The sequence below is a fragment of the Pantherophis guttatus genome, chromosome 11 (assembly GCF_059756535.1).
Source record: "Pantherophis guttatus breed Tessera chromosome 11, ASM5975653v1, whole genome shotgun sequence".
Lineage (NCBI taxonomy): Eukaryota > Metazoa > Chordata > Lepidosauria > Squamata > Colubridae > Pantherophis > Pantherophis guttatus.
This window is the reverse complement of record NC_142073.1, coordinates 11,192,445-11,294,004: the sequence shown is the minus strand read 5'-3', so window position 1 is coordinate 11,294,004 and position 101,560 is coordinate 11,192,445. Positions and strand designations below refer to the sequence as shown.

Here is a 101,560-nt window from a genome sequence, read left to right as displayed (position 1 = left end):
GCGTTTAGTCATGCCGGCCACATGACCACAGAGATGTCTTCGGACAGCGCTGGCTCTTTGGCTTTGAAACGGAGATGAGCACCGCCCCCTAGAGTCGCCCCCCTAGAACACATATGTGCGAGGGGAACCTTTATCTTTACCTATACATTGGGATCAAAGCACGTACACTACAATCAACCCATATCAATTATAAAAACATAACTGTAAAATGAATGGAAGGCGTGTGTAAAGGGGGAGAATCATATTTTCATAGGTGGAGGGTGATTACGGAGGTCAGAGAATGGGGAAAAGAATGATTTGATTGTTGATAACAGCCATTCGAAGGCCTTTTAGACAATTAGAAGAAGACAACAAGCAGATGAGGAAGTGGGAAGCAACATCTGGAATCTACGACTATCAGTCAACTGCCAGGACCATAAGCCATGACCCTGGAGAAGTAGTTTGGTGCCTGAAGCAGATCAATAAATGACTTGGTAGATCAACAATCATGGGGGGGAAAACTTGAATCACTTCCTTAGAATTGGATGGGGAGACTTGAGCCATTTGGGATTTATCAACTTATTGATGGACTAGATGACCTACAAGGTCCCTTCCAACTCTGTTAATCCGTAATTGACAGCATCAATTGTTCCAATTATTTCTACCAGGGGTTTCATGGAAAGATCTGACAGCTTTCCATCCAAAGCCAACCAGGACATTGGGACTCTGGAGATGCTGGCGGTGGGTAGGTGTGTGTGGGGGTAACAGTAGTTGGCAGATGACTATGGATCTTCCTGACTTTCCTGGACATTTTGCTTTCCCTTCACCCAATCCCAGAGAAGAAGAAAATGACATGAATTCTTCTTTAGATGATGGGATTATTCCTTGACTTCTTAAAGGAGTCTTGGTTTTCCTCTTCACCAAGAAGTTATCGGTGGACTCCAGAATCCTGGATAATTTTCATCCAGTATCTAACCACTTTTTGGGAGAAGGGGAGGGTTGGTAAGAAGACAGCATCCGAGGACCTTGGATGAAATGAAGTATAAGGATCCATTTCCATCGAGATTCTGATCCATATGTGGGATAGAAATAACACTGGTTGGGCTTTGGATAATCTCAGGTGAGGACGGGATGAAGGTCGCGCATCCATCTTTGCCCCTACTTGACTCTCTGCATAGAACTTTTAAACAGGTATATGTTTCTATGAATATATGTCTATAGTTTTGAGGAGCGTGGGTAGTTTTGTTTTCTTTACATTTATTCTAAGAAAGTTCTCTCTACAGGTATAATTTTTACAGTTCTGAATTGCTAAAGGCTTGCCTTGTTCTGTATCAATCTATATAGAGAGAATTAAGAGGCATCTTTAGCTGAACTCCATCTTGAGCAATGCCTTGGTCAATGGTGGTAAAGGGACATAGCACTGTCCATGTTGGGGACCTCTTATTGAACATTCTTGAAGTCTTGTTATAGTCCTTCTGACCTCCTTTTCTTTTTCTGGAAGCTGTTTTTAAATGTTGTTGAACTGTTTAGATTTTTAAAAAGTTGTTGGTTGTATTTGAGCAACATGTTTACTTGTCTTTCACTTATTCATGACTGCATAAACAGGTTTCCTGCATTTACATCATACCAGACAATAAACTAACTACACAGGTTGAGTTTCCAGAATATGGTTAGCTACTCACTGGTTCATGTGCCATGCACATCCAGTCCTTTTCTTTCAATGTTGTTGTAAACTGCATTGAGAAAATAATAGCCACAAATATCCAGGGATGGGGAAGCAACTTCATCTTCTGCTTGGTATAAACACAAAGATCAAACAGATACTATGTTCTTATTCTAGTCTACGGAAATGTTTGAGAATAGTAGTAGAGTAACTAAGTGAAACAATGTGCCAGGAGGGACTAAGCAAATGCAAAAAGATTACGGCATTGATTTCTGCAAACAAATATATATATATATATATTTGTTGTAGTAGAGAAGCCTGAGTTTTCTCCATTCTGGTTCATGCAGGAAAAAATAGTCCAAAATGCACAGTTTTGTAAATGCTTCCTTAGGACCCCTAATAACAAAATTTGGAGTAGTTTTATTCAGTAATCATTTGGCCGTGAAAGGAAGGAAGGAAGGAAGGAAGGAAGGAAGGAAGGAAGGAAGGAAGGAAGGAAGGAAGGAAAGAAAGAAAGAGGGAGGGAGGGAGGGAGGGAGGAAGGAAGGAAAGAAAGAAAGAAAGAAAGAAAGAAAGAAAGAAAGAAAGAGGGAGGGAGGGAGGGAGGGAGGGAGGGAGGAAGGAAGGAAGGAAGGAAGGAAGGAAGGAAGGAAGGAAGGAAGGAAGGAAGGAAGGAGGGAAGGAAGGTCTTGAAAACACACGAGCACCCAAACTATCTCTTAACTTAGATGAAAATCCAGGACTTTGGCAGAGCAGAAGTACAGCAGAGCACAGAAACAGTTTATAGGAGAAGACTATGTTAGTTTAGGGTGGCAAAACAAGCAAAAAATATATGCATGATGAAATAAATTGCAGTTCACAAAAACTTATGCCTTTTCATGTGTTTGTTAGTCAGAAAAGGTGCTACCAGCCTCCTGATTTTTTATTTTTTATTTTGCCAGAAACCGATGATTTCAGATTCTTCAAGAGAATACTTGAGAATACTGAAACGAACGCGTGGAAACCCTGGCTTTCTTTATTTTATCACAGACCCTGATCTCACGATTACGTCATCCAAAGGAAGTTGGAAGGGAAGAAATAGAATCCTGTGTAAGCAAAGAAAGCCACTTTTCCCCTCTGCCTTCCCCCCATTTCCCCTCGAAGCACCGAGGATGAATAAGCTGACTGTGAAGCCAGCAGGAAGCTGGTTCCCTCTTTTAGAACCAATGCAGATGTTTCCGTCCCCTTAGTATCACGATCCAGCGACAACAATGGAAGCTGCGCTCGAATGCACAGGTGGCCCAACTGGTTTAGAAAAGGGAAATCCCACATGGCAAGAAACAAGCAAGAAAAATGCAATCCCGGTGGAAGAATTTGTTCTTTGCAGATGAGTTGAAAAGTCCATCTCAAAAGGCTTTTTGCTTTTAACCGAGTAACAGAGTTGGAAGGGACCTTGTAGGTCATCTAGTCCAACCCCCCTCCCCCGCCCAAGCAGGAGACCCTACACCATTTCTGACAAATGGCAGTCCAGTCTCATGCAAAACTTTTGCCAGACCAATTCTTAAATACAGCTCATCTGCCTGGAACCCGCACTGCATATCAGACATTCGAACGAGTCCAAAGATATTTCACGAGAAGAGTCCTCCACTCCTCTGCTCACAACAGAATACCTTATGTCACCAGACTTGAAATTTTGGGCTTAGACAACTTAGAACTTTGCTGCCTTCGGTCTGACCTAAGCGTAGTACACAAAATGATCTGCTAAAACATCCTACCTATCAATGAATACTTCAGCTTCAACCGCAATAATACACGAGCACACAAATAGATACAAACTTAAGGTGAACTGCTCCAAACTTGATTGCAGAAAATACAACTTCAGCAACAGAGTGGTCAATGCCTGGAATGCACTACCTGACTCTGTGGTTTCTTCCCCAAACCCCCAAAACCTTAACCTTAGACTGTCTACTGTTGACCTCACCCCATTCCTAAGAGGTCGGTAAGGGGCGTGCATAATCGCACCAGTGTGCCTTCCGTCCCTGTCCTAATATCCCCGTTTATCCGGATCTATTTCCTGTATTCATAATCATGTTTATACTTATATCTGTTATCTAATACATGCTTGACAAATAAATAAAAAAAATAAAATAAAAGAAACTCCATCTGGAGAATTTCTTCACCGCAATTTCCCCACGGATGTAGTGTGTTTCCTTCTCTGGATTTAAGAAGAGAGTTTTGGGGCCACCGTGTGGCTATTCTGCAACATTAATTTAATCACAGTCTGTTTAAAAACCTTACCAAGGAGAGAATCGTGGTTGTCCAATGCCAGCCAACAGGTCCATACAATGAAGGATGCTGGGAACTGAAGTACAGCAAGGCGCTAAGATATTTGAAGGCAGAAGTGGTTCGAGCCAGAGTTTTAATTTACCATGGTTTACAAAACCAAACTCAATAGGGTTGTTTTGCATTCACAGCCTGAATGTGAAAGTTTTAACCCAGAAGTCCTCAAACTTGGCAGCTTTAAGGCTTTGGACTTCAACTCCCAGAATTCTCCAGCCAGCATAACATAGCTGGCTGGAGAATTCTGGGAGTTGAAGTCCACAAGTCTTAAAGCTGCCAAGTTTGAAGACCTCTGTTTTAACCAGAGGAAAAAAATTGCCTTTGGAAATTGTGGGTGTTCCCAACACCAGAGGCTTTTAAGAAGAAATAGAAACCCAGATGACACCAGAATAAATGAAAAAGGGGGATGGGGGGGGGGGGAAAGAAAGAAGATAATAAGACTAAATGTACAATTATGATGATAATACTGATAGATAGAATAAATCTGAAAAGAAATTGAAAGAAAGTATATACTATTAGAATACAGGAGTTGCTCGGATACCAAACAAGAAGAATATTATATAGCAAAGAAGATAGAAAGGAGAGGGAAGAAGAGGGTAGGAAGAGGAGAGGGAGGGAGAGGAATGGAAGAAAGGGAAAAGAAGAGGAAGGAAGGATAGGGGACAGGAGTAGGAGAGAAGGTGAGAAGGGGGAAAAGAAGAGAGGAGTGGGGCATAGGAAGGGGAAGTAGGATGAGGTAGGAGCAGAGGTGGGTTTCAGCAGGTTCTGACCAGTTCTGGAGAACCGGTAGTGGAAATTTTGAGTAGTTCGGAGAACCGGTAGTAAAAATTCTGACTGGCCCCACCCCCATCTATTCTCTGCCTCCCAAGTCCCAGCTGATCGGGAGGAAATGGAGATTTTACAGTATCCTTCCCCTGCCATGCCCACCAAGCCATGCCCACTAAGCCAAACCCACAGAACCGGTAGTAAGAACATTTGAAACCCACCACTGGGTAGGAGAGGAGGAAGGAGAAAGTAGGAGAGGGGAGGAGGGAGGGAAGGGAAAGAGGAGAAGAAGAAGAAGGTTTGTTGCGAAATCGGAACCTTTTAAAAAAAATTTAAAGCATTTTTTACTACCTCTTCGCCCAAACCGGTAGTAAAAAAAATGCTTTAAAAAGTAAAAAAAAAAAAAGTTTTTTTTTCAAAAAAGTTTTTTATTTGTATTTCTCATAAACACATTTACATGTACAGTCATTTCCATCATTTTTCATTCATCTTTTCTTTTAACTTTCATTTTTCATTTTTACTTTTTCAGGGCTGCTCTTTTACACTTTTCTTTTACTCTAACCTTTCTTCTTCTCCTCCTTCCTCTTTATCCTCCTCCTTCGTTCTTCCTCTCCTTCTCTTTCCTAACCCTAACTTATCAACCCTGGTGATTCACTTAACAGCTGTGGCAAGGAAGGTCGTAAAATAGGACAAAACTCACTTAACGAATGACTCACGGCGACAGAAACTTTGGGCTGAATTGTGGCCATAAGTTGAGGACGATCTGTATAAGTAACCCAGTACATACCTAAAGAGACCACAAGGAGGCAGATTTTCATACCAGAAAAATGACTTCTCCGCTTGATAACCAAAGTTGGAACTACGTCAAGAGCAGAGATAAATTGTCTCCTTTTTCGCTCTACATTTGCTGCTTTTACAGAAACAGCAACGATGGTCGTGTGGGAGGGCAGAGAAGCCCTACAAGGATGACAGGAAGCAGAAAGAGTGTGCTCCAATCCATCATCCTGAAACCAGGTTCCCTCCGCAAACGATTCCTACCCGTCCAATTATGATGGCGATGATGACGATTGTAACGGAGAAGTATTCATGGGTTTCGGAACTGCAAAGGGGGCCCTTGGAGCGCTGCTTCTGTAAAAGAGGGAAATCAAGGTAAGACGTTTTCTGACAAAAGGCAAGTGGAATTGAGAAAGGCTCTTCGTCTTTTTTTTAGTGAAGAGACAAGTTATGAGGTAAAATGAGTGTAAGTTGTACTTTAAGTAAGAGATGGGTGTGAAGTTACTAAAATTGTGTATAAATGTCATGCTGAAAAGGGAAGTTACTTTTTTATTTTTCCCTTTTATTCCTATGTTGTTGTTTTTTCTAGGCTGCAACATTTGTTTATGCACTAAAACAATAAATAGGACTCCCAAAGGGGCTTTTTTCAGGAGGCGATTGGACTTCCTTGTTTTTTCCTTAAAGACGTTTCGCTTCTCATCCAAGAAGCTTCTTCAGGCTCTGGGATCCTTCAGGGCTGAAGAAAGCTTCTTGAATGAGAAGCGAAACATCTTCAAAGGAAAAAAAAACCCAAGAAAGTCCAGTCGCCTTCTGGAAATAAAACTACCTTTGGGACAGCCATGACCTGGATGACTGAGAATCTCCACAGACCAATAAATAGGGATCTTGAATTTAAAATTCAGTTAAAATCAGACATGGCCCCCTTCTGCCATATTGGTTTTTATTCTTTCTATTTGTATTCTTTAATAAAATATATATATTTTTTAAAAAGTGTAATCTCTGCAGCCCTCCATAGAGGGACAGAAAGGAATGATTTCTTAAAAGCTACATCATCTTCTAGAGCAGTGTTTCTCAACCTTGACAGCTTGAAGATGGGTGGACTTCAACTCCCAGAATCCCCCAGCTAACAACTTAAAGATGGTTGGATTTCAACTTCCGGAATTCCTCAGCCAGCATTGGGGAATTCTGGGAGTTGAAGTCCACCCATCTTAAAGTTGCCAAGGTTGAGAAACACTGTTCTAGAGACTTTGACTTCCCAAATCTTCTAGCCAGCCTGGTTGACACTTAGAATTCTGGGAATTGAAATCCAAACATCTGGAGGGAGCGTAGGTTGGAGAAGGTTAATGCACAGGAACTGAAGAAAAAGACAGGTCTAATAGAACCAGGGGTGGGTTGCTGGGGGTTTGTAGGGGTTCGGGAGAACCTCTAGCTAAGATTCCGTGCAGTTTGGAGAACCCCCAAATCCCAATCCTGGCTCACCCTGCCCCTCTCAGGAGTCCCCATGTGGCCCGTTTTGGATGCAGGTAAGTGCAGGGCGTGAGTGGAGTCTCAGGGAGGGTGAAAAACAGGCCTACCGGAAGTTCGGGAAGGCCAGAAACGGGGCTGTTTCTGGCCTCTAGAGGGCCTCCGGAGCCTGAGGAGGCCGTTTTCGCCCTCCTGGAGGCTCAAAGAAAGCCTTCAGAGTCCGGGGAAGGCAAAAACGCCCCCTCCCCCATGATGCAGGATGCCAACTAGGCCACACCCACCATGGCCACGGCCACCCAGCATCCGGGAAGAGAACCCCTTGCTAAAATTTTTGAAACCCACCCCTGAATAGAACTTAACAGAATAACAGAGTTGGAAGGGACCTTGGAAGTCTTCTAGTTTAACCCCTGTACCCACCACATCTGGAAGCAAGTCTTCACTACATTTGACTAGAAGTCCTCAAAGCAAGCATGGGAAAAGACCCAGCACCAGAGGTGGGTTTCAGCAGGTTCTGACCATTTCCGGAGAACCGGTAGTGGAAATTTTGAGTAGTTCAGAGAACCAGCAAATATCACCTCTGGCTGGCTCCCCATCTATTCTCTGCCTCCCGAGTCCCAGCTGATTGGGAGGAAATGGGGATTTTGCAGTAACCTTCCCCTGGAGTGGGGTGGGAGTGGAGATTTTATAGTATCCTTCCCCTGGAGTGGGGTGGGAATGGAGATTTTTTAGTATCCTTCCCCTGCCATGCCACACTATGCCCACCAAGCCATGCCCACAGAACCAGTAGTAAAACTTTTGAATCCCACCATTGTCCAGCACCAACCCTATATAACCTGAGTCCGTTTGGAAGAAAGAGCCACGGGTTTAAATAACTTTCGTGCTACGTTTTTGCTGATTGAACAGGCTGAATCAATTATTGCTTGTCCAGATGCTGTAAAGACTTGCTAAACTCATGGAGGAAATCCAAAGCCTGGTTGCTCTCATAAAACCTCGCAGGGCAGCCCTGCTCTAGTATGTTTATTGACTTTGGATGACCTTTTCAAGGAACTTGGAGCCATAGATATAGCTTTCAAAAAATTAAATAGGAAGGAGGAACATTGGAACAAAGTCCGATGAAGAATAATGCCAACCAAAAGGCAATTCTGTAGCTTTCCAAAGCTGTTTCTTTTAAGAACACTCTTCGAAAATATCTTCCAGGCAAGAAGGCCATTTGGCTCCTTGTTTCCTCCAGAGCCAAATTTAGACAGAGGCTAAGCAAGCTACAGCCTAGGGCTGTGATGGTGAACCTATGGCATGCATACCACAGGTGGCACGCTTAGCCATATCAGTGGGTACGCGAGTCCTACCGGACATTGGCAAACGGGCTGTTTTCGGCTCCGGAGGGCCTCCAGGGGGGTGGGGAAGTCTGTTTTCGCCCTCCCCAAACTCCTAGAGAGGCTCTGGAGGCTGGGAACAGCAAAAAACGGGCTTTCCGGTTCCACCGGAAGTTGGCAAATGGACTGTTTCTGGCCGCGGGGGGTGGGGGTGGGGAAGGCCATTTTCGCCCTCCCTAGACTCCTAGAAAGGCTCTGGAGCTAGGTGAGAGAGAAAAACGGGCCTACCGGGCCATCACGTGCCAGGAGTGGGGGGAGCATGGGGGGTTCGCGTGTGCATGCGTGGGGGCAGGGCGCATAAAATTAAGGGTGAGGGCACATGTACTTGTGACCCCCCTCCCACCGCCCTGTGCGGTCACATAGGACTGGCCTCCTCCGGGTGCCATCGGCCAGACAATGCTGGCTGGTGGCCCCCAGGATGAGGGCATTCTCGGTGGCTGCACCAACCCTCTGGAATGAATTACCCACCAGGCTTTGGACGGCCCCCGACCTCCGCGCTTTCCGGGCCAAACTGAAGACATGGCTTTTTCAGCAAATTCCCTGATCTGTTATGAGATTTTAGTTATTGGGGTTTTTACATTTGGATGTTTTTAGTTTTATTTATTGTTATGTGTTTTTTATTCTGTGAGCCGCCCCGAGTCCTACGGGAGAAGGGCGGCATAGAAATCTAATAAATAAATAAATAAATAAATAAATAAATAAATAAATAAATAAATAAATAACAGAGGTTGGGTTTTTTTTTATAAAACTTAGATCATCTTCCCTGGCTGGCTCCCTTTGCAATGCTAACTCTAAGATGCTACAAGGAGCATAGGAAGATGTAGGTTTTCCATCCACAAAGCACCCAGAAAGTTGTACAAATCTACAACTACCAAGCTCACTTTGTCTTGCCCTCTTCTACGTGTCAATTTTCTTCCCCTTCACAGCTTCCTTTCACAACAGAGCAAGACATTCTTTGATGCAAATTCAGGATAGACCTGTTTCTCTGTATTGTATTTCCACTGTGGGATTATTGCCAAGGACAGAATGTAAGTTGACCCAAAAGCTAAATTCGCAAGCCTGGAAATCAGATGGAATTGGGCTGGTGTAGACTGGGAGCAAAACAACACCGAATGTTGCCACTGCACCCAAAACCCTTTGCTTTAGTCGTTAGACTGGACCTTGATCATGCTAGCACTTGTTTTCCTTGTTAACTCCTGACTGATTTTTCATTTTGTGTTAGACCTAGGACAGGTCCTCAACAATAAACACAATAGGCTGAATCTCCAAAGCAGTCTTCTCCCCAGCCCAAAAGTAAAGCTAAAATAATAATATTTCATTCCGGCCGGCTTACTGACAGGATGGACATGGCTACGTAATAACATTAACTTTATTTAGCCAACAAGGCAATTACCTCAGAATCAACATCCCGCGCTTGATAGCTCCTTTTTATATCGAGCTGTCAATGTAACAAGAAACAAGAAAGAAAGAGATACAAGCTCAGACTCAACCCCTCCAAGACCGAGTGGCTGTGGCTTCCGGCGTCCCGGTATAGTCAGCTGGTACCATCACTGACAATAGGGGATGAGATCTTGCTCCCCACAGAGAGGGCCCGCAACTTGGGTGTCCTCCTGGATTCACGGTTATCTTTAGAAGATCATTTGACGGCCGTGGCCAGGGGTGCCTTTTATCAGGTTTGCCTGATCCGCCAGTTGCGTCCCTTTCTGGATCGGGACACCTTGCGCACGGTCACTCATGCCCTAGTTACCTCCCGTATGGACTACTGTAATGCTTTCTACATGGGGCTCCCCTTGAAAAGCACCCGGAGGCTCCAGCTGGTCCAGAATGTAGCCGCACGGGTGATTATGGGCGCAGCTCGTTATGCCCATGTAACACCTCTCCTACGCGAGCTGCACTGGCTCCCGGTGGTCTTCCGGGTGCGATTCAAGGTGTTAGTTATCACCTTTAAAGCGCTCCATGGCTTAGGACCTGGGTACCTACGAGACCATCTTTTGCCACCAATAGCCTCCCACCGACCAGTTCGTTCTCACAGGGAGGGACTACTCAGGGTACCGTCAGTCAAATTATGTCGACTGGCGACTCCCAGGGGGAGGGCCTTCTCTGTGGGGGCTCCAACCCTTTGGAATGAACTGCCCCCAGAGATACAGAATATCCCTGATCTCCGTGCTTTCCGCCGTGCCCTCAAGACCCTGATGTTCCAACAGGCGGGGCTAAACATACAAACATGCGAATGATTTTTTAAATGTTATCTAATTCTGGGTTTTATTTAATTGACCAAACTAAGTAACAATTTTAATTAGCAATTTTATGATGTTTGTGTGTCTATATTTTTCTTGACTGTACACCGCCTTGAGTCCTACGGGAGAAAGGCGGTATAGAAATATAATAAATAAATAAATAAATAAATAAATAAATAAATAAATAAATAAATAAACAACCAACCAATTAGAACAACGGCATGAAAACAGCCAATCAGAAAACCCAGCAACTCCCTTGATATGCAACACTCCTTCCCGCCAAGCTTGAGCATGCACCGGCATTAAGTGCATGCGTAATCACTCAAATATGCCAGCCCCCGGTGAACCTTTCCGGATCGCCTGGGTTCCACCCCTTCCACCAGTTCGGCCGGTGATTTTGAGCGCTCCCTCTGGGTCTGAGTGCCCTCGTGTTGTCTACTATCCCCACCCCCGACTTCTCTGGGCCAGCTGCTACTGGCCGGTGAAGGTAAGCCCTCTGACTCTTCTCTTCTTGGGGAGGGTGCTCTGGTCGCATTCGGCTTCTCGGGGACCCCTGCGGCCGTGCTGCCGTGCCGGTTGCTTGGATCGTCCCTTCTGCTCTGGTAGTCTGATAGCTGTTTCCGTGCCCTTAACTGGTCCTTATGGCGCTTCCAAATTCTCCCCTGCTCTACCTCTATGTGGTAGGAACATGGCCCTGCTATCCCTACTACTGTTCCCGCCAACCACAATGGCAATCCTCCGTAATTCCTGGCATATACCAGGTCCCCTATGAGGAATGGGCGGTATCTCCTGTGGGAATCCAAATGCCCATATGCAGGGTGTAACCTATCTAAGGTCGTGCGGAGCTTGCGGCCCATTAACAGCTCGGTGGACTCCTATTCGTTAATTGGCAAGGTGTGGTATGTTGAGCTATTAGGAACTCCTCCACCCGGTCACCCCACGACCCCTGCCCTATTTTCTTTAGGGCCTCCTTCGCTAATCTCACTGCGCGTTCAGCATATCCGTTGCTAGACGGATGGAACGGCGGTATCAAACAGTGTCGTATCCTCTGGTGCGCCAGGAACCCTTCGAACTCGGCAGTTGTAAATTGGGGCCCGTTATCAGAAACAATCATATCTGGCAACCCATGTGTGATAAACATATGGCATAATGCCTTAATGATGGCATCTGCAGCGGTGGAGCGCAAGGGGACAACCTCCACCCACTTAGAGAATGCGTCTGCCACCACCAGGAATGACTGGCCCTGTAACGGGCCAGCAAGGTCTATACATAACCGAGACCAGGGGGGCCCCGGCTTCTCCCACTCCCCAGGCTGGTCTTTGGCTGGCATAGGTATGCCCCCTTGACACTGGGAGCATGTTGAGACCCATTCCATGATGTCTCGATCTAATAGCAGCCACCACATATAACATCGGCCCAACGCCTTCATACGCACCACCCCTGGGTGACCCCAATGTAATTGCTTCAACAATGAGTGTCTGAGGGGAGGCAGAATCACCACCCGGTGGCCCCACAGCAAGCACCCGGCCTGGGTGGACAGTTCGAGCCGCCTTGTAGTGTAGGGTTGAAACTCCGATGCAAACGGTCCCTGTAGCCATTCCCTGGCCATCCAATCGAGTGCCTGAGACAGGATACAGTCCTTCGCGGAGAGGTGGATAGTAGACAACACGAGGGCACTCAGACCCAGAGGGGGTATTCAAAATCACCGGCTGAACTGGTGGAAGGGGTAGAGCCCAGGCAATCCGGAAGGGTTCACCGGCGGCCAGCATATTTGAGTGATTACGCATGTGCTTGATGCCGGCGCATGCTCAAGCTTGGTGGGAAGGAGTGTTGCATATCAAGGGAGTTGCTGGGTTTTCTGATTGGCTGTTCTCATGCCGTTGTTCTAATTGTTTGTTACGTTGACAGCTCAATATAAAAAGGAGCTATCAAGCGCGGGATGTTGATTCTGAGGTAATTGCCTTGTTGGCTGAATAAAGTTAATGTTGTTACGTAGCCGTGTCCATCCTGTCAATAAGCCGTCCGGAATGAAATAGTGGCGACGAGGGTGGGATCTCCGCCGGTTTCTGTGACCGGCATACTTGCGCGATGTGGTGCCGGCGCCCACACCGGTGGCAAGTCGCTTCCTTGAAATGGCAAACGGCTCTCAGATGATGACCCCCGCAGCTCCGGCAATCCCCTTGCGCCTGTCTGGCCTGTTTCATGGGCCGTTGCGCTTCTTTGATCCGAACAACCGGTTCTCTGCCCTAATGATTTCTTCCAACAATCAGTTCACCAAACTGCTCAGAAAGTTAACAACCGGTTCTCCCGAAGTGGTGCGAACTGGCTGAACCCCACCACTGCCCGGACTCCAATCGCACAGAGCAATGGCAGAAAGAGCTGACCGGACACCGCAGAAGGAAACTGACTACTGATGTTCTTTTAATAGACTTTGTTTTATTTATGTAAATAAAAACAGGTTAGTTTAAACTCTTCGGAGACTTGTCTGTTTGGTAAATTTTGTAAAGAGATAAGGTTGCGGTCTACCAACCCTCCATAACAAGATGAGATCATGTAACATCTTGCAAGTTCACGGACAGGTTCGCCATTATCTTGAAGCAAAATCCTACAGTCTTGGGGTGAGATTCTGGAGTCCATAAAGTTCTTGAAGCGTGCTGAAAATCCCATGAGTATTTCAGCAGTTGCTGTTTTCACGTTCTTGTTTTAGCACCAAGGCATTGTTCAACAGAGCTCAAGAACCATATCTAATGAAAAACAAAAAAATACAGTAGTTATATTTAGGGTGGGGGAAAAAAAACTAGAAGAAGTTGCTGTTAGCTCTTATAGGATTCACAATGGAGCCCGAACAACAGACAACATGGTCCTTGTGAGATCTATCGTAACTGTTCATGGAGACATATCTAGGTTTTGCAAACCAAACCCTGCACACACACACACCCATCACACTCAATGCTTTTCACACCTTTTGATCTGGACTACTTCCCAGCTAGTTGGTTTGCAAGTAAAGACGTGGAAGAAAAGTCACTCACTTTTCTCAGCACAGAATTGCTTTCATAAGGTCACCAAATGATAGCAATAAAAGGAGACTTAGGGTTGATAGCAATAAAAGCAGCTTAGGGTTGAACTGTGCTCTTTGGAACAATCAAAATATTTTGATGAATGCCACAACTTTGCGCTGCACAAAGGCAGCTCCCTCCCTCACTGAACTAAGAGTAAGAATTTATAAAAGTTGTCAGCTAATTCATTTGTTAATGGTGGAGATCATCTTTAGTTAGAATGGAGTAGGAATAACAGGAATAGGAATAGAATAGAGTTGGAAGGGGTCTTGGAGCTCTTCTAGTCCAACCCCCTGCTTAGGCAGGAAACCCTGCACCGCTTCAGACAAATGGTTATCCAACATCTTCTTAAAAGCATTCACAACTTCTGGAGGCAAGTAGTTCCACTGATAAATCGTTCTAACGGTCAGGAAAGTTCTCCTTAGTTCTAGCTTTCTTCTCTCCTTGATTAGTTTCCACCCATTGCTTCTTGTCCTGCCCTCAGGTACTTTGGAGAATAGTTTGACTCCCTCTTCTTTGTGGCAGCCCCTGAGATATTAGAAGGCTGCTATCATGTCTCCCCTAGTCCTTCTTTTCATTAAACTAGACACACCCAGTTCCTGCAACCGTTCTTCATAAGTTTTAGCCTCCAGTCCCCTAATCCTCTTTGTTGCTCTTCTCTGCACTCTTTCTAGAGTCTCCACATCCTTTTTACATCGTGGTAACCAAAACTGGATGCGGTATTCCAAGTGGGGCCTTACCAAAGCATTATAAAGTGGTATTAACACTTCACGTGATTTTGCTTCTATCCCTCTGTTTATGCAGCTTAGACTCGTGTTGACTTGTTTGGCAGCTGCAGCACACAGCTGGCTCACTAGGACAACGGATGCATTAAGTAGCTTATTCGTTTGGTGTAATTGCAGTAATGCGGATGTTTTGATAAATCTCCTGGTAATGAATTGTGCTTTAAAAGTGGCCCGTGGGATTTTTACTTCTCTCTTAAAGGCGGAGGAGACAGGGACCCAAGGGGATTCGTTGCTAGGCAAAGAAAGAAATCTGTTTATTATGATCCAGCTCAGAATGGGTTTTTTTATTGTGTACATGCAGACAGATTTCCTGCTTTGGCAACTACAGGTAGTCCTCAATTTACAACCACTTGTTTAGTGACTGTTCAAAGTTACAACAGGAATGAAAAAAGTGACCGATGACCCTTTCCCACACTTAATGACCGTTGCAACATCCCCATGGTCACGTGATCAAAATTGGTAACTGGCATGTATTTCTGGCAGTTGCCGTGTTCCCAGGGTCATGTGATCCCTGTTTGCAACCTCCGGACAAGCAAAGTCCATGGGGAAGCCAGATTCGCTTAACAACCGGGTATCTCATTTAACAGCTGCAGTGATTCACGTATCCACGGTGGCAAGCAAAGTCATCCAACGGGGCAAAACTCAATGACTATCTTACTTAGCAAGAGGAATTTTGGGCTCTGTTGGGGTCGTAAGTTGAAGAATCCATTGTGGTCGTAAGTTGAGGAATCTATTGTGGTCGTAAGTTGAAGAATCCCTTGTGGTCGTAAGTTGAAGAATCCATTGTGATCGTAAGTTGAGGACTGCATTGAAAGAGTTCTACCTGTGATTGAAGAGAAGGTGGATAAACAATAAAAGTAGCTAGGGATGATGATGAAGAAGAAGATGAAGATGGTGATGATGATGATGATGATGATGATGATGATGATGATGATGATGATATGTTTAACTTGTAGACTGCTACTCAATGATTGTGGGCAGGTACCATTCTGTGACTGTTTCTCTAGCTTTAATTGGGGTTGGTAACACCTGAACCTAGGAGATTTGCACACAGAGCAAATATTGTGCCACTGAGTAAGTGCCTCTTTTGTTTCAGTCTTTTCCACCCTGAGTGTAGTGAGGCCTCACCCTTGTTATATACATATAGCACTTTACACCACAATACCGTTTGTTTACTTTTCATTTCATTTCTTCTTTTTTTTTTAATGATCCAAGTGTTGCGGTTGGTAACCACGGCTTATTCTTTAGCTAAGTTATTCACACCAAATAACTGTTGCTTGCATTTGTCTTTGCGTCACTTCCTCTTTGTCCCCAATTCTCTGTTTGTCTTTTTCTGGCAACTTTTACAAGGGCGTATGGAAAGTAGGGAGGTCTCAGATTCTACAGCTCAGTTAGAAAATCTGCAAGCCTGTAGGAGGAAGCCTGAAATGTCCAAAGGTCACCCAGATATTTATTAAATCCAGGCGTTGCACCATCGTATCAGTTATCTCTTCCTCTTCGTTGCACCGTGAGCATTATATAAGATCAGGTGTTTGAAAACACTTGGAACTGCGAGAGAGAGGCGAGTAAAGGTATAGATAGAGAAGGCAGCCACCACAGTTATTTATCTGGGGTTGTTCTAGATTATCCGGCTGGCAAGGAAATATGGAAAGGCTGAATCCACGCAGTGTCCTGGTGACAGGATCTAATCGGGGCATCGGTCTGGAGATGATCAAACAACTGGCTGAGAAAAGCAACCCACCACAATGGATCTTTGCAACCTGCCGGGATCCAGAGGGACCACGTACTCAGGTATGTCATAGGGTGAGGTCTGTTACGAAAGGGAAGTTGACTCACAGTCTTTAAAGATTGTTTAACATTGAAATCAGGGCCAACAACAGATAGGAAGCCAAATACTGGCATAACTCTTGGGAGTCACATTTTCACATGTGTGTTTTATTGCCTTGAATCAGAAGTATTGATCTAGCCAATTAGTTTTCCAAGATTAAGCTTACCTTTTGGATGCCCCGAGGGGTGCTGAGAAATTGGAAATGAATATCAGATATTAGATTTTATCTTTTGTATTGACAATGTAAGAAATGTGAAGGCTCTTTGATTCATAGGATTTGATCATGTTCTCTTAAAAACCTTGGGGATTAATTATTTAATAATTAATTGTTAGATTTAATAATATTAATAGTTTAATAGATAATATAACTCTGGGGGAAAACACAGTTGTCCAATATTGACTGTACCCCACTGGTTATGACCATGATAAAGTTTTGGTGATAGCTACTGAAGATGTAAATGTGATGATAAACTACAGTAAAAAGAAGGGGAGGGGATTTTTCATTTGATGACAAACTGCTCCATTGAAGACCCTGGGATACTAAGAAAATCATTCTTCCTTAATGAAAACAAAATCCACATATCAAAGAAAAGATTTAAGAGCTGTGTTCTCTGTTGATTTTTAAACTATTTTTATATGGTAGAAATAAGATGGATAAGAAATATCTATGGGGTGCAAACTCAGGATTTTACTAAAACGTTAAATGCTTGAGCTAGTGATATATTAATAGTATATGGATCTTTCTCTCTTAAAAACAATTAGGATTTTTCTCCCCACAATTATATATGCTTTTTAAAATGCATCTTCACTTTATTTTGCTTTTAATTTCTCTCCTGCTTCATCTTCCATCCGTCCCCCATCGCCAAACTATTTTTGGACCCGGGATTTACCTGTCTTTCAGAAGGCCACTATGGAGTAATGTCTTATTCAAGCTAGAAGAGAAAAGGGGGAAAAGTCTTCCCAAAAGACTAGTAAACCCAGTGCTCTAGGGCAGTGGTCACCAACTGGTGGTCCGTGGACCACGGGTGGTCCATGAGAAAATTTTGGTGGTCCGCAGAAAATGTATTTGCATTTTTTAAATTGCACTAAATACTATTTATCTTTTTTAAAAAATTCTTATTACTGGTCCGCGGGATTTAAAATTATGAATTTAGTGGTCCCTGAGATCCGAAAGGTTGGTGACCCCTGCTCTTGGACACCTTCAAAAGAGTGAACTTAGCACGTACTTCAGAAGTGTCAGTTGGGCATAATGTGGCAGTTTTCCCCTGTTGAAGCCAAGAATTTGATTTGTCCTGCAATCCAAAACAAAATGGGGATACACACACTGTATCATTAAGGGTACAGGAGGAACCAGACAAATCCTTGCTCAGGGCTGTGTCATCTTCATCATCCTTGTTAACGAGGTCCACGGGATTTAATGTTAGTGTTCTGGGAAAAACTGTTCTTCTGCCTAGTTGTTCTGGTGTGCAGTGCTCTATAGCATCGTTTTGAGGGTAGGAGTTGAAACAGTTTATGTCCAGGATGCGAGGAGTCTGTAGATATTTTCACAGCCCCCTTTTTGACTCGTGCAGTATACAGGTCCTCAATGGAAGGCAGGTTGGTAGCCATTGTTTTTGTCAGATGTAAATGCCTTATTCCCTAATGTGTAAATAATGTATATATGGGATATCAGGGGTTAACTTATTCTTTGTTTCTTAATGTATTCATAATTCACCACTCCCACTCTTGGCTCCACCCTTTGTATATATAAGGAGCCACCTTCGCCATTTTCCTTGCTTCTATCTGTGAATATTCAGTGAATATAGAATGCCTACTATAATTAAAGAGAAATATATTTGAACCTCTAACTCTCATTATTATTATTGAGTCTGATCCTAAAAATATTGCAACAAACTGGTAGCAGAGGATGGTTAATTGACTCAATAAATAACTAAAAATGTCTAAGAAAGATAGGCCCAACACCAGGGCCTACAGCAAAGAAATAGAAACTGAACAAGAAATAATCAACGAATCCACAAACGCGATTTCGAGAGAATCCGAAGAATACACCACTGAAGAAGAAGAACTAATAAATGAAAATGATGGCCAGGAGGAAATCGAAATAGAAAATAACGAACTCAGGTCAGAGATACTGAAGCTTTTAAAAAGCCAGAAGAATGATGAAAGCCTCATCGCGAACCTCCAAGAAATGCTGAAGAACAGCGGAGCAGCGAGAGAGAAAAACATCGCTAAAGAGAAACCCAAAGACCAAAAAACTGTGAGTGATATGACTACAGAGAAAGTCGTTATGAAAAAGAAAAGATGTGATCCCGCGCGAAATTTTGAATGGCAGCCATCTTGGTTTCAACAAGCCTCCAAAGTGAGCGAAGCAGAGCCAATCAAAATGCTCAGTTCAAAATTTCTGGCGCGAAAAACGTTATCAGACAACGAAAGTGAAAAGGAGGATTCAAACTCTTCGGAAGAGCCAGAATCAGAAAATGAAAACGACTTAACGAAATCCCAAGTAAAGTCAGCAATGAAGACGCTTTTTGCTGCGTTCGGGCCAAAATTAAAAATTTCCAAAGCGCCAACGAAGAAGCAAGCGAACAAGCCGATACTTCAAGACCTGCACGCTCCCATCCTGACTTCGAGAACGACGACGCCCGAGCCCAGAGAGCCATGTCGATTCCGCCCTACACCGCAGACCGAAGCAAGTGCCAACGCACCCAAAAGAAAGAGAAGAACAGTCACCGCCATCAGAACTCCTAAGACCGAGCCAGAGACCGACTCGTCTGAAGAGGAACGGAGCGAGCGAGCTGCAATGGAGAGAACCTTCCACGACGACGTCAAAGAAGAAATGAACAACGCGCATGTGCGAAACTACGTAGACGGTCCGGAAAGACTTGAACTGGCCAGAGAACCGCGCAGACTCGTTGCGAGCATTCCCATGCCGTTTTGCAATTTCCTACACTTGCGAGACCACGGACTGCCTCAGGTTGTAAGTAATGGACAAAATAATGTGGGTAACTTACCCAGTGACTTCCCAAAACTTAGGGTTGATGGCATTAATTTACAAGAATGGTATCAACAGCTCCAGGTTGTATTTATGAAAGAAAATTTACTATTTTTTATCACTAGTCCCCCAAGAAGACCTTGGACTTTAAAAATAGATTGTTTACACCATAAGGCATTTTTCTTAATAATATCTAGCGTGTCTCCTGCAATGTATCATAGCATCAAACCAAATCTAACTGTTTCAGAAATAATTCAATGCATGTTTAATTTGTTTCACAGCGATAGTGTAGCTACCACCACAAGAATGTCTAAGGACTTCTTTTCTTCCAGAGTAAAACCAGGGGTTTCCATAAGTGAGCATTTAATATCTTTAAACAAAATAAGAGCTGAGCTGCATTTGAGGGGGGAAGTGATTTCAGATCAAACAATGAAAAGTGTTATTATCAACTCACTTGATTCATCATGGGATAGTTTTATGTCACACTTAGACACCATCAATCTAGGATATTTGTCAATAGAAAGTCTGTCTAACAAATTGATAGCAGAAGACAATTCAAGAAAAAATCGTTATAGCAATCACACAGAACACAAACCTTTTAGGAAGGTAGCTTTCCAAGAAAAATATAATGAAACTTTTAAATGCCACAATTGTGGGTCCAGAGAACACAATAGAAGAGATTGCCCCAAAATTTCAAAGGAAAGACTTAGGTCAGAATATAGGAATAAATACAATTATAGACAGTCTTCCACAGATAGACATAAATATAGAAGCCCACCAAATTACAGAGAAAGTAGAGGGGGCAGAGAAAATTCAAAAGAGAGAAAATCTGGTTCACTGAATGGACTAAATAAACAAGATAGCACCAAAACGCAACCAAATGAGAACAATAATTGGCTTATTGATTCTGGAGCAACTAATCACACCACTAATAACAAAAATATATTGTCTTCATTTACAGAAGATAAGTTTGTAATAAAGGTAGCTAATCAAGAAAAAGTTCAAGTATTAGGCAGAGGGAATGTGACCTTGCCTGGTCTAGGAAAAATAGAGGGGGTATTGTTAATACCAGAAATACCTCACAACATACTAAGTCATAAAATTAAGCAGAGATTCTGACATCAATATAGTTTTCTCAAAGGGAAAAGCAACTTTAGAGAAGAATAAAACAAATGTAGGCACTGTGATGATTAAAGGAGGCCTACCCTATCTGATAACAAAAGAAAGATGGTTACATAACATTGATTCAAACATGGAAGATTGCATTGAGGCAGATGATGAAAATATTAGTAACAGTGACAATGATGAATGTAAAATATCTCATGATCACACAGATACACACAATGAGAAGAAACCAAAAATAGGTAAACCAATTCATGACGAGTGTGCTCATATCTTACATAGGAAGTTAGGACATGCAAGTTTTCCTGTAGTACAAAAAATGACTGAACACGCAGAAGGTGTCAAAATAAAAAATTGTGAAAATTATTTGGAATGCTCAGTATGTAAATCTACTAAATTAAAAACTAGTCCCAGGCCAAAAAAATCCACCAGATCAACTAACAAAATTTTTGACTTAGTACACATGGACTTAGTTGGTCCATTAACTCCATCAATCACTTATAGAAAACGTTACTTCCTAACAATAGTAGACGATTACAGTCGCTATGGTTTTGTTTACACATTAAAACACAAGGATGAAACCTTTCAAAAATTTAAGGAATTTTACAAACGCATAGAAACACAACATAATATCAGAATAAAACAAATTATGACAGATAGGGGATGTGAATTCATGTCTAAGGAATTCTCCCAATGGTTAAAGGATAGAGGAATGCTACATTACACGTCTAGTCCATTTTCTGCGTTCCAAAACGGGATTGCAGAGAGAAAAAATTCCACATTACAAACCATGATTAGATGCACATTAGAGGATGCTGGTTTAGGCAAACAATTTTGGTCAGAAGCCCTACATTATTCAAATTACACTCAAAATAGAACCTGGTCCAGTATTGTGAATAAGACACCATATGAGGTGATGTATAACAGGAAACCAAAATTAGCACACATGCACATATTTGGGGTCACTGCAGACGTACACATACCCAAACAATTGAGGAGAAAGGGAGAAAACGTATCCAGAAGATTAAGATTTATGGGATATGAAACTGGCACCAAAGGGTACAGATTCATTGATAATAATAATAAATTTATAGTTTCCAGAACAGCTGTGTTCCATGAACAGGCCAACTGGTCTAAATTACATCTTAATGAAATATTTCCGAATAAATGCAAGGATACCAAATCTCGTGAAGAAGGGACGATAGGAAATCAAAATATTAACAAAAGTAAAAGCAAAACCAAAACATGGACAAATAGTCAACACAAAATAAAGACAGACACATTAACAAAAAAGGAAGCAAGATATTTGCATGACTACCATAGCAAACCAGAAAGAGCTATTAGGAACAACAGAAATCAAATACCAAATAAATACAAAGATTACATAATGCATATGGATGGTGAACAAATAACACCTAATACATATGAGGAAGTATTAAAACTACCTCGTGAAGAAAAAGAAAAATGGGAACTAGCTATGAAAAAAGAGATGGAGAGTTTGCAAGGATTAAATGTATTCACACCTGCGATTGCACCCAAAGATAAAACAATTATTGGTACCAGGTGGATTTATAAAATTAAGAATCTAGAAGGAGGCAATACCTTATACAAAGCTAGATTGGTTGCACAAGGTTATGCACAAAAATATCCGGAGGACTATACTGACACATACTCCCCCACAGTAAGAACAGAGAGTGTTAAAACAGCTCTAGTAGTAGCATCCACACTCAATCTTGATGTATTTCAATATGACATACAGACTGCGTACCTACACGCAAAACTAGATAAGGAAATATACGTAAGAGCACCTCACAGTCAATACACTAATAAAAATGAAATTTGGCTATTGAACAAGAGTTTATACGGATTAAAGCAATCTGGCAAAAGATGGTACGATTGCTTGGTAAAAGTACTTAAAACCATGGATTTCAACGCTACCACTGCTGATAACTGTTTCTTTGTCAAAAAGAGTGATGATCACGTTGAGTTTGTATTGATTTATGTAGATGATATTTTATATATAGGAAAACACAGAGAGAGAAGAGAAATCTTTGTAAACAAGTTAAATGAACATTTCTCGTTGAAATCTCTAGGTAAAGTAAACAAATACCTTGGTGTACAAATTAACAAAACTAGAAGGGGTTTCAAACTTACTCAAAAAGATAAGATTATTGAACTTCTAAACAAATGCAATTTAAACAATGCCAAACCTTGTGACACTCCTATGCAAACTGATTTCCTTAGAAATAATGATGAATCTTCCCCTGAATTCAAGGATAATACATTTTATAGATCAGTCATAGGTTCACTTCTTTATATATCTAATTGGACCAGGCCAGATATTGCATTACCACTCAATTTATTATCAAGGCACGTTAGTAAACCAACAATGTATCACTGGGAAGCTGTCAAAAGAATTTTAAGATATCTGAAAAGTACATTAGACTTTTGTCTAGTATTAGAGCCTAGTGATAATAAAGAACCAAGACTTACATGTTACGCAGATGCGGATTGGGCTGGAGATGCATCATGCAGAAAAAGTACTTCTGGTTATATTTTTCTGTTAAATGACTGTCCAGTTTACTGGTACACTGGTAAACAAGAACTGGTAGCCACTTCAACCACAGAAGCGGAATATGTTTGTTTATCCAAAGCTGCAAATAACCTTGTATGGTTTAATGACTTAATTTCAGATGTTTGGAAAAAACCTGCTTTGCCTTTTGTTATGCATGAAGACAATAAAGCGGCCATTGAAATATCTAGATCCGATGCCATTGGACAAAGATCCAGGCATATAGATATAAAATTTAAGCATGTGAGACAATTGTCCCAAGATGGATTTATCAAAGCAGTGCATTGTGATACCTCTGAACAATTAGCTGACATATTGACGAAGCCTTTACCTTCTAAACAGCACAAATACTTAACTTCTAAATTGTATGTCTTATATTGTCCTGAATCTGAATGTAATTGATGTTGTATAGCGAACCGGCATTTAGAGGGGGATTTGTCAGATGTAAATGCCTTATTCCCTAATGTGTAAATAATGTATATATGGGATATCAGGGGTTAACTTATTCTTTGTTTCTTAATGTATTCATAATTCACCACTCCCACTCTTGGCTCCACCCTTTGTATATATAAGGAGCCACCTTCGCCATTTTCCTTGCTTCTATCTGTGAATATTCAGTGAATATAGAATGCCTACTATAATTAAAGAGAAATATATTTGAACCTCTAACTCTCATTATTATTATTGAGTCTGATCCTAAAAATATTGCAACAGTTTTTTCTGCAGTTCTAATTATCCTCTGAAGTCTGTGTCTGTCTTGTTGGGTTGCAGAACCAAACCAGACGGTTATAGAGTTGCAGATGACAGATATATATGATATATCTGTCATCAGATTTATCTATCTATATATATATAAATTGACATAATCTAGTGAGGAGATATCTGAATGCCGAGGTTAGTGGGTTGTGAGAATCAGCCCATCAGCTGGGGTCTTTCCTAAATCTCTAGTTTTTGTATCTTTCAGGATTTGAGGACTTTGGCCGCTCAGCACCAGGAAATTGTGATCATCCCACTGAGTAAGTAAGTGGTCCTGACCATATGCTAGGAAAGACTCTAGTACCCTATCACTATCCATGCAAACTTCCTTTCTACCAGGGGTGAAATCCAGCAGGTTCTGACAGGTTCTGGAGAACCGGTAGCAGAAATTTTGACTAGTTCAGAGAACCGGCAAATACCACCTCTGGCTGGCCCCAGAGTGGGGAAGGAATGGGGATTTTGCAGTATCCTTCCCCTGGAGAGGGGTGGGAATGGAGATTTTGCTGTATCCTCCCCGTGCCACGCCCACCAAGTCACACCATGCCCACCAAGCCACGCCCACAGAACTGGTAATAAAAAAAAATTTGGATTTCATCACTGGGCAAAACTCACTTAAGAAATGTCAGCAGCAGAAAGTTTCGGCTGTAAATCGAGGCCTACCTAGACCTTCTCCTTGTTCCTGTAGACATTACCGATCCATCCAGTATCAAGTCGGCTGTAACGATGGTCACGGAGAGGCTGAATGGAACTGGGTTGAATCTGCTCATCAACAACGCAGGAATTGCATCCCATGATTCCAAAGTCGAATCTCAAGCACCTGAAGCCATGGCCGAGGTCTACAAAACCAACGTCATTGGGCCCATGATGATTAGCCAGGTAGTGGAAGCACCTCTTCCTCTTCCTCTCCCTCTCTTCGGACCATTTCTTCACTACTGCCAATGTTCAGAAGCAGAACATCATTGATTGACAGGGCTTTCTGGGTGGAGGGGGGGGGAGGCAGAATAACAGCGTGCCTTTTCCATCCAAAGAAGGTACAGGACCAAATATTAAGAGGAAGAGATGCAGCTTTTGAGCGTGGGGAGTCGCCCCTATTGAAACTGTCAAATGAAAAAAAAAAGACTTTTGTGAGTAATTGCTGGATTCTGGTTTGTTTTTAGACCATAGACTTTGCAATGGGAAAGGACAGAGATTTCCCAGGGTGAATCCATAGCTCTGCAAGTATAGTAATAGCAATAGTACTGACTGTGATCATGATTTAGCATTTACAGCTTTTATGTACAGTGAGAGTTTATGTACCAGGGACAAATTCCTTGTATGTCCAATCACACTTGGCCAATCAAGAATTCTATTCTATTCTATTCTATTCTGTTCTGTTCTATTCTATTCTATTCTATTCTATTCTATTCTATTCTATTCTATTCTATTCTATTCTATTCTATTCTATTCTATTCTATTCTATTTGTTCTGCTCTGCTCTGCTCTGCTTTGCTCTGCTCTGCTTTATTCTACTCTACTCTACTCTACTCTACTCTACTCTACTCTACTCTACTCTATTCTACTCTATTCTATTCTATTCTATTCTATTCTATTCTATTCTATTCTATTCTTAGACGTATACACTGCTTCACAGTGCTTTGTAGCTCTCTCTAAGTGGTTTACAGAGTCAGCCTATTGCCCCCCAACAATCTGGGTCCTCATTTTACCGACCTCGGAAGGATGGAAGGCTGACTCCCCCTTGACATTGCAAAATGACAATCCCTAATGGTGATCGTGTCAGGCCTGGAAGCTATCTTTTTCACTGGATATTCAGGCCTACCACATTTACTACTGTGGGACACTGGGAGGGTGGATTGTAGGGAGCCAGAGTGATGATATATAGTCAAAATAACATTCCTTTCTCAGAGAGTCAAGGCCATCTTGCCCTGCACCTGGACAGCTGGAGGTGGGAGGCATCTCTAGTTGGGATGGTGCTTTGATTGGACCATGTGATGGACATTTGGGTGGTGGGCAGGGACTTGGACTTTCCTTTGGGTGGGGAAAACCTGGAAGCTTTCAGATTCGGCTTTTCCCAGATGTGCCAATATGACCTCTCTAATAAAATGGAACTTTGAGGAAACTCAAGCCTCGGAGTTTTCATTGGGGGTGTTACTTGGAACCCTGACATTAACCCGAATCTGAAAGCTGGGAATGGATAGTTAGCAACAATTTGGGGTCACTGCCTTCCAAGCCTATGAATAAGATGGTTGCCTTAAATTCTGCCTGTCTTTTCTAGGCATTCCTGCCTTTGCTGAGGAAGGCATCTCGAGACAGTCCCAAGAAAGGGATGAGCTGCAGCAAAGCCTCCATTGTCAATATGTCCAGTTATGCCGGTTCCATCACGGAAGTTTACCTGTGGAATTACGGACAAGTTGTTCCTTACCGTTGCAGCAAGGTAGTAAATATACATTGGACCAAAGCGTGGAGGGTAATTAAAATAACTCTGTACTGACCGCCGTTGAGACAGCAAGTCCAATGGTGGGTTGCTCCCGGTTCGGCCCGGTTCGGCCGAGCCGGTAGCGGTGACACTGTTACGTCACCAAACCGGTTCTCTTTCTTCAGGAGCTGGGCCCTCCCGCCTGCCCCCGACCTTATATTTCTTCTTTTTTCGCCCAGCTGAGAGGTGCCGCACCTCAGCTGGGCAAATTCGCAACGTGCTTGCGCAAAGAGGCGATCGCGTGCGAAGCGCATGCACAAAGAGAACCGGTAGTAAAGCCGGTTAGAAACCCGCCCCTGAGCAAGTCAGTTGTTCACTGAAGCCATTGCCAAGTAAAACCCTGACCGTGTCTGTGATTTTACTTCAGCTCTCCTCAGCTTTACAGACCACAAGAGTCATCAATGCAAGGACTGGTTATAAAATTACTTTTCATTCAGTGACATAACAGAACGGTCCCTACATGAGGATTACCGGTACTTTAGGATACTGATCCTGTTTTTAGAAAATGTTTACGGAGTAAATGATGCACTAGGGATTATTATGTTTTAATTTAATTTAATTTAATTTAATTTCGAATTTATATACCGCCCTTCTCCCTGAGGACTCAGGGCGGTGTACAGCCAAGATAAAAAAAAACATAGAATACAAATATTAAAACATTTAAAAATATATATAAAATTTGGCCCAAAAAATTAAAAATTAAAAATCGCAGACTGTTAATGCAATGCCTGCCACTTTCCTATCTCATGTTCCAGCGGTGGATTTCCAATATACTTACCACTGGTTTGCTGTGTGTGCGCAAGCTTGCTTCGTGCACTCGGCCTCCCCGCATGCCCCCCGCCTCGAAAACGTCCCTAAATAGGACAGCATAGTGGCGGCCGCAGTCTCTGCTACCGGTTTGCCTGCGATCTCCGCTACCAGTTCACTTGAACTGGTACAAACCGGCTGAATACCACCTCTGTCATGTTCCCTATATTTGTGAAATCTCTCCTCTTCCCTCCCCTCCCCTCTCCTCTCCCCTCCTTGTTTTTTTTCTTCCTTTCCTTTCCTTTCCTTTTCTTCCCTTCCCTTCCCTTCCCTTCCCCTGCCCTGCCCTGCCCTGCCCTGCCCTTTCCTTCCTTCCCTTCCCTTCCCCTTCTCTTCCCTTCCCTTTCCTTCCTTTCCTTTCCTTTCCTTCCCTTCCCTTCCCCTGCCCTGCCCTGCCCTGCCCTTTCCTTCCTTCCCTTCCCTTCCCCTTCTCTTCCCTTCCCTTCCCTTCCCTTCCCTTCCCTTCCCTTCCCTTCCCTTCCCTTCCTTTCCTTTCCTTCCCCTTCCCCTTCCCCTTCTCCTTACCTGGCCTTCCCTTCCCTGCCCTGCCCTGCCCTGCCCTGCCCTGCCCTTTTCTTCCTTCCCTTCCCTTTTTTCCTTCCCCTTCCCCTTACCTGGCCTCCCCTTCCCTTCCCTTCCCTTCCCTCCCCTTCCCTTCCCTTCCCTTCTCTTCCCTTCCCTTCCCCTGCCCTGCCCTGCCCTGCCCTAACCTCTATCCAAAAACAAACCCCAATCTGGCATGGAGTAAAATACAAAGATTTTTCTGGCATTCAAATGATAATATATATACATTTTCTCTTGCTCACGGAGCCTGCTTGATGCAATTCCCTTCTCCCGGCATGTCTCTGTTCTAGGCTGCTCTGAATATGCTGACACGGTGCCAATCGTTATCATTTAGGGACGATGAGATTCTGTGCGTCACATTGCATCCAGGATGGGTGCTCACAGACATGGGAGGCAATATGGTAGGTTTTCTTTTTTTCTTCTGGAAACACATTCATACCTTGGGAGGGGGATATTTGGGGCTTCTGACCAACCAAAACCCAGAGCATACAATATAAATTAGCCCAAATCCAAAACAGAATTATCGTAAACCTGTTTAATTCATTTGTAAGTTTTCATTTGGGTGAAACTGTATCTGGATCGCCTGAAAAATGTAGGAGAAGTGAAGGAAAGTTATAGTTTGCCTCCAGCAACGAACAATTTGGTGGTAATTTGCTTTGCGCATTGGACACTGTTTTTGTGGGGGACGGCTGCCGAAGACCAATTGCCCATAGATCTGAATTTAATTTCCCTTCATGCTTCATATCACACCCTAGTCTTCTGCAGGTGTTCAGAATGGCACAAAGCTGAACGTTTGAAGTTCTAGAGCAGGGGTCTTCAAACTTGGCAGCTTTAAGACTTGTGGACTTCAACTCCCAGAATTCTCCAGCCAGAATTCTGTGGGCACGCGAGCCGTCGCCCCAGCTCAGCTCTGCTGTGCATGTGCCTCCCGCCAGCCAGCTGGTCTTCAGGTCTCTGCTGCATATGCGCAGGGGGATGTGGGGCTGTGTGTGCATGCAGGGGGACACATGCGAGGGGCACACATGCATGCATTTGCAGCACGCTTTGGCCACTCGGTCCAGAAAAGGTTAGCCATCCCTGCACTAGAATATAAACTGACAGCAAATCCCATTCCTTCTAGCACTGATGATATTACCTAGTTAGGGTAATGAAACGCCTTCAGAGAGCACCAGGAAATGCTTGATTGTGGATAATGAGAAATGTTTTTAAAGATTGTTATCAAGGCCACCCGTCTCATTTTGTTTTTATTCCGTGTAAATATTATTCTCATTTCTCCAGGCTCAAATGACAGCGAGTTCAAGCGTAGCAGCCATCCTAAACCTTCTGGCTGATCTTTCTGAGAAGGAAACGGGCACTTTTCTGAATTGGGAAGGGAAAGTCCTTCCGTGGTGAACAACTTGTTTGAGGAACTGGGCGAACTTGGGCCAATGTGAATATTTATCTTGTGTTATTGGTTGATTAAATTGACTTTTGTCCCCAAATTGTTCCTCCTGGTTCCTCTTCTTTTTAGCCACGAGACTGTAAACATCTCATTTCTTTTAATAATTTCAACTGGAATGGCACAAGGCCATTGAGTCTTTCAGGAATCAATCCAGATTGCAAAAAAAAATAAGAAATAAAAAATAAAAAAAGGCACATTTCATTGGTGAAATAGGCCAGGATACTGAGGGGAAGAAGGTTTCTGAAGCAGATGTAGATACTCGGTTGCAGATACAACTGTTAATAACCAGGGGTGAAATTCAGCCGGATCTATCTGGATTGTGTGATCCGGTAGCGTCAGTGACGGGAGGCTCCACCCACCTGCCCAGACGTCATTACCAGTGGTGGGTTGCCCCTGGTTCAGGCCGGTTTGCAAGAACCGGTAGTAAAACCGGTGGAAGGCTCCACCCACCAACCCTGACAGGGGCTTCTGCGCATGCGGCCCCATTGTGAACCAGTAGTAAAGATAAGTAGAACCCACCCCTGGTCTGAATTTTGATCATGTGACCATGGAGATGATGCAGAGGCGAAAAATGGTCATAACCCGCTTTGTCAGTGCCATCGCAACTTTGAATGGTCGCTAATCAAATTGTTGTAAATCAAGGCCTACCTGTAATCCATTCTTTTCTATGAAATGTACTTGTGATTATTGTTCATCTTTTGGGCAGGGTAAAGACTTTAGAAGCTTCAGAAAGCATAAAGCATAATCTTAGTCCTGCAAAACCTCTTTTATTTATACAACTGTAAAATTGAAAAACTGTAAAAAATGAAAATTACTTTCATTTACAGTCCATAAGGCTTGATAAACAGTTTTTTAGGGGAAGGTTATCAATACTCATCCATCTCACGTGGAACGCTGCCAGAGAGCTAATTTCCAGACTCAGGGCAAGGCCAAACTTGGCACAGAGTCACAAACAGAACTTTCAAATCTTGAATCGGCCAGATGAACTAATTGCTTCCTGCAAAAGCTCATGTTCCGTTCACTCTTCTTTTATGTCTTATGGGAGGGGCCAATCATCTCCAAGCCTTACTTCCAAGTCGACCCTGTTTTCTTAATTGTTCTTGTCCTCTGGCAGCTCTGTGCATGCACACACTGGGAACAGGCTCCCGCTGTTCTTCTGCCTCACCGCTGTCAGACTCTGGAGGCTGCACATAACTATCAGTTGGCCTTGGCCCCCTCTCTGCCTCTGATGCAGAGCCCTCATCCGAGCTTTACCCAGCTCCCAGGACTGGCCCAAGTTCCCCCCCAACCTCCTCACTGTCCGACTCTGCGGGCCACAACACAGGTGCAGTGGTCTGAGTGTTCTTTGAAAGGAGTGGGGGAAGGCTTTATTTACAGTTGTGTAATGTGTTCTTTCACACAAATATTTCCTTTACAAATTCTAGCTTGGGCAAGAAAAGTTTCATGTTTCAAAAAGCCCTTTCAGTGAGAAGAGAAAATAAACAATCACTTATACATCCTGAATATACAAAACTGGCAGCTGTCCTAAGAAAGGGAAGATAACATAATGCCATGTGACTGAAGGATATTAATGGAAAGTGCATGGAGATTTGTTTAATCAAAAGGACACCAGCTAAGAAAAAAATGAAACACTTAGAAAAACAACATCTGGAAAATATACCAGAGAGATGACTGACTATCTTTTGTTTGAACCAGATGTCAGAGTACTAAATCTGGGCTAAATCATTTTGGGCAATAGCCTTAGAATGTGTTTCCTGTCTTTAATGTTAGTTATGAACCAATTATGGGTTTTTTTCTGCCCTGCTTGCGAGAAGTTGAAGTTACATGCCCTTGTCACCTCTCGTCTGGATTATTGTAACGCTCTCTACATGGGGCTCCCCTTGAGGTGCACTCGGAGGCTCCAACTGGCGCAGAGTGCGGCCGCGTGGGTGGTTATGGGAGCGACGTGGAGTTCCCATGTAACACATCTCCTGTGCGAGCTGCACTGGCTCCCAGTGGTCTTCTGAGTGCGCTTCAAGGTTCTGGTTATCACCTTTAAAGCGCTCCATGGCTTAGGACCTGGTTATCTACGGGACCGCCTGCTACCACCAATAGCCTCCCATCGGCCAGTACGCTCCCATAGAGAGGGGCTCCTCCAGGTGCTGTCAGCCAAACAATGTCGACTGGCGGCCCCTAGGGGGACAGCCTTCTCTGTGGGGGCTCCTACGATCTGGAACGAGCTCCCCCCGGAGATACGGAGGATCCCGGATCTGCGCACCTTCCGTCGCGCGCTTAAGACTTTTTTATTTCATCAAGCTGGCCTGGCCTAAATCTTCTCCCCTTTTTAAATGTAAATTTTAATTTGTTTTTAAATTGTGGGGTATTTTAAATTTGTTCAGCCAAATTATTTAATTCGTTTTTAACTTATTTTAAATTTTTGTATTTATGTGTTTTATCTTGTGGCTGTTCACTGCCCTGAGTCCTTCGGGAGAAGGGCGGTATAGAAATTTAATAAAATAAAAATAAATTACATAATAACACAAATAAAATATAAACTGTCACATTTTGGGTATTACTGCCGAAAAACCCTGAGATGGGTATACCCTACTCATTGTGTTTAGGCCGCTGGGCACATTTGGAAATTTATGAGCATGTTATAAATTAGGGCTGATCATATCTGGGCTGCAAAAATCTAGACAGCCACCAATTGGCAGCAAAGAGATTCCAAACAATTACCTCTGCTGCCATCTAGTGCTCATATAGCCCTTTATAGACCAGGTAGGATCAACTTACATAAGTCTCTTGCAAAATAAACGGTATAGATAGCTTTCTTCCTCACAAAATGTTTCGCCTTTTTGGCAAGATTAGTTCAAAACTGCTACTCACGTGAAGCAAGGAGCTTGGAGGAAGAGTCCATAAGCACATCCATGTTCAAAACTGCCAAGATCTAAGCTTACATGCCAAGTTCTTGTCATCTGAGTAGACTTACAGCAACTTCTCTAATCAGATTTATTAACGGAGGAACAAGAGATAAGGTTACATAAACCTCAGCAAGATATTACCTTTAAGAGCCAATTTAACTCTGAGTTTACAAGGCTGGAGCTTCCTTTATTCTTCTGGGTGCAGTCATTTGAGGAGATGATCACCTGTGGTGCCAAGAAAGCAGATAAACTACCTTGGCAGCTTGAGCTCTTAGTCTTGCTGGCTGGGGAATTCTGAGAGTTGAAGTCCACAAGTCTTAAAGTTGCCAAGGTTGGAGACCCCTGCTTTAGAAGATCTATACATACTGTCTCCTTATTCAATGTGACTCCCCCCACCCCACCAGAAGAAATAAGTTTATGGCAGTGGTGAAATCCACTGTATTTTATTATAATCAAAATGTATTTTTAATTCTGTGCACTTAGAGTTGACAATGTATAAATATTGTAAAGAAAGAAAGAACTGAATAGGTTTAATAATGAGAAGTCAAAGTCAATTGTGGGCAATCCAAAGTATTCCCTCCCCCCCCCAAAAAAAAACCTTCTGTCCTTAAGAAGTTGGAGTTTCAAGAGGTTGTGTTAGTTTAGCAACTAGTGGGAAGCAGCAATTCCCAGAACGAATCTTTGCCAAATAGATTGTATAACATATTGTGAAAGCATCTCATAATACATCCATTCTATTCCCCCCACTTCCTGTTTTACTTTTTGTAGTATTTTTGTGCCTTGATTATCTTTGCCCGATGGAAAGACAAAGTAAAAAAAAAAAAATCAAACAATGAATAACAACATTTTACACTTTGTGAAATATTGTAAAAATGTCCTGATCTACTTGGTTGTTTGATACCAAAGCTCAGTGCTAAATTCTTCTTCTAAATTCCAATGTGATACCATGTCACCAATTTCAGGGTGAAATCATGCTACCGAATGTTATTGTAAATGGTCCCTGGATGTCCTAATCAATCCACATCTGACTTTAGCTGTTCCACAAGGATCCAACAGAGAGATAGAAAAGACCAGCAATTAGGAGCAAGAATAATTAATCAGTGGAAAGTCTTCCTCTAGAACTTATGGGTGCTCCATCACTGGAGGTTTTAAGAAGAGATTGCACAGCCATTTGTCTGAAATAGTACTATAGGGTCTTTTGCTTGCATAAGGGGTTGGAGTAGAAGACCTCCAATGTCTGTTCTGTTATTCCTTCCTTCCTTCCTTCCTTCCTTCCTTCCTTCCTTCCTTCCTTCCTTCCTTCCTTCCTTCCTTCCTTCCTTCCTCTTCTTCCTTCCTCTTCCTTCCTTCCTTCCTCTCCCCCTTCCTCCCTTCTTGCCTTCAGAAGTTATGGCTGCTCCATCACTGGAGATTTTAAGAAGAGATTGCACAGCCATTTGTCTGAAATGGTATAGGTGTCAGGTTTCGATGTCATCTCAAATAAATTGCACTCCCAAACAATTAATCTTTGCTGAAATATTCCATTTATTGAGTACGACGGATCTGGTCCCAACTTTGTCGTAGCCGATACTAACCCTCTGACCCCCAAACCCTTCCCTTTCCGTTCCCCAATTCTCATCTCCTCATTGGCCATCTTCCAAGTCAGTCTCCCCAGCTTCCGACCTCATCCCACAGGAATGTCCCCCCCCATCCCATCACCTAGGGGATATTATCTACAGAGAAAATAAATAGGTGAAAAGTCAAGCCTCGTCTCCTCCTTTTTATGGCAGCATCAGAATGCTGACAGTAGGATCTTTTGCTTGCATAGGGGGTTGGACTAGATTCTAGAAGACCTCCAAGGTCCTTTCTAACTCTGTGATTCTATTATCCTGATCCTGATACTCCACAAAGTTAGCCGAGCAGCCAACAACTGATGATTTGAAGCAGTTGCATTGATTTTTCAGGTAAGGAGGCAGACAAACAGTCAGATCAATAGACACGCAACATTAAGAAACCAAACACCCTATTTATTGTGAATCAAGAAGCATTTTATTATTTCATTAAACCTGAACCCGAGAATGCAGCCTGTTATGGAGAAAGCAAGATCAATATTACTTTCATCAATGGTTTCATTCTGTGAGGTTTTCAAACAAGATCTGATTTGTTCTTTGTTTTTTTTAAAAAAAATAGATTTACCAACTTGTTTATAAGCTTCTTTTTCAAGACGGGAAGCAAAGGAAACATCCTTTAGATGAGTAAACAGTCACCACTGAAAATGCCAGAAATGTACCCCCTCACAATCTTAAGGCAGTAAAACATGACCTGAGCCTTTGGGTGATGGCCAATCATCTTTTTTCCCCCCACTGTTTTCCAAAGAACTGGACAAAGGAGCCAAGTAACTTACATAACCCAGAGTGGAAGGATTGGAGGCCAGCTAGGATTGGATGAGATTTAACTGGATTGAGCACAATACGGTTTGTTAGTCGGGTCTAAGCTGACAAGAGAGATGGAACAACTGAATCCACACAGCATTCTGGTGACCGGGGCCAATCGGGGACTTGGCTTGGAGTTAGTCAGGCAGCTGGTGGAGAAGAGCAACCCCCCAAAATGGATCTTTGCCACTTGCCGGGACCCAGTGGGACCCCGTGCTCAGGTGAGACCTGGGATGCTTTCAGTTTTAGTGGGAAGAATTAGGTTTTGTTTTTTTTTCCTTTAAGGGTAAGTCACTTGTCTCCTAGATGGTCGTGCTGGGAACATGATAGAATTAGGCATGATGGAGATAAAGAAATTATATCAATCAGAATAGAGCTGGAAGGACCTTGGAGGTCTTCTAGTCCAAGATCCTGACCTATACCATTTCAGGTAGTTGTTTGTTCAGTCTTTTCTTAAAAACCTCCAGTGATGAAGGCAAGCTGTTCCACCGGTTAATTGTTCTCACGGTTAGGAAGTTTCTCCTTAGTTCTAGGTTGCTTCTCTCTTTGATTAGTTTCCATCCATCGTTTCTTCTCTTGCCTTCTGCTGCTTTGGAAAATAAGTTGACCCTCTCTTCTTTGTGGCAGCTCCTCAGATAATGGAATGCTGTTATCATATCCCCCCTAGCAGGGGTGAAATCCAGAAGGTTCTGACAGGTTCTGGAGAACCGGTAGCGGACATTTTGAGCAGTTTGGAGAACTGGCAAATACCACCTTTGGCTGGCCCAAGAGTGGAGTGGGAATGGAGATTTTGCAATATCCTTCCCCCAAGAGTGGGAGGGAATGGGGATTTTGCGGTATCCTTCCCCTGGAGTGGGGTGGGAATGAAGATTTTGCAGTATCCTTCCCCTGCCACGCCCACCAAGCCAGACCCACCAAGCCACGCCCACAGAACCGGTAGTAAAAAAAATTGGATTTCACCACTGCCCCCTAGTCTTTCTTTTCTCTAGACTAGCCAAACCCAATTTCTGCAACTGTTCTTTATATGTTTTAGTCCCCAAGCCCTTAATCATCTTAGTTGCTCTTCTTTGCACTTTTTCCAAAGTCTCAGCATCTATTTTGAATCTCTCCCTCCCGCTCGATTAGCCAAAATGTTCCCAGGACTCTCCCCAAATTGTTGGAAGTGTGGGGAGATAGGTGCTTACTATCACGTATGGTGGACCTGCCCTAAGGTAATCGAATTTTGGAGATTTATACAGAGGTGGATATTAGAAATCACGGGATATAAATTACAATTGAAACCAGAATATTATCTATTAAATATTAGGCCAGATAAGATAGGCACGAATATATGGTGTCTGATTACATATATCACAACCACAGCAAGAATATGTTTTGCTGAACATTGGAAGGGGAAAGACCTACCGGCTGAAGATTTGATTTTGGGAAAAATTATCGAATATGCGGAAGCTGACAGGTTAACAAAAATTTTGAGAGATCAAAAGGATTCCGTATATTTTCAATGTTGGGACCAATGGTATATCTGGTTGAATAATAGAATAAAAAAAGGTTAGTGTAGTTTTTATTTTTTATTTGTATATCTTGACTGAAGTTAATATACTGTGTAAAGCTCCCATCGCGATCTGTGTTTAAAATAAAAGCCTTGATAGTACAGTGGTTTAGTGCACCCTGTTATTAACACAGCTGCCTGCAATTTCTGCTGGTTCAAATCTCTCCAAGGCTCAAGGTTGACTCAGCCTTCCATCCTTTCTAAGGTAGGTGAAATGAGGACCCAATTTGTGGGGGCAATAAGCTGACTTTGTATAAAATATACAAAAGAATGAAGGCTATTGCTTAACGCATTGTAAGCCGCCCTGAGTCTCCGGAGAAGGGCGGCATATAAATCAAATTAAAAAAAAAAAAAAGGGAAAGCGCCCTTCTAGCACCCGCCTCCCTGGCAAAGGTGAAGCTGAAGCAGGCAGGGGCCACGTGGGGCTCCTCCGATGGCCTCCCCACCCCTGCCCCGCTCGGGGGTGGCCCATACACAAGGTGTGAGTATAGGTTGAGTTTGGCATTTCACCTTCCTGCCTTTTGTGAACTTTTGGCTGCATGCAACGAAAGCAGCAGAAGCAGTAGAAGTCTTTCTTTCTCTCCCCTAAACTCCGCCAGAAATGAGTTTTTGTGAGACTCATCGTGCCGGCACTGCCTTTTGGAGCAGGACTCTGCAAGGGTTGTTGTGCTATTGCGTGCACGAATGGCAGCACCGCTGCAAGGTTCGACATACCAGCACAGTTGGTGTCCTGCCGCTCATGGCTGCACTGGTATATTGAAACTGGTGACTGGGGAAGGGAAGGGCTGCCAATGGTGGGTTGCCCCCAGTTTGGACTAGTACAAAAGAACTGGTAGTAAAACCAGCAGGAGGCTCCGCCCACTGACCTGGACGTCATCAGAAATGATCTGCATATGCACAGAAGAGCGCGTGCACACGCAAGCGAAGCACGTGCGTGCGTGCAGGATGCGACCTGGTGGCAAAGGTAAGTAGAACACATCCTTGAGGGCTGCCTCCTGTGCTGGCCACACCCACACCATTCATTAGGGCTTATTTTGGGGGTAGGGCATATATTAGTCCCACCCCAAAAAAATTGGCCTATTTTTTGAATAGGTTGTATTTTCGGGAAAACACGGTATTGATAGCCAAATCTGGCCCTAGGTTCTGCCTCAGTTTACCTGTCTAATAAGCAACGGAATCAGAAGATCATTTAAAAGCAATTTATTAGAGTACCCCGATAATGTGGAATCTCCCTATGAAAAAGGACAGCCTCATTCCTTTTTTCTAGTTTTTTATAGTTAGCACAATAAAGAAAATGCAGGAGGAAAATTGATTGGCTCATTTCTTCCAACATCAGAAAGGAAGCTTTTTCAAGCATTGGACAATCAGATTTTCAGGCTAAACCCAACCCACTCCTTAAGGTGTCCCAGCTTCTCATCTCCTTTTTCTGGAGGGATTTGATGGATTTCATTGCTTTTAGAGTGTTGAAAGAAATGTCCATCTGGGTTCAGTTCCAAGTGGGGAGAAAGACACAGGAAACATGGAGACTATTTGGAAAGATGGTTTAATGGTGGACAGGACCACATGGTTTGAGGTAACTGGATAGCTGACCATCTGGAGAGTGAGATATATTTATACCCTCTCTTGGGCTTTGAACTTGCCGCCTGTTCCTGTGAAAGAAATGTATTCTGATTGGTTGTCAGACTCACATGGGGCAATGCAGGGGTAACTTTGTAGGTTGTCTTGCATCCCAGACTTGGTTGAATGGGTGATGTAATCTTTCGAGGTGCCATGTGGTGAGATGGGTTGAGGGCTAATCCTATTATGTCCTGAGGGTGAAGGTCTTTTGTGTTGTAGATAAGCTGGCCCAGCCTTTTTTTTTTTTTAATTTGATTTATATGCCACCCTTCTTCGGAGACTCAGGGTGGCTTACAATGCGTTAAGCAATAGCCTTCATACTTTTGTATATTTATACAAAGTCAGCTTATTGCCCCCACAAACTGGGTCCTTAATTTACCTACTTTAGAAAGGATGGAAGGCTGAGTCAATCTTGAGCCTGGTGAGATTCGAACTTACAGTAATTGCAGACAGCTGGTGTTAATCACAATGCTATCAGTCTGCTGAGCCACCAGGCCCAGTGGTGGCCTGGTCCTGTAGATAGGATGGCCCAGTCTTTCTGGGGCTATTAACAAAGGTGGGGGCTGCTTTCCAAGAGCATATATCTCCTTTTCTCATCCAGGGAGGTATAATATTCTGCCTTTTTAGTATTTCCTAGAATATTTCATTCTTCTAGGAGAGCGGTGGGTGCTAACTTCCTACAAGAGCTTTTGCTCTGAGCAGAAAACAGATAAGATATCCTTGAAATAAAAACATTCCCACTGAACTGAGCCGAAGAGAAACAAACAACTGATTAGAAATGGGGGAGAAAAAAAGGAAGGAATGTGCTGTGTTTCAAGATTGGACAAAGTCCCAGGGGTGGGGGGCGTTTGTGAAAACCCTCTTTCCTGATTTCCTTCAAAAAAATTGTTTGCAAATGACGTAACTTGAGTGGAATGACTAGGAGTGAACGGAGAGTTGAGGCAATATTTAAGGGAGCGCCTAAAAGTCGTTTTTTGGTTAGCCTGGGCTGTCAAGAGAGATGGAACAACTGAATCCGCACAGCATTCTGGTGACCGGTTCCAATCGGGGACTTGGCTTGGAGCTGGTCAGGCAGCTGGTACAGAAGAGTAACCCCCCAAAATGGATCTTTGCCACTTGCCGGGACCCAGCTGGATCTGGTGCTCAGGTGAGGCCTGAAATGCCTTCAGCCCTGAGTCGGAAGAACACAGATTTTTTTTTCTTTAACGGAAATTTGCTTGTCTCCTAGGTGGTGACAGTGCAGGCAAGGTTGGAGATAAAGATATACCAGAGTTTGTTAAATGAAGACTGGTTATATTTAAAATGTTTTTAGGATGCTTCTCTTCGCAGAATTCGGGAGAGGAGATTAATGGAGAGACTAATTTCTCCAGTCAATTGATTGGAAGATACTTACCGTGTTTTCCCGAAAATAAGACCCTGTCTTATATTTTTTTGAACCCTGAAATAAGCGCTTGGCCTTATTTTCGGGGAGGTCTTATTGTTTTGGGGCGCATGGAGCAAGATGGGGCTCCTCTTGCCATCTTACCTGATTTCCAGCTCTGTGTTTAAATATTTTCAGGGAGGGCTTATTTTCAGGAGGAGGCTTATTTTAGCACATGTGCTCAAAAGCCCGATTGGGCTTATTATCAGGGGATGTCTTATTTTCGGGGAAACAGGGTACAAAGGCTGCATCTTTGCAAATTTTGAGAACCCGTGTCAGATTTCATCACCTTTTGTTTTAAATACTTATCCCATTTCAAATAAGCCATTTGCAAAATGTGCTGCTCCAGGTAAATGTGTGGATTTTTTTCCTCCCCTTTTAGGATCTGAAGAATTTGGCTGCTGAACACCCGCAAATTGTCATCATCGCATTGGGTATGTCTCCTGAAAATCCCTTTGGTTCTTTAGCTGAGAGGGAGAATGCTGAAATTCAGCAACACACTAGATCAGTGATGGCTAATCTTTTTGCCATTGCGTGCCAGGAGGGGGGTGGGAGAAGTTCACGCGCATGCATGCCCACACCCATAATGCCCAAACCCATAAGAGGCTCTGGAGGCTAGGGACCGCAAAAAAGTCACTTCCTGTCCCACCGGGAGTTGAGAAATGGGCCGTTTTAGGCCTCTGGAGGGGCTCTGAGTGGGTGGGGAAGGCTGTTTTTGCCTTCCCCAGATGCATAGAGAGGATCTGGAGCCAGGTGAGAAGGAAAAATGGGCCTTCCTCAGCCCCCCAGGCGCTCTGGAGGCAGGAAACAGCCTGTTTCCCTACTTCTGGTGGGCCCAGAAGGCCCGAAAATTAGCTGGCCAGCACACACATGCGTGCCAGAGCTGAGCTGGCGTGCCCACTGATATGGCTACCATAGGTTCGCCATCATGGCACTAGATCATGCCAAGAAAGCATTAATTCCCTCAGAGCAGATAAACATTGCCTTGCCTTACAATTGATACAGGTAGTCCTTGACATGTAACCGCAACTGTGCCCAACATTTCTGTTGTTAAGTGAGACAGTTGTTAAAGTGAGTTTTTGCCCCATTTTACTACCCTTCTTGCCACAGTTATTAAATGAGTCATCACGGTTAATAAGTTAGGTAACACGCTCATCAACTGAATCTGGCTTCCCCATTGATTTTACTTGTCAAAAACGTTGCAAAAGGAGATCCCATGACTTTGGGACACCGCAATGGTCGTAAGTATGAGTCAGTTGCCCAGCATCTGAATTTTGATCACGTGATCATGGGGGTGCTACAAAAGTCGTAACTGTAAAAGTGAAGTCAGTTTAAAAGTTTGCATAACCAATAAGGGTGATGATCCACCTAACTGCCCCAATCAGCCTTTGGCTTAGAGATGCTACTACGTGCAACATTTTATTAATTAATACAAGGTTGCAATTGTTGTGTTTTAGCCATTCAGTCTCATCTGAGTCACATAATTTTCTGATCAACATTTCTGTATCTCCTACTTAACGTAAGTTCCTCCTCATATCATCAGTGAAGGCACTGAACCTTCTTGGTTTCTGCTAATCTTTTCCATTGCGGTTTATAGCCTGCGTGTCATAAATTGGTGTGGTTATTTTACTGCAATAACTCACGCTTATTTGATAATGATTTGTTGGGTGAATTGCAATTTCATAGGCATATTATGACAGGTTAAGCTGTAAATCAAGAGTTACAAATATTACGTCAAACTATTTACTAAGTCTGCACTACTATTAATCTTGTCATCGTTCCTATCACCCATCTCCTCCCACCTGTGATTGTATGACTGTAACCTTGTTGCTGGTATCCTTACAATTTATACTGACTGTTTCCTAATATGATTTGATTGCTTATTTGTTCCCTGTGACTATCATTAAGTGCTGTACCTTATGATTCTTGATGAATGTGTCTTTTCTTTTATGCACACTGAGAGCGTATGCACCAAGACAAATTCCTTGTGTGTCCAGTCACACTTGGCCAATAAAGAATTCTATTCTATTCTATTCTATTCTATTCTATTCTATTCTATTCTATTCTATTCTATTCTATTCTACTCTACCCTACCCTACCCTACCCTACCCTACCCTACCCTACCCTACCCTACCCTACCCTACTCTATTCTATACCACCCAGAGTCACTGTGGAATTAATTGTTTCAGGCAAAAATCTAGAAATGGTGTTGGATCTCCTGCCAAACAATGAAACAAATATTTTGCTAGGTAGATATTCTGGGTAATTAATATCCAAGCATAAACTCGGCACATTCCAACATTGGATAAATATAACGAGCAAATAGGCGCTGTAACTTTCTAATCTTTTAAATGGCTTTCTAGAGTTATTTCATCTCATCAAAGCAATAAAAAAGTAATATGCATATGCCTGTGTTAATGAAGTGATGTAAGATTAAAAGTGAAGGAAGGAGACAAAGATGGAATCAGGCATAGTAGTAAAGGCTCCCGGTGATGAGGTAGGCAACTTTCTATATGACCTCCATGGTCTACATAAATCATTTATGGATGTATTCTTCAATACTAACTTAAACCAGATCAGCTGGCACACCAGAGTGATTTTCTCAGCAGAACATGGCTTAAATAAGCCATGGCTTCCTGGAAGGTTTCCTCTCGTCTACGTAAATTCCTTATTGGATTCCCATCAATGAGCATTTCAAAAATGATCAACCAACCACTTTTCTTGGCAGTAATGAGACTAATCATCCTTATCCTCTTTTAACAACCCCATAATCCCTTGCGGGATAGAGTCTGGGCAACTGAATGGAGCTCAATGTTTACTGGGCAGATGCCCTTCCTGTCACCAAAGCGTAGTTCTTTTTTTCAGCAGATATATTCTCAGTGTGCCCAGAGAGAGAAATATCTGCCTCTACCTAGGATCGAACTCACAGCCTCCTGATTGTGAGGCGAGAGCTCCACCTCTAGGCCACCATACCACTCAGTAATGAGACTAATTTCCCCTTTAAAAAAATTTTCAGGAAAATACCGTGGAATTCAGTAGGACCGAACCATTGTATGGTGTATAAAGCCTGATACGGGATCATGCACATTTATTTTTCCTCCTGTAGACACAAATGATCCATGCAGCGTGAAGGATGCTGCAGCTAAAGTCACAGAACATCTAAAGGGAGCTGGACTGAACCTGCTGGTTAACAATGCAGGGATTTTAAAACTGAGCACCATAGAGACAGAAACACCAGAAAACATGTCGGAGGTATACAAAACCAACGTCATTGGGCCCATGATCGTCAGTCAGGTAATATATTGTCCATTTATGGGGGGAAATTGGCTATTTGGATGGAAAGGTTATGCAGAACAGATATTAGGTAGTTTAGATTTTGTCCTCGACTAAAAAACTCTGTGTTGATGATAGATTTTTGTCCACTGACTTTGGGCCACTCCCTCCCTCTCAAACCCAAAAACCTACCTCACACAATTGTGAGATTAAAAAGCTAAACTAGGAGCCCCTAAACAGAGCATAAACACATGAAATTAAAAACAAAATTGCCTCATAGTTGCACAATCAAAAGATATTTGATAGACTACGGATATCATCATCATCTTTTAACCACCCCATAATCCCTTGTGGGATGGAGTCTGGGCAACTGAATGGAGCCAAATGTTTACTGGCCGGATGCCCTTCCTGTCACCAATGCGGAGTTTTGTTCAGCAGATATATTCCCAATGTGCCCAGAGAGAGAAATATCTATGGGATTGAATTTATAGCCTCCTGATTGTGAGGCGAGAGCTCCACCTCTAAGCCATCGCACCACTCTTGATAGTCTATGGATATAGTAAGAATGAAACGATTGGGTTAGTTGGAACCAGGGGTGAAATGCTACCGGTTTGCTATGGTTCGGGCGAACCAGTAGTGGTAAAAACTACTGGTTCGGGTGAACCAGTAGTAAAAAATGCTTTAAAAAGGTTTAAAAAAGGTTCCGACAATCACAGCTGTGCTGCGTGATTGTCGGAACCTTTTTTTTTTTACTTTTTAAAAGCAGCTTTACTACCTATTCGCCAGAACTAGTAGTAAAAAAAATGCTTTAAAAAATAATAATAAAAAGATTCTGACAATCACGTGGCCCAGCTGTGATCGTCGGAACCTTTTAAAAAAAATTTTAAAGCACTTTTTACTAACTATTCTCCCAAACTGGTAGTAAAAAAATGCTTTAAAAACATTTTTTTAAAAAAGTTGGCCACGCCCACCCAGTTACATGACACCCCCCCCCACCAAGCCATGCCCACAGAACCGATAGCAACAAATTTTACATTTCACTACTGGTTGGGACAGAGATGAAGGTGGGATGGATCTATTTGATCTCTTCTGACATTTCTTGGGGAGCAGCTGAAGGATTCTTCTGGAGCTTTGCATCATGAAATTTCGTTAGTTAGGAGATACGTTGGTGCCCTTCATTTGTCTGGGGTTTTTTTTTTTCCTCTTCCCTCCTCCAGGCGTTCCTTCCCTTGCTAAGGAAAGCATCCCAAAAAAGTCCCCAGAAAGGCATGAGCTGCAACAAAGCAGCCATCCTCAACGTAACTAGCGAGTGTGGCTCCATGACAAACCTCTTCGGCTGGAACCTGAATGAGGTGATCTCTTATCGTTGCAGCAAGGTAAGGGAAGGGCTTTTGTTACGATTAGTGTTAAGGATGACAATTGCAATTTCACCTTCAGACAAACAACACGGAGCCCACGGATTTCCGCTGCTGAGCGAGACAGTTGTTCGTTGAGCTTTGTCCCATTTTATGACCTTCCTTGCCAGAATTGTTAAGTGAATCATTGAAGCGGTTGAGTTAGTAACACGGCTTCCCCGTTGACTTTGCTTGTCAGAAGGTTGCATCAGATCACATGACCCTGGGATGCGGCAACCGTCATGAGAAAAAGCCGGTTGCCAAGCATTCAAAGTTTGACCGCGTGGCCACGAGGATGCTGCAACAGTTGTGTGAAAAACGGTCATAAGTCCCTTTTTTTAAAATAACTTTGAATGGTCACTAAACGAGTAATTGTAAGTCAAGGACTACCTACAGTTTCATTTCAAATGCCTCTCAGATCTATGGGAAAAATCTGTAAAAACCAATCCTTTGTATGCTGCTAATCTAGATTCATGATATACAAGCTATTTGTTGTGGCCTGTTGGCTGCCGGCCCCTCCAGCAGCCGAATCAGAGGAGGAGGAGGAGGAGGAGACATGGGGGTCAGGGTCAGTATCAAGGCAACCTGAGAGCTCCGAGGGAGAAGAGGAAATGGAGCTGGCAGAGACAGAGAGAGAGAGGCAGAGCCTGGGCCGTCCATCAGCCCTTAGATGGAGAGTCAACAGCCCCCATGTCTGGAGGTGGCTGATGAGGAAGTGGAGGAACAGCTGGGTCCAGCGCCTGATACCCGGATGTGCAGAAGGCAGAGAAGAGGAGAGCAGTGGAAATCTATGGGCCGGTCCTTAGGATGGAAAAGCTACCACTGCTAGCAAAGCCCCACCCTAGCTCTGGGGATAAAAGGCAGGGGGCAGAGATGAATAGATGTAGCAGACAACTATTCATCTTCGGGGCAGCTTGTTAGCCTGCGGTGAGACAGAAACTTTTGGCCAGGGCTGCCGGCACTCCTAATAAAGGAATCTTTGAGTTATTGGTCATTTTTCAGAACAAGAGATGTGTGCAAATGGTAGATCCCTCTGGAGAAATAAGTTCAATACGTGGCCCATGACTTTTAAAAAATTTGATTTGGCCACGCCCACCAAGCCACACTCACAGAACCAGTAATAAAAATATTTGGATTTCACAACTGGTAGTAGCCCAATTCTTTCTCTAGTTCTTTCCTTAGGGACTGAGGGTCCCATTCTTTTAAGCCAGGCTTAATGTTTGTTTAGCTTATACTTAGCCCTACATTTATCTCTCTACCCTGGAATGTGCAGCAGTTTGGAGCTTCCTAATAATTTCTCCTTTTGCAGAGATATTTCTTAGCCTCCTTAGTCCTTATCAGTCCAGAGAAGGGAGGGAGAAAGCAATTACTCATGGCTGACTGTAGTTGCCCACGACCTTTGGAAAGCTTATGACACTGAAGCAATGTCAATCTGAAGCCATCTTCTGTTGGACCCATTCCATCACAGCTTCGGAGTTTCATTGCCCGTGTCATCCAACATTTTAGGTTCAGTTTTGCCTGTTGCGTGCACAAGTGGCATCTCCTTCAGGTCTTCAACTCAGCTTCCTTTCTCTCTTCCATCAACACCTACACCCAGTGCCTTCAGTGCTTCTCTTTCACCACTCTGCATACAGGTGGAGTCTTTTCATGTCTGAAAGTCCCACGGGATATTTGATTTATTTAGTTAGTTAGTTTGTCAAACATGTACAAGACAACAGGTATAAGTATAAACATGGACATGAACACAGAAAATGAGTACAAACAAATGGGGACAGTAGTAGTGGTGGGTTGCCCCCAGTTCACACCAGTTCTATAGAACTGGTAGTAAAACTGGTGGGAGGCTCCGCCCACCGACCCCGACATCATCAAAATGCTTCTGCACATGCACAGAAGAGCATGTACATGAGCAAGGTGCGCGCGCAGGCAGCCCCATTGCAAACTGGTAGTAAAGGTAAGTAGAACCCACCCCTGGAAAGTAGGACAAGGACAGTAGGCATGCTGGTGCGCTTATGCACGCCCCCTTTACGGACCTCTTAGGAATGGGGTGAGGTCCACGGTAGACAGTTTAAGGTTGAAGCTGTGAGGGTTTGAGGATGTAACAATGGAGTCAGGTAGAGCATTCCAGGCATTGACGACTCTGTTGCTGAAGTTGTATTTTCTGCAATCGAGTTTGGAGCAGTTTACCTTGAGTTTGTATCTATTGTTTGCCCGTGTATTTTTGAGGTTGAAGCTGAAGTAGTCATTGACAGGTCGGATATTGTAGCAGACAATTTTGTGTACTATTCTTAGGTCAGACCATAGGTGGCATAGTTCCAGGTTGTCCAAGCCCAAAATTCTTCTCGTGAAATACCTCTGGACTCGCTCAATTGTATTAATGTCTGATATACAGTGTGGATTCCAGGCAGACGAGCTGTATTCGAGAATTGGTCTGGCAAAGGTTTTGTATGCCCTAGTTTGCAGTACAGTGTTACCGGAGAAGAAGCTTCACAAAATTAGGTAAACAATTCTTAATGCCTTTTTGGCAATGCTGTTACAGTGAGCTCTGTGGCTTAGATCGTTTGAGATGAGTATTCCTAGGTCCTTGACAGAGTCAGGATACGAAGCTATGAAGAAGGAAAACTCACATTAGCAACTCAGAGTTTTGCCTTCTGTCAGTGTACGGGGAAGTTGGGGTGGAGGGGAGACTGGATGCAATTCAACTACATGTTTTCAGCAAGAAACAAGAAATATCCAATTTGTTGTTTCCAAAGGGATGTCCTGAAAGAAAAGTTCATAGCCCACACAAAGAGCTTTCTATGACCCCACGTTCCAAAGCAGAAAATAAAAAGACATAAAACATTATTATGGTTTGCATGTTTAAGAATTGAGAAAATAATGTAACAAATAGAGCAATGAGTGCTTTAAACTTGGCATAAACATCAGGCACACTTACTATTTGTAAAGCACTGTAACAAACACATTAAAATGAGAGCACAGATTGCTGGGGCAATATGCATACACTGTACACAGGTCAGAGAGTGTTGTAAAGCACTAATGAGCAGTATATAAGTCTTAAGTGCTATTGCTATTAGTAGATGGTGGGAATGTTTTCTTAAGCTGTCAAGATAAAAGCAAAATATTGGAAATTTTCTGTAAATTGTCATAGCTTACAGGTGTGAAAATCCTTCCTTCCTTCCTTCCTTCCTTCCTTCCTCCCTCCCTCCCTCCCTCCCTCCCTCCCTCCCTCCCTCCTTTCCTCCCTCCCTTCTGCCAAGAAGGAGATGGTTGACTCAACTGTGATGGCAATAAGCAGACCTTTGGGGATACTGAAAATACTTTCAGGTGTACTACCGTGTTTCCCCGAAAATAAGACTGGGTCTTATATTAATTTTTGCTTCAAAAGACGCATTAAGTCTTATTTTCTGGTTAGGTCTTATTTTTGGGGAAATAGGGTACTAAATGCAGCCACCTGACTGACAATTTTAACTGGGGTTTATTTTGGGGGTAGGGCTTATATTACGAGCATCCTGAAAAATCAGGCTAGGGCTTATTTTCCAGTTGGATCTTATTTTCGGGGAAACGGTATCAAATATGATCTTAGGAGGAACCATAAGCTTTCCCTGCACAATACCTTTCACCAAACATGGCCAGAGAGAGAATGTGTACCTAGTAGGTTCACCTAAGGTCCTGGAACAGACATTCTGTTCCTTCTGTCAACCAATATGGAACCACTGCCAATAGGATTGAGGGAGGGGAAGAAGTGAGTCAGACCTGGGAGAAACGAGTGGGAGGAGGAGATGATAGCATATCTTTACCGATACATTAATGTTCTTATCTTCTGTAGGCCTTTGTGGGGTGTTCAACCTATTGCCCAAGCCAGACTTTCAGCTGCAGAAGCTACCTGTGAAAGGGGCTTGCAACCCCGAGAGCTCAGATGAACCCGCTTGTTTATTTTCTCTTCCTTTGTTTCCTTCTCAGTCTGCTCTGAACATGCTCACTCGATGCCAGTCCATGCACTTTGCCAAAGATGAGATTCTGTGCATTACATTGCACCCTGGGTGGGTGCAGACTGACATGGGAAACGAATTGGTAAGTGAACTGGAGGAAAAAAAAACTTCATACAACAATCAGAAAACAAGTGTGGGCAAGATTAATCGGATTAGGAGTGGAATCCTCTGAAGGTTTCTGAAATGTTTTGTTCCCACTGGATCATGCCATATGTGCTGTTTCTCCGGGGGATTGTTTGATAGATTTCTCAACTGGAAGCATTCCCAAGATTTCCTGAGGTGCTTTCAGGCCTGCTGGGGGTTTGCAGGGGTTCGGGAGAACCTCTAGCTAAGATTCTGTGCCATTCAGAGAACCCCCAAATCCCACTCCTGGCTGGCTCCGCCCACACCTCCTCTCCCAGGAGTCCCCTCGCCACACGGTCTGTTCCGGGTGCAGGTAAGTGCAGGGTGCGCGTGGAGGCTCAGAGAGGACGAAAAACGGGCCTACTGAAAGTTCGGGAAGTCCAGAAACAGGCTCATATTCGTCCTCCTGGAGGCTTGAGGAATGCCTCCAGAGCCCAGGGAGGGCAAAAAGCTCCTCCCCTGCTGTGGTGCAGGAGACCGACTAGGCCGCACCCACCATGGCCCAGCAACTAGGCAGAGAACCCCTTGCTAAAATTTTTGAACCCCACCCCTGGATACTTCAGACCATAAAGTAGTCTGTTTTATTGGAATACTGTGTGGGAAACACCTTGAACTCTTTGAAGTTTGGAAAATGTATTTACCGAAACCGCCAAACCACCCAAGTAACGTCATGACCTCAAAGGAAATGGTTCAGAATTATTCAGAATATTCCATCCCCAGATCAACAATTCTGCACAGCCCTAACAATCCCTATCCTTTCAGCGAACGCTGGAGTAATGCAAAGAGGTTAGCTGCATCCTGAAAACTAAATCTGCTTCTAATCTAGACAAAGATATGATTGCACAGTTGCCATAAAGAATTGACGGAAAAAGCATATGGCTTCCTTTTCCGGTTGCCATTCTCCTTAGGGTTTTTTTTCCCCTACTGCTTTTAAAATATTTTTTAAAATTTTAAAACAGCTGGAGAATGGGATCCAGATAGAATCTCATTCAGGACTGAGTTTCTGTTTTGATTGGCTGTTAAGCAGGGGTGAAATCCAGCAGGTTCTGACAGGTTCTGGAGAACCGGTAGCAGAAATTTTGAGCAGTTCGGAGAACCGGCAAATACCACCTCTGGCTGGCCCCAGAGTGGGGTGGGAATGGAGATTTTGCAATATCCTTCCCCCAGGAATGTGGAGGGAATGGGGATTTTGCAGTATCCTTCCCTTGCCACACCCACCAAGCCACGTCCACCAAGCCACGCCCACAGAACCGGTAGTAAAAAAAATTGGATTTCACCACTGGCTGTTAAGGAATTCACTGTCACTTGATGTTACCTAGGTTTTTAGATGTTCTTTTTTCCACTATGAACTTCTTTTATCTCTTGCCTGTTTTTTTTTTTTTTTCCTAGGGAATGCCCCCACTGACAATGGAACAGAGTTTGCGAGCTATTCTGAACACCCTTGGCCGTCTCTCTGAGAAAGATCATGGCACATTTATTAACTGGGAAGGGAATCTCATTCCCTGGTGAGACAACCAGGAATCTGAGCCACTGTATTGCAGAATAATGTTCTCATCAAAGGCAATGCAGCTTTATGTCTTTAATGCACCCTGTTTCCTGCTCTGGTGTTATGTGCTCCAATTCTCCCATTTTCTTTAGTTACTCTGTCTGGTGCCCATAAAACCTTGCTCACACAGGGTCTTTTCAGCCGTGTTTAATCCGATCTGATCTTCTAGGTGTCACTGCCGAAGACTGCAAAAGCGTCCACTTCTGTCTTGCAAGCTCAGGGGTCAGCAACCTGTGGCTCTGGAGCCGCATGTGGCTCTTTCACCTCTCTGCTGCAGCTCCCTGTCTGTCAAAATATGTGTCACAACCAACAATGTGTGACACTCACCGGCATGCAATTTATTGAGCTTTTCAACCCCTAGTAGGCCAACCATGGATAAATCCAAGAAAAGAAAAGTTTCAGAAGAAAACAGAACGTTTAATTCAACTACATATGCTAGTTTTGTGGCCGCTCAAGAAATAGTCAGGCACAGGAAAGGTTTTGTGGCTCCCGGTCTATGTGTATTTTAATTTGGTCTCTGACCGCAATAAAAGCTTACTTACTTACTTATCTTGTGGCTCCCGGTGTTTTCTTTTCTGTGGGAAATGGGTCCAAATGGCTCTTTGAGTGTTTAAGATTGCAGACCCCTGTACAAGCTGAAGATAATTCCCCCCACCCCCTGACCTCTGGAATCTAAACCACACTGATGGGAAATTCCTGACTTCATTGCAATTGGGAATAACGTTCTGGAAAGAGTAAACATTCCAGATTGAAGTCTTAGGGCAGAGAATTGGTTGGAGTGAGCTCTTGGGGCTACAACTTCAAGATAGGTTCAAATTTGACCCATCCGAAAGCCGTTTTTGCTGCCATGCCAGTCTGCTCTATTGAACGAAGAAGCAAAAGCTATGTTCAAAAAAGTATATATAAAAACACAGCCATTTTTGTATCAATTTTCAATGCAATACAATAAACCTTTAAAGCGATTAGTTTCTTAATTTTTTTTTTTTGAGAGAGAAATGTCATCTAATACTTTATTGACAAATGCATTTTCTTTCTGCAAAAAAACAAAACAAAACAAAAACACTTTAGCTTAGAGCAAAAGTGACCCAACATATATTTTGGGGTTTCTTGCAATGAATTAATTCCTACTTTCTATGCACTGAAGAAGAACATCTAGATAACAAATACGCTTTTAACTAACACGATGCTAATTACATACATAGGGGTATTTGTTATTCATTTACATTCATGCAGATTCTATGCCGTTGCACAGAGCAACCTTTTGCCCATTCATAAAGAAGAGTATCGGACAGAGATCACTGGCCACTGAGCTTTCAACTTCATAAACTCTTGATTACATAATTTTATACGCACAAGTATACTTGCTTACATAATACTCACAATTCTAGCATTGCCCTTCCAAAGATAAACACACAATTGGTTTGAGTTCTATGTTTCTATACCTGCTCTTAATGCATAGAAATGGCTGAACTGATCTTCTACCTTTTGAGTTTCTAGAAGAGGTGAAGCAAGAATTACTCTGGGTGGGCCTACAGGAACTTGACATACTGAAGAGAACATGTCCAGGCAATTTGGATGCAGAAGATCTTTTTAAAATATTGTTTTAATTTTCATTTAATCAACCTTTGTTTACATCCCTTTTTGGGGTTCTCTAAGACACTATGAAGAGGCAAAAGAAGAATGCTCCTTTAGGGTAATTGCCTGCCCATCAAATGATAATAATAGTTCAATCAACTTTGAGAACATTGAGTGTGTTGTCTACCAGGGCCATCTTCTAGAACAGGACTGAAGACATGACGTTATGGTGATTCTGGCAATTTCCAGGGCTTGGTTCACACAGTAAAATTGCTCTTCCAAAGTGTGCGTGGTAACCTCTAACAAATAGGAGATGTTTATACAACTCAGTGTAAGGGTATCAAAGTTGACACTATGGTCAAAAACCAAGTCATTATTTTGATGGAACTTGCAACATTCTTGCTGCTTGGAAATAATTTGGACACTTGTTAAATTCACTTAAAAGTGAGAGCCCAAGACAGAGCAGCAAAATTTTAATTCTTGATATCTAATCTGCTATATTATGTTGTATTTTATTGTAATCCAATACATTATTATGCTTACAAATGAGAAGTGAGACATAAACATTTCATGTAAGACAATAACTAACCAATATATCCAATGATTGGTAATGAAAACATTTTTCAATGCTTTCATTCTAGGACATAGCAATAGTACTTAGACTTATATACCACTTCATAATGCTTTTTAGCCCTCTCTAAGCGGTTTTACAGAGTCAGCCTCTTGCCCCCAAAAATCCGGGTCCTCATTTTACCCACCTCGGAAGGATGGAAGGCTGAGTCAACCTTGAGCCAGTGAGATTTGAACTGCCGAACTGCAGCTAGCAGTCAGCTGAAGTAGTCTGCGGTACTGCACCCTAACCACTGCACCACTGTGGCTCTTTTACATCTTTTATGTATCTTAATCATCCTTCTCCAGTGTAAAAATAATGCAAATGTGATAAATGACTAAATATGAAATAAAATATTTCAAACTACAAAACTTTTCAAAAGAGCAACTTGTTCATACTCGTTTCTTTCCTGAGGTCACAAGCAAGCCATAAATTCTTGGTTGTTTACTGCCAAACATCAATAGCAATTTTTCTCCTAAGAGTCAAAGCAAATTTTAGAGTTAATGGTTGATAGGTGTCCCATCCTTCATTAATTATCTTCCGGTTGCAACTCTTCCATCAGAATCCTGCAGAAAAAGGAGATGGAAAAATTGGACACTTGATGGAGTTAGCATGGAATTATTTGTTTGGTCTCAACTTCTGAACTTCTTTCTATTCCAAGCAATGAAAACAAGGAGGAGTAATATTAAGAAAGCTCTTTTGCCTTTTTTATCACTTGACAAGCCAGCCAGTCTTTTGAATAGGAGAGCAATCTTTCTTCACTGAAGTAGAAGTCGTATTTCACAAGCATGTCAAAAAGGAGGCCTTTCATATATATATATATATAAATATATAAATATATAAATATATAAATATATAAATATATAAATATATAAATATATAAATATATAAATATATATATATATAGATATAGATATAGATATAGATATAGATATAGATATAGATATAGATATAGATATAGATATAGATATAGATATATATACACATTCCAAATTACCTCTCTGTATCTGAGCATAGATGTTATTTTAATCCACAAAGCATTGAACATTCCGATTTTCAGCTTAAAACTATCTTGGGTTTGATGGGTTTAATTGCTTTAAGCGCTTTTTTTTTCAGGGCAGAAAACACAGAAGACATTCTTTAAATTAAAAACATGCCCACTGAACATAGCAAAAGAGAAACATCTGCACAGAATGAGGGGGGAAAAAAAACAAAGGAAAAAATCTACTGCAAGATTGGGCAAAACCCTGGTGGTATTTGCCAAATCCCTCCTTCCTGATTTTCTTCAGACATATTGTTTGCAAGTTAAATAACATGGGTGGGAGGACTGGCAATGAACTCGGTTGCGGCAATATTTAAGGAAGAGCACAAAGCAATTTCTTAGTTAGCTTGGGCTGGCAAGAGAGATGGAACAATTGAATCCGCACAGTGTTCTGGTGACCGGTTCGAACCGTGGACTTGGCTTAGAGCTGGTCAGGCAGCTGGCAAAGAAAAGCAACCCCCCAAAATGGATCTTTGCCACTTGCCGGGACCCGGCTGGACCCCGTGCTCAGGTGAGACCTGCAGCTTTATGTGCGAAGAACAAAGATTTTTTGTCTGTAATGGAAATTTGCTTATTAGCCAGGTTCTTCCTACGTAAACCAAGATTTTTATGCAGCCCTAGTTCAGTGAAATCACAATCCACTAGTTTCTAGGCTTTTTTCAGGCAGCCAGCAAGCACCCTGCTGCCCATTGGGAGACTAAGGAGACTAAGATAGATCTATTTCGGACTTATTAGTCCTCATCAGTTAGCCACACCCTCATCCCATGTATCCTCCCTGTCTCCCAATGGGCATCAGGGTGCTTGCTGGCTGCCTGAAAAAAGCCTAGAAACTAGTGGATTGTGATTTCACTGAACTAGGGCTGCATAAAAATCTTGGTTTACGTAGGAAGAACCTGGCTAAAGAGAAATAAACATAAAGGCCTACGAAAAGAAAAGAAAACGAAAATATATATAAAAGAGTTTGTTAAATGAAGACTCGTTATATTTAAAATGTTTTAACATTGCTTTTCTTTGCAGAAGGAGGGGGAGGTAAACAACGGGGAGCCTAATTTCTCCAATCAATTGATTGGAAGATACTTACAATGGTCGCATATTTATAAATCTTAAGAGCCCATGTGAAATTTCATCACGTTTTGTTTTTGTTATCCTCGTTCAAATAAGCCACTTGCAAAATGTGCTGCTCCAGGCTAAGGACCTATTGTTCAGGGCCAGCTTAGGAAGCTCCCGCTATCCCTGAGCTCCCTGTAAAGTTCTTTTCAGTTCTTCACTCGCTTCTGAGCCTTTGCGACACAATGGACGCTATTTACCAAAATTGCGTCTCATGAAGTGCCTCCCTGAGGTCTTGTATAGTATAGAATAGCCCCAGAGGTCTGCAACCTTAAACACTCAAAGAGCCATTTGGACCCGTTTCCCACAGAAAAGAAAACACCGGGAGCCACAAAACCTTTCCCGTTCCTGACTATTTCTTGAGCGGCCACAAAACTAGCATATATAGTTGAATGAAACATTCTGTTTTCTTCTGAAACTTTTCTTTTCTTGGATTTATCCATGGTTGGCCTACCGGAGGTTGAAAAGCTCAATAAATCGTGTGCCGGAGGGTGTCACACATTGGCGGTTTTGACGCATAATTTGAGTGACAGGGAGCCGCAGTAGAGGGGTGAAAGAGCCACATGCGGCTCCAGAGCTGCAGGTTGCTGACAGGCCAATAAATATAGCCTTTATTGTCATTGTACATCATGGTATACAATGAAATTGGTTTTAGCCCACTGGTGCAATCCATGACAAAAAATACAAACAACATAAATAGTATAAAGAATAATCCCTATGCAAGCAATTAAGTGGGGGGAGGAAAAGAAAGAAAAAGAAAAACTAGTCATACGTTTCCGCGTGTGCATGGAGTGATTGTGGTTGTGTTTAAGAGTCTGACAGCCCAAGATAGAAACTATTTTTAAACCTATTTGTTCGGCTGGCTATGCTTCGATGTCTTCTGCCCAATGGTAGAAATGTGAAGAGACTCTGACCAGGGTGTGAATCATCTCTGAGTATCTCCCTTAGTCTACTAAAGCAGCGAGACCTGGCGATGTCATCCAGTGGTGTTAGAGGGCAATGAATGGTTTCTTGTGCCGAATTGAATTGTAAATTCATGCTATATCATCAGGAGGGTTAGTTGCCCCCAACTTTCTGTTCAGCTCTTCCTCAATTGCCGTCAAATCTTCTCAGCATCAGAACGCCTTTGTTCCTGAAGTCTTCCTGGCTTCCAGCAAGCCAAGTGCTATCGTTCCAGGGGTTAAATGCTCCCGGTTCAGACCGGATCGCCTGATCCGGTAGTGATGGTGGCGGGTGGTTCGGAGAACCGGTAGCAAAAATCCCTGCGCCCTCCCACCATGCCCAGCTGAGCCACGCAATCATCAGAGGCTTTTGTTTGTTTGTTTTTAAAAGCATTTTTTCTACAACCTCTTCTGACGAAAAAATGCTTTTAAAAGTTAAAAAAAAAAGCCTCTAATGATCTCGCGGCTCAGCTGGGATCGTCAGAGGCTTTTCAAAGCATTTTTTTCTGCAACCTCTTGGCCGAAGAGTCTCTGACGATCCCAGCTGAGTTGCCTGATTGTCAGAGGCTTTTCAAAGCATTAGAAAAAATGCTTTGAGAAGTTTAAAAAAAAAAAGTTGGCCATGCCCACCCAGTCACATTATCCCCCCCCCACCAAGCCACGCCCACAGAACCGGTAGTAACAAATTTTACATTTCACCCCTGTATCGTTCCCATGAACCTACTGTTTGCTTCTCCTCACATTTTCTATTTCTTGTAGCCTCATCTAACATTTCTTATATTTTCTTCAGATGAATTGTTTGCTAAGTCTGTATTCCTTAGTACAGGCCTTGTTTTGGAGTCCATGGGTTATACAAACCTATCACAATTACCCTGTTTCCCTGAAAATAAGACATCCCCTGATAATAAGCCCAATCGGGCTTTTGAGCGCATGTGCTAAAATAAGCCTCCCCCCCGAAAATAAACCCTCCCTGAAAATATTTAAACACAGAGCTAGAAATCAGAGAAGACAGCAAGAGGAGCCCCATCTTCCACCAGGCGCCCCAAAACAATGATTTCCCTGAAAATAAGGCCAGGGTTAAAAAAATATATAAGACAGGGTCTTATTTTCGGGGAAACACGGGTGAAAGAAAAAAAATCCTGAAAGGGATAGAAAACTATTCTGATATGAAAATTGCTGCCTAATTGCTCACCTCTAATACTTGTTTCCAGTCATTTCTTCTCTGCTCAATGACTTTCCGGCAGATTTTGCCCATGGAAAAGATCTACTAAGATATGAAGAAAAGAAAAGAAAAAAGATGTAGTGGAAACATATTTGCCATGGTTAGCTATAAAGGAAAAGGCACCAAGTTTGTGGATTTTTTTTTTCCTTTCAGGACCTGAAGAATTTGGCTGCTGAACACCCGCAAATTGTCATCATGGCCTTGGGTATGTGTTGCGAAAATCCCTTTGGTTCTTCTTTAGCTGAGAGGGAGAATAACTGAAATTAAGCAACACAGTAGATCATGCCAAGTAAGCAATAATTCCATACACCCACATCAGAGCAGATGAACATTGCCTTGCATTACAATTGGTACTTTATACAGTTTAGGCAAAATTCCACAGATGGATTCCAGAAGCAGCTCGATCTGCTACCAGACAAAGAAACAAGCATTCTGCTGGGCATATGCATTGGAATAGCAGTAACTTATGACTTTCTCTTCCATTTCTGTCAAACTTATATATGATATTGGCCGCAACTTTTGGGATATTATTGGGAGGAACTCTCACCCAAAGCTGAGTTTAGTAGTTTGCATACCTAATAAGGGTGATGATCCACCAAGCTGCACCACTCAGCCTTTGGCTGAGAGAGGCTACTATGTGCAACATTGTACTAATTTACTAATAGAGCCGAGGTGACGTAGTGGTTAGAGCAGGGGTGAAAACCAGCAGGTTCTGGAGAACTGGTAGCGGAAATTTTGAGTAGTTCCGAGAACCGGCAAATACCACCTCTGGCTGGCCCTAGAGTGTGGTGGGAATGGAGATTTTGCAATATCCTTCCCCCAGGAGTGGGGAGGGAAAGGGGATTTTGCAGTTTCCTTTCCCTGGGGTGGGATGGGAATGGGGATTTTGCAGTATCCTTCCCCTGCCTTGCCCACCAACCCACGCCCACCAAGCCACATTATGCCCACCAAGCCACGCCCACAGAACCGGTAGTAAAAAAAAAAAAGGATTTCACCACTTTGGTTAGAGTGCAGTACTGCAGACTACTTCAGCTGACTGCCAGCTGCAGTTCAGCAGATCGAATCTCACCAGCTCAAGGTTGACTCAGCCTTCCATCCTTCGGAGGTGGGTAAAATGAGGGCCCAGATTGTTGGGGGCAATATTCTGACTCTGTAAACCGCTTAGAGAGGGCTGTAAAAAAGCACTATGAAGCGGTATATAGGTCTAAGTGCTATTGCTAATAAAGGGTTGGACCTGTTTTTCAGCCATACAGTCCCATCTGAGTCACGTAACTGGCGGAACAACATTTCTGTATCACCTAATTAGGTGAATTGCAATTTAATAGGTTTTATGATATGCTAAGATATAAACCAGAGTTATAAACATTAATTAAATTCAGAAACCCAACACAGAAACCTATCAATCACACTGCTTTCCTACACGCTTTCTATTTCAGAGTGGGGTGGGAGCATGATTTCATAAATTATGGCTTCAGGTCAGAGGTTTTTGCCATCCATAGTTTAATAAAAGGCAGGAACTCAGGTACTGTCTTATCTTTATTGGCTTCCCAAAGAACATTGGCATGTTTCAAAAGCATAAGTAGGTGACAAGTCTCTACAATCTTGAGATTACTCTCACATGTTTCTACAGGAAAGTCGTTTTATTATAACACAGACAAAAAAATAGAAAGAGCGGGCTCAGCAAAATGCAAGTATATTAAGGGGTGGGCTTCAAAATTTTTAGCAAGGGGTTCTCTGCCTGTTGCTGTGTGGGCGTGGCCATGGTGGATGTGACCTAGTCGGCCTCCTGCACCATGGCGGGAGGGGGGATTTTTGCCCTCTCCGGGCTCTAGAGGCTTTCCTCGAGCCTCCGGTGGGGCAAAAACGGCCTCCCTAGGCTCCGGAAGCTGGAAATAAGCCCGTTTCTCGCCTTTCCTAACTTCTGGTAGGCCTGTTTTTTGCCCTCTCCGAGCCTCCATACACACCCTACACTTACCTGCATCCAAAATGGGCCGCGAGGGGACTCCTGGGGTAGGCAGGATGGGGTGGGCGGGGCCAGCCAGGAGTGGGATTTGGGGGTTCTCCGAACTGCACAGAATCTTAGCTAGAGGTTCTCCCGAACCCCTGCAAATCCCAGCAGCCCACCCCTGAGTATATTTATTGGACAACTGTGCGGTATGCAAAGTTGGAGATGGAGTAACCTACACTTCTTTTTCCCATAGATGCGGATGATCCATCCAGCGTCAAGGCTGCCGCAGCCAAAGTCACAGAATGCGTAAAAGGGGCTGGATTGAACCTCCTGATTAATAATGCCGGGATTGCCAATGGGAGCACCTTGGAGACTGAAACTCCAGAGAGCATGGCTGAGACCTACAGAACCAATGTGATTGGGCCCATGATAGTTGTCCAGGTAAGGAAACTTTCTGGCCCTTTCCTCTTGGAGTAGAAAGGATATTTAGATGCAGACATTCCATACAACAAGTTTTGGCTTGTTTGGGGTTTGTTTGTTTTTTTCCCTCTGGATTAAGGAATTCCAAGATGATGCTGAACTTTGTCCAGGGAATTCCCTGAAGAACTTTGATCCCCACTCTCCCTCTCTGCTCAACCACCCCCTCCCCCGATTCATGGTTTTAAGAATGAATCCTGAGCTCCCTGAACTCCTTGAAGAATAGGATATCGGGACCTGAATAGAAATATTGCCCAGTAGCTGCTCAGATTATGATAGACTACGGATATAAAATCAGTGGTGGGATTCAAATAATTTAACAACCGGTTCTCTGCCCTAATGACCAGCTGGGTAGGTGTGGTTTAGTGGTCATGTGACCGTATGGCCGTGGCCAACTCAAGATCACTCATGTTGATGGGCGCTTCGCCTTAGCTGTTACAATGTAATAAGGGTTAACCAGAGAGGCAGTTTCTGTAAGCAGGGTAATAAAGAATAGGCTAGAAACACCAGCAGAATGTTCCCTTCCTGCCTTCCTTACAGGATTAGCCCTGTAAAGTGGAAAAGAACAAAATAAGATTTCTTCCAACAATCGGTTTGCTGAACTCCTTAGAAACTTAACAACCAGTTCTCCCAAATAGTTGTGAATTGGCTGAATCCCATCCCCATAAGATGGAAAAATTGTGTTGATTGAAAGAGGGATGCAGTGGGTTCCATTTGGTTAGACTAAAGGACAATTCTGACATTTTCCAGTAAGTTATTGGCAAATCTTTGGGGTCTTTTGGGGGGAATTTTTATTGATTGGGAGATGTCCCAACCCTCCTGCCACAAAGAGGAGGGGGTCAAATTATTCTCTAAAGCTCCAGAGGCAGGACAAGAAACAATGGTTGGAAACTGATCAAACAGAGAAGCAACCTGGAATTAAGGAGAAACTTCCTAACAGTGAGGACAATTAACCAGTGGAACAGCTTGCCTTCAGAAATCGTGGGCGCTCCATCACTGGAGGTTTTTAAGAAGAGACTGGACAGTCACTTGTCTGAAATGGTATAGGTTCTCTTGCTTGAGCAGGGGGCTGGACTAGAAGACCTCCAAGGTCCTATTCTATTCTGTACTATACTATACTATACTATACTATACTATACTATACTATACTATACTATACTATACTATACTATACTATACTATACTATACTATACTATACTATACTATACTATACTATTGTTCTGTTCTGTTCTGTTCTGTTCTGTTCTGTTCTACTCTACTCTACTCTACTCTACTCTACTCTACTCTACTCTACTCTACTCTTTACAGAAGCTTTGCTTGCCCTTCATTTGTTCCTTTCATCCTCCAGGTGTTCATTCCTTTGCTGAGGAAAGCAGCTAAAGGAAGTTCCCTGAAAGGCATGAGCTGCAGCAAAGCAGCCATCGTCAACATTTCCAGTGAAGGAGGTTCCATCACAAATGTCCTTGAATGGCAACGGGGCCACATCATTGCTTATCGCTGTAGTAAGGTACAGATGAACTCATGATCAGAGAACGTAAGGGTGAATTCTGTTGTTATCACAAGTAGGAGAAGAGCACATTTGAATGGTCTGGCACCCTTGAGAACTTCGACGGAGCATTCATTGATCTTCCTCTTCCCTCTCTTCCTCACAGTGTGCTCTGAATATGCTCTCTAAATGCCAGTCCTTACATCTTGCCAAAGATGAGATTTTGTGTGTTGCGTTGCATCCTGGATGGGTACGGACTGACATGGGAAATTTATTGGTAAGCAAATTGGAAAGAAAGAAAAAAAGAACTCTGAATTTTATACAGTGGAAACAAACACAGACCAAATTATCTGTACTAGAAATGGAATGTTTCAAAAAAAAAACCCATCGGCCATGCTGAATCTTTTCATGGATCTTGGCATACCAGAGATGATGGTGCAGCAGTTTTTCTAAACAATTTCAGGAAGTAGCGCTTGGATTTTCCTTGAGAGTTTCACCTGAAATCAGACTTTGTATGAAATAATATATACCACATACCATGAAACTCTTCCCACTTGATAGATTAGAATTCTAGAAACAGCCAGATGCAGTGGTGGGTTTTAAAAATGTTTACTACCGGTTCTGTAGTACCGGTACAGTACCAAGTGGCTTGGTGGTGGGTATGGCATGGCTTGGTGGGCGTGGCAGGGGAAGGCTACTATAAAATCTCCATTCCCTTCCTATTAGCTGGCAGAGAATAGATGGGGGCGGGCGGGCAGTCAGAGGTGGTATTTACCGGTTCTCCGAACTACTCAAAATTTCTGCTACCGGTTCTCCAGAACTGGTCAGAACCTGCTGAAACCCACCTCTGGCCAGATGGTCCCTGGAATCTTGTGGTCCCACAGGAGGTTTCAGTATGATCCTGAAGAAATTTGAACATTTCTGTGATCTCCAGAATATTACATTTCAGGATCAACTTTTCTACATCACTATCAGTGAATTTATGCTAGCTGCTGTTGGATAGGGTTTTTAAAATTACAGTGGTACCTCGGTACTCATCCTTAATTGCTTCCAGGAGGTGCGGTGAATACCAAAAACAATGAGTACCAGACTATTTTTTCCTATAAGGAATAATGTAACGAGTCAATAATTTTGTGATAATTTAAAAAAAATTAAACAGGACTCTCCTTTCCCCGATTTCACTTCAGCAAGACTTGTTCTTTGATATAATTTCTTGTCTAGTAACATTTTCTTGCTGATACAGCTTGGAACTGTACCATATTAAACTATTGCCTTGAATTCTCTCAGTCGATTACTAGTTACTAGGCCAGGGGTCAACAATCTGCGGCTCTGGAGCCGCATGTGGCTCTTTCACCCCTCTGCTGCGGCTCCCTGTCACTCAAAATATGCATCACAACCGCCAATGTGCGACACCTGCCGGCACGCGATTTATTGAGGTTTTCAACCCCTGGTAGGCCAACCATGGATAAATCCAAGAAAAGAAAAGTTTCAGAAGAAAACAGAACGTTTTCTACATATGCTAGTTTTGTGGGTGCTCAAGAAATAGTCAGGCACAGGAAAGGTTTTGTGGCTCCCGGTGTTTTCTTTTCTGTGGGAAACGGGTCCAAACGGCTGTTTGAGTGTTTAAGATTGCAGACCCCTGGACTAAGCCTTTAGGCTATTTTCATCAACTTCTTTCATCTCTTGCCTGTTTTTTTTTTTTTTCAGGGAACAGCCCCAATGACACTGGAGCAGAGTTTGCGAGCTATTCTGAACACCCTTGGCCATCTCTCTGAGAAAAATACCGGGACATTTATTAACTGGGAAGGGAATCTTGTGCCCTTGTGAGACAACCAAGATTCTGCTTCTCTGCACTGAAAGATAACTTTCTCATCAAAGGCAATGCAGATTTCTATCTTCAGTGCTCATTATCTCCTGCTCTGCTTCGTCTGCTCCAACTCTCCCTTGCTTCAGGTAATGACTGGTGCCTATAAAATGTTGCTCAGGCAGGCTCTTTCAAACTGCAGATCCCAATGATATGTCTGAATTACTTCTAGGGATCACTGGCAGCGGTTGCAAAACAGCCATTTCGTAATAGAGAATTTTCTTTCCAGATGTCTAGAATCTAAAGCATACATTTAAGAGATGCCTACATTGAAGAGGATGACTTTTTCCCTCAATACCACATCTGGGGATGCGAGTCTAGACATGGCCTGTACTTCTTTTGCAAAAAGGCCATCTGGAACGTTTTATACTTCCAATATATTAATCTATTTTTTTAAAGGCTGTTACACATGAAATAAAACTGATTAAAAATCTGTTTTGTTAATAATAATTTTTTTTAAATTTGATTTATATGCCGCCCTTCTCCAGAGACTCAGGGTGGCTTACAATGCGCTAAGCAATAGCCTTCATCCTTTTGTATATTTATACAAAGTCAGCTTATTGCCCCCACAACTGGGTCCTCAATTTACCTACCTTAGAAAGGATGGAAGGCTGAGTCAACCTTGAGCCTGGCGAGATTCGAACCTGCAGTAATTGCAGGCAGCTGGTCTTAATAACAGGGGTGCTTTAGACCACCGTACTACCAAGGCTCTGTATTCATTCAATTCATTAGTAGTATTGGCCAAGAAAGGAAGCTATGTGTGGTGCTCTTGAACTTTCAGAAACTCACAAAGGATTTGTTGGAGGTCCCCATAAAAAGTCTGAGATTTATAATCGATGATCTATGAATTTCTGACGAATCTGATTCTTTTCTCAATTTCCTCAGTTCATTGCACAGATGGAAGGAATTTTTTTTAAAAAAAAACTTCTCTTCTTGAATAAAGAAGCCAATTGTTCTACCATTTCCCCCACTCGGGAGTATCTGGAAGAAACTAGCTAGAGAAGACTCTCGCTTTCGGTCAGTGGAGACATTGCTTCGTCTTGATTGGGAATCTCATTTTCTTTTAAGTGAACGAGCTCCAATTGACTTTTACCAGAGGTTTTGGCAATATTGCTGAGCCTGAGGTTTTCATGCCTCATGCATTTTATCCAGTGGTTAAATCCAATTTTTTTTTACTACCTGTTCTGTGGGTGTGGCTTGGTGGGCATGGCAGGGGAAGGATACTGCAAAATCTCCATTCCCTCTCCTCTCCAGGGGAAGGATACTGCAAAATCCCCATTCCCACCCCACTCCTGGGGGAAAGATATTGCAAAATTCCCATTCCCACCCCACTCTGGGGCCAGCCAGAGGTGGTATTTGCTGGTTCTCCGAACTACTCAAAATTTCCGCTGCCGGTTCTTCGAACTGCTCAAAATTTCCGCTACCGGTTCTCCAGAACCTGTCAGAACCTGCTGGATTTCACCCCTGATTTTATCAGGATGGCACAGATATCTTGTCTCGTTCTCGTATAACATCACTTTCCATTTTGTTCCCTTCTTTGGCTCCCCCAGGCTGAGAATACCATTATGTCACTTGAATATTTTGAAGGAGTGTGAGTGAGATGTGTGTGAGTTACACCCAATCATTTAGTGACTGTTTGAAGTTAGGACGACACTGAAAGATGTGATTTATGACCATTTCCCACACTTAATGGGAAATGTTGCAGCATTCCTATGGTCATGTGATCAAAATTCAGACTCTTGGAAACTGGAACGTACTGAAGACAGTTGCAATGTCCATGAATCCTTTTTGTGACCATCTGACAAGCAAAGTGAATCGGGAAGCCAGGTGCCCTTTACAGCTGTGTTACTGACTTAATAACTGCAGTGATTCAACTGTGGCAAGAATGGTCATAAAAAGGGGCAAAACGTAACAACTGTCTCACTTAGCAATGGAAATTTGGGGTTCAATTGAGGTCACAAGTAGAGGACTACCTGCATACCAGTATAATCGGAAGGGTTTAGCACCCTTCAGATAAAAGAGGTTAAAAAGAGGCATACTGGACAAATAGAGAATGTCCAAGGGAACATCTTGATAAATTTTTTTTTTACATACTCAGTAAATGCCCACAATGTTAATTACACAAATGTGTATTTATTTACTCTTGCAGGTTCTATGAGTAAAACTTTTTGTTCCTTCAAAAAAAAAGTGTATTAGTCATACTAAAGAGCAACACGATCACTGGCACATTGAGTGTTTGACTTCATAAACTGTTGGTGTAAGCTGACATGGTACTCACAGTATCAGATATGCCCTTCCAAATCTGAATACATCATTGGTTTTAGCTCTATGTGCCTATGCCTGCTCTGAATGCGTAGATATGTTTGAGTTGATCTTCCATCCTTTTGAGCTTCTAGAAATAGAGATGAAAAGAGGTGAATCAAGAATCACTTTGCGGTGGGCCAAGGGAACTTAAAAGATACTTTAAAAAAAAACATGCTCAGGCACTTTGGATGCAGAGGATCTTATAAATTCTATCTAGTTTTAATTTTCACCTCGCCTCAATCATCCTACATGAAGTTGTGAACACACGTTCTGAGCTTTCCTAAGGCGGAAGAAGAATGCTGCTTTAGGCTGATTAACTGGTTACGGACTGACAATAACTTTTGAGAACGTCTAAAGTTGGCGTCTACCAGGACCATCTCTAAGAAGAGGGCCGAAGACATAATGTTATGGTGATTCTGGCAACTTCTTGCCAGAAGGTTTCAACAGTATTTTTGCGCTGGCTTTTCTGTAATCCCTGCCTAACGGATGAGAAAAAGCTTGTCTTGGGGTACATTAATGACCTTATAGGATAACTTTATGAAATAAGTGGTATGTGTTCAGTTCAGTGTGGGAGTTTCAAAGTTGACACTGCAAAAAAACAACAACAAACAAACCACCACAAGTCATTGTGATTTTTTTTAAAAAAAAATTATAAACTTTATTAACAAATAAATAAAACACGCACAAAACATATATAACAAAGCACAACAAAAAAAAGTACATTATACAATAAAACAATTATATATATTCAATCATTTGAAGCGTCTGTTTCGTAGTGATGTATCCAATTACACAGTTATACATATTCCCATAAATCTTAACTCACTGATTCCTTTTTACCTCTTTATCCTCTCCTCTCTTCTACTCTCTAAGACTTCTTTTTTTTTATTCTGTATATTACCTTCACTTTCTGAGATTCTCTCTAAATGTTTTACTGCCCATAAGGAGGTGGTTACACACAAGGAATTTGTCTTGGTGCATATGCTCTCAGTGTACATAAAAGATACGTTCATCAAGAATCATAAGGTACAACACTTAATGATAGTCATAGGGTACAAATAAGCAATCAGGAAACAATATCAATATAAATCGTAAGGATACCAGCAACAAAGTTACAGTCATACAGTCATAAGTGGGAGGAGATGAGTGGTGGGAACGATGAGAAGATTAATAGTAGTGCAGACTTAGTGAATAGTTTGACAGTGTTGAGGAATTATTTGTTTAGCAGAGTGATGGCGTTCGGGAAAAAACTGTTCTTGTGTCTAGTTGTCTTGGTGTGCAGTGCTCTATAGCGTCTTTTGAGGGTAGGAGTTGAAACAATTTATGTCCAGGATGTGAGGGGGTCTGTAAATATTTTCACAGCCCTCTTTTTGACTCGTGCAGTATACAGGTCCTCAAGGGAAGGCAGGTTGGTAGCCATTGTTTTTTCTGCAGTTCTAATTATCCTCTGAAGTCTCTGTCTGTCTTGTTTCCATCTGTTGCTTCTTGTCCTGCCCTCAGGCGCTTTGGAGAATAGCTTGACTCCCACTTCTTTGTGGCAGTGTTCATCTTGTATTTGTTTTTTTTCAGTTTTGATCCTAATTATCTTTCCCCCCCCTTTTTCCTAATCCTGTTGGCCAAGACTTCCAGTGCAATTACAAAGAGCAATGGAAAGAGTAGACACCCTTGCTTGAGGCTTTGCTAATTGAAAAGCTCTCAGAAAACGTTTGGCTTTGATTGCCGGTATCTGAATAGGAACTCGGCATGTTCCAACATTTGTTAAACATAATGAGCAAATGGGCACTGTAGATTTCTAATCTTTCAAATGATTTTTTTAAAAAAAAATAGTTTCATGATATCAAATTAACAGAAACCTTAGTCCTTCACTTATGACCACAATTGAGCCCCAAATTGCTGTTGCTTAGTGTGAATTTTGTGTGAATTTCGCCCCATTTTTTTTGCCCCATTTGTTAAGTCAATCATGGCAGTTGCTAAGTTAGGAACACGGTTGTTAAATGAATCTGACGTCCCCATTGACGTTGCTTGTCAGAAGATGGAAAAAGATGATCACACACCAAAGTTATAAATATGATTCAGTGGCTCAACGCTGCAAGGGGTATAAGTATGAAAAATGGCCATAAGTCACTTTTTTCAGTGTCGTTACAACTTTGAATGTCACTAAATGAACTCTTGTAAGCTGAGGACTACATGTATGTGATTTACCCATGTAAACTGTGTGATGTAACAGTTTATATGGGTAAAATAAAAGAAAAAATAAAGAAAAGAAAAATATGAAGTTGGAGGAAATAGTAAATGATAACGTGGATAAGATAAGCAGCCTTTTTCATGACCTGAGGGAGATGAGGAGAAAGTGGTTTGGATGAAGACAAAAACAGAATTTTAATTAATTTAGTTAGATTTTAAAATATTACCCTGATGATGTCCTCTAAACTTCCCTGTTTTGTTTCTCTCAAAATTACATGTTATCAGCAAATTTTGGAGGGTTAAGTCTCAGCAAACAAATCTGATTTTAAGCCCTTTTGCAAAGTTTCATAAAGTTTGAAATATTTTATTTCATATTATGTATTATCCATTAATTAAATGTCCATTGTTGTTCCATTGGAGAAGGATGATTAAGATACAAAAAGACATACTAAAAAGAAAGCGCTGAAAAATGTTTTCATTAACCGTTATTAACTATATTATTTAGCTATCGGTTTATATGAAATACCTATATAACGCTTGTCATTTATAAGCATAATTAACATTCATTGGATTACAATAAAATGCAACATAAGAAAACAGACCATACAACAGAAATCAAAATTAATTTGGCCATTCTATCTTGGGCTCTTAAATGTAACCTTTACTGTAGGTGAATTTAGCAAGTATTCAAATTATTTCCAAGGAGCTATAATGGTTATGGAAATTCTCAATCATCCAAATCATGACTGTGGCAAAGGCCCTTTTTCCAAAAGGCAACTAGACTTTCTTGGACTTTTTCTTTGAGAATATTTTGCTTCTCATCCAAGAAGCTCCTCATCCAAGAACTGAAGAAAGTTCTTGGATGAGAAGTGCAACATTTTCAAAGGAAAACACCCAAAAAAGGCCAGTGGCCTTTTGGAGAAAAACACTTTGGGAACGAGGAGCTATAATTTTGCAAGTTCTATCAAAATCACAACTTGCTTTTTGATTACAACGCCAACTTTGATACTCCCACACTAAATTGAATAATCCGATTAAGTTAAAGGTCACCACACACATTGGAAGAGAGAGTCATCCAAGAAAGAATGAGTTAACCCCTTTGCTTCTATGATGTTTCAGAATAGCCCCAGACAAACCTTTTCTCCTCTTGGGCAGGTTACCGCTAGAGCCAATCCCCAAGAAATCACCAACAACATCATGTCTTTAGCCCAACTCCCAGAAGATAGCCTTGGTAGACATCATACTCAACATATGCCAAAATTACTATGAGGCAGTGACCCCAACACAGCAGTTGTCTTCTGGCTCCCAATAGTGCCTTAGAGAAGCTCAGAAAAGATGTGTACAACTGCGTGCCCCTAAGATGCCCCAGGATGATCGAGGCCATGTGAAAATTAATTTAAGAACAAATCTGCATCCACGTTTTCTTCACTTAGCTTAGACACGTTTTCTTCACTTAGCTTAGGTTCCCGTAGGCACACCCAGAATGGTTTTTCTTTCACCTCTTTCCACCTCTTCTTCTATAAGCTGAAAAGATGAAGATCAACTCAGACATTTCTAAGCCTCCCCAGCAGGTATGGTCACATGGAACTAAAACCAAGCATGTGTTCATATTTGACAGGGCATGCTTGAAATCTGCCTTGGTCTCTTTCAGAGAGATGGGCAAGTGTGTTCAGAATAGCTTGCAAGCTGGGCTCCATTGTCAGTCTGCCAGCAACTCTTAGCAATGAGGTAGATTTTCTCCTTGATGATCTGTCCACAGTCCGATCCTTTCAGGTCTTCCAACAATGTATTCTCTGCCAATGTAACTGAGTCCATCCACTTGGCTGCTAGTCATCCTCTTCTCTCTCCTTCTACCTTTCCCAGAATTAAAGCTTTGTCTAGAAAGCTAGATTTTGGTGTAAAGTAAGATAATTTGACCCTGGACACGTAGCCCTTTTTTGCATATTTGAATGGACAACCATTTGTCCAGAATGGTATAGGGCCGTGATGGCGAACCTATGGCATGCATGCCGGAAGTGGCACACAGAGCCATGGCATGTGCGGTGTTGCCCATCCCCCTTCGGGGTTTCTGGTGCATGCATGTGCGCTGGCATGTGCGTATAAGGATCAGCTGGCCTTCACACGTGCGGCAGTGTCAGAAAACAGAAGATCAGCTGGCCAGCTGATCGTCGCACACACATATGTGCCAGTAACCAGAAGACTAGCTGTCTGGTGCACATGCGTGTGCCGGAAACCGGAAGTTCATTTTCCAATGCACGCATGCCCACTGGGCAGCTCCTCTTAGTGTGTGTATGCACTGGCTATGCCGTCGACACCTGCATGCAACTCCCTTGCCAGCCAGGAGTGCTGCCGCCAGTCATTCCCAAGCACCCGCCTGCCTGCCTCACCACCACCGCTACCGCCAGGAACGATTCCAAAGCCGCACTGCCCAGGATCCAGGTGGGCTGCTGCAGGAGGAGGCCAGGTATGGTTGGCATGGCTGGATGCTGTCCGGAGTGCGAGGCTGGCAGGAGGAGGAGGAGCCGCCGCTGCTTCTGCAAAGAGGCAGCAGCAGTGGCAGGCCGTTCGTGCCAACAGAGGTTGGTGCAGGAGGCTTTCCAGGCCCAAAACGGGGTGAGGGGGCTGGGTGCATATGCAGGGGTACACGCAGCATGGTGCGGGGTGCATGTGTGGGGGGCAGGCATGCACAGGGGGCGTGCATTGCATTATGGGTGCCGACGCGCGGGCACTTTTGGCACACGACAACAAAAAGGTTAGCCATCACTGTCCTAAGAGATGGGTGGGTGTTAACTTCCTACAACACACAAAAACTCATGGTTGTAGGGGGCCGCAGTGACTCACGTGGTAAGACACTGAGCCTGTGCTCCACTGAAGTCGGCAGGTGGATGGATTTGCCAATTGGTTTGAAAGCTTTTCTTTAGTGCAGATAAAGAAATAAAAGAATGTTTAGGTTGAAAATAGCAAGAGGAACAACTACTTAGAAAACAAAATCCCCACTACAAGACCTGACAGAACTCTGTAGGTGTTGGCCAAATCCCTCTTTTCTTATTTCTTTCAGAAGTTGTATTGTCTTTCTGACACAGCAGCCAACCAATTTATATAACATGGGAGGAGGGACGGAGAAAGAAGTGAGTTGCGACAAAATTTAAGGAAGTACAGGAAGTTGTTTCTTGGTTAGCCTGGGCTGTCAAGAGAGATGGAACAACTGAATCCACAGAGCGTTCTGGTGACCGGTTCCAATCGGGGACTTGGCTTGGAGCTGGTCAGGCAGCTGGTACAGAAGAGTAACCCCCCAAAATGGATCTTTGCCACTTGCCGGGACCCGGCTGGACCCCGTGCTCAGGTAAGTCACAGGGTGGACTCTGTTACGAGATAGAAGTTCACTCGCAATCTCAATAGTTTAATATTGAAATCAGTAGCCATCAGCTTGAGTACCTTAAACTGTGTGGAAAGATTTATTTTTTCTTTAAGGGCAATTCAATTATCTCCTAGCTTAGGGATGGGAAACGATGGCTCTTAAGACTATGTCACTATACTTCTCCGCCCCCCTCCCCCAAGTTTTATTTATTTTATTTATAATACTTTTCATCTCCATCGATTAGTGTGTGAACTGGGTACAGTTATTTGAAAATTCATAGTTCACATACTTGTTGTTGTATTCATTACAATAACATTGATAATATAACTCTATATCAAGATAATTTACAATAGTACATAACATCATCATCATAAACTTCTCTCCATAGTAACATTTTCTCTTCTTATATCTCCTCTTTCCTAACTTCTGTTTCTCTTCTCTAGCCATTGATAAAATACATCCCATGTCAGAAAATATTCAGTTTCTTCTCTGTCCTTAATAATAAGCGTTAATTTGTCCATTTCTATGCATTCCATTATTTTCTGAATCACCCTCTCATCTGACAGGATCTCCTCACACTTCTATTGTTGCTCAAAAACAATCCTAGCCGCAGTCAGTACATGTAAAATCAAATATGTAGTCTTTTTGTCGTATTTTTCCAGTAGGATGCCCAACAAAAATGCCTCTGGTCTCAATTCAAAAGGCTTCTTTGTCATTTTTTCCAGCCAGATATGTATTTTCGACCAATATTTTTTAGTTTTGGGACATGCCCACCACATGTGGTAGTATGAACCCAGTGTTTGGTTACATTTCCAACATTTGACTGATCTGTCTGATCTTATACATTTTAGCCAAACTTGCCGGTGTGAAGTGCCATCTATAAAACATTTTATACATATATTCTTTATATGCGTCTCACTATTCTTGAACTTCCTTTAAGGAAAGTGATTATTTTTCAGTTCTTCATCCACTTCTGAGCCTTTGGGAAACAGTGGACAATATTACCAGAGTTGCTCTCAAGAAGGGCTTCCCTGAGGTCTTAAGCTCATGCTTGTATCACAAGCAGTTTTACCAGGGGTGAAATCTACTTTCCTTCCCTACTGGTTCGGAAGTGCGCGCTCCGTGTCATGTGCGATTTTGGACCCTCTGCACATGCACAAAGCCTTTGCGCATGTGCAGAAGGTAAAAAAAGGTTACTTCCTGGTTAAAACCAGGAAGTAATGACGACTGGTTGGATGGGCGGAGCCTCGCACTGCCGCTGCTACCAGTTCTCCAAACCACCTGCCGCTACCGGTTTGATCGAACCAGTCCGAACCGGTAGCATTTCACCCCTGAGTTTTACCTGCTCTATTTCTTTCTGTTCAGCTCTTCCTCAATTTGCCTTCAAATTTTCTAAGCATCAGACCCATTTTATTCCTTAAATTTTCCTCATTTCAGCAAGCAAAGTGTTATCACCAGCATGAAACTACTGGTGTTTCTTGTAGCCTCACCTAGCCTCTCTTATGATATTTTCTTCAGATAAATGGTTTGCTGGTCTCTGTATTCTTTAGCACGGGTCGTGTTTTGGCAACTATGGTATCCTTGGGTTGATACAAACCTCTTCACAATTTCAAGAAGAAGAAAAAAATCTCTGAAGGGGATAGAAAACTATTCTAACATGAAATCTGCTGACTAATCACCCACACTGCAGTTTCCACTAATTTCCTCTTCCTCACTGACTTTCCTCCAGATTTTGCACATACGAAGATGTGGTAAGATATGAAAAAAAGAAGTTGCAGAAACACATTTGCAGAAGTTAGCTATCAAGGAAAAGGCACTAAGTTTGTGGTTTTTTCCCCCCCTTTCAGGACCTGAAGAATTTGGCTGCTGAACACCCGCAAATTGTCATCATTGCATTGGGTACGTGCCCTGAAAATCTCTTTGGTTCTTCATTATGTGTGTCCAATCACACTTGGCCAATAAAGAATATTCTATATTCTATTAGCTGGGAGATTAAAGAATTGAAAGGCATTGATTCCATGCACCCACATCATAGCTGATGAACATTGTCCGGTATTCTAATTGGATATCTAACCTGAATTCCAAAACCAGACAAAGAAACATCCTGCTTGGTAGATGCATTGGAAGTATACCGTGTTTCCCCAAAAATAAGACTCTGTCTTATATTTTTTTGAACCCTGAAATAAGCGCTTGGCCTTGTTGCCATGCGCTCAAAAGCCCAATTTGGCTTATTATCAGGGAATGTCTTATTTTGGGGGAAACAGGGTAATATCCCACATTGTTGCATTCCGTATCAGAACAACACAATCAGAGTGCACTTACCAAAACAAATAAATATATCTTAAATACGTCATGGCTTCACACAATGCTTTATCCCATCTGTACTTTAATGAAACAATTGAGCTAAGATATTGTTTTGGTTTCGTGAAGAAACCCTGCACGTTTCAAAACCATCGGTTGGACTACATGCAGGGGTGAAATGCTCCCGGTTCGGACCGGATCGGGTGATCCAGTAGTGATTGTGGCAGGTGGTTCGGAGAACTGGTAGCGATGGCGGTGTGAGGCTCCGCCCACCCACCCGGATAGGTTGTAAAAAAATGCTTTAAAAAGTAAAAAAAAAAGTTGGCCACACCCACCCAGTCACTTTTTTTTTAAATTTGATTTATATGCCGCCCTTCTCCGGAGACTCAGGGTGGCTTACAAGGCGTTAAGCAATAGCCTTCATACTTTTGTATATTTATACAAAGTCAGCTTATTGCCCCCACAAACTGGGTCCTCATTTAACCTACCTTAGAAAGGATGGAAGGCTGAGTCAACCTTGAGCCTGGAAAGATTTGAACCTGCAGAAATTGCAGGCAGCTGTGTTAATAACAGGGTGCATTAAACCACTGTACTACTTACCCCACCACCACCAAGCCACACCCACAGAACCGGTAATAACAAATTTTACATTTCACCACTGACTATATGCCTCTACAATCTTAAGACTAATGTAATTTTGTTAAAAAAAAGAAAGAAAGAAAGAAAGAAAAAGAAAGAAAGAAAGAAAGAAAGAAAGAAAGAAAGAAAGGAAAAATGTAATATGCACAAAATACAGAATACATTTATTTGACTATAGTTCGGTATGCAAAGCTGGATACCCAATAACACACACATTTATTTCCCACTGTAGACACGGACGATCCATCCAGTGTCAAGGCTGCCGCAGCCAAAGTTACAGCATGCCTGAATGGAGCTGGATTGAACCTCCTGATTAATAATGCAGGGATTCTCAATGTGAGCAGTTTGGAGACTGAAACACCTGAGAACATGGCTGAAACCTACAAAACCAATGTGATTGGGCCTATGGTAGTTGTCCAGGTAAGGGAACCTCGTGGTCCTTTCCCCTTTGAGTTGAAAGAATGTTTAGAGGCAGCCTTCCATATAACAATATTCATAGACTGGAATAGGCATAGCAACAGGTCAGCCAATGGGAACTGTTTGGATAGACATGGCAACAGGTCAGCCAATGGGGAGTGTTTGGATAGACATGGCAACAGGTCAGCCAATGGGAACTGTTTGGATAGACATGGCAACAGGTCAGCCAATGGGAACTGTTTGGATAGACATGGCAACAGGTCAGCCAATGGGAACTGTTTGGATGGACATGGCAACAGGTCAGCCAATAGGGACTGTTTGGATAGACATGGCAACAGGTCAGCCAATGGGGACTGTTTGGATAGACATGGCAACAGGTCAGCCAATGGGAACTGTTTGGATAGACATGGCAACAGGTCAGCCAATGGGGAGTGTTTGGATAGACATGGTAACAGGTCAGCCAATAGGGACTGTTTGAATAGACATGGCAACAGGTCAGCCAATGGGGACTGTTTGAATAGACATGGCAACAGGTCAGCCAATGGGGACTGTCTGGATAGACATGGCAACAGGTCAGCCAATGGGAACTGTTTGGATAGACATGGCAACAGGTCAGCCAATGGGGAGTGTTTGGATAGACATGGCAACAGGTCAGCCAATGGGGACTGTTTGAATAGACATGGCAACAGGTCAGCCAATGGGAACTGTTTGGATAGACATGGCAACAGGTCAGCCAATGGGAACTGTTTGGATAGACATGGCAGCAGGTCAGCCAATGGGGACTGTTTGGATAGACATGGCAACAGGTCAGCCAATGGGAACTGTTTGGATAGACATGGCAACAGGTCAGCCAATGGGAACTGTTTGGATAGACATGGCAACAGGTCAGCCAATGGGAACTGTTTGGATAGACATGGCAACAGGTCAGCCAATGGGAACTGTTTGGATAGACATGGCAACAGGTCAGCCAATGGGAACTGTTTGGATAGACATGGCAACAGGTCAGCCAATGGGGAGTGTTTGGATAGACATGGTAACAGGTCAGCCAATAGGGACTGTTTGAATAGACATGGCAACAGGTCAGCCAATGGGGACTGTTTGAATAGACATGGCAACAGGTCAGCCAATGGGTACTGTTTGGGAAACTGAAACATAGTATTTTTTTTTATTTTTTTGAAAAATTTTTATTTTTAAACAAAACTTAAAACATAAAACAATTGTCATCCATTACAATTACAGAAAGTGTATTGATCGGTTACGAATCTTTTGTGCTTAATCCTCTATCCCACATTTTTTTATTTAACAGTTTATTACATTATTATTCTCCTTTACCAATTATTTAACAGTAAATTATCCTCTATAAGGGGGGAAAAAACCCTTTATATATTTTATTACCTTATCCATTTCATTTCATATTTCATTTCCATTCTTTCTTGTCTAACCATTGATAAAATAAATCCCATATCAAATAATATTGTTTATCTTCTTGTTCCCTAATTTCAAATGTCAATTTACTCATTTCAGCACACTCCAAAATTTTCTTGATAACGTCGTCATCCGTGGGTATCTTCTCACCTTTCCAGTTTCTAGCAAATACAATTCTAGCTGCCGTTAAAACATTCACAATTAAATATCTCATTTCTCTATTATATATTTCTGGTAAAATCCCCAATAAAAATATCTCTGGTTTAAAGTCAATATGTGAAACATAGCATTCGTTTGTATGGGGCCGTAAGAGACAGTTTGGAGTCTGGGCGTGGCTTAGACTTGCTGAACTGTATATAAGAGTTGGTTTGGCCTCTGTAATGGCTGCCTCTGTACAATATATTAGCCTCTGTATCTCTCTACAAAGAGATACGTCCACGCCTTGCCTCTCTGCTCAAATAATCCCCTTGCAGATTTGTGGCTTTAAGAATGGATTCTGAACTCTTTGAACTCTTTCAGAATGGGATATCAAGACCTGAATAAAAATTTTGCCCCGCTAGCCAAGCAGACTATAATAAGACTGGATAGACTATGAATATATTATGGACGACAATTGTGCAGATTTGAACAGGGATGTGTTAAATGGGTTCAATCTGATTAGACTACAGCACAATCCTGAAATTTCCTGATGAACAATTAGTAAATCTTTAGGGCCCTGGTGGCAAACCCATGGCAAGTGTGCCAGAGGTGGCTCACAGAGCCCTCTCTGTGGGCACATGTGCTGTCGCCCCAGCCTAACTCCATCGGGTTTCTCCAGGGTAGAGGGGGAAGAGAGAGAGAGAAAGGGAGAGAGGGAGGGAAAGAGAGAAAGAGACAGAGAAAGAGAAAGAGAGAAAAACAGAGAAAGAAAGAGAGAGGGGATGAAGAAAGAGAGGGTGAGGGAAAGAGAAATGGTATTACAAAAGTTTTTATTTTTTATTGTTGCTAAACGTAATATTTCAAAAGGAGAAAAAAAATGAAGGGGCATCTTAGAACAATTAGCTGAACTCTGCCTTGTTTATCATTATTTTAGGTAGTAAAACCTCCGTATTCAGGTTAAATTGCCGTGTTGGCACTTCGCGATAAATAAATGGGTTTTGGGTTGAAGTTTGGGCCCTCGGTCTCTAAAAGGTTCGCCATCACTGCTTTAGGGAATTGGGAATCACATTGGGAATGGAAAATCCCAACCCTCCTTACAAAAGGTTTGACTGGCCTTCTTTTGTTCCTTTCATCCTCCAGGTGTTCCTTCCTTTGCTGAGGAAAGCAGCTCAAGAAAGTCCCCTGAAAGGCATGAGCTGCAGCAAAGCAGCCATCGTCAACATTTCTAGTGAAGGAGGTTCCATCACAAATGTCCTTGAATGGCAGAAAGGCCACGTCATTGCTTATCGCTGTAGTAAGGTACAGATGAACCCATGATCAGAGAATGCCAATTCTGTTGTTAGCATAAGTAGGAGAAGGAGAGTATGCTTGAATTTTATATCCATCTTCCCACCATAACTGTCAGTGTTGTTTCATCAGAAGCGTCTACCGAGAATTAATCACTTGCTGTCTTAATGATGCTGAATATGGTTAGCACAAGCCATTGGAAACCAGGCGGATTTCTGTTTTGGAGTGTTGCAGCAAACTGGATACCATGTCCATTGAGTTTCACCTTAGAGCAATGTTTCTCAACCTTGACAACTTCACGATGTGTGGGCTTCAATCTCCAGAATTGAAGGAATTTGGAGGAATTGAACTCTATATTATACATGGCAAAGTTGAAAAGCACTGCCCTAATGTGCCAACTACCACATATTTTTTGGATTATAAAACACACTTTTTTATCTCCCAAAAGGAGGTTGAAAATATCTCTGCGTTTTATAGACCAAATATTGCCAAAGCCCTACCTATCCTCTGGCTGTTTTTTTTGCCTCCGCACACCCCGTTTTCGAGGCTTTTTTTGGCCATTTTTTCCAGAAAAAACAGCCTGAAAAAAGCCGAAAAAACAGGCCGAAAAAAGCTGAAAAAACGGCCCGAAAAAAGCCTTGAAAATGGGCCAAAAAAAGCCTCAAAAATAGGCTAAAAAGCCTAGAAAACAGGCAGAAAAAAGCCTTGAGAATGGGCTGGAAAAAGGCTGGAAAAGGCCCCCCAAAAAGACCTGGAAATGGGGGGCGCGGAGGCCAAAATCTTTTTGTTGTTGTTGATTTCCTCTTCTAATTTAGGTGCGTTTTATAGTCAGGTGCGTCTTACAATCCGAAAAATATGGTAGGCCCTTGGAAACATCTATCAAAAACCGAGCCTCTGAATGCCTGCTGATCTAGTTCATAGCCAGGCAGAGAGGGCCAAAGTCTCAACCAATCATTATTATTATTATAATCATTATTATGGTATATGATGGTTTGCCTCATAGAGAATGGTAAAAATAATATAAATCCATCGACAGAGATAAGGAGATCCTGTGAATATTTTCTTAAAATATTTTAAAAGAAATATTTGAACATTTCTATCAATAGCCATGGCCTACAGTCAAAGATAAGAGCATCAAACATCTTCACTGCCTGCCTCCCTGCCTCCTTCCTGCCAAGGAGCAAATGATCAATGGCAGGGGTGGGTTCTACTTACCTTTACTACTGGTTTGCAACGGGGCCGCACGCGTGCTTCTATGCATGCGCAGAAGCTTCCTGATGATAGCCAGGTCGGTAGGCGAAGCCTCCTGCCGGTTTTACTACCGGTTCTTGCGAACCGGTCCGAACCGGGGGCAACCCACCACTGGTCAATGGGGATAACTCTTCAAATTGCATTAGAGACAGACAGGCTTTGGAAGAAGAGTGCCTTCAGATGTGCTATCAAATATGATGTCAGGGTTCCAAGTAACACCCCCAATGAAATCAAACTCCCAAGGCTTGAAGTTCCTCAAAGCTAACTTTTATTAGAGATGTCATATTGGCACATCTGGTAAACCCCGAATCTGAGAGCTTCCGGGTTTTCCACACCCAAAAGAAAGTTCAAGACCTTGCCGACATCTCCCACATATCCACCACACATCCAATCAGTTACTGTCCAGAACAGAAGATACCTCCTCATTCTTCTCCACACAGCTCCAGGGCACCATGGCCTTGACTTTCTATAAAGAATTTTATTATGACTACGTATCTTCTTCCCTCTATGCAATCCCCCCTCTCAATTTCCCACAGTAGGATTTCTGGCAGGCCTGAAGCCTGAAGGCACAAAGGTAGAAAGATGGCTTCCAGGTCTGAAATATGATCTTTGGCGTAGCCACAAGCAGAACTCATTCCTTCCTTTAAGGGCAGAGAACATGCCCTGAGTAGCAGGTTCCATTGAAGTTTCGATTTTTTTTTCCTCCTGCCAATCAACACTGAATCACAACCAATAGGATTGGAGATGGGAAGAAGTGAGACAGACCGAAAAAACAGATCAGAAGGAGATGAAAGCACATCCTTCTCAACACAACACATGAATGTTTTGGTGTTCCGCAGGCTTGGGCATTCAACATATTGCCCAAGGCAGATTTTCAGTTAGAGAAACTGTCAGGGTATGTATGCTGTAAGATGATGGAAGTTTGTAAATGGAGGCAACTGAAAGCTGATGCAATGGGAATGAGGCAGCAGGATTATTGCCACTTTAAGAAACTGGGTAAGAAGCTGTCTATATAAGGGAAGCCATTAGAGGGTGTCTCCCTTCTCCTCATGTTCACTCTCGTCTTGTATCTCATTGCTCTCCTTGTGTCAGTAGCAGTATGATAAGATATTTAACAATATATAAGTCTGTAAATATTTAGCTGTATATTAACCACTGTTATTTATCTAAAGGCTTGTGTGCTGTGTACTGTGTTTTGCTCCTGGGTTTATCTCATAATACTAGTTACGCTGCCTAAACTCTGACAGAAGCTAACTTGAAACGTGGTGGCATCTTACAGCATTCAGATGGAAGCATTCATTCTATCTTGGGGCTGCCCTTGGGATGTGTCCGGAGGTTTCAGCTAGTCCAAAATGCAGCCACATGGGTAGTTACGGGGGCGTCTAGATACTCCCGTGTAACACCTCTCCTGCATGAGCTGCACTGGCTACCGGTGGCACTCCAGATACGTTTCAAAGTGCTGGTGCTCACCTATAAAGCCCTTCATGGCTTAGGCCCGGGGTACTTGCAGGACCATCTCTAGCCGTTCTCCCATCGTCCTGTGCGCTCTCACAGAGTCGGCCTCCTCAGGGTGCCGTCGGCCAAACAATGTCGGCTGACAACCCCCAGGGGGAGGGCGTTCTCTGTGGGAGCCCTGACCCTCTGGAATGGATTGCCCACTGAGCTCAGGACAGCCCCCGACCTTCTTTCCTTCCGCCGCGAGCTGAAGACGTGGCTCTTCCGCCAATTAAACTGATCCGTTTGGGGGTACACTGGTATAATTTTAAATCGTTTTTTAACTGGGTTATTGATTTTAATTTTGTATTGTATTGTGATTTGTATTGAAGTTGTCATTTTGTAAGCCGCCTTGAGTCCCTAGGGAGAAAGGCGGCATATAAATCACAATAAATAAATAAATAAATCTTCTCCTTCCCTCTCTCCCTCACAGTCTGCTCTGAATATGCTCTCTAAATGCCAGTCCTTGTATCTTGCCAAAGATGAGATCTTGTGCATTGCGTTGCATCCTGGATGGGTACAGACTGACATGGGAAATAAAGTGGTAAGTGAATTGGGGTGGGGGGGATCCCAAATTTTATAGAGTGGACAAGAAGCAAAGTCAGACAAAATTAGCTGGGCTAGATATGGAGTATTGCAAACAGGGGTGGGCTGCTGGGGGTTCGCAGGGGTTCGTAGGGGTTCGCAGGGGTTCGGGAGAACCTCTAGCTAAGATTCTGTGCAGTTCGGAGAACCTCCAAATCCCACTCCTGGCTGGAGGGAATGGGGAGGGAATGGGGATTTTGCAGATCCTTCCCCTGCCACGCCCACCAAGCCACATCAAGCCACACCCACAGAACCAGTAGTAAACAAATTTGAATTTCACCACTGGATGGGGGCAACATAATTATTATTGTGCTGATGGTCATTCTCAAAAGTCAACAAACAGGACTCTCTTCCAAAACCCATCCTGGTTCTTCTTCAGAAATATCTGTCCTCTGATATAACATCAGGACCAATAACATTTCCTTGTAAATACATCTTGGGGAGATACACACACACACACACACATTAAACTATTGAGCTACGGTGGTGCAATGGTTAGAGTGCAGTACTGCAGGCTATTTCTTTTGCCTGCCAGCTGCCTTCAATTTGGCGGTTCAAATCTCACCAGGCTCAAGGTTGACTCGGCCCTCCATCCTTCCGAGGTGGGTAAAATGAGGACCCAGATTGTTGGGGGCAATAGGCTGATTCTGTAAAACCGCTTAGAGAGGGCTGTAAAGCACTGTATGTCAAGTTTCCGAAAGATGCCCTAATTAATTCATGAGCCACGATCCAAACTTCAAAGAAAATATATTCATTTATTAGGAGCAACATTCCGGCAATACTCGGATGCAGTTAGGACTGATCCCACGTAGATTTACGTTCCCCTATGACCCTGTCTCTCCCCTCCTCTCTGGCCATGTCATAAATCACATTCTCCAATTACCCACTTTGGCTGGCTATGAAACCTAACACCCTCCTTCTGATTGCGGTCAGAAAAAATGTATGGAATTCACTTCAGTTCTCCCTCCCTCCTGCTCATGGCAACTTGAAAGCTTTGCAAGTTGACATTATAAAGCGGTATATAAGTCTTAAGTGCTTATTGCTACTGCCTTCAATTTTCCTTCTTAAAGCTGGCTTCCCACCATCTTCTGGAGATTGGAATGTGCATAACAAAGTTTGGTCAAAATAAATTTTCCGGTTTTGATGTCCCTGGCTGTTAATGAAAGTCGTTCTCGGTTGACGTTACCTAGTCTTTTCATCTTTTTTTTTTTGCAATGAACTTCCTTCATCCCTTTCCTGTTTTTTTTTCTCCCCCCAGGGAAAAGCGCCACTGACACTGGAGCAGAGTTTGCAGGCTATTCTGCACACCCTTGGCCGTCTCTCTGAGGAAAACACTGGCACATTTGTTAACTGGGAAGGGAATCTTGTTCCCTGGTGAGGCAACCAAGAACCTGCTCCACTGTGTTGCAGGATGATGTTCTCATCGAAGGCAACGCAACTTTCTATCTTCTATCGATGCTCTCTACACGGTGCTCTTCTGCATGGGCTCCAAATCTCGCTCGCTTCAGCTAATCTATCTGGTGCCCGTAAAACCTTGCTAGGCCAGGCTCTATCAGGCTGCAGGACCCAATGATCTGTTTAGATATAGGTATTCCTCAACCTATGACCATAATTGACCCCAACGTTTATGTTGTTAAGTGAGAAATCTGCTAAGTTTTGCCCCATTTTACAACTTTTCTTGCCCCAGTTGTTATGTGAACCATTAAATTAGAAACACGGTTATTAAGTGAATCTGGCTTGCCTCCATTGACTTTGAAGGTCGCAAAAGGGGATTGTGTGACCCTCGGGATATTGCAATCGTCATAAATACGAACCAATTGTCAAGCATCTGAATGTAAATCATGTGGTCGTGGGGATACTGCTACGGTCATAAGTGTGGAAGAATGGTAGTAAATCCCTTTTTTTCAGCGCTGTTGTAACTTCGGACGGTCACTAAATGAACTGTTGTAAGTCAAAGACCTGTATTTCTAGCTTATTTTTTGGCTGCAAGGTGAATTTCAAAAGTTCCATAATGAGCTGGAAGACATCACTTACTTGGTACAGATTACAATGACCTTTGGAAGAGAAAATTATCCAGGAATATCATTATTGTTCTGTTTCATGATGTTTCAAAAGCTTTTGGGGCAAGCTTTTCCCCTTCCCTTAAGGCAGAAATTCCAAAAAAGCCAGCACAAAAATACCGCTGGAACCAATTCCAAAAATTGCCGGAATCACTACAACGTCATGTCTTCAGCCCCATTCTAGAAGATGGCCTTGGTAGACACCACACTCAATGTTCTTTAAGTTACTGCCGGCCAAGCCAAAGGAACATTCTTTTTCTGCATTTCATTAATGTCTTAGTCAAGAGAAGAAAACATGTCACAACTTCATGTATCTGTATGAAAATTAAGTGAAAATTTAAAAATCGTCTGCATTCAAATTACTTGGCTACATTATTTTTCAGTATCTTAATATCCTGTAGGACAATGTTCCCCAACCTTTCCTGGTTGATGACCTGGTGCTTGGGGAGATGTATTTTGTGTGAGGGGCAGGCGGGTGCACCCGCTGCTCGCGTGGCCCGGTTCTGAAAGGGCCGCAGCCTCGTAGTAGGCTGCAACTCAGGGACCTGCTGTAGGATCACAAAGAGTCATTCCTGTTTCATCTCCTTTGAACTCTTCTTCTCCCAGAAATTCTTTAACACATTAAGAGTTGGAAGGGACCTTGTAGGTCTTGTAGTCCAACCAGAGGTGGGTTTCAGCAGGTTCTGACCAGTTCTGGAGAACTGGTAGCGGAAATTTTGAGTAGTTCGGAGAACCGGTAAATACCACCTCTGACTGGCCCCACCCCCATCTATTCTCTGCCTCCCGAGTCCCAGCTGATCAGGAGGAAATGGGGATTTTGCAGTAACCTTCCCCTGGAATGGGGAGGGAAGAGAGATTTTACAGTATCCTTCCCCTGGAGTGAGGTGGGAATGGAGATTTTACAGTATCCTTCCCCTGCCACGCCCACCAAGCACACCCACCAAGCCATGCCATGCCCACCAAGCCACACCCACAGAACCGGTAGTAAAAGAAATTTGAAACCCACCACTGAGTCCAACCCACCTCCCTCCACCCAACCAGGAGACCTTACACCATTTCTGACAAATGGCAGTCCAATCTCTTCTTGAAAACTTCCAGTGATGAAGCTCCCACAACTTCCAAAGGCAAGCTGTTCCATTGGTTGATTGTTTCTCACTGTCCGAAAATTTCTCCTTATTTCTAGGTAGAATCTCTCCTTGATCAGTTTCCATCCATTATTCCTCATCTGGCCTTCGGGTGCTTTGGAAGCGCCTCCGCTCTCTGTGGCAGCCCCTCAAATATTGGAACACTGCTATCATGTCTCCCCTGGTCCTTCTCTTTACTAGACTAGCCATGCCCAGTACTTGCAACCGTTCATCGTATGTTTTGGCCTCCAGTCCCCTAATCCTCTTGGTTGCTCTTCTCTGCACTCTTTCTAGAGTCTCCACATCTTTTTTTATAGTGTGGTGACCACAACTAGATGCAGTATTCTAGGTGTGGTCTTACTAAAGCTTTATAGAGTGGTGTTAGTACCTCCCTTGATCTTGATTGTATCCCTCTGTTAATGCAATTTAGGATTGCATTGGCTTTTTTGACTGCTGCCACACACTGTTGCCTCAGATTTTATTTAATTAATTAATTAATTAATTAAGATTTAATCAATCTTCTATCCTCTAATTTAATTAATTATTTAAATTCAGAGGATAGAACCGTGATGGCAAACCTAGGGCACGCATGCCACAGGTGGCACGCGGAGACATATGGGTGGGCACGCAAGCTCTGCTCTGGCGCACATGTGCACACTGGCCAGCTGATTTTCAGGCCTTCTGGGCCCACCAGAAGTCGGGAAACAGGCTGTTTCTGGCCTCTGGAGAGCCTCTGGGGGGGTGGGGAAGGCCGTTTTTGCCCTCCCCAGGCTCCTAGAAAGGCTCTGGAGCCTGGGGAGGGGGAAAACCAGGTCTACCAGGGCCACTGTGCCATTGCATGCCAAAAACGGGGGGAGTGCGGGGGGGATCACATGTGCATGCGTGGGGGCGGGGTGCATAAAATTATGGGTGTGGGCACGCCCGCCCTCCCCCCGCTTTTGGCAAAAAGGTTAGCCATCACTGGGATAGAAGATTAACTCAATCTTATCTATGCATTAAGAGCACCCATAAACACATAAATCTCAAACCAATTATGTATTCAAATTTGGAAGGGCACGCCTGACATTGTGACTATTGTGTAAGGTTACATCAAGAGTTTATGAACATTCAGTACCCACTGAACTTGTTCTTTTTTTTTTATTATTTTTTTAAAAAAAATGATTTTATTGAATATACAATTTAAAAACATTAGACTTGGTGTGACTTGTCTGGTACATACTTTTCTAACACCTTTTCTTTCATATATATTACAATACAACATCATGCATATTCCATATATACTTTTTGTACATTCAATCACACTTCAGTTACATACATATTGCAGTTGGAAAGGAGGGATGGAAGGGAACCAGCTGATCTATTAAATTTTCTTATTTTAAGTTGTAGGCAGTGAATATTGAAATAAACTTTTGAACATTATCATTAACCAGTTATGGCGGGAAGGTAGTCGTAAAATTTTCATATTAATGAAAGCAACGGAATTGATTCCTTCTTTGTTCATAGGCTCATCCGTACGTTAATGCAGCAATTAAAACACCGCCTGATCCAGTTGCCATCCAAACAGGCTCTATAAATAATACATTATCTAAAGCATTATTTAAAGCATACCTAAAGCATTGACAATTTAATTTAATTTAATTTAATTTAATTAATTCAATTTATATGCCACCCCCTCCGAAGACTCAAATTGAGATTTTCAGGCTAGACCTGTCTTGGGTTGGCTGGATTTGCTAAGTGGTTTGGAAGCTTGTCTTCAGGGCTGAAGACAGAGGAGATATTCTTTAAATAAAAGAAGATTTATGTAGAAAACAACAGAAGAGAAACAGCTGCTTAAGGAACAAAATCCCTACAGCAAGAACCGGTCAAACATTGTAGGTGTTTGCCAAATCCCTCCTTTCGTATTCTCTTCAGAAGTTCTATTTCCTTTCCGACACAAGAGCTGAGCACTTTGCATAATTGGCTGGTGGGACTGGGAACAAGTTGAGTTGCAACAAGATTGAAGAAAGTGCACAAAAGTTTCTTTTTTTTTTACCTTGGGTGTCAAGAGAGATGGAACAACTGAATCCATGCAGCGTTCTGGTGACTGGCTCCAATCGTGGACTTGGCTTGGAGCTGATCCGACATCTGATGGGCAAGAGCAACCCTCCAAAATGGATCTTTGCCACTTGCCGGGACCCGGCTGGATCCGGTTCTCAGGTGAGGCCTGGGGTGCCTTCAGTCCTAGATGGGAAGAACAATTTTTTTGTTTATTATTATTATTATTGGTTATTGGTTCGATTCATATGCTGCCCTTCTCTGGAGACTCAGGGCGGCTTACAATGCGTTAAGCAATAGCCTTCATACTTTTGTATATCCCTGCTTAGTAGGGCTTTCGGCCCCCCCAAGCGGTGTTCTTTTTTATACAAAGTCAGCTTATTCTTTTTCTTTAATGGAAATTTGCTTATCTCCTAAGTGGTAACGGTGCTGGCATGGTTGAGTTAGGCACGATGGAGATAAAGAAACACATGAGTTTGTTAAATGAAGACTGGTTATATTTAAAATGCCACTTTTAAAATATATTTAAAATACCAGTGAGCTTAATTTCTCCAATCAATTGATTGGAAGATCCTTACGAAGGTTGTATATTTATTATTATTATTATTATTTATTAAATTTATATCCCGCCCTTCTCCCCGGAGGGACTCAGGGCGGTGAACAGCCGAGAATTAAACTAACATGCAATATAAAAGTTAAAATAATTAAAAATAAATTAAATTAAACGGCCACCCCAATTTAAAACCCCTAGCAATATAATTAAAAACCCCTAAAACCTATTCAGGCCAGGCCGGAATTATAAATTATAATTATAAATTATAAATCTTGGAATATGAAGTAGCCAGTTAAGTAATCACTTTGCCAAAGGATTAGAAACGGTTGAAACTACCAGTAGGTACTCTGGTTGAAATACATGTTGAAAAGTTGAGAGTAAATTACAAAATAATTACAACAAAATGGGGAATTTTTTCAATTACCGCACTAAATTTGCAGATTTTCTTTCTTTCAGGACCTGAAGAATTTGGCTGCTAAAAACCCGCAAATTGTCATCATCACACTGGGTATGTGTCCTGAAAAATCTCTTTGGTCCTTCTTTAGGGAACGGGAAAATGCTGAAATTCAGCACCCCCACCCCCTCCCATCTGGCTCCCTCCCTCCCTCCCCCCCCCCATAATTCATGGCAGACTGATAGCTAGCGAATGTGAAGCTCAAGCACATTTGGTGGTAGTTCTGAGAATGAACTTCATTTGTGGATCATCTTTTTCATGTAAGGTCCTTCTTGTATCATTAGTGAGAGCATCTGGCCTCCTTGTCTTCTGTTGATCTTTCTTCTTCATTGTCTTTTGATTTTTCCAAGCTTTAAGATCTCCCCCAATTTCCCTTTGCGTTATGTGTTTTACATGTTTAACTTTTAACTTCATTATTTGTGTGCATCCAACGAGCAGTAGTTTAACCTCATCTGGCACTTAAAGACAGATATTTCTTGAAGTTCGGACAATGAAACTCTGCACAATTTTACTTTGTTCAGCTGTCTGACTGTCCACAGTTCACACGATTCACAGTCATGCAAGTTTATTGAAAAGACAGTCTTGTTATTGTGGTTGGTGTTTGTGAACCGACATTATCATCTTCAGTAGAATCCAAAAACAGATTCTACGACAATCTGGCTGCTACTATCAAGAAAATCCCTGAGAAAGAACCACTGTTTATCCTTGGTGATTTTAATTCCAGAGTTGGAGCTGATTATAGTTCTTGGCCCACTTGTTTAGGTCAGTTCGGCATCCGGAAGATGGACGAAAATTCCCAATGCCTGCTGGAGTTTTGCTGCTACGATGGTTTTTGTGTTAGCAATACAAAAAAACAAAGCCTCAACACAGAGTCTCTTGGAGACATTCAAGATCGAAGCATTGGCACCAGCTCGACTTGGTTCTTACCAGGCGCTCCAACCTCCCCAATATTACAATCACACGCAGCTATCAGGATGCTGATTGTGATACAGACCATTCCTTGGTGTGCAGCAGAATAAAACTGTAAACAAAGAGATTGCATCACTTGAAGAAGGAAGGAAGACCATGAATCGACATCAATAAGACCTGCAATCAGGGCAAAGTAGGGGAATTTGCACAAGCACTCAAGGAAACTCTTCCAGGCCCAGCTGAAGTAAATGCATCTGAACGATGGGAATATTTCAAGAATGCTGTTTATAACAATGCCTTGTCAGTATTTGGTAAAGAGATCAGAAAGACAACAGATTGGTTTGAAGCCCATTCGGAAGACTTGACACCAGCCATCGAGGAAAAAAGGAGAGCTCTAATTACATATAAAGCCTGTTCCAGTGAGCGCAACCGACAAGTTCTGCGAGCTGCTCATAGCAAAGTTCAACAGACCGCCAGGAGATGTGCTAACAATTATTGGCTGCAGCTTTGCTCTCGGATCCAGATAGCAGCTGACACAGGCAACATCAAGGGGATGTATGATGGCATCAAGCAGGCCTTAGGTCCAACACAGAAGAAATCTGCCCCTCTGCTACGGGTGAGGTTATTCAGGACCGAGCACAGCAGATGGCACGCTGAGTGCAGCACTATATTATATTCCAGAGAAAATGTGGTAACTGAAGAAGCATTAAATAACATTGAGTGCCTGCCTGTCTTGGAGGAGCTTGATAGTGAGCCAACTTTAGAAGAACTAAGTGCGGCCCTGGATTCCCGTGCCTCTGGCAAGGCACCCGGGAAAGATAATATCCCTGCTGAAGTTCTGAAGTGCTGCAAAGAGAACATCCCCACTGAACTGCATGAAATCTTCTGTCTTTGTTGGAAGGAAGATGGAGTACCACAGGACATGAAGGATACAAATATCGTCACACTGTACAAGAACAAAGGTGACAGGGGTGACTGTAACAATACCATGGCATCTCTCTTTTTAGTGTTGTAGGGAAGCTGCTTGCCTGTGTCGTACGGAAGAGGCTCCAGGTGCTTTTTTTTTTTTTTAATTTGATTTGTATGCCGCCCTTCTCCGAAGACTCAGGGCGGCTTACAATGTGCTCAGCAATAGCCTTCATACTTCTGTATATTTATACAAAGTCAGCTTATTGCCCCCACAAACTGGGTCCTCATTTCACCTACCTTAGAAAGGATGGAAGGCTGAGTCAACCTTGAGCCTTGGCGAGATTCGAACCCTGCAGTAATTGCAGGCAGCTGGTCTTAATAACCAGCTTAATAACAGGGTGCCTTAAACCCCTGTACTACCAAGGCTCTCTCTTGCAGAGAGAGAATCACAGTGTGGATTTCGAGCCAACAGGTCCACTACTGACATGGTATTTTCCCTTAGACAGTTGCAGGAGAAATGCAGGGAACAAAGACAGCCACTTTTCGTAGCCTTCAAAGATCTTACAAAGGCTTTTTAACTTGGTTAGCAGGGACAGCTTTTATACAATTCTCCCCAAGATTAGATGTCCATCTCAGCTCCTCAACATCATCAGATCCTTTCATGAGGAAATGAAGGGCACTATAGTTTTTGATGGCTTAACATCAGATTCCTTTGATATTTGAAGTGGAGTGAAGCAGGGCTGTGTCCTCGCGCCAACTTTATTCGGGATCTTTTTTGCTGTCACGCTGAAACGTGCTTTTGGAACTGCAACAGAGGGTATTTACCTCCGGACCAGATCAGACTGAAAACTTTTTAATCTCTCTAGATTGAGAGCAAAGTCTAAAGTCCCGCTGAAATGCTTACGGGATTTCCTCTTCGATGACGATGCTGCCATCACTGCTCACTCTGCTGAAGACCTTCAACAACTTATGGACAGTTTTAGCAAGGCCTGCCAAGACTTTGGACTAACAATCAGCCTGAAAAAAACAACAAGTCATAGGTCAGGACATGGATTCACCTCCCTGTATTACAATCTCTGCACAAGAACTGGAGGTCGTCCATGACTTTGTGTACCTCGGCTCAACTATCTCTGACACTCTCTCTTTAGATACTGAGCTGAATAAACGTATTGGTAAAGCGGCCACCATATTTTCCAGACTTACAAAGAGAGTATGGCTTAATAAGAAGCTGACAGAATATACAAAGTGTCAGCACTTCAAGCTGCATTTACTCTAGTGCTGACATAAGAAGGAGAAGCGGAGGCATCTGGAAAGGGATATTTGACTTTTCACCTACTTATTTTCCCTGGAGATAATATCCCCTAGGAGATGGGATGGGAGGGGGAAAATTCCTTTGAGCTGGAGCAGTAAATTAGGGGTAGAGTGACTTGGAAGATGGCCAATGTGTGCAGGGGAGTGGGGGAACGGAAAGGGAGGGTTTTAGGTCTGGAAGTCAGTGTTGGCTGTGATGGAGTCGGAGTTAGAATATCGTGCTTAATAAATGGGAGGTTTTCGTCAAAGACTTTGTTTGAAATGCCATTTATTTGAGACGACCTCGAACCTGAAACAAAGATCTATAGAGCCTGCATCCTTAGCACACTCTTGTACTGCAGTGAGTCTTGGAACCTTTACGCATGGCAGGAGAGAAAGTTGAACACCTTTCATATGTGCTGTCTCTGACGTATTTTTGGCATCACCTGGCAGGACAAAGTTCCAAATAGCAGTATTGGAATGTGCTGGAATTTCTAGCATGTATACACTATTGAAACAGCAACGTCTACTCTGGCTGGGGCATGTCGTGAGAATGACTGATGGTCGGATTCCGAAAGATCTCCTGTATGGAGAATTAGTGCAGGGAAAGCGCCTCAGAGGGAGACCACAGCTGCGATATAAGGATATCTGCAAGAGGGACCTAAAGGCCCTGGGAATGGACATTAACAACTGGGAAATCTTGACCTCCGACTGTTCAGCTTGGAGGCTAAAGACGCAGCATGGCATTCTCCAATTCGAAGAGACACTTGTTCGGTAGGCTGAGGCAAAGAGGCAGTCCCGGAACCAGTGAAATCTGGGGGCTGCGCAGGGGACAGAACGTATCTGCCCTCAGTGTGGAAGGGATTGCCACTCTCGAATTGGCCTTTTTACTCACACTAGATGCTATTTTAGGACCTCTTTCCAGAGCACGATACCATAGTCTCTTGAGACTGAAGGATGCCAATGTATGCTTGTGAGTGTAATGGCTTTCCATGTTAATATTTGCCAACATCTGTCATAGTCTTTCCCAAAAGAGCAGACATGTTACGGCTGCAATCAGAATTTCTGTGGATTCCTGTGCCCAAGAAGATATATTTCATTGCCTCTTGAAAGGATCTTAGAGTTTTCTTTAATACTTAGCAGGAAACAGATTTTAATTATGTTCAAGAAGGGTTTCCTAACTTCCAGACATCAGATGAGTATCATCAGCATATCTAAGATGGCGGATGTCTCTTCCAGCAATTTTCGAATAGAATAGAATAACAGAGTTGGAAGGGACCTTGGAGGTCTTCTAGTCCAACCCCCTGCTTAGGCAGAAAACCCTGCACCGCTTCAGACAAATGGTTATCCAACATCTTCTTAACAACTTCCAGTCTTGGAGCATTCACAACTTCTGGAGGCAAGTCGTTCCACTGATTAATTGTCCTAACTGTCAGGAAATTTCTCCTCAGTTCTAGGTTGCTTCTCTCCTTGATTAGTTTCCACCCATTGCTTCTTGTCCTCTTCCAACTCCTCTTGTGTCTCTTTTAACATTTACTCATGACATGTTTTCATTTATGATACAACATACCCTCACAGCAGTCCATCCAATCCTTCTGTAGGTGAATGTGACTTGACCGTGAGATGGGCGGCATACAAATTGAATAAATAAATAAGCAAACCTTAGCAGCATCATCCTGCAAATTTTTAAACCATTCCATAGGGTATTTCATCCCCCCACTACAACTTTTGTGTTAGAAATTGGTGTGCTTCTCATACCACAATACCTCATGCGCGTTTGATGCTGATTGATTGGCTGAATCACAGTTTGATGGGTTTGCATCATATGCTAAGCCGCAAATCAGAGGCTACCCATAAAACAGAAACCCAATCAGTATTACTGTCACTTTCTCTGTCAGAAGAACCCCATCAGTTTTAACAGTAACAGAGTTGGAAGGGACCTTAGAGGTCTTCTAGTCCAACCCACTGGTCACGGAGGAGACCTGTACTAGGGATTCAAACCGCCGAACTGCCAACCTTTCTTTCTTTCCTTTTTTTTTTTTTTGTAAAACAAGTTTTATTGGTTTTTTTCTTTTCTCCTCTCCCACCTTCAACCACATCTTTCTTTTTTAGTGTTGGTCGTTTCTTATCTTATACAATTAGTCAAATTCAAATACATTTTACTCAATTTAAAAATTTAAATAATAAATAAATAAATTGCAATTTATGTCAATATCGTCTTCCCCCCTTTCCTTTTTTTGAATATACCTCAGTATTTCTTTACTTGCATACATAAACATCTTCTTCATTTATCCCTAAATTCTAACTTTACTATTTATACATATTTGTCCTCTTTTATTCTTAAAGAATTCATTCTTTTTCTTAATATATTTATATTTGTTTGTTCAGAGCTGCCTTTCTTCCACTTCATCTTTTTTTTTATTGTACAGCAATCTTTCGCCTCAAACCTAGCCTCTCCCTCTTCTCCTTCCAACTTTCTTTCCCCGCCTTCTTCTTCTCTTCTCTACTTCCCCTTCCCTTCTCCTTCTCCTCCTCTCTTCCTCCTTGTCTTACCTTCTCTCCTACTCTGCTTTCCCTTCCCTTCTTTCCTCCCTACTCTTAGTTTAGTTTAGTTTATTTGATTTGTATACCGCCCTACTCCCGAAGGACTCAGGGCGGTGAACAGCCAAGCAATAAAATACATAAATACACAAAATTTAAAAACCAGATAAAATCAATTCCATCCCTCTCTCTCCTTCCTCCTCCCTTCCAATTCCTTCATCTCTCTCTATGGCTGATTTCAATCTTTCTGATTGACAAGCTCAGTGTCTTAGCCACTGAGCTATTTTTCTAACTTCTTGCGTTGCTTTATCCCATCCCTAGTTTAATAAAACATACGAGATCAAATATTGTATTGTCTTTACTGGCTTCGCGAAGAAGAAGCCCTGCATCCTTCAAAACGATCAGTGGATCACATGTTTCTGCAGTCTTAAAACTAATCCCAGGAAAGACATTTTATAAAAAAAAGAAAGAAAGAAAAGAAAGAAAATGCAATATCCACAAAATAGAAGTACATTTATTGGAACATTGTGTGGTATGCAAAATCAGATATGGAATAACTTACCTTTATTTTTACCCCCTTCGCCCCCCTGTAGACACAACTGATCCATCCAGCGTCAAGGCTGCCGCAGCCAATGTTACAAAATGCCTAAAAGGGGCTGGATTAAACCTCCTGATTAATAATGCAGGGATTATAAATATGAGCAGTTTGGAGGATGAAACACCAGAGAGCATGGCTGAGACCTACAGAACCAATGTGATTGGGGCCATGATGGTCGTCCAGGTAAGGGAACTTTGTGGCCCTTTCTTCTTTGGGTGAAAGAAAACCTACTTTAAAAGGTAAAGGTTCCCCTCGCACGTATGTGCTAGTCGTTCCCAACTCTAGGGAGCGGTGCTCATCTCCGTTTCAAAGCCGAAGAGCCAGCGCTGTCCGAAGACGTCTCCGTGGTCATGTGGCCGGCATGACTCAACGCCAAAGGTACACAGAATGCTGTTACCTTCCCACCAAAGGTGGTCCCTATTTTTCTACTTGCCTTTTTTTATGTGCTTTCGAACTGCTAGGTTAGTAGAAGCTGGGACAAGTATTGGGAGCTCACCCCGTTATGCGACACTCGGGATTCAAACCGCTGAACTCCTGACCTTTCGATTGACAAGCTCAGTATCTTAGCTATTGAGCCACCGTGTCCGTTACTTACTTACCTACTTAGTGGCAGGCATATCACACAACAGATGTTGGCTTCTACCACCCACCCACCCCCCAACTGAGGAATTCCAAGCTGATGCTGGACTTTCTGCAGAGAACTCCCTGAGGGATTTTTGTCCACTCCCTCCCTCTCCACCCAACACCCCCCCCAACCCCAGATTTGTGCTTTTAAAAATGAATTCCCGAGTTCTTTGAACTTTTTAAGAATGGGATATTTTTATTCTTATATTCAAGACCTGCATAGACTAGGACAGACTATGGATAGACTATCAATATACAATGGATAGAGGGATGCTGTGGCTCAGTGGCTAAGATGCTGAACTTGCCGATCGAAAGGTTGGCAGTTCAGCGGTTTGAATCCCGAGTGTCACGTAACAGGGTGAGCTCCCGTGACTTGTCCCAGCTTCTGCCAACCTAGCAGTTCGAAAGCACGTAAAAAATGCAAGTAGAAAACTAAGGACCACCTTAGGTGGGAAGGGAACAGCGTTCCGTGTGCCTTTGGCGTATAGTCATGCCGGCCACATGACCACGGAGACATCATCGGACAGCACTGGCTCTTCGGCTTTGAAACGGAGATGAACACCGCCCCCTAGAGTCGGGAATCCCCACTAGCATATATATGCGAGGCGAATCTTTACCTTTACCTTTTATACAAGGGATGGGAAAAGTGTATTGAATGACACAGAGATGTTAAGCGGATTCCATCTGGTTACCCTACAGGACAATTCTAATGTTGCCTTGCAAGTAATTGGCAACTCTTTGGGGCCTTTCCATTGGGAATTTGTATTGATTGGGAGATGTCCCCTAACCCTCCTTGCAGAAGGTTGGAATGCCTTTCATTTGTTCCTTTCATTCTTCAGGCGTTCCTTCCTTTGCTGAGGAAAGCAGCTCAAGAAACCCCTCTGGAAGGCATGAGCTGCAGCAAAGCGGGCATCATCAACATTTCTAGCCAAGCAGGTTCCATCACAAGCATCTTTGAATGGCAGTGGAGCCACGTCATTGCTTATCGCTGTAGTAAGGTACAGATAAGTCTATCATCAAACAATGGCTTGATCAGTTTTGTTTTTATCCTAAGTAGGAGAAGAGTATGCTTGAATTTTTTCATGCATCTTCCCATCATTATTTATTTATGCACCTTCCCATCATATTCACTAAGTCTGCATTACTATTACTATTAGTCTTCTCATCGGTCCTATCACCCATCTCCTCCCACTTATGACTGTATGACTGTAACTTGTTCCTGTATCCTTACGATTTATATTGTATCGTTTCTTTTTATGTACACTGAGAGCATATGCACCAAAGACAAATTCTGTGTGTGTCCAATCACACTTCTTTTTATGTACACTGAGAGCATATGCACCAAAGACAAATTCCGTGTGTGTCCAATCACACTTCTTTTTATGTACACTGAGAGCATATGCACCAAAGACAAATTCCTTGTGTGTCCAATCACACTTCTTTTTATGTACACTGAGAGCATATGCACCAAAGACAAATTCTGTGTGTGTCCAATCACACTTCTTTTTATGTACACTGAGAGCATATGCACCAAAGACAAATTCCTTGTGTGTCCAATCACACTTCTTTTTATGTACACTGAGAGCATATGCACCAAAGACAAATTCCTTGTGTGTCCAATCACACTTCTTTTTATGTACACTGAGAGCATATGCACCAAAGACAAATTCCGTGTGTGTCCAATCACACTTCTTTTTATGTACACTGAGAGCATATGCACCAAAGACAAATTCCTTGTGTGTCCAATCACACTTGGCCAATAAAGAATTCTATAATCATAACTGGTCGATGTGGTTCCACCAGAAACCTCTTGGCCTAAAATTGATTTAATGTTCTGTTTCTTCTGATGAGGAGCAAATGCAGGGATGGGTTCTAATTTTTTTTTACTACCAGTTCTGTGGGTGTGGCTTATTTTGTGGGTGTGGCTTGATGGTCATGTGACAATTATTTAAGATTTAGCAGAGGTACTGGTCTACCAGGCTTTTAACTGCTTGCAGAGCTGTACTGAACTACCCATTTATTTTTGCAGGCACTGGTCTACCCATTTATTTTTGCAGGCACTGGTCTACCCATTTATTTTTGCAGGCATCGGTCTACCCATTTGTTTTCTTTTAACACTGATCAGCTGTAGGGCGGCCCTTTGAAGCCCCGCGACAAGAGTTTAACAGTTTTTTTCCCTCTAGCCATCAGCTGGGACTCAGGAGGCAGCAATAGATTGTGGGTGGGGCCAAATAAAAGGTAAGAATAACGCGGGGGGTGGGGGGGCGGTGGGGAGGCAGAACCAGTTCAGTGACGTCATATTGTCACCGCTACCGGCTCAGGGGAACCAGGCCGAACCGGGAGAAACCCAACACTGAGGAAATGGTCAATGATGATAGCTCTTCAGATTCCATTAGAGACAGACAGCTATTTGGGCATGAGAATACTTCCAGATGTGCTATCAGATATGATCATTGGGATAGCCATCAGCTTTCAAACCAGAAAAACATTCCTTCAAATAAGGGCAGAGAACATGCCCTGAGTAGGTTCAACTGAAGTTTTGAGTAATTCTTTTGTCCTTCTGTCAATCAACACTGAATCACAACCAATAGTACTGGAGAGGGGAAGAAGTGAGACAGACCTGGAAAACAGATCAGGAGGAGATAAAAGCACATCCTTCTCAACACAACACATGAATGTTTTGGTCTTCCGCAGGCCTGGGCATTCAACAAATTGCCCAAGGCAGTATTGTGGTCCGCCAGCAGCCTGCAGAGCTGGCAGCAGAGTTGGACAGTGAGGAAGCTGGGGAGGGCAATGGGCCAGTCCTGGAGTCTGGGGAAGGCCCGGACGAGGGCTTTGCGTCAGAGGCAGAGATGGGGCCAGGGCCATCTGGGAGTGATGCGCGGACTCCGGAGCCTCCAGAGGTGGACAGCAGAGAGGCAGAGGAACAGAAGGAGCCTGTTCCTAGTGCACGCATGCAAAGAGCTACCAGAAGGCAAGAGCAGCTAAAGCAAAAAGGACAACTTGGGAGTAAGGCCAGGAGATGATTGGCCCCTCTCATAAGGCTTAAAAGAGCAGCAAAGGCTCTTGGGCTCTTTATAGGAAAGCAACGTTGTTAAATCTGTTTTCCAGTCGGCGTCTCTTGTTTCTGAACTTCGTGGGGCTTAGAATGACGTAGCATCTTAGAGCATTCAGATGAAGCATTCATTCTATTTTCTCCTTCCCTCTCTCCCTCACAGTCTGCTCTGAATATGCTCTCTAAATGCCAGTCCTTGTACGTTGCCAAAGATGGGATCTTGTGCGTTGCGTTGCATCCTGGATGGATACAGACCGACATGGCAAAATCAATGGTAAGCAGACTGGAGGGAGGAAGGGGAAAAAAACAATTTATACAGTGGACAAAAAAACAAGGATAAAATTAGCTGAACTGGGAATGTAATGTTCTAAAGAGCTCCAGATCATTTTGAAACTTTTCCTGGATCACGCCATTCCAGATAGCAATCAAAAAGGAAGTGAGCCTTTATGGTTTCCCCACTGACATCATCTTAATTTCAGAGTCAGATCAAGCTAGATCTATACTAAGGCAAAAAAAAAAAAAAAATCTTAAGATATAGAAGGTCAGATAGAAATTGCTGCTTTCAATTATTATATGCAGGTAGTCCTTCACTTATGACCACCATTGCGCTGCACATTTCTGTGGCTAAATGAGACATTTGTTAAGGGAGTTTTGCCCCGTCTTACGATCTTTCTTGACATGATTGTTAAGTAAATCCCTGCAGCTGTTAAGTTAGTAACACTGTTGTTAAGTGAATCTGGCTTCCCTTTTGATTTTGCTTGCACAGAAGGCCGCAAATCAGGGGTGAAATCCAGCAGGTTCTGACAGGTTCTGGAGAACCGGTAGCGGAAATTTGGAGTAGTTCGGAGAACCGGCAAATTCCACTTCTGGCTGGCCCCAGAGTGGGGTGGGAATGGAGATTTTGCAATATCCTTCCCCCAGGAGTGGGGAGGGAATGGAGGTTTTGCAGTATCTTTCCCCTGCCACGCCTACCAAGCCACGCCCACCAAGCCACACCACATCCACCAAGCCACGCCCACAGAACCGGTAGTAAAAAAAATTGGATTTCACCACTGTCTTAAACTGTGAGGCCCATAGTCATTAAATACTAAAACGCATGCGCTTCTCTGAATGTTCTACAAGGGCCTTCACTACCAGATGAATAACCCGTTATTTAAAATTTTCGGGGCCCTCTGATAATTTATATTTGCTATTACACCATCAAGGGGTGGGGGGATAGTGATCTCTCTAAAAAAAAGAGCCATGTTTTGCTACATTAGGCATAAGCTTCACCCACAAATGTTCGTTAATAATTCTTGTTGGTTAGGAGAGAGTTTTGCATCATTTATTTTACTGAGTGTACTTTTTACTGGTCAATGAACGAAATTAAAGTTTTGTTCCGTTTGCTTCTCTGGAACATGTTGAACCCAAAACCAGTCATGTGAAATGAAGGCTTTTCAATTCTGTAAACTCCAGATGGGTTTTTTTTTTTTTTTTTTACGATGCTATGGGCAGTTCCCTCCACTGAACCAAATGGGAGTCAAGTGGGGTTCTCTTAATTATGGATGTTAGGGTGTGTGTAAAAAGTATTTGTTGCTTATGCAACAAGCAGAGCAGAAACACACAGGGAAGGAGATAAACGTGCAGCTCGTGTGAGAAAAATACTTTATATACAAGATAATAAGCAGTCTCGGTGTAGGTAAAACAGTCCAAGGTCATAAACAGTAATATCAGTCCAGTAAGTATCTTCCCTTACCAAAGCAAACAGACTTTAGTAACTCTCGGTATACAGTACCATATAACAATTCAGTCTAACATCAATCAGCAGAAAGACGCAGGAAGCAACAGGAGCAATCAGGAAACAAGAACACTTCTCTGCGCTGCTTATTTATGCACTGTAGCCTAATTACAGGGTTCAGCAAACCCTGATTACGTGGCTCAGTTGTTTCTTAAAGAAACAGATATATTGCCTGACCAACAAGTTAGGAGTAAGCTACAAGCTGAACCTAACAATGGAGGCGACATGCCAGCATCACAGATACTTGCTGGTGTTCATCATTCTCAGAAGACTTGGTCCTTTTTCATCAAGAGTTGTCCTTCGATTATAATTTCACGTCTAATAATGTTTTCTTGCTATTGGAATCGTACCCTATTACACTATTTCCTTGAATTCTCCCAGTGATGTTACTACTGTAGGCTTTTAGACTTTTTCCACTATCAATGTCCTTCATCTTGACTATGTGTCAGATTGGTCTAGCAAATGGCAACTTCAAATCTCAACCAACAAATGCTCTGTCTGGCAAAAAAAATCAAAACATAAAATACAAATTAGATGGACATGACCATCTAAATCTGTTCTTAATTATTGGGGTGTTTTAAATCTGTCTTGGGCCAATTTGGTTTTATTTTGCTTTTAAATTTTGTATTTATGTGCTTTATCTTGTGGCTGTTCACCGCCCTGAGTCCTTCGGGAGTAGGGCGGTATATAAATCAAATAAAACCGAAACCGAAACCTTCCCCTGCCGTGCCCACCAAGCCACGCCCACCAAGCCACACCCACAGAACCGGTAGTAAAAAAAATTTGAAACCCACCACTGGAATCTCCATAGATGTTTTGAAGGAGAAAATAGGTACCTTAAATCTATAGAAGTGAAGATTTTGCATCCTCACTCGGTCAAGGACCTTGGAATACTTATTTCTAAAGATCTAAGTGCCAAAGCCCACTATAACAACATTGCCAAAAAGGCATTAAGAGTTGTTAACCTAATCTTGTGTAGCTTCTTCTCTGGTAATATTGTACTACTAACTAGAGCATATAAAACATTTGCTAGACCAATTCTCGAATACAGCTCATCTGTCTGGAACCCGCACTGCATATCAGACATAAATACGATTGAACGAGTCCAGAGATATTTCACGAGAAGAGTCCTCCATTCCTCTACCCGCAATAAAATACCTTATGCCACCACACTTCAAATTTTGGGCTTAGACAACTTAGAACTACGCCAACTTTGGTCTGACCTAAGCGTAGTACATAAAATTATCTGCCTCAATGTTCTACCAGCCAATGAATACTTCAGCTTCAACCAAAACAATACAAGAGCACACAAGAGGTACAAACTCATGGTACACCGATCCAAACTAGACTGCAGAAAATATAACTTCAGCAACAGACCGATCAGTGCCTGGAATTCACTACCTGTCTCTGTGGTTTCTTCCCCAAACCGGCATAACTTTACCCTTAGACTGTCTACTGTTGACCTCACCCCATTCCTAAGAGGTCTGTAAGGGACGTGCATTAGCGCACCAGGGTGCCTAATGTCCCTTTCCTAATATTCCTTTTTACTCTTACTCTTTTCATGTATTCAAATTATGTTTATACTTTTACCTGTTATCTTATATATGCTTGACCAATAAATAAATAAATATAAATAAAATAAATCTTTTGCCTATTTCTTTCCAGGGATCACCTCCACTGACAACGGAGCAGAGTTTGCAGGCTATTCTGAACACCCTTGGCCGTCTCTCTGAGAAAAATACGGGCACATTTGTTAACTGGGAAGGGAATCTTATTCCCTGGTGAAACAACCAAGATTCTGCTATTCCCCGTTGCAGGACGATGTTCTCATTGAAGGCAATGCAAGTTTCTATCATCTGTCGGTGCTCACTCTATCCTGCTCGGTTGCATGTTCTCCAACTCTCCCCTACTTCAGTTTCTCTGTCTGGTACCCATAAAACCTTGCTCAGCCAGGCTCTTTCACATTACAGCTCCCAGTCATCCATCTGAATAGTTCTAGGGTCATTGGCAGCCATCTGTAAAGCAGTGATTTCTTACTGGAGAATTTTCTTTCCAGATCTCTGGTATCTCTCTAAACCAGGGGTGTCAAACTCGATTTCATTGAGGGCCGCATCAGGATTGGGACCTCGGGGGGGTGGGGGATAAGGGGGGCATGGCCAGGGGGCATGGCCAGCTTGACATCATTTGTGTCAAGGCCGCCTGTGGTGGCCCAAGCGCTCTGCCAGCTCCGTTTTCAGTTGTGCTCCATTTTTGAGCTCTGTTTTCGGTTATGATAGCCTCCTGCAACCCTCTGCCAGCGAAAATGAAGCTTGGGTGGGCTGCCCGCAGCCCTTGCAAGCTCCATTTTTGCCTGTGATGGCCTCCTGCAATCCTCTGCCAGCAAAAACGGAGCTCCATTTTCGCTAGCAGAGGCACTGCAGGCCAGTCCTTTGCTGTTTCCAGGGTGGCCCCATGGACCAGAGCTAAGCACCCCGCGAGCCGGATCCGGCCCTGGAGCCTTGAGTTTGACACCCCTGCTCTAAACCATACAGTTATGCCTACAAGAATCAATTCCTGTTCTCCAACTCCATCTCTGGGGAAATGGCTCTTCACTTGGACTGTGAATTCTCTTGCAAAAATGCCATCTGGAACTTCCAATACGTTGTTCTATTTTTAAAAAATATTATAAATGAAATAATCGTGAAATAAATGAAAATTGAGGAAAATGGCTTAGGACCGGGGTATATACGAGACCGCCTGCTGCCAGCAACAGCCTCCCACCGGCCAATATGCTCCTACAGAGAGGGGCTCTTCAGGGTGCCGTCGGCCAGACAATGCTGACTGGCGACACCCAGGGGGAGAGCCTTCTCTGTGGGGGCACCAGGCCTCTGGAATGAGTTGCCCCTAGAGCTCCGTCTCATCCCCGACCTGCGTACCTTTTGCCACGCCTTGAAGACCCTCTTGTTCCAACAAGCCGGCCTGGCCTAATACGAATTTTAGAATGGGTGTATGTGTGTTTTAACCTATGGGCCAAATTTTTATATATTCAATTTTAAATTGTTTTAAATTTTGTATATTTATATGTGTTTTAATATGGCTGTACACCGCCCTGAGTCCTTCGGGAGAAAGGTGGTATAGAAATCTAATAAATCAAATCAAATCAAATCTCTCTTTTGTTAATGATACTATAAATTGTCAAGTCACTAGGACACGTGATGGCCTCAAAATTTGAGATTCTCGGCAAGAGATTTGTTGGGTCCCCATGAAAGATTGAGATTTGTAAGCTACGAGCAACTTATGAATTCTGATGAATCCGATTCTTTTCTAAATGGCTTCTTGACAGGCATAAGAAAAATGCTGTTGACATCCAATTGGTGCCGCGGCGATCCCGTCAGGGAAATGGGGGGGCTCTCACGAGCCCCGCAAAAACCCCGACTATCGAGCTGCCACCAACAGGTCTGCGGACCTATATGAGTTTTTAAATGTTTTGAATGCTTAAATGAATTTTTGAATTTTAAAATAAATATGAAGAGAGATGACTTTAAAGGAAATTTACAATCCAGGAGAAAATATGTGAGAAGATATCTGTTAAAATAATGTTGAGTTAAAAATTGTGGGAGAATGCGTTGAAAAAGCAACTTATGTAATATGCTGTGAATTAGTTAAAATAAAACAGCTAAAATAATAGAAGTAGGCGTGGAGGAAAGCATGCTGGTATACCAGCTAAACAAGAGGTGGAGATTTGGAAGAGAATATGCTGGAAATCAGCCAAAATAAAATATGCTGGAAATCAACCAAATAACAGTGGGAGGTTTGGAGGAGACTATGCTGGAAATCAGCGAAAATAAAACATGCTGGAAATCAGCCAAACAAAAGTTGGAGGTATGGAGGAGAATATGCTGTAAATCAGCCAAAATAAAATATGCTGGAAATCAGCCAAACAAATAGGAGGAGATATGGAGGAGGATATGGATTTTGAGATAAATCTGTGTAATATGAAATATGTAAAATTAAAGGTAAATTGATAAAGTTTAAGATTTAAAGATTTGATGAAGGGGTCTAGAGATTAAGAAATATGGATAGAACTTTGATCTATAAATTGAAATAAAAACTAGAGCTGTAGTCAATTTGAAACTAAGATGTGTGGTGATAAAATTGTAAGGTAAATAATCAACCAAGAGGTTAGAATATTTTTAAAAATCTTATGTTTTGATATTGATGTTAAAAGGTGTAATGAAGGGAGCTTGGGAAAGAACCAGATATAATTGAATTTATAAATGGATATATAAAATGAATTAAGCTTCTATTTGGAAATTAAATTGGTGGTGATATAATAGAATGGTTCTGATCAACATACTAGAATCTATATATATTTTTTAAAAAAAAATTCTTATTATGTTCTGATCTTTAACTTTAAAAGATGTAATGGAAAATTGTAAATGAAACTTTTTAATATTTAAATGATTGTACCTATCTATGACCAGATTGAGACTTTGCTCTTGAAACATATATATTATATGTTTTATGTTGGAAAAAAAATAAAAAAATACTTTTCAAAAAAAAAAAGAAAGAAAAATGCTGTTTTGGGGTGACTTGACCCGTTACCACCTGATGGTAATGTTTGAGAACATTGATTGTGGTGTCTATCATAGCCATCTTCTCTAATAGGACTGAACACATGATCTTGTGGTGATTCTGGCAATTTCTTGGGGGCTTTTCCCAGGGGTAGAAGACATTGAGCTAGAAACCAGGTGAGAGAGAATTCTAGCCCTGCCTTGGGCAAGCAAACCGGCTGGGTGACTTTGGATC

The 101,560-nt window shown here is 42.7% G+C and overlaps 5 protein-coding genes and 1 long non-coding RNA gene across 9 annotated transcripts; 5 read left to right on the top strand and 1 right to left on the bottom strand.

Annotated features, from left to right (window-relative positions):
• Positions 1-5,578: 5,578 nt before the first annotated feature.
• On the top strand, positions 5,579-29,009 carry LOC117670545 (uncharacterized). Of its 2 annotated transcripts, none has more exons than XM_034425797.3 (7): positions 5,579-5,875; positions 16,038-16,206; positions 23,894-23,945; positions 24,371-24,561; positions 25,957-26,115; positions 27,819-27,929; positions 28,807-29,009. In XM_034425797.3, exons 1-7 carry the CDS (start codon positions 5,775-5,777, stop codon positions 28,918-28,920), a joined length of 897 nt encoding a protein of 298 aa, XP_034281688.1. In that variant the 5' UTR covers positions 5,579-5,774; the 3' UTR covers positions 28,921-29,009. The 2 variants fall into 2 exon arrangements, with proteins under 2 accessions (XP_034281688.1, XP_034281689.1); XM_034425798.3 differs by lacking the exon at positions 5,579-5,875 and adding an exon at positions 15,858-15,922.
• Positions 29,010-34,318: 5,309 nt separating this feature from the next.
• LOC117670543 (uncharacterized) lies at positions 34,319-50,148 on the top strand. Of its 2 annotated transcripts, none has more exons than XM_034425788.3 (6): positions 34,319-34,501; positions 39,249-39,300; positions 41,973-42,160; positions 43,357-43,515; positions 47,491-47,601; positions 49,032-49,583. In XM_034425788.3, exons 1-6 carry the CDS (start codon positions 34,355-34,357, stop codon positions 49,149-49,151), a joined length of 777 nt encoding a protein of 258 aa, XP_034281679.2. In that variant the 5' UTR covers positions 34,319-34,354; the 3' UTR covers positions 49,152-49,583. The 2 variants fall into 2 exon arrangements, with proteins under 2 accessions (XP_034281679.2, XP_034281680.2); XM_034425789.3 differs by lacking the exon at positions 34,319-34,501 and adding an exon at positions 38,252-38,593 and having other exon boundaries at positions 49,032-50,148.
• Positions 50,149-51,220: 1,072 nt separating this feature from the next.
• On the bottom strand, positions 51,221-55,782 carry LOC148112272 (uncharacterized). The gene is made up of 2 exons (XR_015729639.1): positions 55,656-55,782; positions 51,221-51,939 (listed from the first exon to the last, which is right to left on the bottom strand). It is a non-coding gene; the product is annotated as an uncharacterized LOC148112272 (long non-coding RNA).
• On the top strand, positions 52,644-61,894 carry LOC117670541 (uncharacterized). Of its 2 annotated transcripts, XR_015729638.1 has the most exons (7): positions 52,661-52,926; positions 55,839-55,890; positions 57,887-58,074; positions 59,460-59,618; positions 59,764-59,874; positions 61,305-61,550; positions 61,634-61,894. XR_015729638.1 is itself a non-coding variant. In XM_034425786.3 (6 exons), exons 1-6 carry the CDS (start codon positions 52,780-52,782, stop codon positions 61,422-61,424), a joined length of 777 nt encoding a protein of 258 aa, XP_034281677.1. In that variant the 5' UTR covers positions 52,644-52,779; the 3' UTR covers positions 61,425-61,894. The 2 variants fall into 2 exon arrangements, 1 of the variants encoding a protein (XP_034281677.1); XM_034425786.3 differs by having other exon boundaries at positions 52,644-52,926; positions 61,305-61,894.
• A 7,113-nt stretch (positions 61,895-69,007) lies between these two features.
• LOC117670542 (uncharacterized) lies at positions 69,008-81,266 on the top strand. The gene is made up of 6 exons (XM_034425787.3): positions 69,008-69,292; positions 71,155-71,206; positions 72,480-72,667; positions 75,368-75,526; positions 78,693-78,803; positions 80,103-81,266. The coding sequence occupies exons 1-6, from the start codon at positions 69,146-69,148 to the stop codon at positions 80,220-80,222; spliced, it is 777 nt and encodes a 258-aa protein (XP_034281678.1). The 5' UTR covers positions 69,008-69,145; the 3' UTR covers positions 80,223-81,266.
• Positions 81,267-83,768: 2,502 nt separating this feature from the next.
• Positions 83,769-100,862, top strand: LOC117670540 (uncharacterized). Its single transcript, XM_087877233.1, has 6 exons — positions 83,769-84,224; positions 85,072-85,123; positions 91,312-91,499; positions 92,780-92,938; positions 95,159-95,269; positions 98,438-100,862. The coding sequence occupies exons 1-6, from the start codon at positions 84,078-84,080 to the stop codon at positions 98,555-98,557; spliced, it is 777 nt and encodes a 258-aa protein (XP_087733359.1). The 5' UTR covers positions 83,769-84,077; the 3' UTR covers positions 98,558-100,862.
• Positions 100,863-101,560: the final 698 nt, after the last annotated feature.

Excerpts from the sequence above, each read along its gene's own strand:
- LOC117670545 (XM_034425797.3), top strand. The coding sequence starts at position 5,775 with ATGATGGCGATGATGACGATTGTAACGGAGAAGTATTCATGGGTTTCG. Across the intron at positions 24,562-25,956 it reads GGCCCATGATGATTAGCCAG|GCATTCCTGCCTTTGCTGAG; the intron begins GTAGTGGAAGCA and ends TGTCTTTTCTAG. Across the intron at positions 27,930-28,806 it reads CAGACATGGGAGGCAATATG|GCTCAAATGACAGCGAGTTC; the intron begins GTAGGTTTTCTT and ends TCATTTCTCCAG.
- LOC117670543 (XM_034425789.3), top strand. The coding sequence starts at position 38,447 with ATGGAACAACTGAATCCGCACAGCATTCTGGTGACCGGTTCCAATCGG. Across the intron at positions 38,594-39,248 it reads CAGCTGGATCTGGTGCTCAG|GATCTGAAGAATTTGGCTGC; the intron begins GTGAGGCCTGAA and ends CTCCCCTTTTAG. Across the intron at positions 43,516-47,490 it reads TCTCTTATCGTTGCAGCAAG|TCTGCTCTGAACATGCTCAC; the intron begins GTAAGGGAAGGG and ends TTTCCTTCTCAG.
- LOC117670541 (XM_034425786.3), top strand. The coding sequence starts at position 52,780 with ATGGAACAATTGAATCCGCACAGTGTTCTGGTGACCGGTTCGAACCGT. Across the intron at positions 55,891-57,886 it reads AATTGTCATCATGGCCTTGG|ATGCGGATGATCCATCCAGC; the intron begins GTATGTGTTGCG and ends TTTTTCCCATAG. Across the intron at positions 59,875-61,304 it reads CTGACATGGGAAATTTATTG|GGAACAGCCCCAATGACACT; the intron begins GTAAGCAAATTG and ends TTTTTTTTTCAG.
- LOC117670542 (XM_034425787.3), top strand. The coding sequence starts at position 69,146 with ATGGAACAACTGAATCCACAGAGCGTTCTGGTGACCGGTTCCAATCGG. Across the intron at positions 75,527-78,692 it reads TTGCTTATCGCTGTAGTAAG|TCTGCTCTGAATATGCTCTC; the intron begins GTACAGATGAAC and ends TCTCCCTCACAG. Across the intron at positions 78,804-80,102 it reads CTGACATGGGAAATAAAGTG|GGAAAAGCGCCACTGACACT; the intron begins GTAAGTGAATTG and ends TTCTCCCCCCAG.
- LOC117670540 (XM_087877233.1), top strand. The coding sequence starts at position 84,078 with ATGGAACAACTGAATCCATGCAGCGTTCTGGTGACTGGCTCCAATCGT. Across the intron at positions 84,225-85,071 it reads CGGCTGGATCCGGTTCTCAG|GACCTGAAGAATTTGGCTGC; the intron begins GTGAGGCCTGGG and ends TCTTTCTTTCAG. Across the intron at positions 92,939-95,158 it reads TTGCTTATCGCTGTAGTAAG|TCTGCTCTGAATATGCTCTC; the intron begins GTACAGATAAGT and ends TCTCCCTCACAG.